The sequence below is a fragment of the Zootermopsis nevadensis genome, unplaced genomic scaffold (genome assembly GCF_977971745.1).
Source record: "Zootermopsis nevadensis isolate Lab colony 2312 unplaced genomic scaffold, Znev_1.0 Znev_ptg000021l, whole genome shotgun sequence".
Taxonomy (NCBI): Eukaryota; Metazoa; Arthropoda; class Insecta; order Blattodea; family Termopsidae; genus Zootermopsis; species Zootermopsis nevadensis.
The window spans coordinates 4,231,513-4,375,691 of NW_028259153.1; the positions used below are offsets into that span (position 1 = coordinate 4,231,513).

The 144,179-nt window shown below is 39.0% G+C and overlaps 5 protein-coding genes, 4 long non-coding RNA genes, 1 other non-coding gene and 1 pseudogene across 27 annotated transcripts; 5 read left to right on the top strand and 6 right to left on the bottom strand.

Moving 5' to 3' along the window:
* Positions 1 to 6,999: 6,999 nt before the first annotated feature.
* Positions 7,000 to 7,072, bottom strand: TRNAR-UCG (transfer RNA arginine (anticodon UCG)). The gene has a single exon. It is a non-coding gene; the product is annotated as a tRNA-Arg (tRNA).
* An 11,887-nt stretch (positions 7,073 to 18,959) lies between these two features.
* On the top strand, positions 18,960 to 42,037 carry LOC110827190 (juvenile hormone esterase-like). Its single transcript, XM_087352812.1, has 11 exons — positions 18,960 to 19,252; positions 22,780 to 22,947; positions 23,177 to 23,324; positions 23,720 to 23,908; positions 26,418 to 26,608; positions 28,545 to 28,722; positions 31,264 to 31,356; positions 35,136 to 35,239; positions 39,103 to 39,253; positions 40,489 to 40,609; positions 41,805 to 42,037. Exons 1-11 carry the CDS (start codon positions 19,022 to 19,024, stop codon positions 42,022 to 42,024), a joined length of 1,794 nt encoding a protein of 597 aa, XP_087208938.1. The 5' UTR covers positions 18,960 to 19,021; the 3' UTR covers positions 42,025 to 42,037.
* Positions 20,123 to 45,627, bottom strand: LOC110827196 (uncharacterized). Its single transcript, XR_015536174.1, has 4 exons — positions 45,360 to 45,627; positions 41,771 to 42,843; positions 22,458 to 26,633; positions 20,123 to 21,154 (listed from the first exon to the last, which is right to left on the bottom strand). It is a non-coding gene; the product is annotated as an uncharacterized LOC110827196 (long non-coding RNA).
* Positions 45,628 to 48,731: 3,104 nt separating this feature from the next.
* On the bottom strand, positions 48,732 to 72,128 carry LOC110836861 (kelch-like protein 10; annotated as a pseudogene). The gene is made up of 11 exons (XR_015536260.1): positions 71,988 to 72,128; positions 71,768 to 71,891; positions 63,124 to 63,314; positions 61,011 to 61,262; positions 58,543 to 58,822; positions 54,472 to 54,741; positions 53,480 to 53,650; positions 52,978 to 53,147; positions 51,951 to 52,109; positions 50,990 to 51,176; positions 48,732 to 49,417 (listed from the first exon to the last, which is right to left on the bottom strand). The product of XR_015536260.1 is annotated as a kelch-like protein 10 (transcript).
* LOC110827202 (uncharacterized) lies at positions 68,191 to 71,089 on the top strand. 4 transcript variants are annotated; one of them, XM_087353174.1, is made up of 3 exons: positions 68,345 to 68,576; positions 68,944 to 69,118; positions 69,497 to 71,089. In XM_087353174.1, the coding sequence occupies exon 3, from the start codon at positions 69,558 to 69,560 to the stop codon at positions 69,960 to 69,962; it is 405 nt and encodes a 134-aa protein (XP_087209300.1). In that variant the 5' UTR covers positions 68,345 to 68,576; positions 68,944 to 69,118; positions 69,497 to 69,557; the 3' UTR covers positions 69,963 to 71,089. The 4 variants fall into 4 exon arrangements, with proteins under 4 accessions (XP_087209298.1, XP_087209300.1, XP_087209299.1 ...); XM_087353172.1 differs by lacking the exons at positions 68,345 to 68,576; positions 68,944 to 69,118 and adding an exon at positions 68,191 to 68,332; XM_087353173.1 differs by lacking the exon at positions 68,944 to 69,118.
* A 1,300-nt stretch (positions 72,129 to 73,428) lies between the features above and the next one.
* Positions 73,429 to 75,389, bottom strand: LOC110827268 (uncharacterized). The gene is made up of 3 exons (XR_015536268.1): positions 75,321 to 75,389; positions 74,170 to 75,155; positions 73,429 to 73,568 (listed from the first exon to the last, which is right to left on the bottom strand). It is a non-coding gene; the product is annotated as an uncharacterized LOC110827268 (long non-coding RNA).
* Positions 75,390 to 75,500: 111 nt separating this feature from the next.
* On the top strand, positions 75,501 to 83,022 carry LOC147873094 (uncharacterized). 6 transcript variants are annotated; one of them, XR_015536262.1, is made up of 3 exons: positions 75,501 to 75,706; positions 79,987 to 80,038; positions 80,692 to 83,022. It is a non-coding gene; the product is annotated as an uncharacterized LOC147873094 (long non-coding RNA). The 6 variants fall into 6 exon arrangements; XR_015536267.1 differs by having other exon boundaries at positions 75,699 to 75,838; XR_015536263.1 differs by lacking the exon at positions 75,501 to 75,706 and adding an exon at positions 75,713 to 75,850.
* LOC147873095 (uncharacterized) lies at positions 75,890 to 78,501 on the top strand. Its single transcript, XR_015536261.1, has 2 exons — positions 75,890 to 75,983; positions 77,599 to 78,501. It is a non-coding gene; the product is annotated as an uncharacterized LOC147873095 (long non-coding RNA).
* A 258-nt stretch (positions 83,023 to 83,280) lies between the features above and the next one.
* Positions 83,281 to 95,357, bottom strand: LOC110827257 (uncharacterized). Of its 4 annotated transcripts, none has more exons than XM_087353171.1 (7): positions 94,989 to 95,357; positions 92,503 to 92,748; positions 90,285 to 90,403; positions 89,118 to 89,237; positions 88,004 to 88,126; positions 87,355 to 87,507; positions 83,281 to 86,263 (listed from the first exon to the last, which is right to left on the bottom strand). In XM_087353171.1, the coding sequence occupies exons 2-7, from the start codon at positions 92,516 to 92,518 to the stop codon at positions 85,463 to 85,465; spliced, it is 1,332 nt and encodes a 443-aa protein (XP_087209297.1). In that variant the 5' UTR covers positions 92,519 to 92,748; positions 94,989 to 95,357; the 3' UTR covers positions 83,281 to 85,462. The 4 variants fall into 4 exon arrangements, with proteins under 4 accessions (XP_087209297.1, XP_087209295.1, XP_087209296.1 ...); XM_087353169.1 differs by lacking the exon at positions 94,989 to 95,357 and adding an exon at positions 92,978 to 94,952 and having other exon boundaries at positions 92,503 to 92,726; XM_087353170.1 differs by lacking the exon at positions 94,989 to 95,357 and adding an exon at positions 92,978 to 94,952.
* A 4,143-nt stretch (positions 95,358 to 99,500) lies between these two features.
* Positions 99,501 to 133,170, bottom strand: LOC110841028 (chromosome-associated kinesin KIF4A). Of its 4 annotated transcripts, XM_087352816.1 has the most exons (11): positions 110,520 to 111,050; positions 109,493 to 109,521; positions 108,924 to 109,085; positions 108,446 to 108,624; positions 108,014 to 108,157; positions 106,821 to 106,915; positions 105,836 to 106,047; positions 104,761 to 105,152; positions 104,536 to 104,674; positions 101,623 to 102,433; positions 99,501 to 100,255 (listed from the first exon to the last, which is right to left on the bottom strand). In XM_087352816.1, the coding sequence occupies exons 3-9, from the start codon at positions 109,072 to 109,074 to the stop codon at positions 104,603 to 104,605; spliced, it is 1,245 nt and encodes a 414-aa protein (XP_087208942.1). In that variant the 5' UTR covers positions 109,075 to 109,085; positions 109,493 to 109,521; positions 110,520 to 111,050; the 3' UTR covers positions 99,501 to 100,255; positions 101,623 to 102,433; positions 104,536 to 104,602. The 4 variants fall into 4 exon arrangements, with proteins under 4 accessions (XP_087208942.1, XP_087208939.1, XP_087208940.1 ...); XM_087352813.1 differs by lacking the exons at positions 108,924 to 109,085; positions 109,493 to 109,521; positions 110,520 to 111,050 and adding an exon at positions 132,026 to 133,170; XM_087352814.1 differs by lacking the exons at positions 108,924 to 109,085; positions 109,493 to 109,521; positions 110,520 to 111,050 and adding an exon at positions 132,026 to 133,170 and having other exon boundaries at positions 100,061 to 100,164; positions 102,401 to 102,433.
* LOC110840045 (uncharacterized) lies at positions 115,767 to 142,145 on the top strand. 3 transcript variants are annotated; one of them, XR_015536173.1, is made up of 6 exons: positions 115,776 to 115,899; positions 117,562 to 117,712; positions 120,243 to 120,462; positions 121,141 to 121,263; positions 123,994 to 124,207; positions 142,131 to 142,145. XR_015536173.1 is itself a non-coding variant. In XM_087352817.1 (5 exons), exons 2-3 carry the CDS (start codon positions 117,611 to 117,613, stop codon positions 120,444 to 120,446), a joined length of 306 nt encoding a protein of 101 aa, XP_087208943.1. In that variant the 5' UTR covers positions 115,767 to 115,899; positions 117,562 to 117,610; the 3' UTR covers positions 120,447 to 120,462; positions 121,141 to 121,263; positions 123,994 to 142,089. The 3 variants fall into 3 exon arrangements, 2 of the variants coding, with proteins under 2 accessions (XP_087208943.1, XP_087208944.1); XM_087352817.1 differs by lacking the exon at positions 142,131 to 142,145 and having other exon boundaries at positions 115,767 to 115,899; positions 123,994 to 142,089; XM_087352818.1 differs by lacking the exons at positions 123,994 to 124,207; positions 142,131 to 142,145 and adding an exon at positions 121,360 to 122,015 and having other exon boundaries at positions 115,767 to 115,899.
* The last annotated feature ends 2,034 nt before the right edge of the window (positions 142,146 to 144,179 follow it).

Consider the following 144,179-nt stretch of genomic DNA (forward strand, 5'->3'; position numbering starts at 1 on the left):
TAATTATCCCACAGTTTCTCAATCGAAAAAATGCAGCTCACAAAGCGTCCTTAAATAACACTTATTTATATGTAGTGAAGCTTCAAAATCGATAAGTATCTTCACACATTCAATTAACGTATCAAAAGCAATATCTTCCAAGTGAATTATTTTTTTCTCTTAACGTAATGTCAGATTCTGTGTGGAACACTAACGTTTGTTACATGAAAAATAACATCTTCCTTCACCAATCCGCGAACGACATCTATCAACGCACATCAGAAACACTGTTACAATCGATCATCAGCGACATTCTTCAAATTATAACCCACACAGAGAATCGTTTCTCTTTTTCGACATTTTTAAAAGCAATTCTTATATTTTAGTTACTTGTTCTCTTATACGAATTCATTTCAACCGTATCACAAACACATCTGTTACCATTTCCTTTCAATCTTTCTGTGTTCTTAAACAATGTTCAAGGAATAAGTGGCTTGTGCAAAATATAGCTGAAGTCAATTGAAACTTTTGGATATCTAAGACCTTATTATTATTTATTATTATTATTTTAGTGTTCTGTCTGACGACAGGTCCATATGAACAGGATCCTTCCATCCTTTTCTCGGACTGGGACCTGTTCATATACGTTCTTGGCAGATGATCCAGAAGTGGTTTGCCATTGCCTTCTTCTGTGTGTGAATGGAGTAATTGTTGGGATGCCACGGAGAAACCGGGGAAGCCCCGGAGGAAAACTCCGTGTTGCCTAGACCACGGCCTTGCCCAACACAAGTTATAAATTCGGGCACCGCCGGAAATCGAGCCCTACTCCAACTCAAAATGATCTGGGCCCAGTCACAACACAAGATCTTCTTATTGTATTACAACAACTTACAGTAAACGGGTTATCCTATCATTAAACTATAACTAAATGTAAAAATGAAAGGAGTAAAAGTTTAAACGGCTTCAAAGTTTAAAACACTGAGAAGTATAAAATTTTCGTGGCCTCATAAGCCACTCTTTCTTGTAACCGTAACTTACACATTTAAAATAAACTAACTCCAAGACTCTCACTCCACGTCACTTTCATGGTCACACAAATTTGTACGAAATGAGACCATAAAAGTCAAGACCTGACTTGTGCACGGGATCCCCAGTCAGACTTCGGAGTATGTCAGGAGACGTTCCACTAACCACATCGAACTGTAGAGAAGCAATATCCCGTGACGAATTGTCTCTCTTGTTAGTGCTAAGCTGCCAGCACCACTAAAACTTACTTTCCGAGTACCTTCATGAGGTTCAACAGCAGTGGAATAAATCGGCTCTGGTTCCCAGTCAACACGTCGTTCCACTCGCAGACTGCAGTTCCAGTGGCCATAGCATGAAGCTAACCTCTAACTGATGTCGAGATAAGAATGTGCTCGGCTTTGCTTTACTTCTAGTCTTCATGAAAGGAAGGATACTCACTCAGGAATGGGGAAAATTTTGCCGTCCTTAAAGTAATTCCCATCTTATGGGCCATACAGATCACAGTTTCAAATATTTTGTCTGGAGTGGACAGCCTAGCGTAGTTTCTTACACAGAACAGGAACGCGGGAGGTAAAAGAATTATCTGAATTATATTCAGACAGTGCATAAAAAACAAATCTCCCACCGATATCTAGCAGAGAATCTAAGTTCGTCTTTTAAAGTATTTCGTTATCTAACAGTGTGTATCTGTTAATCAAACAACTTGCGTACAGATGGATAATTAGCTGAAGATATATGTTACTACAATATTAATTAACTTTTAATTATGAATAATACTCGGAAATTATATAAAATTCCCTGATTGTGATTTTGTGTAATCGTCTAATTTTTAGCAATAACCAGATTATTCACTTATCTACTGTAACAGATATGTAATTTCACGGAAGGTTGGATACAGTACGCACTTTAAATAGACATATGGACGGACAGGTATTGCAAATAACGTACCAGTAACTAATAAATATGGAGTACTTTGTTTTCAACTATAATCGGCGCAGTAGTTTATGGCCGGTGGAATTTTCAAGGGGAAGGCTAGGAGCGAGTCTCTTGTGCGATGGTATAATGCTGACTGCACCGAGGAACTTATCGGACTGAACGCACGAACAAAAGAAATACGCTGACCGTGTACACAGACTAGGACAGTCCGCCAGCTCCGCTAGCTTGGAATTTTCAAGGGGAAGGCTAGGAGCGAGTCTCTTGTGCGATGGTATAATGCTGACTGCACCGAGGAACTTATCGGACTGAACGCACAAACAAAAGAAATGCGCTGACCGTGCCACCTCAGGTACACAGACTAGGACCGTCCGCCAGCTCCGCTAGCTTGGAATTTTCAAGGGGAAGGCTAGGAGCGAGTCTCTTGTGCGATGGTATAATGCTGACTGCACCGAGGAACTTATCGGACTGAACGCACAAACAAAAGAAATACGCTGACCGTGCCACCTCAGGTACACAGACTAGGACCGTCCGCCAGCTCCGCTAGCTTGGAATTTTCAAGGGGAAGGCTAGGAGCGAGTCACTGACTGCACCGAGGAGCTTATCGGACTGAACGCCCAAACAAAAGAAATGCACTGACCGTGCCACCTCAGGTACACAGACTAGGACCGTCCGCCAGCTTCTCCACTGGCCAAAAACTACTGCGCCGACTATACTTAACAGTTACTAAAGAATCTGAGTAGCCACCGAAGTCGGCTAGAATAGTATCTGCATCTGACTGAAGAGTGCAGGAATGTATGAGTGTTTACACTGGAGTCGGAGAGAGCAGAATACTGAGGCTGTCGTAAAGATTTGTTATTCTCTCAATATTTTACATAAAACTTCAACGATTAATAAAATAGAAATTTCAAGACGGACGCTCTGGTTTCAAATGCACTATAAACTAGAAGAATTTCAGTTTCCAGTTGCCTTGGTCCACACCGGCGTAAGTTAGTTTGTTAGTTGTGTTGATAGTCAGATGGAACCAACGAACAGAAACCGAATTATTCTCTCCGAAACCAACAGCTGCATATGTGGAATGCTCTACTGGGTCATCTGACTAAAACGAATTGAAACAGAATAACATAATCGTACATTTTTATCTTGCCCATAAAAAAAACAAAATAAATTACCAATGTTAAACTAAATTAAATATTTAATTTCAGTCTCATTTGCAGAGAGATTGCCTATAGCAGTGTCCTCTTGCAAATTATGAGCAATTGAGAACTAAAGTGGCATATACGTTATATTCCAATAATCTGCATAAAAACCGACAGACTTTGTTTTTTTTAATAATGCGTTTCGATCCTTTAGAGAACGAAAGTCACTTTCAAAACACTTAATCCCCTTTGTCTAAGAAAGCATATCACTTTTATTACACTAGTCAGTCGAATAATGAATGGTCTTAGATCGATCGTGCCAAATTCAGGCGCCTAAAACGCTGGTTTCTCAGTGCTGAGATTTAATTTCAGGTGCGAGTGGCTCAGGTGAGTTCCATTGTAAATAAAATGACACTGGGGAAAGTTCTTCTCTGATTTTTTCCGTTCCTCCCCACCGGTTAATCATCATTTCACCATTTCTCCACACATCTATCACCATCCAAATAGATGTGCAATGAACCTGACCAAGCAGGCACTTTATAATACACACGATCATAAGTTAGGGGCTTCATCTCTGATCCAGAATTTGACTGGTCTCGTAATGAACGCGGTTCAATTTTAGTAAAGCAACAGCTGTTTATGAGAATTAAATAAAAGCCATAAGTAAACATTTCACAGACAATAACCGTTAATTAAAATGCTTAAATGCAGTGAACAACCCACACATTTTTACCTCATTAGCAAGTGAAACTTTTATACATAAGTTTACAGTCAAACGCTTGCAATGAAGACGATTGGTTTGGAGGAATGCTGTATTTGAGGATGAAACACCAGATGGCATAATTTCCATCCAATATCTGAGATATATCGAGAGTTGCATAACAAACACAGAGACAGACAGATGTTTGTTCCTGAACAGTTCTGAAATATACACCTCCCGTCTATTGTAGCTAATACGAGCAAAGAACGAAGCAAACAATTGACTCGCGACCACAAATAATAGGTCCAGATGTTAACGAGAACATATTTGAGACTATGGTAGGTTATAACTTAGTCTGCATGTCCATTTCGCAATATATCCCCTTATAACTTCATGTTCATGTGATATTTACCGCTGTAACAAACGAGGCCGTTGTCACCAAGTCACGCCTTTATATAAAACACGTAGTTTCTCTATTATTTGTGTAAATAACGGAGGAACGTGAATGTATTCAAACCAATTATTTAAATTGTAAAATATTAACCCATTTAATAAAATAGAGTCCTTCTGAGGAAGATACTAGTGACTCAGCTTGTCAATAAATCTGCTGCCCTATAAAAACCGGAAGTTCATTATCATCTTCACAACATTCTGACACTTGTCACTTCCCTGACCCACAAGAATAATTAAAATTCACACCTCCATATCGTATTTGATAAAACCCATTTTAATATTATACTCCCATATTTTCACAGGCGACTCTGGTGGTCTGTTCCTTCAGGCTGTCATACTGTCGGACTGGGACCTGTTCATATACGTTCTTGGCAGATGATCCAGAAGTGGTTTGCCATTGCCTTCTTCTGTGTGTGAATGGAGTAATTGTTGGGATGCCACGGAGGAAAACTCCGTGTTGCCTAGACCACGGCCTTGCCCAACACAAGCTATAAATTCGGGCACCGCCGGGAATCGAACCCGAGACCCTCCAGGATTACAAGGCCAGCGTTATAACCGCTAGACCACCGTGGCTTTACGAATTTCTTATTTCTTAAACGCGTACCTCAAATAATATTTGGATGAAGAATTCAAGTTATAAAGCTCCTAGTCGAATTGTCTCCGTACCCTCGTTATAAAATGTTACTAAAGAATTATTTTCTAGTTTGTAATATGTTTAAACGCACGGAAAGTTGGCTCAACTGAAACAGTTGGAAAGGTACCTGCTGTAATGTACAGTGCGCCATTATGAAACACACCAGAATATACTTATGTCAGTCAGCCTCCGATGTGGATCAATTAATGAGTGCACAGGAAGATAAGGTGCTTTGATCACGCCTCTTGGTTGTCGTACTGATGAATAGCATCAGGTGCGCTGGGTCATCACCGTACCAATGCATCATTCTACTACTATGCAACGCTATGATTTATATAGTACTGATAACATCAGAATTGAATTTAAGTGCTACATGTTTCGCCCCTATGATGCCACAAAACTTCTATTCCCACTGCCCACACGATAAACCGTACGTCACGCAGAGTATTAAATTACAACCATGAAATATATTCAATTAAAATCATTCTCTTTTGTTTCTATGTACGTAATTGACGAAAAATATTATAAATAAAGAAGTGCTTTAAGCTTCTACCTCGACTAATGCAAAACAAAATGTACGAGGCTCGTCCACAAAGTAAGTTTCCCTGGGGCCGTTTACAGAAACAAAACACAATTTCATGGAAATATTTATTGCAACAGATACAGCAAGTGCCCAGCTATTTTTCAACATATTCGCCACCGGAATTGAGACATTTGTCATACCGTGGGACCAACTTTTGAATACCTGTGTCGTAGAAGTCTGCCGCCTGGGATTGGAACCACTGTGTGACAACCATCTCCGCCTCTCTGTCATTCTCAAAACGCTGACGCTGACCGGACAGGAATTTCTTGAGGTGTAGGAAAAGATGGAAATCACTGGGAGCGAGGTCCGGGCTGTAGGGTGAATGATTAAACACCTCCTAGCTGAACTCCTGCAGGAGACTTGCTGTCCGTCGAGCCGTGTGCGGCCTAGCGTTATCACTGACCGCACTTCACAGTCGGCGGGAGCTGGAATAAGAACCTCCATCTTCAACAGCAGCAACGATGCTACTGTGAGAACGCGGGAGGTGCCATTAGTGCATGCGCCATGCTACGTCATTGCTCTATCATGTACGCACAGTCGCTTCGCGCAATATAAGGTTTGCTAGCTGTGGGACGAGTGGGAAACTCACTTTGAGGACGCTCCTCGTACAAACAGCAACTAAACTCATGTATTTACGTAAGATAAAGCTTAAAACGTGTGACACACAATTTAGCTACCGGATGCCTTGACGGAGGACTCTTTGTGGTTTTACCGAGTCTCTCCATGTGAATTATACAGTGATGTAAAAGTCACGCGTTAAAATCCTGACACATATTCCATTCGTCTAAAAGAAGAGTACGATATCCAGTCGGTTTGACTACCACAGGAGAATTAATAAATATCAGAAAGTGGACATAACGTCAAATCGATTCTTCCGGGAAGTCTCTATAATTCTCAACATACATCGCAACTGAAAGATTATTGCGTTTTTAAAACAAAATAAGTCATGTAATTATGGTTTGCAGGCAAATATAGGCTTACGTTGCTCCACGAAAACACTTGTTTTAATCCACAGCCGAGGTCATCTCGTAACAATCATTTCAAGACCATCCAAAAGTGGATCCAACATGCTTATACTTCTCATATGGGATACCAGTCTGTCCTAGGATTTCTGATACCTGGGAAGTCCTGAGGATCATTAATGCAGTGGATTCCCGCATCATATGCCGTTGACCCATCCGGGTTCATCCGCCTTAAGGGGTGATTTCTCACCCCAAGGGCCTGATGGTGCCATGAATCTCTACCGGTTCATCCACCCTCCGAATAGGCTGTTGGCACGTGGTAGACGGCGACCACTCGGTCGGGGTTGTACTTGAAAATCTTACATTTCACTATGCGCGCGTCATCTTGTAGGGAATCAATGTACTACGCGTCAGAACCTCCGATAACAGCGCACAGCGGCAACTGGTGACGAAGTAACCAAGTTCGTATCACGTTTATTAAAGAACCATTTTCTACGCGGTGTCGTTTATCGGTGTCTTTTCAGCGTAAAATTGTTTAAAGTTCAAAAAAGATCAAAGATATAAAAATAGTTACAAAATAAAAAACTTAACGACCGTGACAGGACTCGAACCTGCAATCTTCGGATCCGAAGTCCGACGCCTTATCCATTAGGCCACACGGTCTATATACAAAACCTTGCCCTTTTCGAAACTTAACCACGTGTCACAATAGTTTCTTCGTCCGAGATTTGCTATCTTTTGATTATAAATTACTATAGTAAACTATCCTGCAAGTGAATATGTTTCGACTGCAGTTTTCATGATATGGAAGGTCGAAAATGAGTGGTAAGTAAGGATTCAGGTGACAACTTTCTTTGAAAATTCACAGAACACGGTGGAGAACTGGAAAAGTTGAACGCATGTCTCATCCTAGTGACGCTTCAGAAATATTTTTGGGTGTATCAGCTCGATTTACTGAGAGACTTTCCGATAGGCTTTATTCGTAACTTTCTGCTAATAAAATCTTTTACTTCTTCTCGGTCCGATGATCAGCTGCCGTGGATTTCAGATATTTCCTATCGCTTAGGACAATCTTAACCTCAAAATAGCCCAAGACTGATCCTTCCCAAATTATCGTTCATTTCTAACCGCATGTGTCATTGTCCAAGCGACTTAAAACATCTGTTAAGTGGCTCTAACTTATTCAGGAGGCATCTGGTTTAAATCATTGCAAGGGGGTCCGAAGCGGAGGGAGGGCAGGAGAACTGAAACTTCTAAGTGCGTACAGCGACATGATATTCAGCACGTGACTCACCCAACTACGTCGCCGAATAATTAGCTCTTTTGATTAGTAGGGGAGCCCAGGGCAGAACGGGGAACTTAATCTTTGGAGGCATGTGGAAGGGACCTTAACAAAGATAACACATGGAGGAACCTTGTGTAGATTTATTGTCAATTTGAAATTTATAACGAGTTATTAGTTTAGTTCTAAGAGTTACAGTTTTTTAAATATAATTTTTTTACAAAAATGTAACTTGCCCCATTTTGCACTGCAAGTTGTGAAAAATTTCGAAAATATAGTAGCAACATCCAACATGGTGATTATTTCAGAAACTGTAACCACAAAATGGCGCTGACTGACATAGGATAACCCTGTGCTGTATGCTAATGGTATTTCACCCGATCTCGATAGATCGCAACGCATTGCAGTCGAAATAAAGTCGATACCCCCTTCTACCCCGTGGTCCCCTACTCGGCAAATTTCGGGTTTAAGTTTAGACTCTGAGATTACCTATTCCAAGGCACTTCGTGGTTTTACTCAACACTTCCAGGCAAATACCAGGGTAGTACCAAGGCCACGAACGCTTTCCTTGACATCGTTTAAAATTAATCGTTCATTAATCATCCTATCACTAGACGCTGCGTAGTCTGAGCTACTGACAGCATCGTTAATGTAAACCAATAATATAGCGCCTCTGTCGACACGGCGTAGTTATATAACGTATAACCCGTCGCTAATAGATTCCATTAAAACAAACTAGAGCGTGATTTCTATCACTATTAACATAAAAATTGGAGACAGCGAATTCATGTGATGAAGATGCTAGAAAAATAAATAATAAAAACATTGTGAGAGGAATCAGCAAGAACATTTGGAAAGAATGCCTGAACACGGAATTTAGACCTGTTTTGTCAATTTTAACGCAAGTGAAATTCTACACCAGGGCTTAATAATTGTTATAATTCGAAATGAGCTTCACAGAAGTGATTTAGGCAGGGCACCGTTGAGAAAGAAATAAAACGTATTTTTGTTCAGCAAACTAGAAATCACAAAAAAAAGAATCCATAACAAAATTGCACGAATTAGAATAAATAATAAAGTTATTTTGCAGAAACCTACACCAAACTCATGAGAAATGTTTTTTCTAATTATTTATTTGATTCTGGTTGGTTTTCTCACGCATTTACATTATCATCAAACAAAATAAGAAACGAAACCCAGAATATCAAAAACGTGTTTAATTTTTGGTGTAATATACATTTTACTTATTTTCATTATTTATTACGTTTTTACCGTTTCAATTTATTTTCTACATGCCTACTTTGTATGAGAAATTGTCAATTGACAAAAGACTCTATTACTTATATCCTAGCCACGGTGGTCTAGCGGTTAGAACGCTGGCCTTGTAATCCTGGGGGTCTCGGGTTCGATTCCCGGCGGTGCCCGAATTTATAACTTGTGTTGGGCAAGGCCGTGGTCTAGGCTTCACGGAGTTTTCCTCCGGGGGCTTCCCCGGTTTCTCCGTGGCATCCCATTCACACACAGAAGAAGGCAATGGCAAACCACTTCTGGATCATCTGCCAAAAACGTATATGAATAGGTCCCAGTCCGAGAAAAGGATGGAAGGATCCTGTTCATACGGACCTGTCGTCAGACAGAACACTAAATAATAATAAGATGAGGTGGTCTACCGGTTAGAACGCTGGCCTTGTAATCCTTGGGGTCTCGGGTTCGATTCCCGGCGGTGCCCGAATTTATAACTTGTGTTGGGCAAGACCGTGGTCTAGGCAACACGGAGAGTTTTCCTCCGGGGGTTTCCCCGGTTTCTCCGTGGCATCCCAACAATTACTCCATTCACACACAGAAGAAGGCAATGGCAAACCACTTCTGGATCATCTGCCAAGATGACACTGACGTGGAGACCGTATTTTACACACCTCTAGTCTAAACGACCTTTGGGTTGGAAATTCCTTTCGCATGTTTCACTTTTCCTCTCACGCGAAAGAGGATCCACTATCACAAACGACGGTCTCAAAATGACAGCTCGTTCATCCTTCACATCACAACTGCAAAGTGTAACTGTCATTTGCTTCCTAAAACACAGCAGCGTCAAGATAGCATTCATAATGCTCCATTCTAGTTACATCCAGGAAATAGAAGAGTGCGTTCAATAGATTGGTTACAGTCCACAGTCCACTGTCATTTGAAACAGACATCATGGACATATATTTTTAGCAAATAGACCATTCTTTTAATACTACACCAGTTGATACTCTGAACTAAAATATTTGTCAAATAAAGCAGTATTTTTTTTATTTATTTAGTGTTCTGTCTGACGACAGGTCCATATGAACAAGATCCTTCCATCCTTTTCTCGGACTGGGACCTGTTCATATACGTTCTTGGCAGATGATCCAGAAGTGGTTTGCCATTGCCTTCTTCTGTGTGTGAATGGAGTAATTGTTGGGATGCCACGGAGAAACCGGGGAAGCCCCCGGAGGAAAACTCCGTGTTGCCTAGACCACGGCCTTGCCCAACACAAGTTATAAATCTGAGCACCACCGGGAATTGAACCCTGGACCCCAGGATTACAAGGCTAGTGTTCTGACAGCTCGAAGAATATAACAAGGATTAATACTTCCTACTGTTAATTTATTTTAAAAAGATGTCCTGAGATAAATATGTGATATACCCTCACAAGGAGGTCACTTTCTTTGCACGAAACAACAAACGATTATGTGCATTTGGATGTGCTAGAAAATAACGCTTTAAGCACCTTGAAGGGCGTGCTAACATTTCCTTGTAACATGGCGCATTATTCTATCTGATCCCATTAAATAAATATTTAAATTTTAAACACCGGTATTTGTCTGTAAAATGTATATTTTCACGATGGCATAAAACATCTTTCATATGGATCTGTAATGAATAGCAAGGAATTATTATACAGACGGCCATACACGCCAAACAGATGGAACAAGGTTTTGTTTAAACACGAACAAAAGTTTTATTACAAAAAAAACATAAAAAAATTAGCAAAAACTTTCGTCATTATCGCTGCCCACTGAATGTAAGACACGATTATGATAAAAAATTCTCTGAGTACAAAGATCAATCATTAAATAAATAAATGTCTACATTATGGCAGCCTTGTCTTCATCATCCTCTAACCTTCAGTTATTCGCTCTTATCTTTTATAATATTTTGATTCTAATGCAATTATTCTTGAAAATGTTGCAAGTTTCGACGTATTACAGCAAATGTGAATCCCAATTAAGACATCGGATGACAGCAATTCATCTAAATATTTTACAGTTCAGCTCCATTACAAAAATTAACTGGTTTATGCTGTTTAGGTACATAATCGATGTTCATTCCGAGATTCATACGATACCATACAATCTGTTCCTAAAATGAAGCGTCACTGAAAGTTTAAACAAGTGGTACATATACTTACCACCGTGCTTTAAAAGGGTTAAAATTATTTTGAAATTCATTCACATATGAAATAAGATTCAATCTTTACGGAACTCAAAATAATTTTATTACGAACTGAATTGTAGAAAATTTCAACTATAAGTAAGAATATAATCGATTAATCGATCCAATTAATAGTGGATGAGTGGATGGATAGGAAGATAAATGCGTGCGTAAAAGTCAAATGATTGTAGCCGATAACATGATGATATCGGAGAAACACTAGAGTTAACGGTAAAATTTTGAGATGAAACACAAGAACATTTCAGAGATAACTCGTCACAGCACTAGTTTGTGTACATGAATCTACAAATTTTCGAGTGTGTGGTCCGTGAACTGGATACTCTACATCAGTGTCAGCCCAACATGATCTGATGAGAGATAGATTGGAGAGGGTAATTAACCGTTCATAAAACTAACAGCCCAACATGCAGAGCACTGGACGGCCTCCTCAGAGACTCGGGCTCGTATTGATCTGTACCAGAACAACGCGACGCCACAAGCACGTACTAGGATTCGGACCGGGTCTCAACGCTCACCTGGTAGCCTACCGACAGGCGGCCAAATCACTTATTATTATTATTATTCAGTGTTCTGACTTACGACAGGTCCGTTGCTCTGCCCAAACAGAGCAGAACAAAGATTGCACATGGAACACAACCAATCCTGAGTAATTAATATTCACTGAATGTATTTTATGAAACCATAAGTTTTATTACTGTTTTCACAAGCTCTCGCCACAGGTCCCTAACCTACCTGAGGCACCTTAATCCAGTTCATACAATCAAACAATTAATATAAATTAATAATTATTTATTTTAATCCCTCTGATCACAATATTTAAAATTTCTTATAATTAAGATAATAAAATATCATTGACCCACACCTATTCGAAGACACTAGTACTTCTGGATATATCGGGACACTCACTCCTACACCTTCGCCCAAAAATGGAAAAACAAACGTAATGAAACATCACCAAAATACTACAGAAATCATAATTGAGTTTTAAGTTCTTAGATATATTTTACACCTGATGATGGTTTTATAAAAACCGAAACATGTTGTGTAAATGTTCCGAAATGTAAATCGATCAATCGATATGGAACATCAATGATATTTTATTATCTTAATTATAAGAAATTTTAAATATTGTGATCAGACGGATTAAAATAAATAATTGTTATAATATTCACAATATGACGCAATTACACTATCTTAATTAATATAAATATTATTCTCCCATCTCTGGTCGTTTTCGTGGTCTCTTACATTCAGATTTTCAGATCGAAATTTTGTACGAGTTTCTTGATTTCATTCCCCTAATAGCACGCGGTGAAGAGAACAATTTATGATGCTCGTTGTTATGCAGATTTCACCATCCTAGTTAGAAACATTGTTACGTCAGTCTGTGTTCTTCACATGCCGTCACAGATCCGTGCAAAGGAACATGTAATTTAGGTCTATAGTCTTGTAATCTTTGTGTTTCGCATACTAGGCGGGAGGGCAGAATATTCTAAACTGAACGTTGTGGTATTTATAGGATAAACACTGTTAACACAGTCCTTGGTTTAAATAGCTCTGAACTCAACCGAACAAGCTCTGGGCAGTGTTCACTTACTGGCTTGTGTTATGGCAATTATTCCAGTAAATTACAACAGGAAATTCCTTAAAAGATTCATTAGGTATAAAGTTTAAAGAAAAGATAAATAATATCAATTTCTGACCTGCAAAGACAGACTATGATTAGTAGGCTACTTCAAAGGTCGCAAATATTCTATGTACGAAATTCGGTTACCCTCACTGATACTTCATTAAATCTCTTCAGTCACACCAGACAAATATTTGTATCCTAAAATTGGCCACAACATGCATTTTTAATATCCTTCCGAAGTCGCAAGATACAGTCATCTTCCTTTAAAACTTTATGTAATATGAGTGAGACACGAGACCTGGTATATCCGAATCTTTCCACTTTTTATCTTGTCCGTCAATTCTTCTTCCACCTATTAAATATAAATCCGATTTCAGTTTTGGTATTTTTTTATCTAGCATTCGTTGTATCCGAAGTCTTCTTGCAAGCTGATGATTGGAAAATTGGGGTAGGGATAAATCTGTCGATATCTACAGTATCTGAACTTTAACTTTCCCGTTTACCTTGTAATTTCCAGAAGGCTCCTTCATCAGCGTGAATTATTCCCACATTTTTCTCAGTTAAACATGCTTGTTATTATAAAGTAGACTTATTACTTATTTCATTAATAGTTATTGGTCGAAATCTCTACACTTCACACATTATAAATGTGTTAAATTATCCAAAAATTCACAAATCCAAACACATGATTATTTTATATTGTAATGTAATCAGTGATTTCACATTGGGTTCTTTGTTTAAAGCACGAGACAGATTTATTTCACAACTGAATATTTCCTGTCTTTTCACGAATCGCAGTCCTGATTATCTGTTCTCTTCTACGTCTTAAAACTGTTCTTCCAGTCTCCAGATACCTGTCGGTTTACGCTCACTTCTGTGATTTGGCGATCACTTCGATGTCTTCTCAAGACAGTCACCTCCCAACTTCCACTGACTTCACAACTCCTTTGTCCTCGCTCGCTTGTTACTTCAGAATTGGGCTGGCTGGTTACGGCAATTCACGTTAAAAGTTCCAGAATTTGTTCAATAGAACGCTTCAAGAGTATCATTATCTGCCAGTAGATTCCTTAAGCACTCTTTGTGAATTAATTCAAAGGCCGGCTGTCGCTGTTACAAGAGATGAGGCTTTTGATAATGTGAATTACGAAGAATTTCCACCGCATTCTATTGATTCATACAAAATTTCATTTAGCATTCTTCAAGCATTTTCTGTCACAGTGGCCGCGCGGTCTGAGACGTGGGCCTTGTGCGCTTGGTCGATGGGACCGTGGGTTCGAATCCTACTCAAGCCATGGATGTTTGTCCGCGTTCTTCTGTGTTGTGCTGTCCTGTGTGCCTTGCGACTACTAAAAATCATTAATAAATCAGTAAAAAATCAGTAATTCAGTGAAAAGTTTTAATATATAACACCTGATGATGGCTATATATAGCCGAAACATGTAGTGTATGTTCCACATGTAAATCGAGTACTCGATAGGGAACGTAAAATGATAGTTTAATCTTTTAATAATATTATATTGTGATTGACGGCTAATTTTAATATATTTTAATACTAAAACCAAAAGTTAGCCTTCTCAAACCAGAAGCCACCAGAATAACTGGGCCCAACGAAACAGGTGTGATTTTTTTTTTTTTTTTATATATTCTGGAAGATTTCATGGATAACACAAGTTTCTAAATTCAGGAATGTACTTCATGGACGAAACTGGATTATCTGTTATCCAGACTTAAGTAACATTCTTGGACCGAAATGATACAAACGAGTAAGAACTTTGCCATTTTCATGGCCATGAGAACTGCTAAAAGTTTCGAGCCTCTATTTTCTACTTTTCCAAGACAAAGAATAAGTTCCATTTTGGAGAGAGAAGGTCCCAAAGGATCAATTTACCGGTGTCCCATAAATGGTTGTATAAACCAAGAAATATTAGTTGAAACATTTTTTAAAATTCTTAACATTACTCGAGAATAGCCGATTATTGTCAGTCACGGTTTCATAAAACTTTGAATACATTTTTTTCGGAACGAATTAATTATTTGTGTTGACGATCTCCCTCATATATCACATTGGCATAACTAACGCAAGGGTCCATCATCATAATGTGGTCACTGCAGTTCATTCTGAACCACAGAATGAAGATTATGATGCATGCTCTGAAACAGTGGAACACCAATGAAGAGTGTGATTGAAGAAACAGAACTGAAAATACGGGTAAGAAGGAACGAAGTAAATATGGCGGAATAATTACGTCCTAACCGAACATAGAGAACAGAACAATACAAGAAATAGTGGGTACACGAGGTAAGAAATATGTTTATGGTTCAGTTTCGTTATTAATTCATGTATCTTGGTTATTTTAAATTTAATTATTGGTGAATAAAATAGTTTTATAAGGTATTGTAGATGCGTCATATTGTGAATAGTATTAAAATATATAAATATTTAAAATAACCGTCAATCACAATAAAATTTAAATATTAAAAGATTAAAATATCATATTATGTTCCCTATCGAGTATTATTTTGTTTTCTATATTCATTTTCATTAATATTAAAACATTTACTTCACAGTCCATATACGAACTTCGACATCAATACGTAAATTAACATATTTGCGACCTGGGATACCACAACAAATGGTACTACAACGAATAGTGAATCAATATAAAGGACAAAACATCAGAAGAAAAATCATTAAAAGTCATTAAAATCGTAAAAAGTAATTCAGTAAAAAGTTTATATATAATACACCAGAAGATGGCTACTTTTAGCCGAAACATGTTGTGTAAGTTCCATATGTAAATCGAGTACTCGATAGGGAACATAATATGATATTTTAATCTTTTAATTTTATTGTGATTGACGGATATTTTAAATATTTATATATTTTAAAATAGTTTTATAAAGATTCTGACCGAAATTCATCATCCATCATTGTGTGCGGGATTACGCCATGAATGAGATGGAGAATACTACACAAAAACACTATTTCGAACTATAGTCCTCTGTCAAAAGTCTTAAATAGTAATGTGAAGTTATATTATACTGATTTTAAGAATATTGTCCAAAGTTTCTGGACGTAAACAGTTAGATTTCATTAGACACTGATCATTATTAGAATGGTTTACGATTATAGCAAGATGACCGAAGATAAACTATTTACGTCGGAAACATGTTGCCTACCAAAGTATAAATCAACATGACGTTTCAGAAAATCTTTAACTCATTTTCATTAGTACAGGAATACACTAAAACTGTGTCTTTCTCTTAACATAACCGCGAGCACAGGACTATTTAGCGGCAATCACAGACAGTAAGCTGATCGTGGCTTAGCTTTTCACTTGCTACATGTTGGTTCCACATGTTCTATCTACTGTAACCGTCCCTTTCCTTCCACCACACGTCACACTGCTTGTTTAGTATACTCGTAGTCGTAGCCTGGTTTGCTCATATGGTTACAGCTTCTTGACGTGGGATGTGTAAAGATACAGAAAGGGATTGTTGATCATGGTGTGAGGTTGTCGGTGAGCACGAGTTTCCGACTCCCTGGGAATATACGGGAATTAGAAGGTGGAGCAGGTTTCTGCACAAATGGATAACAAAGTCTTTCTGTGTTGCACTGATCGACGACACTTTATTTTTCCTTAATACGCGCAGGAACATATATATATTTTAAGCACTATTCACGGAGGCAGCTGGATGGCTCGGCTGTTCCTTTGTTCTTTCGTACGTTTGTTAAGAAAAACACCCCCGCTCGACCGAAGGACCAAAACTTTTTGAGAGCGCCCCGACCAACCAACCAACCAACCAAAAAGCTAACCGAGGGCGGAGGCCTGCGCAAGCGCAAGCATCGTCCCTACCTAGGTGACACCATTCCTGCACTCAAGGCGCATTGCTGGAAATGGTAAACGGTCTTAATATAAAAAAAAAAACGAAAATTTTTCTGACGCTAACAGGGTTACGCCGTGGCTGGAGCCTCGACCATTCAAACTGGGATCTGTTGCTGCTGATGGGAGGTTATCCCGTCAGGCAAGTTGTCCAAAGGAATTTGGTTGGTTGGATCTCTGGGGTTTGAACCCAGAGAGGGGGGGGCCGTTTCGGCTGAAGGCCTCTGCGGCGTGGGGGGAAGATCATTTCAGCTGATGGCCTCCACGATCGGGGGGGGAGGGTGGCGGGCCGTGCCCCTATTAAGTTATACCCTGGCATTCGCCTTACAACTGAGGAAAAGCACGGAAAACCTCAGTCAGGGTAGCCGAGTAGTCTAACCACTAGTTGTGCCGACTTGGCCGTCGTTTGGGGACGGCCTCGGCTGGCCTGCTGGACATCGGTCGCCCTCGGTTGCCCTTGGGCGACCTCTGGCAGCCCTCGTTCGGCACGAGTGCCTCCCGAGTTGCCGAACTAAGGGGTTCCCCACACCAGCTAACCTCGAGTCAAATCTCTCAGTCAGTGCTCTGGTGTGGTCGGCAAAGAGAGAGCGCCCCGCAACCACGATCGCGCTTAAATACCCCTGCATTACGTAATTTGTCATTGAATTTGGCTTAAAAGCTGCGACCTGATTCGTTCCTCCACAACGGCGGGAACGCGCCTTAAGCTGAGCTCAAAGTCAATTGGTCCATCGCAATGATGCGATGGTCGTAATGCAGTCATCACCCCGCATCTGGAAGGGATGCACACCATGTCTGGGGTGGCTTAAGTATTTTCTTTGTTTCTACTTCAGGCTCCCTTGGGACAGAAGGAAGGCCGAGGAGGGTGACCCGCAAATGGCCATCTGGGCCACATTCCTTCAACTCAATGTGTTCCACAAAGCCAAAATTAAGCATTCAGTCTAATTTAGGTGAAGTAAGGCGTTCCAGAAATCATGTAATTACACCTTCTTCGTTTTTCTTATAAGCCAGATCAACATGCCGAAGCCTGGTTTACCTTTCATCTCAAGGCTCAGTCAGTTCGGGAATTGAACCACAGACCTGGACTGGCACACTACTCAGCACTTTGCTCTCAAACAACCACGACTATGTTCTTATATCAGAATGAGATACGAAGTTGATAACCGGTATTAAGCGAAAATTATGTAAACATTTTTACTTGTTTAGATAGGAGACCGACAGATAAAGTATTATAACCCAAAAAGTAAATAAGTAAAGTTTTTCCCGCTATCCGCCATTTAGGCGCTTGGGGGGAGAGGTGGCATAGCTCCTACTCATTCTTGACCTCGGCACTAGATGGGGTGAGTGGTCAGCTTCACGCCCCGGCCGGAAAGGACCCCGGTACCCATTGGACAGGAGGCTGGGTGGGCCCCAGAATCGGTCTTGACGCAGAGACTAGACGAAAAAACCTCTGCCCCTGTCAGGGATCGAACATGGTAACAAACATTAAATAAATGTGACCCTTTTCTAACGTCTTTCCTATTATAATTTTGATTTATTACCAAGTACTAAACTTTGTCACACGAATATTGCATTAAACGTAGGAGTAATATAAGTCCATGACTGCTTATCAAATACATTTTTGTTTTTAACAAAAGATAGCAAACTGTACTGGGGTCTCGGGTTCGATTCCCGGCGGTGCCCGAATTTATAACTTGTGTTGGGCAAGGCCGTGGTCTAGGCAACACGGAGTTTTCCTCCGTGGCATCCCAACAATTACTCCATTCACACACACAGAAGAAGGCAATGGCAAACCACTTCTGGATCATCTGCCAAGAACGTATATGAACAGGTCCCAGTCCGAGAAAAGGATGGAAGGATCCTGTTCATATGGACCTGTCGTCAGACAGAACACTAAATAAATAAAATAATATAAACATAGACAAAAAATTGTGTGCCTTATTTTCAGCGGTGAAAATAATGTTTTTGTACTTCCTGTCGGAACGGTTCCGGGTCTGCCACTTTCACTCGTAAGTTTGTCAAACTAAAACTTTGCAACAGTAACCTTGGGTTACTCTGTTATAATTCTCTCATGCATCTTCGCGTGACCTTTGTAGGTATTACAATTCAGACGGAACAACTTAAAAAAGATAAAATGTGTGGATTTTGTCTATTTTTAAACTGAGTAAATAACACCAAGCGAAGGTAGGGGGCTGTTTTAACTGTTACATACGAAATCTCCCCTCCACCACTACCATCCTACCCTCCGCTCTATTTCCCCTCCACGGCGATGTGAGTTAGATCTGCAGAAGTGAGCGAGTAGCGAAGTCGACAAGAGGGCGGCGATTGCCCGGTGTTCGATGCGGTGCTTCGTACTGTGCCCCGCGCTGTCGGGACTGCTAACATCATGGCTGGTTTTTCTCTCAACACATACAGTTTATGGAGACGAACTGAACGGTGTTACGTTGCAGCTGACGGGCCTAGGGGAAATACGCGGAACCCTAAATATTTCAGCCTGGACAAACAGAACCATTTATCAGTTCCAAGGAATTCCATTCGCCAAACCGCCGGTCGGAAATCTCAGATTCAAGGTAAGGTCCAGTCATCTTCCTCAGGCCGCTGATAGTTGCTCAGATTGTTATGAAATTCTCTTTAAATTTTAATAAAACTTAAAGTTATTTAACGGCCGGTTTTTGAACTACAAACGTCATGGGATGAAACCGAATACACTTTGTACTTTACATAAAATATTATTGAGCTAATGAGATCACATCGGGTTCGATTCCCGGCGGTGCCCGAATTTATAACTTGTGTTGGGCAAGGCCGTGGTCTAGGCAACAACACGGAGTATTAGGAACTAAACACTTCGACTGACAAAGGAATGCACCCTGTGCTACAAAAATCTGCGTACGAAGTTCACACACTAACCTGTAATTTGATCAATGTTGGCTGCACTTGTTTTCCAAACAGTCATCTAAAAAACACAAGGAATACTGATGGAAGTAATTAGTATCAATTATGACTTACCGACATTTTCTTCACTGGATATCTGTTTGACTAAACTGATCACAAGTCTTCGTCTACCAATGTTGATACACTGTGACTGTAAAATCGTAAGAGAAACACCGCAAAACCTAATTACGCACACGAAGCCAGAAGCTCTATCAACACGCCATCTTTCACTGCAGTTGATTACCAACATGACCAATCTAAAGGATATAAATTTAAAATCACCCCAGGAATATATTTTTTAATAGCACAGGTACAACATTTTACTCAATTACATAATATTAGCCTTCCCTATTCCACACAGTTTTATATTCAAATTTATTTCCTACTTTTATATCTTATAATTATGCGGAGATATTCTTAACAATAAAAGGGACTATTACATTTTCAAGAAGGACTATTTTATCCCGTAAAGTTGGTTGTTGTAAAAGTACGGTTGTTTATTTAATTCATTTGCCTGTCAGCTGCGCGCGGTCTGAGGAGTGGGCCTTGTTCGCTTGTACAGTGGGACCATGGTTTCGAATCCAACTCAAGGCGTGGTTGTTTGTCCGCGTTGTGCTGTGTTGTGCTGTGTTGTGCTGTCCTGTGTAAAGATAGTGGCCTTGCAGTGGGCTTATAACTCGTCCAAGGAGTCCTACCAAATGTCTAAACAGATAAAGTAACATTGGCCACAGACATCCTGAGTCTGCATTACGAACACAAGCGCAAATTCAAATAGTCCAGAGGCACCAACAACCTCAGGAAAATCGTTTGACTCGCTACGAACAAAGTATGCATTTTCTCCACCTGGGATGAGCAAATCACAATGAACCCAATATAGAGTACCTGCCCACGACATCCAGAACAGAAAATAGATCGTTCAGCTGATTTTACGACTACACGGACACAAAAGCCAGAATCAAGATTTAAACGCCAGAGACACGTTTGGCTTTCAAGGAGCCCACAGTTGGGCTCATGCCAGCTCTTTCAATAGCCTGCTCTGGAATCTAGCTCATTGACAACAGTCACTTAAGTACATAAACGTATTCGTTATGAAGATTCACTGTTCCTTATCTATATAGCAAATACTACAGATACCAAACTTCCTAGCAGAGGTAAAATTTGTACGAAGGCTAACACTCATAATAATAATAATGAATAATTTAATTATAACCAATTCTTTCCTTGTAGTGTTTCTAATACAGCGATGATATCTAAATAAATTAGTACTACTGACATTCTAGCTGGAATTAAATTGATGATTAAATGCGTAATGCATATTCTCCCATCTACTTCCCAGTCTAAAAAGTGTAAGTAGTAATTTTCAGTCGACAAAGAACCTCAAGACATGTTCCAAGAAATACCTGTTGTAGCCACGATGTTATTATTAATTTTATGGAATATGGTCAAAGGTGGATTTCATATAAGCCGGAACAGGCCATCGGCTTTCTGCAAACCCGACTGTTGCTGTATTGTAGATGGATTCGTACCCCAGCTTCAGTTAACTGCGATCTCTTAAGGTAGAGATGAGAACTTTCTCACAATGAGTCTTAACAACACAGAGCAGTTGTATTTGTGCGATTACCAGAGAAGCGTTAAAAACGGAATTGCATATAATTTCTTGTTCCTTTAAGAAAGTATAAAATATTACTGTCAATTATTATAACCGAAACGTCCTTATTAAAATAAAACGTTTTCTGGATGTTTTTCATCGTCTAATAAAATCATAAAATTTACAAGACGTCTTCAGATTGACCTACTCAGTTGGGCCCAATCGATAGAGTTAATCACTAACTCCGAAACGTCGTGTAATTTTTTGATTTTATTTAAAGATAGAAAACATCAAGAAAACGTTTTATTTTAAAAAGGCATCATCGTCACAAAATTTTAGATCTAAAATCTCGTTACGTTAAAAATTCCTAGATGCTACAGAGTGCTGGTCTACGCGATGCATCCAGGACTATTTTCTGAGTTGGATCTAGCAGGTTGGACAAGGCAACACGTCCTCTAAACCAGTGGTATTCAACCTTTTTTGTTCGAGTACCCCCAGATATAATGTCTCTTCAACTTTGTACCCCAAAAGTTGTTGGTGTATAATTCAAGTTATACATAGTATATAATCTACATCTAAAATAAATTAAATAAATTACATTACTGATTATTCAGTGTTTATCATAAAATAATTTTTGTTTAAATTTCACGTACCCCTAAGATGTCTTCGCGTACCCCCAGATATAATTTCTCTTCTACTTTGTACCCCAAACGTTATTGGTGTATAATTCAAGTTATACGTAGTATATAATCTACATCTAAAATGAATTAAATAAATTACATTACTGATTATTCAGTGTTTATCATAAAAAAAAATTTAAATTTCACGTACCCCTAAGATGTCTTCGCGTACCCCCAGATATAATTTCTCTTCTACTTTGTACCCCAAACGTTATTGGTGTATAATTCAAGTTATACGTAGTATATAATCTACATCTAAAATGAATTAAATAAATTACATTACTGATTATTCAGTGTTTATCATAAAAAAAAATTTAAATTTCACGTACCCCTAAGATGTCTTCGCGTACTCCAGGTTGAATACCACTGGTCTAGAGCAGTGTTATTCAACCTTTTTTGTTCGCGTACCCCCAGATATAATTTCTCTTCAACTTTGTACCCCCAAATATGTTGGTATATAATTCAAGTTATTCATAGTATATAATCTACATTCAGAATAAATTAAATAAATTACATTACTGATTATTCAGTGTTTATCATAAAATAATATATATATAATTTTTAAATTTCACGTACCCCCTAAGATGTCTTCGCGTACCCCCGGGGGTACGCGTACCCCAGGTTGGTTACCACTGCTCTAAACCGTCACCTTCATATCTGAGTACAGATGTGCGGCCTTGTGGTTGACCTGTTCTTATTCTCGGCACTAGGCGGAGTTGAGTGTTTATCTTCACATCACAGTCGCTTTAACCCGACGTAAATCCCCCAGCCGGTGTCCACAGGACAGTAGGCGAAGACCTGTCAGGAACAAACTCCGGTCTTTTAGCCCACACTTTCGTCGTTAAACTGAGACGTTCTGACTTGAGTTGAAGAAAACTTATTTGATTCATTTTTACAGCCACCAGAACCAGCGGAACCCTGGAACGGAACCCTGGACGCCACTAAATTTGGAAGGAAATGTCCCGTAATCCGCAGGTCACAGCATGAATTTATGAAAGAATGGGATTCACACGCAAAGACTGAAAACATAGAGGACTGTCTCAATCTGAATGTGTACACTCCGCACGTAAGTTACTTTCCTCTGTCCATGCCAAAATAAACAATCTTCTTTTCCTTTGAATTAGTCAGCTTCCGTCAAGGTCATCAAATCGTGGGAAAAGTTAGGTTATCTGTTCTTTCATGTTCCTTCCTACATAATCCATGGCAGTCACTTGTTAATAAATAACCACTTTTAAAATGTTTCATATCTAATGCTGTTCTGTAACTGTCTTTGTTCTTTCTGTCTGATCCTGCAGCTTCAGAATGAAAGTTTAGGACTTCCGGTCATGGTATATATCCATGGAGGTTCATTCAGAGTGGGTTCTGCTCAAGAGTTTTGGCCTAACTACCTGTTAGAGAGAGATGTTGTGCTGGTCGTTCCACAGTATCGACTGGGACCTTTGGGTGAGTTGGTGCTTTTATCTGCATTTGGGTATTTGACCTTGAAAGTCGTCGATTTGAACCAACACTCACGATGAAAATAATTAAACTCTAATTTCCTATCCATGATCTCTGTTAACACATTCCTTCAAAAGTACTACGAGTAGCACAGATTGAAATTTTACATCCTCGACTGTTACAAAAATTCACACTGCTGAACTCCTAGAACCTTCCACATCCCTGGAAAAGAATGTGTAAACAGGGATGAAGGACCCAGATTCAAATATGTGATGAGACTGAATTTTTTGCTTATCTAATGAGTTTCAAGGAATAAGGGATTAGCGTGTACCAGAACTTTTGGGATCTGGTCCACGGACCAACAGAATATAACAAATTCGTGAGTCGGGCGTTGTGAACAGGTTTCCTGTCACTGCAGACGGAGGATGTGCCCGGCAATGTGGGTTTGCTGGACCAGGTCTTGGCTCTGCGCTGGATACAGAAGTACATCACACAATTCGGAGGAGATCCCGGCCAGGTCACCGTTTTCGGACAAAGTGCCGGAGGGGCTGCTGTGACCCTCATGCAAATCAGTCCTCTTGTTGACAAGAGTAAGTGAGATATTTTGAAATGCTGGAAAGTTTGTGTAAATTGAAGTTCGTGTTGGAAAGATTACAATTTACTTAGAGGGAAGTATTATTTTGCACCTTATTGTGCCACAAAAATTACTGAAAATTATTGACAATTTTAGAACAAAATTTAAATACACAACTCTAATTCAATATTTTCTATATTATTTCTTAAAGTGTTAAAATGATCTCCTTTCCTTCAGTTTTAAATCTAAGATGCACCCAAGTCACCGTTGTTTTGTCAAATGACAATCTACGTTAACTAATTTAGCTACTTGCCTAACGACATTCTACCACCAGATTTTCACAGGGAGAGTATAATTATTTCAGAAAGTATTTCCCTCATTGGTTCTTGGGTGCTTTACAGTATTACATACGAAAAAAAAATTTACCCTTCCAGACATTTTAAAAAGTATTCAAACTATTTTTATAGTAATTTTTTCTTTTGTTATAACCCAGTGAAAACTACTATTAAGTCTGTCAGACTTTAATGGTTGAAGTCTACTGATGACAATTTAAAGTCATAACCCAAGAAATTTTTGAAATACACTGGATATTATAGAAAATGTCATGGTATTCATTTGGCAGAACCTTGTAAAGTGCTAATGCTTTACTCCACAGTACCTTTGTCAGGGATATTCCCCATCCTCGAGCAATCCGCTGAATTTTAATAATTAATCCCTATTCCAGTTTGGCCCTTAGATGTCTAAGACCATCAGAAACAGTCAGACTTGATTACATTCTTAGCTTCTTTTATAAAGAGTTCTTTGTTTCTGCTATCAAACGTATCTTTAATCTAAACCTAACTCAGTTTTATTTTCCTACTCTATGGAAGCTGGCAGCAGTTTTTCCTATTTTAGAAAAAGTAATCCTGCCTCTATTAATAATTACTGGCCTATTAAATTAAAAAATTAAATCTGTGGCGTAACAGCTCCAGAGAGCCAAAGCCGACTAGCTGGCTGCTGGATTCACATTCACATGCCTAAGCAGATATGAACGATCATCCAACCAGATACAGGATGACGTGTGGTCAGCACGACGAACCCCCAGCCATTGCTAGTTTTCATGACCGGATTACGCTACTGATCGTAGCTCCCCAATTTCCTCACGATGCTGGCTCGGCACCGGCACCGAAATCTCATGAGGAAATTTCTTTCCCCGAGACTCGAACCAGCGCGCATTCCGTATCGCCGGTCCGAAGCATGATGCCTCAGACCGCGCGGCTACGGCGCGGGACCTATTTCAAATATAATCCTTTTTTACAATCAGTAAGCAAATTTTATTTTCCTTATTTTTAATTACTATGTCAGGCCTACTTGCCACAACCAACCTCTCTTATCTGTTTGTATTCATTGAGTCCATATACTGTTGTATCTTCATATTCTCATACTGGCTCAGGTGTGCATGAGTATGAGTTTTCTGTTGTTTAACTTCCTAATGTTTTGCATATTAAGTAATGTAGATGTGTGCAGTCTTTATCATGTCTTCGCCATAATCGGATATCCTGACGTAAGTCGGTCAATAGTTCCTTCGTAATCTTTACATAGTCGACATCTGCTTTCAATTTCATCTTTCGACATTCTTTTTCTTGAAGTAGTTTGTGCTGATTGCCTGATTCTGAGATGCCAAAATTGTAATTTCTGTTTCTCTCTTGTGTCTCTAACCTTAACCCAACAGTACAACTTTTCTCTCTGAACTGTTTAATTTTTTTTAAAGAAATTCTGGCACTAGCTTCAGCTTCACTTTCTTATTGTTATTATTATTATTTTAAGCTTCTGTCAAGTACGTAAATGGATTGGATTGAATTTTATAATGGAAATCTCATATTGTACATCCTGATTATGTTTTATTTGTTACTTAATGTTAATTCTTGATTTTAAAGTAATTTTTAAATTGTAGTATTTTTTTACATTACTGTTGTTTACTGCTAGATGTAATTGGCATTATCTGGCTGTTATTAAACATGTAAATAAATTAAATTAATTATTGTTCAGTTATTGCTGATTCCTCCAGATAAAAAGAGTAACTGCGAATATATTCAATAAACAGTCGCCACATCTGAAAAAGCATAATTCTCCAATTTGTGGTTAGACAAAGGGCTTAAAACACTACATTGTAATTGTTTTAAGTTCAAAAATTTGTACAGGCTTCTACTCGGGGTAACTTCTTGGAAAGATGATACTTAAAATACCAAAAAGTAGCTTGAAAGATAAAACTAAGTTTTAAAAAGAAATCAGGTATTACCTTTTACGTTCAAAATATCCAGTGGACAATCAGGCCATCTATCAGACCTAAAGAGCTTGTTTCTGAACAAACACATGTCAGCAAAATTTAGCAGAAGACATTTTACATTGTTATTTGTCAGCCATATTTGATTTTAGGCCACAACAAGAAATCAGTATTGTCTGTACCATTTCAGAATGTTACGTAGCCTATTGTACAAACTTGCATCTTTCTAAATTTTCATTTTCCTCGTAACTATTCCTCACAGGCTTGTTTGGGAAGATCATCATTCAGAGTGGTTCTGCGCTGGGTACGTGGGTCATGGACCGTAATCCAGCGAAGAGTGCAGTGGCCATTGCGCGGCTCGCTAACTGCAACCACACTGACCTCCAAGACCTGGCAGTCTGCCTCAGACAGATCTCAGCACAGGACCTGCTTATAGCACACTCCAAATTCCTGGTAACTTTGAAAGTACTATGGAACTCTGCAACAATAAGAAACAAAATTGCCTCAGCTATACTATAAAAAACCAAATTTAGCGAAGCACTATGACTCACTAGAAATTCTTATCATAGGAAGTAGCAGGCGACTGCAAATAACTGTTTAATTAAAGAGTCGCATAATTTGTACGCTTCACAAAATAGTATTATAAGGTGTTAAATATTACAGTTATAGATGATGCCTAAGTTCTTTCCATACAAATGACTTGGTGTGGGTGCATGAGTTAGCCTAAATAGGATTTGAGGTTTTCACAGCAGTGATTCCAAAGATAACCATCTTCTGCGTTGTTGCGCTGTGTAGTCTGGTCGATGTTAACCAACGTTTCGGAGGTCATACTGCCTACGTCATCAGAGTATGAAGGTTTCTGTCTTCTGGGTTGTTGCACTGTGTAGTCTGGTCGATATTAACCAACGTTTCAGAGGTCATACTGCCTCCGTCATCAGAGTATGAAGATTTCTGTCTTCTGGGTTATTGCGCTGTGTAGTCAGGTCGATGTTAACCAACGTTTCAGAGGTCATACTGCCTCCGTCATCAGAGTATGAAGATTTCTGTCTTCTGGGTTATTGCGCTGTGTAGTCAGGTCGATGTTAACCAACGTTTCAGAGGTCATACTGCCTCCGTCATCAGGGCGATGAGTATGAAGATTTCTGTCTTCTGGGTTGTTGCGCTGTGTAGTCTGGTAGATGTTTACCAACGTTTCAGAGGTCATACTGCCTCCGTCATCAGGGCGATGAGTATGAAGATTTCTGTCTTCTGGGTTGTTGCGCTGTGTAGTCTGGTAGATGTTTACCAACGTTTCAGAGGTCATACTGCCTCCGTCATCAGAGTATGAAGATTTCTGTCTTCTGGGTTGTTGCGCTGTGTAGTCTGGTAGATGTTTACCAACGTTTCAGAGGTCATACTGCCTCCGTCATCAGGGCGATGAGTATGAAGATTTCTGTCTTCTGGGTTGTTGCGCTGTGTAGTCTGGTAGATGTTTACCAACGTTTCAGAGGTCATACTGCCTCCGTCATCAGGGCGATGAGTATGAAGATTTCTGTCTTCTGGGTTGTTGCGCTGTGTAGTCTGGTAGATGTTTACCAACGTTTCAGAGGTCATACTGCCTCCATCATCAGAGTATGAAGATTTCTGTCTTCTGGGTTGTTGAGCTGTGTAGTCTGGTCGATGTTTACCAACGTTTCGGAGGTCATATTGCCTCTGTCATCAGAGTATGAAGATTTCTGTCTTCTGGGTTGTTGCGCTGTGTAGACTGGTAGATGTTTACCAACGTTTCAGAGGTCATACTGCCTCCGTCATCAGAGTATGAAGATTTCTGTCTTCTGGGTTGTTGCGCTGTGTAGTCTGGTCGATGTTAACCAACGTTTCAGAGTTCATACTGCCTCCGTCATCAGAGTATGAAGATTTCTGTCTTCTGGGTTGTTGCGCTGTGTAGTCTGGTCGATGTTAACCAACGTTTCAGAGGTCATACTGCCTCCGTCATCAGAGTATGAAGATTTCTGTCTTCTGGGTTGTTGCGCTGTGTAGTCTGGTCGATGTTAACCAACGTTTCAGAGGTCATACTGCCTCCGTCATCAGGGCGATGAGTCACTCATCACCCTGATGATGGAGGCAGAAACCAAAGCATTATTACTACTTTACAGACTATATTGCGTAACTCTTGTAATTTAGCAAAACTGTAAGTTCACTCTCACATTCTTGTGTAAACTGGAAATCATATCACATTTCCTCATATTTTTAATCAACAAATATGATTTGTGATAGAACTCTCCAAATATTTTATTTTTCTGTAATTTGGGACTTATACATCTTTACCCTGGCACCAGTAAATCAGTCAGATATGTCTTCCAATGTTGCGGTGTGAAACGACACAGATTTTGTACTTTTCTCTGAACAGATTGATGATATTGCAGCAGGAGGAAGGGGTACGGGTGGCAACCATCCTGTGATACAAATAGCAGGGAGTCAAAAGTTTCTAGTGGAGCCTCCACTCAAGAGCATCCAGGAGGGCCGGTTCATGCATGTTCCTCTCCTCGGAGGAGTTACACGCCACGAGGGAAGTTTCATCTTGGGAAGTAAGTTAAGAGAGAAGTTTCATTAGAACTGACCTTTCTAGAAGATCTAGTGGTCAGTACCACATATACAAGAATGTGCAGAATGTGATAATTATAAATCGAAATTTGTTTCTATGCTTAATTAAGCGCTATGCCTTGAAGACTTATGGAGATTGGAAATATCTAACCATTCTTAACCTCACCACTCAATAGAGGTAAGTGGTCAGTTTCATACTCTGCGTATATGGCTATGTGGGACCCAGATGTGGAAGAATGGATGGTCTGGATGTAGTGGTGATAAATCATGAACAGAAACCTAGAAGTCCAGCTTGTTATCAGTTACAAGAGTGACTGAAATATCCCAGGTTTCAACAATTTAGGTATAAATATGTTTATATTATTACTAGAAATTATTATGCTATACTGTAAGTGAAGAACCCCTTGAAGGCCCATCCTTCCGACATCATTGCCTATGACGTGAAGTAAACAACATCTTTGAAAGTTAGTGTACTCCGAAGAGGTCTCCTCTGTTGAGGCAAGTTAATTACTGAGCACTCAAAATAATTCAATTATTGCATTTCTTTGGATAAGACTATCATTACTTTTATTATTATTATCCCATCTATTCACCACTTTATGGGGTTTGTACTTTCATGTACCCGAGACAGACCTTGTCCGTAAGGTACATAAGGCAGCAGCTATTTCCGGGATACATTGTTTTTAGCACGTGCTACATGTAGTATATAATTTTATTTTATGAAAGCGTCTTTCGGATGATGTATGAAGTTCTCATGGTGGCCTTCTGCAGTTCCCTGATGTCGAGTTTGCCCCTGTTTATATTAGCCTGTAATGGCATAACCACCATACAAAATGGATGAAATTACAATCAGCCATTATACGATACGACCTCCCAGGATCATTACAGTTATAAGATGGGGGAGAAAGACATGGATAAGCCCACTTATGCTAAAGAGTAAAGAATGAAGGACAATGCAAGACAAGAAGCACAAAGAGTAAATTAATAAAGTAGAAATAATTACGAAATACCACAACATCCCTAACTCAATTTTCTTTCATTTCACTAAATGTGTAGGAGAAAACTGGTTTTTTGGATGTGATGGTATTCAATGAACATCAAAGACTTGAAATCATCATAATCATCAACATCAGCTATATATAGTCTTGATTCATTTTGCTCCATTGTGGCTCATGAATATCATTTGAAGATTTCTGTCTTCGGGGTTGTTGCGATGTGTAGTCTGGTCGATGTTTACCAACGTTTCAGAGGTCATACTGCCTCCATCATCAGGGCGATGAGTATGAAGATTTCTGTCTTCTGGGTTGTTGTGCTGTGTAGTCTGGTCGATGTTAACCAACGTTTCAAGGTCATACTGCCTCCATCATCAGGGCGATGAGTATGAAGATTTCTGTCTTCTGGGTTGTTGTGCTGTGTAGTCTGGTCGATGTTTACCAACGTTTCAGAGGTCATACTGCCTCCATCATCAGGGCGATGAGTATGAATATTTCTGTCTTCGGGGTTGTTGCGCTGTGTAGACTGGTCGATGTTAACCAACGTTTCAGAGGTCATACTGCCTCCATCATCAGGGCGATGAGTATGAAGATTTCTGTCTTCGGGGTTGTTGCGCTGTGTAGACTGGTCGATGTTAACCAACGTTTCAGAGGTCATACTGCCTCCATCATCAGGGCGATGAAACGTTGGTTAACATCGACCAGTCTACACAGCGCAACAACCCAGAAGACAGAAATCTTCATACTCATCGCCCTGATGATGGAGGCAGTATGACCTCTGAAACGTTGGTAAACATCGACCAGACTACACAGCGCAACAACCCAGAAGACAGAAATCTTCATACTCATCGCCCTGATGACGGAGGCAGTATGACCTCTGAAACGTTGGTAAACATCTACCAGACTACACAGAGCAACAACCAAGAAGACAGAAATCTTCATACTCACCGCCCTGATGACGGAGGCAGTATGACCTCTGAAACATTGGTTAACATCGACCAGACTACACAGAGCAACAACCAAGAAGACAGAAATCTTCATACTCACCGCCCTGATGACGGAGGCAGTATGACCTCTGAAACGTTGATTAACATCGACCAGTCTACACAGCGCAACAACCCAGAAGACAGAAATCTTCATACTCACCGCTGTGAAAACCTCAAATCTTACATTTCTTTGTTTGTCTTCCAAGGCTTCTGTTTCCTCACAGATGTTATTGCCAAGCTTGTTTAGATACTCAACGGTCATCTTTGTATTCTTCACAGATGCTGCAACCAGTTATTTATGATTTTTTTTATTTAATATAAAACATTAAATATTTTCTTAATCTTTATGTTCTGTAGATGATCTGTATGTGCATATTCAGCTACTTCAAGAAGATATTCCATCCCTGCTGCCTGTATGTTTGTCTCATATTTTCTTCCATGTTTCACTTCCATACATGGATTTTGGTACTATCATTACATAACACTATAGGAGGAACTCGGGTAACTTGTAAAGTTTCATTAATCTAAAATACATGTTTCTTTACAGATATATATGACATGATTCTGCGACATTACAATCTCCTACACGACAAGGACTACTTGAAGCACAACCTGACTAGAGCAACTTTGAAATTCAGTGGTAAGTAAACAGAAGTGCAAAGTCTTATTTCAAACAAATCAGCAGGCTGCTTCCCCAGTTTGAACTTTGTTCATGGCATTCCCTCTCAGCAGTTCGTACAGGTGACCTGATATCATGGGTAGTTTTGCATAGCGTTTCTCAAATTTTGGGGCTTGCTCCACCAGTGGGGTATGAAGAAATTTTAAATGGGGGCGAAATATGGTAATAACTAACTAACTAGATGGCTTACCGAACTCGAAGGTTGATCACCGAATTAACCAAAGCCCTCCACTGGACCCTGTCCTGGGCCAACAAAATCCAGTTTCCTTCAACTCCTATCTCCCATAGATCCCGCCTGACATTATCCTCCCATCTACGTCTAGGTCTCCCCAGCGGTCTCTTCCCTTCAGGTTTCCCAACCAGTACCCGGTGCAAACCTCTTGTCCCATCCATGCGCGCTACATGTCCCGCCCATCTCACTTTCTCGACTTAATCACCCTCACAATACTGGGGGAGCAGTACAGATTTTAAGCTAGTCATTGTGCAGTTTTCTCCACGCCCCATCGTCTTCCCTCTTAGGCCCAAATATCCTCCTCAACACCCGATTCTCAAACACCTGCAAACCGTGTTCCTCCCTCTGAGTGAGAGACCATGTTTCGCACCCATACAAAACAACAGGCAAGATTATTGTTTTGTATACTTTAATTTTCAGGTTCTTAGAAATCAGACGGGAAGACAAAATATTTTGAACTGAGAAGTAGCAAGCATTTCCAGAATTTAATCTCCTCCAAACTTCCTCATGAGTGTCATTTTCATTTGTTATTGTTGTTCCCTGATATTTGAACTTTGTAACCCTTTCAAAGGACTTATTAGCCACCCTAAGATAATTTTGCCCGCCTGTCTGCTGATGACGAGATACTAACATGTACTTAGTTTTTTATGAATTTACTTCCAGCCCCACCTGTCTACTAGCCTCTAGTAAAACTTCTGTGTTCCTCTTTATTGTATTTATATCGTCCCGCAATAAATTAACATCATCAGCATATGCCAATAGCTGATGTGTCCCATTCAATTGCAAACCCTCCTGCCTACCTTGGTAATACATATTTTTATTCACAAGATAAGTTGAAATACAGTTTTCTCAATCCTAGTTCCTGCTTGAGAAAATAATTCATTACCTCCAATGGATTTCACCTCTCATTTGATTGTGTTTGTTAGCAGAGTTTAGGAAGAGTTTGTTCTGTCCTGTCCCGCCATTCCGGTTTTTAAGAAAAATATCAAATTACTTCTTTTTTTTTCAGAAGTAAGAGGGTTAATCTTCTATTCTGGTCACTGACACACCCATTTGTCCCCTTCCTTTGTAAACTTGGTCTGATTTCATGAGTTTCCAACCCAAAAGGTCGGTCATAGTAGTCCGTGAAATGTGACAACACTGCGGATTGTAGTAATTCTTACTGCTACTTTCTTAGTAAATTAAGTGTTGTTGAATCAAATTAGGAGTTACTGTGCTTCGTTATCGATTCAGTTGTTATATCCAAACATCATAATGGATGAATGAATGATTTGAAGCTGCTTTATGAAGAAAGGCAGGCACACCCTTCTCGTTAACAAGGTAATCACATTATTTTTGTTTTTAGTTATACCAAGATAGACTATTCCTCTCATCTTTTTAAGAGATACTTTTAAGTGTAGCAACTTGATGATTCTATATTATTAATTTTAAAACCTTTAATTTTGAATGTATGAAAGAAAGTACTGATAACTTGTGGTTATGTCCGAGTGGGACATGAGTTAGAAGTTTGAGAAACACTGGTCTAGCATTCTTAGCATCTTCAGTCCTGTAGGCCATCTCTTTAATTAGAACCCATAAAAAGAAATCAGGCAGAGTTAAGTACAGAGATCTTGGCAGCCCAGTTAATGGATTACAATGAATAATCCAATCATTTTTGTAATGCTTATTCAGGTAAGCAATTTCTTGATTAGTGCTGCTGTTAAAGTACATATTTGTAGCTCCACAATGGTTGGAAATAGGACCAATGTTGCATAAATATTTTTTTTTTACTCAAAATTACTTGGCAAACTGGTTTTGAAATAGTCTTTCGCCTGTATTAAGGAAACCATGAATACAGATAAGCCACTATTAAATAAGTGTGATATGATATCATTATTTAGGATTTGAGGTTCTCACAGCGGTGAGTATGAAGATTTCCGTCTTCTGGGTTGTTGCGCTGTGTAGTCTGGTCGATGTTAACCAACGTTTCAGAGGTCATACTGCCTCCATCATCAGGGCAATGAGTATGAAGATTTCTGTCTTCTGGGTTGTTGCACTGTGTAGTCTGGAAGATGTAAACCAACGTTTCAAAGGTCATACTGCCTCCGTCTTCAGAAAATGAAGATTTCTGTCTTCTGGGTTGTTGCGCTGTGTAGTCTGGTCGATGTTTACCAACGTTTCAGAGGTCATACTGCCTCCGTCATCAGAGTATGAAGATTTCTGTCTTCTGGGTTGTTGCGCTGTGTAGTCTGGTCGATGTTAACCAACGTTTCAGAGGTCATACTGCCTCCGTCATCAGGGCGATGAGTATGAAGATTTCCGTGTTCTGGGTTGTTGCGCTGTGTAGTCTGGTCGATGTTAACCAACGTTTCAGAGGTCATACTGCCTCCGTCATCAGAGTATGAAGATTTCTGTCTTCTGGGTTGTTGCGCTGTGTAGTCTGGTCGATGTTAACCAACGTTTCAGAGGTCATACTGCCTCCGTCATCAGAGTATGAAGATTTCCGTCTTCTGGGTTGTTGCGCTGTGTAGTCTGGTCGATGTTAACCAACGAGGTCATACTGCCTCCGTCATCAGAGTATGAAGATTTCTGTCTTCTGGGTTGTTGCGCTGTGTAGTCTGGTCGATGTTAACCAACGTTTCAGAGGTCATACTGCCTCCGTCATCAGAGTATGAAGATTTCCGTCTTCTGGGTTGTTGCACTGTGTAGTCTGGAAGATGTCCACCAACGTTTCAGAGGTCATACTGCCTCCGTCATCAGAGTATGAAGATTTCCGTCTTCTGGGTTGTTGCGCTGTGTAATCTGGTCGATGTTAACCAACGTTTCAGAGGTCATACTGCCTCCGTCATCAGGGCGATGAATATTCGATATCATTATTGTTTGTAAATACGTCCTTTAAGCAATAAAATATTCTTCACCAACAAGCCACATCAAAATGGAATCAGGTCACCCGAGAAGATTTTATTGCATTTAGTCGCCACAAAAGCCTCAAGTCTTATATACTTCCTTTCTTGTTTTGTTCATTGTTTGGATAGAAAGAATAATGTTTTGGGGGCTGGCTGCCTTCAATATCAGAGCAGTTACCTTCCTTTTCTTATATGAATTTGAAAACATACTCAGCCTCTGAAAAATCATGTTTTCTTTTACCTGGACACACCTAAATAAAATTCTCCTGCAATGATAGATTGCATTTTCTTAAAATTATGATATTATTCATATTTAATGATGTTATTTTATGTTGTTATATCATATATTATACTAAATTATATTATATAATGTTATATCATTGTCTTATGTTATGCCATATTACATATCAGATCATGGCATTGCATTTGAGCTTGAGAAATAAATGTTTAAAAATGTAAATTTGGAAAGTATAAATGGATTAACAGTATGTTATGCAAGATTATAAGTTTTGCACCACATCCTGCTCTGTAACAGGTCTCAATAAAAGTTTGAAGAACAGAATGCCTGAAATCTTAACTTCTGGCATTCCGTCCTTCATTAGCATTTACATTTACTCTTGTAGGAATTGAAGACCCAACTGGCATGGTGTCAGACCTTCTAAATGAGAAATACTTCCACCCTGATAAAATAGGCGACTTCAAAGCCATGACACCTGGACTCATTGACGTAAGTATGATGTCACACTCGACAGGGAACAGTGACAAAGTTTACAAAAGGATTGTGGTTAGTCTGTTATTTCTATTCCTGCATATGTTGGCAGCAGAAGCAGATCTCTCCAAAACTGGATCACTATGTTTTTATAGAGTATCACAGTAGGGGTTCTCAACTGCAGGTCCACACTTCATGGCACTTGGATGTATGTCAGTGAGCCCATTTCCAGAATGCAACATGTCAATATTTGTACACCCTTGATGCAGGCAAAATCATGTTTCTAGTAATTATATTAGGATACAATCTTAATATACAAAATAGATTTGAACAGTCCTATGAAGCTATAAAATTCACATTACATAAGAAGATAAACCCCTTATCAAACTTGCATAACATTTTAAGTGATTTTAAATGAATTTAAATGTTGGAAGTTAATTGAAGGACAAAGGTAAGACTAGATATGGGAGAAATGTGTTTCTTCAGAGCAGTCATTAGATTCAGGATTAGGATATAATGAAGAACTGGAAATAACATATATCATTTTCTATCAATATAAAGCAACGTGGAGAAGATACTTGGGCATCCAACAAGAAGATGCTATTGTTTGCCCTTATAACCAGAAAAGGTCAGAATGATTTTAATATTCAGTTAACATCACTGATATTCAGTTCTATAATTCCGCACAGTTATTTGTCCTGTTAGTACATTACACAATATTTTAACATTGTTACTACTATGATTATTACTATTCTTCATGCTCTAGCATGAATGAAGAACACCATAGTGTCCAGTCTATCACATTTTTTCTTAAGACACAGGCAACCCATATTACCAGGGGTCATTGTGCAACAGTGGGAAGTAAAGTAAAGTAAAGTTTGTCCCACTATACGCCATGTAGGCGTTTGGGGTGAGTGGAGGTATAGCTCCTCTCTTCCTTGACCTCGGCACTAGATGGGGGTGAGTGGTCAGCATCACGCCCCGGCCGGCTTTACCCCCGGGAAAGGACCCCGGTACCCATTGTAGAGGAGGCTGGGTGGGCCCCAGAGCCGGTCTGGACGCAGAGGCTAGAGGAAAAATCCTCTGCCCCCGTCGGGGATCGAACCCCGGCCATCCAGCCCGTAGCTAGTCACTATACTGACTGAGCTATCCCGGCTAGTGTTCAAACATATTCAACAGTGACATCAGATCACAGCGCAACGATGATGTTGTGATGTGGCATGAAGAATACCTTTGGCATGTCAGTGTACTCCAAAGAGTACTGATTTCCAATCTTATTCTACTTTGATGTTCTTTATGCTTTAGCTCAAGCCAAGAATGTCTTATGCATGTCCATGTCTGTCTGTCTGTCACATCTTTCAGATGTCCCCACTGAGTATGCCCCCTTCGAACTATGCAACCCCAAAGGGCTTCCTGAACGTGTGAAGCAATACTAGGGGCTTTCACTCCCATAATTCTTACCCTGATGGGGCATCTGACCCAGGGTTTGTCCTGATAAGGATCTTTCTCGCCACGCCTTTGCTTAATTAGTCAATGCATGCCTTCAGCACTTTGCCCACAAGGGCCTTGCCCTTCCCCTTGGCTTTACCCCAGTTTATCCACTTCCAAAGTTTGTTACAAGTTGGCCTTCTATAAGGTCAATTCACCTATGGGCTTGTAACCTGCCACCAAGGCGTTGTCAAGCCAAGTATTCTGTCGTATGCCTTTCCCTCTCACTGGGCTCGGAGATCAACACTTCGCCAGATTAAACAGTCCAGGTATTTTCATACCCTGCCTGCCACACAGAGTCTTGGTCAGCCAAGGAGCTAGACCACCTCAGGGGCTTGCACCTACTGAGGATGCTCCAAACTTGCTTCTAACAAGGCAAAACCCATGGTCTTTAGCTCACAGATCTTACGTCACCACGCTTGCTTCCCACAACTTGACTTTCTACATTTGATATTCTCAGAGCTTATCCCCCTTAACCTACCAAACCACGGCTTTGCCACCACTTAGCTTGGACACCTCTGTACTGCCCCATTTCAGACCAACCTGGGGTTGCAACCCCTGGGATTTTAACCCAAGGGAATTGGGCAACCATGGTGCTAAACCACATCCAGACTTGCATTTTCTAGGAACATTTCCAGGCTTTTCAACCAAATTACCCCCCTACCAGGCTTGCCACCCCTAATTCTTACCAACCAAGCCTTTAGTCAAAATGCTTACTTCAGGGCATTATCCATCAGACTTCATCCCATAGTCTTGGCCTATCTCAGGCTTTCCCCTTATATTTTATTTTCTGTCATTTCAATGTCTCTGTCATGCCTTTCAGTGGTTATTACACACTGCCACCTACAGAATGTCCCAAAAACATATATATACGCATTATAGTTCAAAATATTATCCTTTTTATCGATCTTCATGTGTGTTTACAAGGGGAACCTAATGTGGTCTGCGCTTAAGAAATGGCACCACAAATCTTTTAACATGATTCACATTTTCAAAATGACAGAGGAATGACTGAATTTCGGACAACACAAATTAATTTTGAATCAGTACCAAAAATTTGAGAATGTACTTGAAGTGAAAGATGGTGAACATGTGAACTTGAAACTATGCCTCCAACATGATTTAAAGTTACAAGAATTCAAGACAAATTATAAATGTAGAGCACTGTGAATGACACGTGTAAGCAACAATATGGAGGAGGATCATGCATGACAACCGAAGACACTTCTGCTATGGTGCTACAGCAGTTCATATGTTCACCTAAATAATCTCTATTGAGATTGGGATTTCTGAGTCAAGCATACACCGGATTCTCAAAATAGTGAAGTGGAAATGCTACGTGCCAAGGTTACTGCATGCAGTGATTGAAGACAATCTTCACTGCAGTCTTGACTTTTATGAATGGTTTCAGAGGAACGTGGGTGAGAATGTAAAGTTTCTGGGGGAAGACTGTTTGGACTGATGAGGTGACATAATTGTGTATACTGGTCTTGTAAAAATCTGAACGTTCAAGTCAACCAGGACTTCCATTCTGGTGTGATGTCACAGAGAGGTATTGTGGGACCATTCCTCTTTGTAGGGACAGTGACTGGTGCTGCATACCCCATCATCTTTCAAGAATCCAAGAATTAGCCAGCAACATCAAGCCTCAGAAATTTCACTAGGCAGATTTTAAAAACCACAGTATAAAATTTTAAGTGTCTTTTACTTTAAAAAAAGGTAATTGGACTTTTAATGTTTCTTTCAGTTTTTATCTCTTAAAAATATTATGGTTATAAACAGTTTGTGCCAAAATAAAATGTTTAAACTGTAATGATTTCAAATAAATATAATTATGTACATATAATAAATATACCCATGCACCTTTTATCTCATTTTCTTATCTCCTAGTAATGTGGCGTACATTAGGAGGTCAGATGTTGAATACATCCTCCCAGTGCAGAAGAGGTCGCTGATCACCTGCTCTAAAGTACTGGTAGATTGTAACCACATTCTCCTCTGTCCAGGGCACCATAAATAATTATTTCTAATCACATTCAGAACTACAGAACTTATATCAATTAATAAATTAATAAACTAACTCCGCAGTACATACTTCTCCTCAGATGACTAGTATCTGATGAAGAAATTCCATGCTTTATGAAACCCAAAATTTTATTATAGATTTTGTAAAGATCCACTATTTTACCCTACACTGGAGCACTATGATTAAGAAAACACTTTGTATACAGTAGTACGTCTGTAAGAGCCATTTTAATATGTCACTCAGATTGCGCTAATTCAGCCTAAATGATCTGTGGACTTATATCTCCCATACATACACATCATGCCTCTAAAAATAATAAGTTATAACAGTCAGTAACCAAAAGTTGTGTTATTCATATATTCCGCAGATCTGTGGTGTTGCATTGCTGAAGGCTGCAACATTTCGGTCAGTGCTGGAGAACTCGCGGCAACAGCCCAGTTATCTTTACTCTTTCAACTACTATGGGGAACATACCAAGTTTGGCTATGGAGAAGACACTGATTATCCTTTTCCTGGAGGTGCGTTTAGTGGAAACTGATATTAGATTAATTCTGCGCCAATTGGCAGAAATTCTCTCCAAAACATGGAAATTAACTACAAAATAAGAGTCATGGTGAACAGTGGTTAAGTTGTGGTATTCCATAACGGAAAATGGGTGCCAGGTTAAATGTCCATCATAAGGAAAATTTCTTCAAAACATGCACAAGGATGTCAGATTCAGAAGAATTCTTCAGAAGACTTTGACATGAGCATGACATTGAAGATGTTATTGAGATATTTTTATAAAATATTTATTTATTTTTACAGTGAAAGTGTAGTAATAGAAATGTAAACGGATTTTAACCGCTACAGTTATAAGTTATTGTGGTAATGAAATCTCATGGGAGGGCAATGACAGGAAAAACATTTTAAACTTAAACATAGGTAAACTGGAATATAAAATTGTGCATACAAACAAAACTGTTTACACATTAAATAACACTTTGTGCCAAACGCGTTTCGACTTCAAGAGGTCATCATCAGTTTTGTTTGTAAGCATGATTTTACATATCAATACACTGTATGGTATGCAAGGTTCTAAGATAGGTAAATAGTGTTTGGTAACGTTGAATGGAATTACTTGGCCTGGAATAGTGCTCAGTGACGGGATAATGTTGCCAGCAGCGTTGAACATTTATCAGTAGGATTAGTTTCATATTTAGTTTTCCAGTAACAGTGGATGCATGGTACAGAGTTTGGCCACTCAAAAACTGGGTTCACGGATTGGAATCTCACTCTGCCAATGTTTTCTGTGTTTAAAAATGTCTTGTGATTGGCTGGCTTTCCTTCTATCCGAAGAGACTCTTCAGATCTCTAAATTAGGCTTTGAAACCTAAAAATTTTCTAGAAAGCCAATGCTTGACACCTTGAAGAAGAATTCAGTTGCTAACCCTCTTAATCAATTATTCATTGGATTTAGTAATCAAAATACATGCTGGAATATTAACATTAGTAAAAAGTGCTAAGTAAATAATTAGGTAACCTACGTTATCTGTGCAATAACATCATATCAGATATATGATCAGATTGTGACGAAAACTAACATTCAAATCAAGATTTGAGAAAATATTCAGCCGCAACTTCACGTTTCCATGACACACTGCTAACTCAGGGTTAGCTTAACTTAGTAATGCTTGCCTTCGTTACATATTTATTTTAAAGTCAGCTACCATTAAATAAATATACTTTTAATCCCATGTTTATTTGTCAGCAGGCGTGGCTCACTCTGATGACCTAATCTACCTGTTTCCACAGCCTGACGCTGTACTCAACAAAGAAGATAGAGTCATCTCACGTACAATGGTAGATCTGTGGACTAATTTTGCCACATACACGTATGTACATTTTTTAGTGCCTTCCTTTATTTCAGAATGTATGAGGTTCAAGGATTATGAAGTTAATTAGCAGCTTTTTAATACAGCAGAAAGTAAATAATTAAAAGTAATTTTAGTTTAACCCAAAATTGATGTAGACAACACTGAATAAGATGGAGAATATAAACAGCACAAGTACGAACTTTCCTTCTTTGAATCCGGTTGTCTTTTATCTCTACTGATTAGTGATAATACTGTGATGGGCGCTCGACTGTGACGAGATTTTGGAATAAAAATTAGTGCGGCATTTCTGACAGGTTTAAAAGTTTACTATCACTCTAATTTCATATTAATTTTTTATTTTATTCACATTCTCAATCAGATTGTAAACCTGCTACGAAACTATTTCCTTAGATGCAATGGAATTCTTTTATTGACCCAATTATAAGTTTATAATTTAGAGATGAAGATATCAGTCTTCTGGGTTGTTGCACTGTATAGTCTGGTCGATGTTAACCAACATTTCAGAGGTCATACTGCCTCCGTCATCAGGGCGATGAGTATGAAGATTTCTGTCTTCTGGGTTGTTGCGCTGTGTAGTCTGGTCGATGTTTACCAAACGTTTCAGAGGTCATACTGCCTCCGTCATCAGGGCGATGAACCTCAAGTCTTACATTTATAATTTAGAGTTTATTTATAAGGGCCACTGTCCAACTGATTGGCATATAACAAAAATGAATCTCTTGAAAGGTAAATTTATAAGTGCGTAAGATAGATGGTGTAATTTCATAATTATAATTTCAAAGAGATACATAATTCATCAATGTTGTCTTGATATAAATTTAAAATTTTAAAATGAAGTATAAAATATGCAGACAGACAAAACTGTTTACACTTTGAAGGACGCTAATGTCAAACATGTTTCGACTTCAAGAGGTCATCATCAGTGGCAAAGAAAACATACTTATGTAACACCTCACTGGACGTTGATTGCACCAGGAGTTGGTGTATTAAATTGGGCACTCTCCGAGCCACACATTCAACACCCTTGAAAATGAGGACAGGGATGGCCCTCGAAACGTCGGCGACCGATCACCAACTAACACGGCTGATAACCCGAGAAGACCTTATTAATGAAAGCCGCCGTGAAAGCTTAACATTATATATCAGTAGATAACTTACTGATAAATTATAATGACTTCTTTTCTGTTTCCAGTGATCCTGCACCAGCTGATTATGTACCATCTTGGCCTCCAGTGCGTACAGAGACAGGGCCATATCTTAGGATTGACAGGATATCAGAAGTTCGAAAGAATTTCCTTGAGGAGTACACAATAGCGATGACAGAAGGTCTAGGTCCTTCCAAGGCAGCACTGAAAAGAACATCAATTCTGACATTATTTTTGTGGTTTGTCATAACACTACAGGTCCAATAAACTCTGTAATTTATATCCTCAACTTGTAATTGACCCTAAAGCATTTCTAATATGTAAAATTGCAAGTGATCACTCAGGCATTCTAACACACAAATTATGGAAACGTAACCAGAGTTCTTTACTTTTGCAAAAGAAACAAAAATCATAACACTTTGAATTATCGTGTAGGGTAAAGTCAGGTGTGACGCCCCATCGGTAGAGATGCCCCGGTTTCGATATATCAAAGTCTATGCGCGGGAGAAGCCATTGTAGCTCATTATGGCATTCAGTGTGTTGCTGTTGCCTGGAGGAAGTAGTTATGCAATTGTTCTTTTGCATATTTCAAGCAGAATACAAACTTATATCTGTTACCTGTCATTGCCGAGGGTGAACATTTTCCCGTTCGTGAAGTCAGTTAGTGAAAGCGAAGGCAAGTGAATAAGTTACATGTTCCTTTCTCACAGTTTACCATTTTCTTGGCGATATCAACTGGGGCCTCCCACCTGACACTTTGGGTGAGATGCCCCACATTATTGCGGATGAGTTGCCCTGCACCTCTCTGTGTTAACTGTGTAGGAACTGCGAAAAGGAATTAACGCCTTACCTGGAGGTCACGTCCGTCTGTCTACTTCGTTACCATGTAGTTGTCTTACATTCAGAGCTGCTTGGAATTGGATGACGTCCAACGGACAGCGAAAAATAACCAGACTGCAATTCGGACAACTTCTTGCTAAAACTTGGGGAAGATCAGAACCACTGGTGACGGCGTAACAGGGTTTAAAGCCACAGGAATACATCCATTTGACCCGTCAGCTATCCCGGAACATGCATTTTTCATGTCTGAAAGACATGTTAATAATGAAGCCGGGCAACTTCAGTCCGAAACAGACTTCCCCCATACACCTTCGACTTCAGACGAGCGTGCAGAACTAGAAAGCCACGAATCATGCGCATGCGAAGTGAATGAAATTGTAAACACATCACGTATAATCCTTCTGAAGATATTTCCAATACCTGAAAGTCCTCAGAGGAAGAATTCGAAGTGGAAGCAGTCAGCTATAGTATTTATAGTAGTTATATTTTTTTTCCAAAATGTGGGTCATCTCATCCGAGTTTAACCTATAAGTTACATATAAGAAACATGGTTACAGCCCAGTTTTAGTACCGTGAAACATCTTGTACGTCATGTTCATTCTTAAATGACTATGTCATTGTCAAACCCATTTGTTATTAACATTTAGCCCCCCTGAACACGAATCAAACCTCTGGGGAATGTTACGCATAGACATAAGTCGAGCTTTAAGAGGTTATGTCTGCTGCTACATTACCGACCGACATGAATTTGTTCCAATTGTTACAAACTGCAATCCTTATAAATAAACTGGTGTGTTTCTGCACATCACTGAAACGATATTTAGAGTCGGATATTGGATAGTTTCAATACTCACTCTGATAAGGTTATGTTCGACAAAGTTCTGCGTTCATAATTACAAATCTCATTTTTGGCATTTTCAGAGCGTGAAAAAGACTAATCTGGATTTTCTTTTATAAGCATCCTCCGACTTTGTAGTTCGTCGGAGACAGCAAAGACATTTGAAACGTTCGTAATCGCTTACCAGACTACAAGGCGGCCATATTCGTACTCACTACCGTGAGAATCACAAATTCTACTTATACGACTATAAATGTCCAACAGAACGTATCACAGTGGTTGGGAGATCCATGGACGGACTTTGTGTTGTCACAGAGCATTCACATGCAGGACTACAGAAAACCAAGAAATGTCCCTAGTTACTCGTAAGTTCTTAATGACATTTCATGACGAAAGGGAAGGATAAATGTTTTTCTTCCTGGGAGGAGACAGAGGGACTTCCTCACTCTACAGCATACTTCCAGAATGCAGGTCTAATCGTCTCTCTTTGGCTCCTTTGTGCGTGACGTCAGGAAATCACCGCACAGCGGACTTATGTAAATGACGTCAGATTTGAACACGCTGAAACCTAAAACGCAGTTCCAGACTACAGTCAGTTTGAAATGAAAGAGCACTGATTTAACCTAACAATAGATGGATCGCAGAATAAAGTACCAAGCTGCCCTACACGTGAAGGAAACCTTCAGGGAGACCATCGGCCATTGGGCTCCACAGGCCCTGCCTCGTTTGCATCGGCACGGGGTGTACAAACATGTCATGCATGAAGCAGACGATGTTAGACGGCACTGCACATTTGTGCGTCGCGATGAATGGAGACTGCGTATTCTAACCATACGTTACACTGCAAACGGGCACCAAGACAGCTCTCCTGCTCAAAGTAACAGCTGACACACGGAGGCACTGTCAACAAATACGTACATTTGTACGGCGTTTCGGTGATCCCGATGATGAAGGCAGCATGAACCTCGAAAACGTTGGTAAACTAATACCAGACTACACAGCGCTACAACGCGGAAAATTCCTATCCTTGCCTGGAATCGAAACCCTGCTGTCTAGCCATAAGTCAGCTATATTATATACTTTATTAGACAAAATACATCTGATTTATCGCATTTCTACTCGTGACATATTTCTGTTTCTTGTTTGCAAAGCGCTTCAGTCTGTCATGCAGGCCCGCAGTACGTGCCTTGGGCATGCGCCATGAATCACAAATCGGTTGGTATAACTAACGTTCTGCGAACAAAACTGCTTTTATTTGCGAATTACATTTTAAAGAACACCGAAAACCAGCAGCGTCTTTAAATTGACCACCAAAGAAAAAGGAATGTGTTTGTCTATACTCGTGTAATGGTTTATATGTTGTTTTTCTTGAAAACCATTACGGTGGGTCCTACCAGTGTTGGTAGCGCGGCTTAGATCGGGGAAAGCAAGTTAACATCATAATAGGATGCGGTCGTCAGCTTAAACATATGTCACAGTTGTTAGAGAATTCCTTCCTGGACGCTACAGATTGTTTCCTGAAGCTACACCATTTATTTTCTAGTATTAGCTACTACACTCATGATTTACATTTTTGTTGTAAACCTTGATTCCTAATCTAGGCTACTTCACTTTCAACCAATCAATAACTGGGTTACACAAACTTAGTTCCTTCCAGAACTAAAGCTAAATATATCGATCATTAACTGAGTTCTCTGTACATAATACTGTGTCCTCCTAACACCGGTTACTCTCGGACCACAACTCTAATGTAGCTTAGTGTTAAAGGCGCTATTCTCTTACCATACACAGTCATTCTTATCACTCTGGCCTCCCCAATTCAAATTATGAGGTTAAAACACTTTGTTTGTATTTTCTGCCATCGATCTCATAACCCTACTTTTTATCATTATGTACTGTTATACGCAATATCAGCCTTGATTACCTGTTCATTTCTCCTATCGGTGCAGCTGGTGTCTCCATCTTTGTTTCCAGTGTTGTCCTCAACATTTAATGCACATTACAAGGTCCTCAAATACGACTTTGCCCAATGTGCGTCGTCCAGACAATCACGAAAAATTTCAAATTGCATGTGTGCCTACGTGCAGCCCTGTAGATTACTTCCACTCTAACTCCGTAATGTTTCACAGCAATCTAAGTTACACAGAGTCACACACTCCATCGCCGGCAAACGAAGCCACATAATAACCTAGTTCTACGTTTAAACTCAGCAAGTGGCGACACCTTTCGCATACCGCTCTTACTAAAATATAAACCAAGTACCTTCGTATTTTCTCGTCCGATTGCTCTCGAAAACGTGGACTTCTAAATCTTAAACCTTTTAAACACGTTACATGCACGTAAGGTGATCTTAGCCCGATCGATCGGTCAATTGTACCCCAAGTACTCAAAAAAGGAACGGAGTGTACGAACCTCGCCTAGACGTAGATGGGAGGATAATCTCAGGCGGGATCTATGGGAGATAGGAGTTGATGAAAACTGGATTTTGTTGGCCCAGGACAGGGTCAGGTGGAGGGCTTTAGTTAATTCGTTGATGAACCTTCGGGTTCCGTAAGCCATCTAGTTAGTTATATATTTGGATTCACACGTGGGATATTATTCAGTAGTGGAAAACAGACATAAGGAGCGAACTGGGTAATGACTAAGGCGTTACTTTAAGAAAACTACGTAGGAGAGAATAATTTGGAAAAGGGGATTCATTCATTACAGGCCAGTGACCCCGGACGCCATCAGGATCATGTCTATCAACTAAGTAACTACAGATTTTCTAAAATGTCTGATAAACTCGCTATTATGCACAACCTCGTACGCTGGGCGAAGGTCTCTTCCGCTCCGGCCCCTAACAGACTAATTAAGGCTGTATGAGTGGGTATAAGCAGAAATGCAATGCTGACGTATGTACAGGGTTTGTTTATTAAAATGTCTTCACTGAAGGGCTGTATAAATTGGGACGGTCTGTATATATCAGACTGTATAAAAAAACTCTTATTAAATTACATTTCAGTCACTTTGCTTAAAATTAATGTGTTCGTCGTGGCTGTAACCAAATGTAAACCACGAATTTTCCAAATCCAAAATTTTTTTACGTTTTTCTTCCAACAATTTGTTTCTGTGTTTGTAGGAGTAATCTCTTGCATTCGATAGGTTCTTGATAACACAAGTCGACATCTCGTATCTAGAAAAATTCATATCTGCCGCCTGGTACCTGCAATTTGAAATATTAAAAGTGAAAACAAACCCTCTTTCATCATCCATCAGAATTATTTACACTCTAGACAATTTTTATCACATTTCATGGACCTTGGTTTCAGTGCATTTTCCCTCCGTTCCTGATGGTCCTTAGCCCCTTTTTTACCAATTTCTTATTCCCATGATTTTCAAATCCTCTTCAGCCTCATCTCTACGTCTCTTCATTCTTCATTTATGTCCACCCCATCTGTCAGAGGCTTTATAAATTTTACAATATAATACATCCTCTATCTCCTTATTAGTTTTTTCCAGCCTTCTCCTTCATTTATGGGACCACGGATTTTTGTATTCATCCTTCTTTCAAATATTCTAAGGACCTTTATTTCTTCTGAAGTCATTGCCCAAGAACACTGATATTCCGATTGTCTAAAATCGATATTAAGTCATTTTAAGTATATGTTACGCCACTTCGCATTGTTTTTTTCTTTTTCAAGTAATATGAATTCTGTGTATAATTTTACATTCAGCAAAAGTGAAGCGGTGAAACAAATGCTTAAAATTGCTTCTAATATCCGTTGCAAACGATCAGAATCTCAGTGTCTAACAACAAGGGAAATAAGAAGGGGGGATCACGGCACCCAAATTATCTATCAAACGATTTGAAATGAGCGCGCTGTGCTCGCACTGACATCTCTGGTGATATCGTAGAAACAGTCTCGAGCTGTTATGGCGGTTGGGTTGTCGTCGTTTCTTTGAGGTACAAAGAAAAATCTCATCTCTCTCTTCCATGTTTTAAAGTTAATAGATTGCACCGAAAGTGTAGCTTTGTGTTCTTATTCCTTAATTTCAAAGTCTGTTCTTCTGAATCTGCAGTCTTGTAACACAATGGTCTCGGGCGGGAATAAATAATGTGTTATGTTAACAACATCTTGGATAGTGGCGCATTCTGGTGAGGTATTGTCCAGGTACCAGGCAGATAGACGGCGTAAAATCTTCTTTCAGGCCCGGCTTATGATCTGTTAAGCTGATTCTGTATTTGATTTTATCTAAGGAATATGCTCTGAGTTACCCATTTGAATAGAGCTGTCACATTTTCCTATTACTCTATATCATAACTAAGTTTAAGTTCCTAGTTTTGTGTATTTTGTGGTAACATTTTGTACATATTCATTAAAACACCTACGAGGTGCGATCGGAAAGTTTCAAGACTGCGCCTATAAAAACCCGTACACTTATCTCAGGTATTAAATTCATCCATCACCCTCGAAGTAGTTCCCCTGGGAGTGAACACAACGATCCCAGCGCCGCTGCCAAGCCTGGAAGCATCCCTGGAAATCTTTCTTTGTCAGCCTGTCAAGCACCATCTGCGATTCTGCCTGAATCTCTTCTATCGTCTCAAATCTCCTTCCCTTTAGCTGAATTTTCATCTTTGGGAAGAGGAAGAAGTCACACGGAGCTTAGAAAGGAAGTTGGGGTCGGTTCTTGCAAGATCTTTGAGCTCCTGACAAACGAGAAGTCGATTCTGCTTCTGGTCCTCAGACAGGATGCGTCGCATGTGGAGTTCTTCCTTTAGAATCAGCTGACAGGTCCCATAGCCTATCCCAACAATGTCGCACAAGTCGTTGATGGTACGACGTCGATCTTCGTGAATGGCCTGCCGAATCTTCGTAACATTTTCGGGCATTGTGCTCGAAGATGGTCGTCCAGAACGCTCGTCATCATCGACAGAGGTTCGGCCATTTTTAAAACGTGAATGCTACACAAAAGTTTGTGCACGACCCATTGCGGACTCCCCAAATGCTTGCTTTAGCATTTCATAGGTTTCCGTAGCCGTTTTGGCGAGTCTTTGGCAAAATTTTATGCACACGCCATTCCGAATTCGCAGGAGGGTCGGTGTAATGCACTACCAAAACGCCCGTAACTAAGAATCAAATGCTAATTCGATGATGCCGGCTGGCACATTGATTCACTATGAATGTAGGCCGCACCCCCTAAAAGCAAAGGCTCGTACTACATCCGGTTCGCCGGCTATTGACACAGTCTTGAAACTTTCCGATCGCACCTCGTAAAAGTACCGTACAAAATACCGTGAATAAATAAACAAATTCATCTGTTAACTGAAAGCATGGCATTTGGAAAGGTTGGTACTTCCCTAGAGACAGGGGAAAATTACCTTTTATATTGGGGCAACTAGCCAAAAGTAATTTTTTTTTAAAATATCGCACGTAGATCAGAAATCAATAGAAAATTCTCGGTGTATTGCCTTCATAATGACGTTCTTGTAAATGACGTTCATGAAGCCAAACATTTAATCTTCCCCAAACACCATGAAGACGGATTCGTAACTCGAAACATGTCGTCGCAAGTGAAATTATTTAAAACAATACGCAAAGAGAATCTGCTACGTGTTGCTGAATTGTAATATTTTAGATAAAATTAACGTCTGTAAAATAATTAATTTTTAATAGGACTTCTTGTGCAGAAAATAACGAGGAGAAATAATTTTTCCTTCTTTGCTGCAAACAATATTCTATTTTTATTTTTATTTGTAGCTCCTACATCAAGTCCCAGGTTTCTATGTTATTTTCGTAAACTAATTCATTAAAATTAATGTGTTCGTTCTGGTTGTAATCAAATGCACGCTGCAGAATTTTCCACTTCAATATTTCTTTACGTGCCTCCTCCATTAATTTGTCTCTGTGTTTGTAGGCGTAATCTCTTGCATTCGGTAGGTTCTTGATGACACAAGTCGACATCCCGACTCTACAAACATTCATGTTTGTCGTTTGGCAACTGCAATTTGAAATATTAAAAGTGTAAACAAACCCTCTTTCATCATCCATCAGAATTATCTACACTCAAGACAATTTTTATCACATTTCATGGACACAGTTACAGGAAATATGTAGTTCTACATGAGATGATGTAACTCATGATGGAATGCGTCTTCTACCGTAAATAATTTATTTAATATAAATTTAATAAAAATGTAATTTGAACGCCAGTGCATTTATGTAAAGAAATTATCAATTTTCTTAAAAATATAATTTTCCTTTTTGGTTCTAAAATATCAGAGATTTCGGTGTAGAATAAGTATAAGAGAGTAATCTTTGTGAGTCGGAAAATGTGTTGACCTAAAAATGTCCATGGCTGGTTGGTTGGCTCTGTCTTTGGGTAGAATGGAAAACTGCTTGAAGCTAAAGGCAAACGCTTCCACCAAAATGACTTTGCTTGTATTTTGTTTTCAGACAAACTTAACAAAAATTCCCCCAATGGGACTTCAGTGCACGTTTCCCACACAATATTTCAGATAAGCTCCCACGTGATCTTTCTTTCACTCATGCGCATAGAACCCCGGCCAAATTGCTATTATAACGTAATACGTTTTATTACATCAAAGTGGAGGGAGAGGTTATGACTATTTTAAAACGCTGTCAAATGACATGTGTTCTGCGCTAACTACGTTTCGTACACTTCATTAAGCCATTACCTTCGGTCAGAATAATATTTTAATCACACACTTGCTTTGGAGAGATAAGCATGGCTTGTTTGAAACATGTGCTCATGATAATATCTCCCTCTTTTAGCAATATATTTTCAAAAAAATTGTTCCACCAAAAATAGTTCTGGAGAGGTTGTATCAAAAATGGGAACATGAGACGGATAGGCGTCGTTAAATCTGAAACTGGCCTAACACTTTGATGAAAGCCGATGATTATGGCGATGCTGATGTGCTGAACGCCAGAAACTTCCTGCCCAAGAGAGTGCCTCTGATCAAAGAAACTTAGTCAAAGAGCTTCTTATTAATGCAGTTACAGCTCATGTCTGATTTATTATTATTATTAGTGTTCTGTCTGACGACAGGTCCATATGAACAGGATCCTTCCATCCTTTTCTCGGACTGGGACCTGTTCATATACGTTCTTGGCAGATGATCCAGAAGTGGTTTGCCATTGCCTTCTTCTGTGTGTGAATGGAGTAATTGTTGGGATGCCACGGAGAAACCAGAGGAAAACTCCGTGTTGCCTAGACCACGGCCTTGCCCAACACAAGTTATAAATTCGGGCACCGCCGGGAATCGAACCCGAGACCCCAGGATTACAAGGCCAGCGTTCTGATTTAACGATTCAACTTGACAGCAACATCGCCCTACCTGCTTTCATTCTATCCCCTTCCTCACACCCATTCTTTTTTCATGTTGTATTCAAGGACCTGAGTAAGCAGTAAGAACCTCTGAAACGTCGGCCAGTTTCTACGACACTACACGGCGCAGCGGTTATTTTGAACGGAAATGATTCACTTCCTAGTCCATTTCGAAAGAAACAGTTTGTGATTATACAGAACAGAACAATCAAAGAAACAAACCATCGACATCCGACATCGAAAATGATATCCTTTCCTACGTATCCTTCGGCGAAAAAGATCGTGTCGTCGATCGCTTCTGCGTTGGGTTTATATGAATCGAAGTTCATGGCAGGGATCTCGGTCCATGTGTCGTTTGCAGGGTCATACTTTTCGGCTATGGGCAGGTTTCCTTCTCCGTTGTATCCTCCTGCACACACACACACACTCATTCCGTAATAAGTCACAGCATCTTCTACTATAAAATCTATCTTATCTATTATAAAAATTTGTGATTCCTCGTTGTCTTCAAGAAATGACGTCATCAACAATGTCAACTTATGTTTGTTCATACTCCGACCGTCAACGGACTTTACGCTCTTAAAATTCTACGTAAATGAAAGAAGAAAGGTCATTGCCTTTTGCAGTATTAATATTTTTACCAGGAACGAAATTAAGGATCAAATAGCTACAATATTGTTTCCGTACATGCAGCTTCAGGAAATTGCGCCTGACATCTGTTTTCTGCTTCATGAAACTGAAAATACCGTCCATGAATAAACACAAACTGCACTTTTGTAAACGGCGTTACACAAACAATTGAAGAAAAGCAAAGAATGCGAAGGGACTGCTTTAAACCATCAGCTTTTTGGGGGATAACAGGGCGGCAAACTGAAATTTCCTTGCTACAAGAACAAAATATTTACCTTTAAAACGGGGACGTTGTGACAAATGGGGCTTACGTTAGTTGAGATACCACAAGAGATTATCTTTTGTTTGTTAGTTAGTTAGATTTCATTGTAGAGAATGTAATGGAAACCACGAATCTGTGTTAAAGTTAATGATAAACTAACTCTGTAATGACAGGAGAAAAATTCTGTTCATAAAATCTCAAGCACTCAAAGCAAACCTGAAAAGCATTTCATAAAAGGAAGTTCTGTAGGAAGGATAGAGGAGCATCACTCAGAATGTCCAGAGTTCTCACCTATGGAGTACAGACAGCCGTGGAACGCGATACAAGACAGACCGGTACGTCCAGAAATCATTGATGCAACGAACGTCCACTGGTTCTTATCCGGCACATAAACTTCCACCGAGTTGAAAAATTTAAACCTATAATTTCCACCAGCGACGTATATTTTGTCTGTAAAAACAAATTAGCTATATGACACAAAATGTACACATATTTTTAGTGTAGGCAAAGACATTAAACTGGTCCATTCAGAGCACAAACATAAGGTAATCCGTAAATTTGCAAATTTACTAATGATATTGTATTTAATGTCCTACTTCGTGTCACAGAAACAGCACAGATACGGCCGTCTCTGTTCATATGTTTCTTTGTTTCGAATGCAGACAATCAGCGTGCCAAAGGGAACGAGTATAATTGATAAAATTTAATATAAACAGCATCAAATGCTTAAATAAATGCATAATGGAAATTATGGTACGTCACAACTTCTGTGAAAAGAATCTGATTAAATCTGTTACGAGATATATATGGTACAAGCTGCCAAGCGGTGCTCTACATTTTTAATATTATGTGCTATTTATATGAGATTATTAACTGTCTAAAAAACATATTACGTCTGTATTATTTGAGAGCCAGTTTGATGTTTGTTTGCATTCACTCCTAGTGTACACTAAAAAGGCAGAAGACGACGCACAGGGACAGCTTACGAGAGCAGAAGAAACCATCACTCACTCAGAACTTCAAGCTGTTGCAGTCCGTGAAAAAACGTAGTATGTAGCACGGATAAAAGAATATGGGACGATGGAGTGAGGGAAATTAAGTTCAAAAGCGAAGAGGAAAGCCTTGATGATGAAGACATAAAGTTCCTCTGAAACGTCGGCAGAATCGAAACGACAGCCATCTTCGTACTCCCCGCCGTGAGAACCTCAAATCCTGCGATTCCTTCAACCCTTCTTGCGTTCTTACACGCGGACAGACAGACAGACGCCTCGCCTTCTGCACTAATTCAAAAATTTTTGGTTTCACAGGAATTACGTACCATTCAGCACAGCCGAACTTGGATCGTATCTTTTCCTGTTCATAGGAGCGATGAAAGACCACTGGTTCGTCTTGGGGTCATATCTTTCCGCCGTTTTGGTATCCTCACAGTGAGAGCTACCGCCTATGGCGTACACTGCATTTCGCAGAACTGCCACCATTAAAACGCTTCTGAAACGAAAAGAAGTACGCGCTCTGCTATGCTCGTTTATTGCTGATGCAAATGTATTTCCTCTCGTTCATCATGTTAAATCATAATTCAAAAGAATTAACAAGCAAATCATATTCATCATCAAACCTGGAAAATCTACGAACGAAGTTTGTGATTGGCTTTTATTCGTGTTTGACTTACGACCAGCATTGTCGCAAATGTCCTCCTGTGTGTGAGTGGTACAATTTTACAGTCCCTGCCCATATTTATATCTAGACTAACAGGGCGACTATCAGCTTTTAAAGAAGGAAACCGCTCCAAGGAGTTCCTTAGTTACCGATCTGCATCTTACCTTCGGGTATTCATAGGCGCCACCTCGCGGCATGTCTTCATAACAGCGTTGAAGCAGTTACATGAGCTTTAAGACTTCCTCGCCGTCGTAACCACCGATGACGTAAATGTCGAAACCGATTACTGCCGTGCCATGGTAGACTCGCGGTCCGATCGAGTCGACCCCCTCCACCTGCAGGAACGATAGGTTATGGTTATATGTTTCTTTGGGTCATTACGTCTACTAATGCGAATCCCAAGCGAAATACCACCGGAGCAGAGGTGCAACCCCCAACAGTGAACCGAAGTTTCTACACTCGACAAATACCACGAGAAATTAACTTGGATCAAAGGTGGAATTATGAGAGACGGAGGAAACAGGAAGACCCGGATAGTAATCTTCAACATCGCCAATGCTCTCGCCTAGTACGACAGACAAATGCAGAATTTATGATCAATAACTGACATTTCATTTTAGTATGATGGTACAGACAGATGTTGGTGTTTTGGGTTTTATCGACGCAGAGATGGAGGCAGTACGTCCCCCACTCCAACACCAAACAGTCTGTCAGCCTTCTAATTCACGAGGCGTTACCACGCAGATAACCAACATCGACATTGATCGGTGCTTCATTTATTACGTTGAAATCCACTGACGATCAACGAAGACTTCGTTTCATGTCTAAAATCAATTGATGTTGGACGCTTATCGTAAATGGTATTTAAGGCAAACTTCGTATCATTCGTCGAGTCCTATTAGGACTTATATTTTACATGAGACTCAGCACATGTGTAAATTATGTATTTATTATTTTTAATTCATGTATTTGGAGCTTCTCTTAAAAAAGGGTTCACTGCAATGAAAATAAACGAACACGAAATAAAGACGCAAAAAGGTGCCTGTGAGTAAGCTTAAATAAACAATTACTTGGCATAAATAAGCAACAAACAAGTTAGTTTTTCGGTGGCGTCATTTAACAAGGGACGGTAAAATTATAGATGCGTGCAACTCACCACACTCCACCGGTCTGCTCGTGTGTCGTAAGCTTCGATCACATCTGACAGGGACCTTTCAATCTCATATTCCGGGCTTCCGTAACGATATCCGCCAATAGCAAAAAGAATGTCCTGTGGGATCCGCGGGTAGGCAATCCTTGGTGTCACGAATTCCTTGTCTTCAGTTCCTTCCTTCGTCATCATCTGCACGTCGCGTAGGAACGAGAGCGTTTCCGAGATCACGGGACTGCACGCCTCGTTCTCCGTCACGTACGGATGATTTGATATCTGTTGAGCAGTTCAATGTGGAACTTATCTACTTTATGGAAAGGATGACAAGTTCCATTGCAGAGGAGACAAGAATTTCACACATAATTTGGTTGCGAACTCACCGAAATAGACTGTGGTATATACAGGAAAACATGTGTTTTCGTTTATGTAACGACGCTCTTTACAAATGCACAGGTTGTGGAGAGAAGTGAAATCAAATTTAAATACTTCAGTATTTTTTGATTTTGAGTTACATTCAAAAATGTAACTTATTTCTCGTCTCTCCCGTGCGAGATGCACGCCGCGATCACCACATTCTTTTGTTTCGATAACTTTAATTAATCGTCAAAATTACGTAACAACGAAAGATAATTAAGACAATTAGTTGCTACGAGTGTCAAGAGAGACACCTGCTGCATGTCGAAAGTTGGGTTGAAGGCCCGTCAACACAACAGCGTGTGATTATGGGCTCGATGTCTACTAAGATCCATTGCATGTTTCGACATTAATAGGCCATCATCAGGTGGTTCTCTTTAAGTGTTCGAACGCTAGCTAAGTTATTTATATTATTTTATTTAGTGTTCTGTCTGACGACAGGTCCGTATGAACAGGATCCTTCCATCCTTTTCTCTTCTCGGACTGGGACCTGTTCATATACGTTCTTGGCAGATGATCCAGAAGTGGTTTGCCATTGCCTTCTTCTGTGTGTGAATGGAGTAATTGTTGGGATGCCACGGAGGAAAACTCCGTGTTGCGTAGACCACGGTCTTGCCCAACACAAGTTATAAATTCGGGCACCGCCGGGAATCGAACCCGAGACCCCAGGATTACAAGGCCAGCGTTCTAACCGCTAGACCACCTCATCTTATTATTATTTAGTGTTCTGTCTGACGACAGGTCCATATGAACAGGATCCTTCCATCCTTTTCTCGGACTGGGACCTGTTCATATACGTTCTTGGCAGATGATCCAGAAGTGGTTTGCCATTGCCTTCTTCTGTGTGTGAATGGAGTAATTGTTGGGATGCCACGGAGGAAAACTCCGTGTTGCCTAGACCACGGCCTTGCCCAACACAAGTTATAAATTCGGGCACCGCCGGGAATCGAACCCGAGACCCCAGGATTACAAGGCCAGCGTTTTAACCGCTAGACCACCTCATCTTATTATTATTTAGTGTTCTGTCTGACGACAGGTCCATATGAACAGGATCCTTCCATCCTTTTCTCGGACTGGGACCTGTTCATATACGTTCTTGGCAGATGATCCAGAAGTGGTTTGCCATTGCCTTCTTCTGTGTGTGAATGGAGTAATTGTTGGGATGCCACGGAGGAAAACTCCGTGTTGCGTAGACCACGGCCTTGCCCAACACAAGTTATAAATTCGGGCACCGCCGGGAATCGAACCCGAGACCCCCAGGATTACAAGGCCAGCGTTCTAACCGCTAGACCACCTCATCTTATTATTATTTAGTGTTCTGTCTGACGACAGGTCCATATGAACAGGATCCTTCCATCCTTTTCTCGGACTGGGACCTGTTCATATACGTTCTTGGCAGATGATCCAGAAGTGGTTTGCCATTGCCTTCTTCTGTGTGTGAATGGAGTAATTGTTGGGATGCCACGGAGGAAAACTCCGTGTTGCCTAGACCACGGCCTTGCCCAACACAACTTATAAATTCGGGCACCGCCGGGAATCGAACCCGAGACCCCAGGATTACAAGGCCAGCGTTCTAACCGCTAGACCACCTCATCTTATTATTATTTAGTGTTCTGTCTGACGACAGGTCCATATGAACAGGATCCTTCCATCCTTTTCTCGGACTGGGACCTGTTCATATACGTTCTTGGCAGATGATCCAGAAGTGGTTTGCCATTGCCTTCTTCTGTGTGTGAATGGAGTAATTGTTGGGATGCCACGGAGGAAAACTCCGTGTTGCGTAGACCACGGTCTTGCCCAACACAAGTTATAAATTCGGGCACCGCCGGGAATCGAACCCGAGACCCCAGGATTACAAGGCCAGCGTTCTAACCGCTAGACCACCTCATCTTATTATTATTTAGTGTTCTGTCTGACGACAGGTCCATATGAACAGGATCCTTCCATCCTTTTCTCGGACTGGGACCTGTTCATATACGTTCTTGGCAGATGATCCAGAAGTGGTTTGCCATTGCCTTCTTCTGTGTGTGAATGGAGTAATTGTTGGGATGCCACGGAGGAAAACTCCGTGTTGCCTAGACCACGGCCTTGCCCAACACAAGTTATAAATTCGGGCACCGCCGGGAATCGAACCCGAGACCCCAGGATTACAAGGCCAGCGTTCTAACCGCTAGACCACCTCATCTTATTATTATTTAGTGTTCTGTCTGACGACAGGTCCATATGAACAGGATCCTTCCATCCTTTTCTCGGACTGGGACCTGTTCATATACGTTCTTGGCAGATGATCCAGAAGTGGTTTGCCATTGCCTTCTTCTGTGTGTGAATGGAGTAATTGTTGGGATGCCACGGAGGAAAACTCCGTGTTGCGTAGACCACGGCCTTGCCCAACACAAGTTATAAATTCGGGCACCGCCGGGAATCGAACCCGAGACCCCCAGGATTACAAGGCCAGCGTTCTAACCGCTAGACCACCGCGGCACGAACGCTAAATTGTAAAGACATTTGAAGCAGATAACATTTACATGGATCCGTGCGATTGTTTCACACGTATTCGTAAGAGGTGAGTGGCTGAATTCACAGAGCATTTGAACTAGAGTAGAAACATTTTTCTCTCCGGTTAAAACGCATTCTGAAATGGAACAAGGAATATCGTGAGATTACGTTTAAAATATTAGAATGTTCAAGCTGTCTATGATTTAGAAGCCCCTTGGGTAACTTACTCTTGGTTGTAGAACGAAGCTATCGTACTGCACTTTTCCGATATCTGTTGTCCCTATGTGGTCAATCAGCTGAGAATTATCATGCTGAAGTGATCTCGGGTTGACTATACAGAGTGTCCCCGGAAGAAATGTCAATATTCTTTGAGATAAACTATTTTGCTTAGAATGACTGATGCTACGACCTCAAAGAATATTGACGTTTCTTCCGGGGACACTCTGTATATATCGTCGGAGATGCGTGAAATTATTATAGCAGCTAAGATACACTTATTTTGACAGGAGGATCTTTGGTTAAGTAGAACACTGCATCAGAAAACGTGATTTATCTGTTTAAGGATGTTCCTATTCAATCAGAATGGATGTTTGAATGTAGTTGAGAGTGGAATGCTGTAGTTGAACTGAAATACGTAATGGATCTTAATAAACGCTGAGACTGTAATCAAAGATTGTAGCGCAGACGGACTCTCAAACTAATGGACACTTACAGACGTTCAATAAATGACGATTATTAACTCCTAACACATATCTGCATAAAAGGACGAATCAAATATTTATTTTGCACAAACACACACATGCGAGCGTGTTACCAGCGGCATTCCACAGGTAGTTATTGCAACCATGGTAACTAAGGTAATCTGGAGATTTCTCACGCAGCAAATTTTGCACAAAATAAGATATCCAAATCATTGTGTGATTTTCACGTTGTTAGTGTAAGATTTAAAATATGTCAACAGATTCTCTTAAAGCTCATCAGTATTAAATTTAATGAAAATCCGTGAAGACGTTCTCCAGCTTCAACTGCGGACAGACGGACGGGCTTACACGTGACGAAGCAAAAGGCTCACGATTTGCATTAATTAGTTGCGAACACGTGTGAAAATGGAACTAAAAATGCTGGCTTCATTTAAATAAACATCCACGTCTTCAGGGGCATACTGACCTTCTCAACGAAATACTTTTTATCAACTAGTCCCAGTCTGACGCCCTTCAAAAGGCCCGCGATGTGACCTTTCCTGTTGTCCGGGTCGTGGTTAATCCACCGGAGAATGCACTCCCACACAACGTTTTCGTACTTCACGTTCAGTTCTTCGGTCTCGATTATCGCTTGCAGCTCCTCTACAGGAAGTTCCAGCAGTTCTTCGCTCTTCTGAGACACTTCCACGAAGTGGCGTAGAACTAAGCGGAGAGCGTGAGTCTCAAGGTCGGCGCAGAAGTGTAACCTGCGACAGCGAGGGTAAGAGCCGACTCAGAATCGATCTCCTTCGAACTCTGACACAATTAAACACTGCAGCAAGAACTGGATTCTCAAGCATTTACACACCACCGTATTTCGCCTTCACTTTTTACCTTGGCATTTTGAAGCACGAATGAGTGAGACTGAGAAGAGACAAGTGGAGAGGCAACAGCGAGAGACGCTCCGTTTAACCTGGGCAAAATAGTAAGTTTTCGGCTATGAAGTTTCCCAGGCAATGCCCGCTCGTTCTCGTGATAAGATTATACGAAGTGCGATCAGAAAGTTTCCAGACTGTGTCAATAGAGGGCGAACCGGATGTAGTACGAGCTTCTGCCGCTAGGGGGTGCGGCCTACATTCATAGTGAATCAGTGTGCCAGCCGGCATCATCGAATTAGCATTTGTTTCTTAGTTACGGGCGTTTTGGTAGTGCATTACACCGACCCTCCTGCGATTTCGGAATGGCGTGTGCATCAAATTTTGCCAAAGACTCGCCAAAACGGCTACGGAAACCTATGAAATGCTAAAGCAAGCATTTGGGGAGTCCGCAATGGGTCGTGCACAAACTTTTGTGTGGCATTCACGTTTTAAAAATGGCCGAACCTCTGTCGATGATGACGAGCGTTCTGGACGACCATCTTCGAGCACAACGCCCGAAAATGTTACGAAGATTCGGCAGGCCATTCACGAAGATCGACGTCGTACCATCAACGACTTGTGCGACATTGTTGGGATAGGCTATGGGACCTGTCAGCTGATTCTAAAGGAAGAACTCCACATGTGACGCATCCTGTCTGAGGACCAGAAGCAGAATCGACTTCTCGTTTGTCAGGAGCTCAAAGATCTTGCAAGAACCGACCCCAACTTCCTTTCTAAGCTCCGTGTGACTTCTTCCTCTTCCCAAAGATGAAAATTCAGCTAAAGGGAAGGAGATTTGAGACGATAGAAGAGATTCAGGCAGAATCGCAGATGGTGCTTGACAGGCTGACAAAGAAAGATTTCCAGGGATGCTTCCAGGCTTGGCAGCGGCGCTGGGATCGTTGTGTTCACTCCCAGGGGAACTACTACGAGGGTGATGGATGAATTTAATACCTGAGATAAGTGTACGGGTTTTTATACGCGCAGTCTAGAAACTTTCCGATCGCACCTCGTATAGGTTGAAACAAGGGCACTGTGTACGCAAGTGAAGAAGGGAGTGAGATTAGAAGTGTAGAATTTTGAATTCTAGCGTTAACCTTGGCGAAACGACATTGTATTAACTGTGTGTGTTAATCCAGTGAAAAAACGTGTAATGGATAAGCCGATGAGTCGGATGAGCGAGGGAAGGGGGAACTTGGTCCTGGATATGTTTAAGTAAGTAAAGATTCAGTACAGATATTCCTCGGCGGCGGATGATGCGGGCGTTTCACACGCACAAGTCGACGGCAAAAGAGTCGCCCGTGAGCGCTGTTCGAGGGAGTCCCTGTTCTAAAAGAGTGAATTTATCAGTCATTCTGTCCATCGCATGAAGTGGAGGTTCTGATGTGATTCCGCTGATTTGCTTACTATTTTGTCCTGAACAAGAAGGAGTAAGGGTTCACCTTCTACGGGAACCAGCCCGATAATAACCAATTCTCTAAATATCCTGAAGTGTTCAAAATAATCACCAATATCTTGGTGTGGGGTTAGATCAATGAACTGTAACGCGTGAACATCGCTTTACAAAACTCTCGCCGGCAGAAATCGATCGCAACTCATCTGGTTTAAATTCGATCGGTTAATGCGGGAATCGGATAATCGAGGGACGGTTAGCAGAGGTTTTGCCATATGCAGAAAGATGTGAGGCTGAATGAAGATTTTTATATTGGGAGGATTATTTAAGAAACAAATAATGTCACAGAGTAAGAAAGAAGGAAGGAAAGGAATTCGAGAGGAAGACCGAGATTATTGTGACCCTGAAATAAGTTGATTCACGTTCTACATGGTGAAATTAGTCATCTGCTGGTCATAATGACGATCAAAACGTATGCAGTTAATTGAGAACATTTAAATTACAGGCACATTAATAACAAACTGCCAGCAGCTCTGACCTACAACGCATTATTATTCGCCCAGTCCTAAGTCTGAGGCCTTAACCTCCGACCCGGCACTCGGCTCCTCTCTTGAGTAAAGCCAATGACAAATGAACATCAATTACCTTGCGAACTGCATGATTCCGATACAGTCGTCGGCGTCCATCGCCACCTTGAGGAAGTCGCAGCAGAGCTTAGCAACGCCTGGTATACACAAGTATTCCGCCGTCACGAGCAGCTGACGCGCGTTGTCGGAGTGGATGTCCACCTCCCGCAAGTAAACATAATCCAATATCTTGGTCATCATGTCAGAACTGACTCCGTGGAGGAGAATGTCAGTCTCCTCACTGGTGTGTAGTTTTGTCGTGAAGAGGGTCCTGAAACGTCACGAAGAAGTTGTCGATTTGGAGAAACGGCGAGCAGAAAATTACAAGCCATGCGCATAAAGTTTAAGTTTTTATTTGTTTATTTGTTTAAATCTTGTCAGTCTAATCACAATAAAATTCCTATTAAGTATTAAAATATTACTATAATTAACATTTAAATATTTAAAATATATTAAATGATATTCTCTATCGAAATGTTCGATTTTACATTAGATCATCACTTTTTACACGACATGTTTCAGTTCTAAAAGAACCATCTTCAGGTGTATAAAATTATATAGACTTAAATATAATTTCTTAAATGCAACTTTTAGTCAGATGTTTATCAGATTTCAAATGATGTTTTCTTCCAGATTTTATTGTTTTTTTTTTGTTTTTGTTTTTTTGTTTTGTTTTTGTCATTTTTTTTTTAAAATATCGTAATCGAAGTTGTTCTGTATATGTACGTCGTGCTTAACATGATTTGTGTGGGTGAACGTTTTGTTGTTGTTTTTGTATCAGCCTGTAAAGTAAATAATATAAAGAATAAATTAATATTAATGAATTAGAAATAGAAAATAAAATAATAATATATTTGATAAATTTAATTTTAAAACATGCCAGAAATGAAGTAGTGGAGAAGTTATGTTAAGTTTTTATAAATTAGGTAAAAATAGTGCTCTGAATACTTCAAAAACTCCCAAAATGTGGTCTAATGGGACCAGATTACCTGCGAGGGGGTGCAGATCGTGCGTAGGCTTAACAGAATTTTACTTACAAATCGGATGCTCAGAGAAAACCGTTTATGTCAGTACCAGAAATTAACCCGTCAAGAATGCAGGTTGAAATTGCAAGCAGTGAACATTTGTACTATAGTAGGGGTACGTCGTTTCTTACATATCTTTGACTCCTTCAGGAGATATCTGAGGTTATAACAACTATTACAAAAATTTTGAAGCCAAACAATATTTCAACATACATCGCAGGCTGTACATTGTACTGATTGATCAGTTCGTAATATGAAATCTATTTGTTCTTTAAAAAAATTCCCGACAATACACAACTTAAAAGAAAAGCCGATGTTTCTACGTGGCCTTTAAAAAGTGATCACCAACCAACAAACAATTTCCTATTACAAATTAAGGGCTTTGTAGTGCAAGACAAACAAAAAGATCTAATTGTCGAAACGTCTGTTGGAAAAGAGAAACAATGGTTCACGGTTATAATTCATTTCTCATTTCAAGAACCCAGGGCATCTTTATTTAAAACACAAGCAAATTAAAATATGCACAAAATCTCGAAAGATTCTCTCCTACCAATGAAACATTTCTCGCGAAGTACCTTCTCACAGTTTATTATATTTCAGTCAGAGCAACTCACAGCAGCTTTCAATGTTACGGACAATTGCGTGACGAAGGTGAATTACCAACTACCTTCTGGCCTTTGTCGGTCGTCTTTATGTGTTAAAACCAAGACGTTTCGGAAATGGATTCTAATTCTCCTTCCAGATCGATTGAATGTCACTTTGGTACAACCACACTTAAAAATTAGTACAAAAAACCACGTACGTCTTCTGGGATGTTGGGTCGTGTTGTCTCGAAGAAATTAATCGACGTTTCAGAGGTGCTTACTGCCTCCATCATCAAGGAAAGAAGGCAGTAACTACGTCTGAATTGCCGCTCAGTTTCTAAGGCGCAACGTCCAGAAGACATTATTCTTCTTATTCTTCCTCACCTCCGTGAGATTTCATGACAATGAACAAATAACAATGCAGGTGTCTTAAACTTAGGGGAAATAACATTTCACATACTAATTGACGTCTATTATGTCCTTATTTCACGTGTCAATCAACCACTTCAGCAAATAAACAAACCTGAAATAATCGCTGAACATCGACAGAATCACTCTGTGGACTCGAAAGACGCCGCCATCCTCTAACCTCAACACCGCGTCACATAACAAGTTATTCGCTCTCAGCTCGTTCAGACGGACTAATCCTTTGGTGCACGTGCACCTGACGCCATCTTGCTCAGGACAGCCGCTTTCTCGCCTAACCTCCATCTCCTGAAAAGACAGTCCATTGCTGTTACAGGACTTTCTTCATACTCACGCGTGTGCACATCAACTGAGAGTGACTGAGAGGGAACACGGTACTGAGAAGAATACGTGGTCCTGCGAGAGAGTTACTGACAAGGGAATGGCGAAAACTGCATAATATAGAGTTATGTGTTGCTGGGATAATATTAAAATGGATCTTAGAGAGTGGGGAATGAAGGTTTGGACTGACTTCATCTGCCTGAGGATATGGTGTAGAGGCGGGGTCTTGTAAACACGGACATGAAACTTCATGGTTCATACAAGGCGAGACATTTGATTACCTTGGGCTACTGTTATATTCTTGGCTCCATGGAGTCAGTTTGTTTCTTTGTTACAGAAATGCCTGTGGAGATTCAATACAAAATGACAAAGCTCTAAATGTGACTGATATAACTACCTAGACGGCTTGCGGAACCCAAAGTTTCATCAACGAATCAATAAAATCCCTCCACCGAACCCTGTCCTGGGCCAACAAAATTCAATCTCCTTCAACTCCTATCTCCAATTGATCCCGCCTGAGATTATCCTTCCATCTACGTCTAGGTCTCCCCAGAGATCTCTTCCCCTCAGGCTTTCCAAATAGTGGACCCAACCAACCAGATGGCTTAAGAAACCCGAAGGTTCATCACCGAACTAACCAAAGCCCTCCACCGGACCCTGCCCTGGGCCAACAAAATCCAATCTCCTTCAACTCCTATCTCCAATTGATCCCGCCTCAGATTATCCTCCCATCTATGTCTAGGTCTCCCCAGCGGTCTCTTTTCCTCAGGGATTCAAAAAAAACTCGGTGCACACCTCTCGCCCCATCCATGCGCTCCGCATGCCCAGCCCATCTCACTCTTCTTGGCTTAATCACCCTGAAGATGTGACTGAATTAGGCAATATTAAGTCATGCCGCGTGTTTGTCATTACTCGCATAAAGTTAAATCTTCTAAGTATAAAATATCAATGCAATCTATAAAGTCTTTGAAGCTTCTGCTCTGGTGAACCGATTTTAAAAAAATTACGACAAAACTTACAAAAGTCGATGTAATAATATTTGAAATTGTGTTAAAAATAAAACAAGCCTAATTCTCTTACACGAGTTCACAAATGCAGATGAAAACCTGTAACTACGATGAGCTATAATAATTAATAAGAATGCCTTACCTCAAAATTTGTTCATTTGTAAGAGACCTTGATTCAGATATAAAATAGAGAAAGTGGAGGGCAGTATCACAGATTTATTAATGATTTCGTTATTGTGAAAGACTTTTAACAGCACAAAAGTTTCTCTTCTACGACACAATTCTACAAGCTCAGTTCTCTCCAAGTCAATTGTTGACGGCAATATAAACTAACACAACAATGCCAACGAAAACTGTGACGTAATAATCAGTAAAGAACTGGAGTGCAATAAGGTTTATTCAAGCAAATATACTGCATGTATAAGAAATTAAAAATTAACCTTATGGCATGCTCAGCCAAGATTGTTGCAGGTGTTCACATAAAAGCTGGCCATTGTCGTTCCATATTTACGAGGTGCGATCGGAAAGTTTCCAGACTGTGTCAATAGAGGGCGAACCGGATGTAGTACGAGCTTCTGCCGCTAGGGGGTGCGGCCTACATTCATAGTGAATCAGTGTGCCAGCCGGCATCATCGAATTAGCATTTGTTTCTTAGTTACGGGCGTTTTGGTAGTGCATTACACCGACCCTCCTGCGATTTCGGAATGGCGTGTGCATCAAATTTTGCCAAAGACTCGCCAAAACGGCTACGGAAACCTATGAAATGCTAAAGCAAGCATTTGGGGAGTCCGCAATGGGTCGTGCACAAACTTTTGTGTGGCATTCACGTTTTAAAAATGGCCGAACCTCTGTCGATGATGACGAGCGTTCTGGACGAACATCTTCGAGCACAACGCCCGAAAATGTTACGAAGATTCGGCAGGCCATTCACGAAGATCGACGTCGTACCATCAACGACTTGTGCGACATTGTTGGGATAGGCTATGGGACCTGTCAGCTGATTCTAAAGGAAGAACTCCACATGCGACGAATCCTGTCTGAGGACCAGAAGCAGAATCGACTTCTCGTTTGTCAGGAGCTCAAAGATCTTGCAAGAACTGACCCCAACTTCCTTTCTAAGCTCCGTCTGACTTGTTCCTCTTCCCAAAGATGAAAATTCAGCTAAAGGGAAGGAGATTTGAGACGATAGAAGATATTCAGGCAGAATCGCAGATGGTGCTTGACAGGCTGACAAAGAAAGATTTCCAGGGATGCTTCCAGGCTTGGCAGCGGCGCTGGGATCGTTGTGTTCACTCCCAGGGGAACTACTTCGAGGGTGATGGATGAATTTAATACCTGAGATAAGTGTACGGGTTTTTATACGCGCAGTCTAGAAACTTTCCGATCGCACCTCGTACACATTGAAAAAAATACAAAGAGAATTATTCTAACTTATAATTTGGTTACATTCAATCATAAATGTAAGAAGTTAATAATTGATACTAATTACCTCAATTCCAATTGCATTTATTTTAAAAAAACCGCCCGGTTTCAGTATAATTGATTAATTTTAAAGATGGTTTAGGGCGCTGATGAGCCCATCGCCCCTGGGCCAGAGAAAAATGTTTCCTTCCTTCGAATCCCGACAAAGGTATTTTCTGTTGTTCGGACAGCAAGCATTAGGGAAGGATGGAGCTAAGGTAAATTCTGTTTGTTCCTGGGAAAGGATCTGATTGACCAAGGTCACAAATCCGAAAATTGTCCTGAGGCTCAGAAGATGAATTTGTAAGAAACTGTCGTATTTCCCCCTTAATAAATACTACGGAAGTTGAAAATGCGGGTTGGCTTTGCTTTGCTCGTTTGCTTGTGGCTCGTGAAGAAGAAACATGGCGGAATTATTCCTTAAGACAAATGAGAGAACGCTGGAAGGTCAGGACTCCGGGAAAAGTATCCTGAGTTCGATTTCCTTCAAGGGCGGTTCCTTTAACTCCGAAACTAAGCGACAGAGAACAAAGGAGCTAGGATCAGAGTTTTTCTGCTTCGATGAGGAAATTACCGAAACAAAAGGCCTCTACACAGGGTTCGAATCCTGTGGCGGGCTGTCCTACTTTTGAATTATAGCCTTATATTAGCCTTACAACTGAGGAAAACTTCACTCATCCCCAACTTTCTACCAGCTTCTAGTAAAACCTGTGTTCTCTTCAGCAAAATAGTTGTTACCAAATTAAATTTGAAATGTGTCTAGTCTAAATATATAATGTCTCGGATATATTAAAAAGATTTTTCGGCGCTTTTGATCAAAGGAGGATCACGTACATTGACTTTCTATGATTTTAATTCCCAGAAACTGAATTTACGTTCCTTTACTACGATGCCAGCAGTTAATAAGACGATTGCATACTTCTCAGTTGGTTCATCATAGTTTAAAACTGAAAAGCTACAAGCTACTGTGGCTACTGTTACGCACTGAACTTCACGGAAAACTTAGTTTTCACGTCACTTCGAAGAGAGTGCTAGTCTGTACATCCACGATTAGTTTTATCAACTATACAGGGTGTCCATAAAAAACCTTTACACTTCAAGACTTGATAAAAAATTAAAGAGTCAAGATACCTGAATGGGGTTTGTTGCTTATTAAACAGCGTCTCTCAAAGTTGTATGCACATAAGTCAGTACACCTCTACATGTGCACCCTTAGATGCACGTAGCACATCAAGCCGATACTCGATTTCCCTCCATGTTCGATGAAGAATCTCTGCATTAATGGTTGCAATGACTTCCACAATCTTTCGCTTCATTTCGTCGATGTTGGGAACCTGTGTTCGGTACACAAGATCCATAACATAACCCCAAAGAAAAAATCCAGCAGGGTTATGTCGGGCGAACGAGGTGGTCACGGTATTGGACCATCTCTCCCAATCCACCTATCAGGAAACTGTTCGTTAAGGTAGCCAAGAACCGTTAACCCCCAGTGGGGTGGTGCTCCATCCTGCTGGAAGATGACATGTTGAATGCCCTCCAATTGTGGGACAGCAGATTCCGTCAGCATGTCCAGATACACATTGGCTGTGATTGTTTTTTTCGACGAAGAAGAATGGTCCAATCATTCGGTCACACATGAGTCCGCACCACACGTTAACTTTCGGGCTATCGCGCACAAGTTCTCCGGCCACATGGGGGTTTTCGGATACCCATATCCTTACGTTTTGCCTGTTCAGTAACCCCTACACATGGAACGTTGCCTCGTCACTGAAGAGAATACGCTCAAGGAAGCCTTCCTCGACGTCAATTCGAGCCAGCATGTCGACAGCAAATGCTGTAAGGCGTGGCCCATCATCTGGTTCAAGAGCTTGCACCACCTGAACTGTCTGATCTTGCCTCGATAAACGAGGATACACATTGTGCCTTCTCCTATGGAGTAGCCATTTCCTGCAATGTTAAATGTCAGTCGACGTGCACACCTTCAATTAACCAAAGTTATGTTATTAACATTAAACAAAATTCCCTTAAAAACTTTGAGAGATGTTGTTTAACATGCAAAAAATATCATTTAGTTATCTTGTCTATTTTTTTATTTAGTGTTGAAGTTATAAAGGTTTTTTATGGACATCCTGTACTGCCTTCCAGGTAAGACGAGTGGCGATGTAGATAACGCGTAAGGGGAAGGTCTCTTACAGCTTCCTTACCTTGTCCCTCATCCAGTGTCATTTCATATTACTCTTATTTTTCTTTTAAAGAATGCAATAGCAATTATATCATTCTTTGCAGCGATAACAGTTTGGGACGTTATTTTGGAAAGAATTTATTACATAAATAGTGTTAAATGTTACAGTTATCCACGATGCTTCGGTTCTTTCTGTACATACGATTTGGGGTGGGTGCATATCAATTGGATCAGCGCGTTGGTCAGCCAGTTGACGGACCAACCACGAGGAAAACGTTTTTTCATGAGTTCTGTGATTTGTAGCAGTGTAATTTTTTTGAAGTCACAGTTATCAAGTAAGAGTTAATTTGTTCGCGAGGCCTGGTGGCTGATGCATACAATATAAAGTCACATTATATTTTAATATAGTAGACTTACAGAATTACAGTAATAGAGATAGTACCAGAATGATGCAGCATACGTTTGCAGGACAGACAGTAACATTGTTATCACGTATTTCAAAAGGAGATGGGGAATTTGTTTTGACCGCCTCTCAGTAGACCTTAGTTAACGTCGCATTCTGTATTTAAGATTTACATTGTAAGCAGTGATTATTTGGAGTTCTTAAACATTGTTTAGACCGTCTTTGGATTAAAAGAGTTACGAAATTAATTCACGAGATTTTTTTGTACTGGTGTCAAAGTTGAAATATTTACCATAAATGCAGACAGCATTTGGAGCACAGTAAACTCTTGGTGCAATAAACGCATGTATATAGTAATATATTTTATTTCTTTGTGTGAGTAGTTTTTAACATGGTTACCATACATCAGTATTTGATTCTTTTTAAATATGATCTTCAGGTAGTATGTCATCCCTCTTTTTAAATTTTATTTTCTGTTCTTTCATGTTCTTTAATGTCTAGCTTATCATAGTATAAAATTATATTTTGTCCTAATTGTTTCAGAAAGATAATTTAAGGGGGGTGTGTGTGAATACCAAAATATTTAAACTTAATTCAGTGTGGCTTATCCCCAGAGCTGAACTTAAGCATTTAAACTCCAGCCATGAAAACAAAAGGATAAGAATTTTCATGTCAGTCACTGCAATAAAACTGTGGAAAACATTTGTATTAAAATCAGGTATACTTTCTCTGCCATCTACATCAAGTTTGTGTTCCTTAGTTGTGTATCCTGCATATAGTTGTTCATAAAACAGAATGACCTTTGTGGGTTATAGAGTCACCTAGTATTATCATCAGCATAGTGAATGGCGGGAGGAATAGGAATTCACAGAATTTATTTAAAGTATTTTTCAGGAGAGGCACATGTAATGTAAATGTCACGTTTCCTTAAACGTAAGGAAATGGTCGGAAAAAATAGTGACTGTGTTGAAGTTAATTTTGACTTTATGTACATTTTACCCCTGCACATCAGGCCTCCCTCCCCCCATGAAATGATATAGATCATGCCATCCATTTTTAAGTGATACAGTTGATCATGTTAAATTTTATTTTATAGGAATAATGGACTCCAATTCAATGCACCTCAGAATGAAGTTGGTGAATCTAGTCTACCAAATATGGATCAGCTTCAACCAAAGATGGCTTATGTTCGAATAGATATTGGTGGTGAGGACTCAGATTCAAGCTCAGTCTCAAAGGAAACTGTCTCTTTTTCGAAGAAGCCACAAACATTACCAGGGCAGGCAGGCCACAGCTCCAAACAGGAAGATTCACAGGATGAAGATGACAGTGATGTGGATTATAAGGACTCAGTTTCAATCTTGGTCCCAGAAGAAACTGCTTCTTATTTGCAGAGGCCACAAGCATTACGAGAGCGGGCAGGCCACAGCTCCAAACAGGAAGATTCAGAGGTTAAAGATGACAGTGATGTGAATGATGAGATAGATATCTCGTGGGTAGATGTGATCATAGTTTCCACAACTATAATTGCCATAATCCTGTTTCTAATATTGTGTGATTAATTTTTATTTTCCTCCTCCCAGTTTTGAAGTTTTGTTGCATACCCACTATAAAATAAACAATATAGAAAGTGAATATGACTTCTGGGATGTTGTAATGTAATCTGGTAGTTTACTGGCATTTCAGAGGCGCAGGTAAACTTCTACCTGACCATGCAGCGTAGCATCTTCATACTCTGCCACGAACTCAAAATCTCAGCAATACAGAATGTGTTTGGCTCATGTTTTGGACTTTGTCCATTGTACCAGTTTTTTGAAATTGTTGAAAATAGTTAATTTCCAAAAGGTATTGTAGATGCGTCATATTGTGATTTATAAAGTATTAAAAATATATTAAAATTAGCCGTCAATCACAAATATAATATTATTAAAAGATTAAAATAAATTATATTTTAATCTTTTAATAATAATAGTGTAAGTTCCACATGTAAATCGAGTACTCGATAGGGAACATTAAATGATATTTTAATCTTTTAATAATATTATATTTGTGATTGACGGCTAATTTTAATAAATTTTTAATACTTAATTTCCAAAATCAGTGCATTTTAAAACTATTGCAATGGGCACAAACATTGTCTTACACCATTATTGGAATTCTTTTGATATAGCTTGATATAAACTGTCAGGAAAGTGAAAGAAAGGTATTTTCAACAGATCTAAAACAATTTTAATTTGTTTATATTTGCTGCTTAACAAAATCAGTTTGCTTTAGTTGCATTTTTTTAACCCTGCATGTAGGCAAACAAGTCTTTCTGCAGAATAATAATAAATTGCGAATGGAACATTTTACATGTACAGGAAGCAAGACCATGGCTGGTCAGAGGTGCTAACTTCTTTCATTATCAGGGTGATGAAGGAGGCATCGGCAAACTTCTACCAAACTATACATTGCAGCATCCCAGAAGACATCCATCTTCATACTGACTACCATGAGAACCTAATATCTCACGCATTTATCCTTCTCTTTTTTCCTGTCTTGATGTCTTAATCATAACTCAGATGCACAAACAGATTAATAAAGAACAGGCAGGTCTACACACTGTTTAATATAAAATTCTCGACTAGTAATAAAGTTTCTAGTGTAAGAGTAATGTGAGAATCTTAGATAAAATAAACATTAATAGAAATTTGCTGACATTCTTTACCCCCCATTCCTTAAATTTATTTTCACATTTCCTTCATAAGTGATGTAGGAGATACTTAAAATCTGATAAATACGAAGTTCAGGTTTCCCCGACAGTGAACAAAAATTTCCACGTTTGTTTTCCTGTAACAAGTGAGTGGAAAACCTCTTTGATGTTCTCTCACTTCTTCCCCCATGTCTTCCATTTTGAGTTACGCTTCTAACAGGAGTTGTGGTGCGACTTGCACTCGGGGGAAAAAAATAATTTAAGACCTTTGATGCTACTTATAAATGAGACATTAATTCTATTTACTTCTTAAAGTCAAGTCAAGCTTATATACACATGTGACTTGTATTCATTTGTGAAAATCAAGATGTGACTAGATAAACATTAATGATCAGGTTTCATTTTGGAAGGTTTCTCAAACAGTTCTTCGTCAGTTGGCCGCTTCTCACCACTGAAAACTCAAAACCGTAATTTTCTTACAATGTAAGTATTGCATGTTACTTCATGAACATATGTTGTTTATGTAACTAAAAACCATAAAAGGTAAAGTGAAACACCTACTTATATTTCAAGGGAACTACGTAAAAATAATAATCGACAAATCTTGCATACGAGAACGCAGGAGGTAAATCGATAATGTAGATTATTTTTTAAATTGACTTACTGATACGTCACCTTTTGACAGAAATAATATATTTCTGTTTCTTTCCTGATGAGCCCAGTGCTTGTAACCATTCTTCTTCTGAACCTTTAATTGCGTCAGTTTTTTCAGTTCCTGTTGTTGTTTGAGCTTCAGTTCCTGCAATACAGAAGTCCGGCACATATTACTCCCCACCCACGTAGAACATAATATTACCCAAAGTACATATCGAGGGGCTGATTTGCTACCAATTACCTTTGCTGCCTCCTCTAACTCATCATGCATGCTCTCGGCAACGGGGTTCAATGTGACATCAGTTCTTGATCGGACTAGACCCAGTTCTATGGAGTGTTCCAGAATGCCTGTTAGATACTGAACACGTCGACGAATTGTTCAGTTGAAGAGGCCCAAGAGTTGTGATGTTGGTAGCTCCAACTCTGATGCGGAATTATCCACAGTTTTGTATTGCAGGCGTAGGCCAAGAACAATTGCCTAAAATGTTGAAATTAGATTATGTATGAATTTGCTTTGTGTGATGCATTTGGTATCAGGAATTTTTAAACAGAGTAAATTGTGCAGACATTCAGATAAATATCACTGTAAAATTCATTCAGAGATTTCAATGTGTTCAATAATCCTCATGCTTTAAATTTTTACCGAAAAACCTAATGATGTTTATTTTGTATTTTACATGTACACAAAACTAAACTGATATAAACATTTTCACTTTAGGACGATCCATTAAAGTAAAGCTCTTCACTGAAGTGAAAAGATACGTTTAGTGAACTTTTTCCTTATAACAGGCTCTGAACCATACGATTGAGGAAGTACAAACGAGCCAAGGTAGGAATCTACTAGATTGTTACTGTACGTCTCCAGCCTCTTCACATCATACTTGGTCGAGTATACATCAAGCTCCATCTTGCTTAGCACTGCACAATTAGATCTATATAATACAGACTACGTGATTCACAGAAATGATGTTACCATATATTAGGGAGACATTTCATCAAATCTTTTACTGTGAAGGTTTTAATACAAAATAATCTTTTCAGCAATTATCACACGCAGGAAAATACCAACATGAACTTCACCTGTGTAGTACATGGGGAAGATAATATTTGATATAGAAAAAGTTCCGTGAAAGTGAGAATTGGAGTTAATGGCTCGGGATAAGACCCAGTTACATATTTCTGTGACTGCAATGATGAAACATTGGGTTCCATTACAACTGGGAAATTTCTGAACACATGAACAAGTAACAAATATTCAAAGAAGTTTGCGCAAACTTGCCTGCTCTTGTTTGCAGGCCCTGTTTTGAAGCACACTAAGTGCGAGGACTGGTGTAAAGCTGCGGAACTGAAAACCTAAGTCAGCCCAATATTCTGCAAGCCATGATCCTTTTTTGGCTTGGCCTGTTTCACTATATCCATCGCTATACGAGTTGTCCAAAGGGTGCAGCATGATACATGAATGTTTACCTCTCAAGTCATTTGTTGTCTGCTCGTCACATATAAAGAACACGTCATTGATTATACTACGCTCGGAAGTATGGCAATACAGGCGAAGATCACAGAGGATGGACCAGATATAATGTACTCATTGAAATTTCATGGTGAAAAATTAGTATAGTTGTTACCTATTTTAAATGTCAAGACTGAAATAACCTCACCTTAGCCACAGATTATTACCTCAAATAAACTGGTACAAACTCTACTCTTTTCCAGAATTTAAGGAGAGTTGCTGTGAGCCCAAATGACACTTCAAGGTACTGCAGATGCTCTGGTGGTCTCTCACTCAATTTTAAGAGCAGTGGAGGGAGCGATTTTCTTGGTTCTGCTGAAAACAATGTACAATTATAGTACAACTAAACAAACATTTGTACGAAATTTCAGAATTCCTTTAGGTTTCAGAATATCTGCAAATATAGCAGATGTTGGAAGTTATAAATAACAGCAATAACATGAACTTGGTCATAAAGACAAATTCTGGGACTATATATGATATATATAGCACAAGTCAGGATGTATGTTACCTATCCTTTCCTCCAAAAGGCCCACATTCTGATCTGTAACACTCTCAATGTGTTCTTGAGGCATCTGATCCTCCTCAACACTTGGAATCTTTAATTCATAATTCTGCTTCAGCAAGGAGAGAGCTCTGCTACCATATCCCATCTGTAAATTGTAAAGCACTACAAGCAAAGATGGCATAATTATGAATATAATTCAAGCTTCTAGCTATGGATAAACCTGATGTCTACAAAAATGATATCTGACATGAAAAGGTGTAATTATTTGTAAATAGACTGGTATCACACACATATATGTTGACTCTACATTAAAACAGCCTTTATAATCATCTCTTGAGCTTGCATATTGACAACATATTATGTACAAGGCCAATTGTGTCAATAAATTATTGTGTAACTTCATACCCCCTGATAGTCTGGATGTGTCGCTATCCTTACTACCCTTGCACCAGACAGCATGGGGAAGTCATGATCTTGAAACCGCTGAGCCACAGTCCAGGAAATAAGATCACCTGATGCTCTTCTTTACCTCTTGACAAGCCATCCGCTACAGAGTTCTTAGACACCTAACCTAACCTAACCTAATTAACGGTAAAATATATGTCACATCACAAAGACCTGTAATGTAATAACAGTAAAAGGAGCACCACGGTTTTATACAAGTACCGTCAATAAAAATAAATGCGGGCACTGTTCAAGAAAACATCCAAATTCTTTCATTACATTCAATACACCAAGATCAAGAAATCTACTCTAGTAACAGACTATCTCGTGTGTCTTACCATGTCCTAGTAGTATTTATTCTCCTAATCAGAGACTCAGAGTGACATAACTGTTTCAGATAATTAACAATAACATTTAATATGGTGTTCAATTGACCAAATCATGTTTTAATAAAAAACAGAAACAGAAACCTTTACGTAACATGCTCTATTATAGTTTCTTTACATTATCCTGCATTCTTTCCCCTGATATTAAATTCTTCAGTAATACATTTTCCTCTACATAGTGATCAGATTGTAATGTCCATTAGTACTTGTTTTCCTCAATACTGTTTTTTACATAGCAAGGTGAAGAAAATCGCCTCGTAAAAAGTGATGGTTTTATCCAAATGAAGTTTAAATATTTAGTTCTAGGAAAATATTGTATAATTGTATTTTACTTGAAAAGCATTCTTAACTAGTTATTACTTTGTATAATGGTCCTTATTACAACAGAATATTGTGCATTCCATTTAATATTTGTTTTCTGTATTTAATAATTCAGTATCTTACATGAATAACTATAAGAACTTCTGGTAAAGATTTCTGATTTGGATCAACTGGCCAAAGCAAACAAAATAAATGATATACTGGGGCATCCGACATCATTTGAAGGTCATTTGGACTGTTCTGTAAACAAAAATGAACATTAATCAAGAGATATAAAGACCATATGAAAGGAATATCAGACTCAGTAGAAAAGTCTAAATTTACAATCCGTGATTCGTGTGGCGTCAGAACAGGTGTTACGAATGAATAAAATACGTGAAACTGGATGCGGTTAGGCCCTTTTACCATTTCAAATCCAGGTTTAAAGGCTTGAATCAAAAAGTGTTACAAATAATTTACGATAATTATCATTCGTGGAAAACTGATACGGTATATGAAGTACAGATGGCGAGAGTGGTAAGACACTTCTATTAACAATCCACAGATGTCGCGCAGCTACATCCACATGTATTTATAATTTTTATTCAAAATGAGCGCTGTAAGAATTACGATTTAGTATAAGAATCAGTACGAGATTCATTGTAAAACGTTATAAACAATAGTAAAAAAATTCACTTTTGACTTCTTGTTTTCAAAATCGGCTTATTCTGAATCGGCGCAAATTGAGGGTTATCTGTGCTAAAGAGATAGCTAAAGAACTCATTCACGAGGTGGATCAGAAACTTAGCGAGGTAACTTGTAACATAATGACTACCAAGGAAAGGACTGATGAGAGATTCGCTACGCTAGAAGCTAATATTAAGGCATTACAATCGAGTGTAATGGGTGATGTCACCAAATGGCAGAGCGAAACAAGGGAGCAGGTCAATAAAGAGGTGAAACAATTCGAATCATGTAAAGCTAGACTGGACAAAATGAATGTAGAGTTAGACAATATGAAAGAGAAAATTTCAGAGAGATCAGCAGTGGTTGGCAATACTGGTTCACTGGCGCTTGATGTGACCTGCGGTATACAACTCATTAATAAGTATCAGGGGCAACTTTACTTTACTACATGTGATCTACTGATACTGCAGTAATACAGAATAGCATTGTGGGAATTCACAGGTGGAAGATAAAGACACACACTTGCACATGTACATTCTAAATTAATGTATTTCGCTGATAGTTAAAAGATGTTTGGAAGTTTTGATTGATACTACTTTGTAGTGCTTGTGACTAGTTAACTATAGGACCACGTAAATTTGCTATTGAATATATAAGCAAATATTGCCATACTCATTGGTATCATTCTGTAATTTAACAGTTAACAAATTCCCTGTACCTTATAATGATATTCATGGACAACAAATTTTAACATCTGAAGAGGTTTAATACATTGGGAAATATACACATAGCAAAACAAATCTTATACATACAAGACAAAGGTTTCACAGAAACTGAACTCAATAAAATCTTCTTGGGAAACAAGCTGTTGTCAGTTGTAGATGAAAGCCCAATATTTTGGAGACCATCTCTGCTTCCATCATCAGGAGAATGATGTTGAAGGCAAAGATGGTCTCTGTTGTGTTTTGGCTTCTGTTTACAACTGACATGGCTTGTTGATTGAGAAGGTTTATATAGAATTCTTATTCATTTGTCAGAATTTGACCCTTGACTAACGTAACCATAATAACCATTGTAGTCACTGTAGCCTAGAGTTTCCCACCCAGTCACTTCAGTGGGCAGAAATGCATTTAGGTCTTCATGTAAAGTGTCCTTTATTGTTGACAGATTTTATTAACTCTTCAAAATATATTTCATGACAATCCATTCAGCCACTGTCAAGTTGTTATAATAGGTACTCAGCAGGGATACAAAAGAACCTAAAAATAGTTGCTTTTCCCATAGTCCTTTTACTAAGCAGACTACATCAGCATTCATATGTATACCTCGAATTTAATCCTTTGAAGCCAAATGGTACCTATATGTCCCACCTTCTTCAACAGTTAGTAATTCTTCATATTGTATTTTATGAGTTTCATATGATTCTCACTTAAACAGGCAGTAGTATTATATTTTGTTTGTAGTACAGACTAAATCCAAGCTTTAGTTTCAAAGGAATGGGAGGTGCCTGATTTGAATTTTGGCTGCTGAAACCAAGATTACTCATGACTTTTCGTGTTTCCTCCAGAAGAGTTCTAGAATATAACCTAAAAAAGATATCAGATTCCTCCCATGTCATTCGTATTTTGTCATCATTCTTTTAATTTTACATTGCATAATAGCTGCAATCAGTGCCATACTACACAGTAACCAAATAAAGAAATAGCCTGTAAAGAAAAATAACATTTTCCCCAGTGCCTAATTAAGCATGTCATGCAGACATATGGGGAAGTGGTTGTATAGTTCCACACACGTTCTTAACCTGTGCACTAGATGGGGCTGAGTGGTTACCTTCACATCCTAGTCGCCCCCCCCACCCTTCCAGAAGGAACCCCCATGACCCATTGGATGGGAGACTGAGTAACTGAAATGGCAAAGGTTCTGTAAGGGTAACAGTTTTCTTCCAGCTGATGATTCATTCTTTTATATCATCTTGGAATAATGTAATTTAAGTAAAGCAGTCTCCACATTTCACTAGGCAAAGCTGGACCAGATGCAGGTTATGTGTACAACTTGTACTACACCAGTACAGTGAGAAGTGATGCACTGATTAATATAGAGACCCTGAGTGTGCACCCACTCGCTCAGTCAGACTGGAAGTATCACAATCCAGAAGATTCAAGTGATATGTCAGCAGAAGAAGAATAAGCCGAAGATGATTCCAACGATGAGAACTAACTAACTAACTAGATGGCTTACCGAACCCGAAGGTTCATCACCGAATTAACCAAAGCCCTCCACCGGACCCTGTCCTGGGCCAACAACATCCAGTTTCCTTCAACTCCTATCTCCCATAGATCCCGCCTGAGATTATCCTCCCATCTACGTCTAGGTCTCCCCAGCGGTCTCTTCCCTTCAGGTTTCCCAACCAGTACCCGGTGCACACCTCTTGTCCCATCCATGCGCGCTACATGTCCCGCCCATCTCACTCTTCTCGACTTAATCACCCTCACAATACTGGGGGAGCAGTACAGATTTTAAGCTAGTCATTGTGCAGTTTTCTCCACGCCCCATCGTCTTCCCTCTTAGGCCCAAATATCCTCCTCAACACCCGATTCTCAAACACCTGCAATCTGTGTTCCTCCCTCTGAGTGAGAGACCATGTTTCGCACCCATACAAAACAACAGGCAAGATTATTGTTTTGTATACTTTAATTTTCAGGTTCTTAGAAATCAGACGGGAAGACAAAATATTTTGGACTGAGAAGTAGCAAGCATTTCCGGAATTTAGTCTCCTCCTAACTTCCTCACAAGTATCATTTTGATTTGTTATTGTTGTTCCCAAATATTTGAACTTTGTAACCCTTTCAAAGGATTTATTAGCTACCCTAAGATAATTTTGCCCGCCTGTCTTCTGATGACGAGATACTAACGAGAACAATTGGCGCAATGATTATCCTGATTCAGATCATAGGTTTGGACAGTTAATTTCTATTATGTTAACAGAGTATGCAGTATGACTCGCTATTAAAAGCAGAGGTTGGAAATTGTCCACTAGTGTTACTTAAAATTAAATACAGAACAATGTTGATTTTATTATATATTTCTTTTTGTAGATGATTGTAATTCTTCTTTCTACCATTAGATTACAGAATATACATTACTAGGTTTTTTCTGAACATTTATTGCTGTTAAAACTGCTGTAGGGAAGCTTAACTTGAAAATGTCAATACAAAAGCATCAAAACATGTGCAGCTAAGACCAACAGTGTATTCAGAATGTGGGGGGTGGTAATATTTTCTCAATTACAAGACCAACAAGCACCTTAATTTTGCTGATAACAAACTTCATGGGCAACGTTTCTCTTGAGACACTGATAGTATACGGAGCTTGTGAACAAATTCCATGTTTACAAGACCCCACCACTGAACCTTATCCTGATTGGTGGAGCTCTTCCACTATAACAGTCAGCACTATCACACTCAATGTGCCACCTACATACTGCCTGCCCTGTTTAAGACTTTCAAAAAATTCTCAACCATTATACCCTGAAGATAGCAACTACTGCAATGTTTGCAGAAACATTAGATAATTCTCAACATTCAATATGGCTCTCCCCCAAAAGTCAAAGTTGCACATTAATATAAAAATGCTTCTCTAGACTTAAATTGCTTTCATCCTAATTTGACACTATGTTTATATTCAAATATGTTTGTGTATAATTCTATTGCCTGAATGTTAGAAAACTTAAGTACTGGTGAGAGGAAGAGAGAGTATAGATTTTCTCTGCTTAGAACTTTGTCTTCTGAGGATTACTCACATTGATTGTCGATGGTGTACCAGTGTTTCAGCTAACAAAAGTCAAGGTCATACAGACTATTGTGACAAAATCTAAGGACAAGTACTAGCTTTGTTATTTATCATTCCTTTTCTAGCACCCTCTGTCACCAGTACCCTGCAACAGGAGTTGGCAGTTGAACTAAAGATGAAAACATAATAAAACAAAACATAACATCTTCCGCAGTCCACCTGTTTATATTGGCCTGTATCCATTTTATGCAAAGTCACCCTAGTAATATCTCTGTGAATAAAATACGTTGTGTATCACTTCCTGATTCATCCTCATTTTATGCTACATAACCTGGTCTAGGCAACACGGAGTTTTCCTCCGGGGACTTCCCCGGTTTCTCCGTGGCATCCCAACAATTACTCCATTCACACACAGAAGAAGGTAATGGCAAACCACTTCTGGATCATCTGCCAAGAACGTATATGAACAGGTCCCAGTCCGAGAAAAGGATGGAAGGATCCTGTTCATATGGACCTGTCGTCAGATAGAACACTAAATAAATAATAACCTTAGAAGTTAATGCAGCATCATGAGATAAGTGACTGAATAACCAACCAAGTTAATTTTTGTTTTCAGTTTTAATGCAGATGCATAATGACGGCTCTGCGAGTTGGAGACTTGAATCTCAGTAAGTACAGCATTGATACACACATGTAAAGAGTGTGATGTAAAGCTTTCATGGTGACTAAGTATTATGAATTCTTCTTGGGCTATTAGCCATGTCAGGTGGTTGAATGGAGAAAACATCGTTTCCATTCATCCAGTTGACACGGCTAGTAGCCCAAGAAGAAATCATTATACATGTAAGGAGATTTCCAGTAGAGAACTTGTTAAACTGGAGGATGCAGAAGGTTCTGTTTAGGAGAAAACTGTACTATAATTGAAAACTTTAGATATTTTAGAAAACTTGTGTGTACATGTGTTGGTTTATATAAAGCCTATATTAAATTTATTATAAAATGTTGGTCTAGTTGTAAAATAAAATTAAACTAAATTTAATGTACCCTTAAAATGACCCACTGGAATCTGTGTATGATGCACATGATCCCATAGATTGAGGTATCTCATACTACCCCCAACTGTAACAACGTTACCTTGCCTGAGACCCCCAAAATTGCGCCTGGATTCGTAGTTGGAAAATAAATAAATACAAATAATTTCTGCTACAAGGTATATGTCATCACCACCGGTTGATGACTTTGAGTTTCAAGAATGTAACAAATTTGTAATTGGTCAGGCAGTTTTTTGCATTTACTTGATAGAATCTATACTTTGTTGCAGGTGGAGAAGACGACCTGTCAAGTGATGATGTAGATGAAGACTTTGTATATGGGATGAGTGTGAATCCTCAGGATGTGGCGTTGTATGGGGAGGGATATGCTAATTATAAGGCGCGTATGCTGAATGAATTGTATGGCAAAGAGGAGTCTGAACATGATGAGGAGTACAGTCAGGATTATAGCAGCGATGAACAGGAAGATCCTGCCAGCAGATTTGTGTAGTCATTTCCCATCTTGTTTTTAATTGAAATTATTAATCTTTTGTATAAATATCACTGTTTGGTTTTAGAAAATAGTATCTGCTGTCTCTGTAATGGTAAATGTAAAAGGAACACCAATATTGAGTGTGGAGTGCATACTGTTATCGAATATTCATATTTTTTATGGTGCAATTATTCCTAGACATGTAAAGTTCTCAGGTGAATAGAAGTAACAATTACATAAGTACCTGTTAACAGAAACAGAGTTTATTTATTATTCATGAGCTGTTTCATATAAAATCATCTTGTATTGTGATCTTTAAATTTATATCATGATGTGTGACATTTTTTAAACTTTAGTATTTCCTGTTATATTTCCATAACTTCATTGGCTCTATAAAATGTTTGACAATGCTTGATTTGTCGCATCACTAGTTAACACTGGGAATTATTTATTGTTTAAAGTAAATGTTCATAGTACAATGAATTTGGTTTACACTCATTAGATGATTAGTTTTTATTCTGACAGTTTTTTCTGTGGAATTTTCCAAGTATGGAGAATAGAATTAAAAGTTGCTGAATTTGATCTCAGCTGATTCCAAAAATAATTAAAATATGCAAATTAATGTCAGAAGTAAACTGTTTGTTTAATGACAACAAATTATTTAAAGACAGGAGGAAATCTAATTCCTGATATGCCATGAACAGTAAACAATTTCCAACATATTTATATCAGAATTACAGTATTTTCATAGTCCAGCCTTGTATGTTCAAAGAGAATATAAATGAAAACATTTTCTTTTTAATGATCTGGAAATACATGATATTTCCTATCATATCTTTATGAGCAATTCTGCACCATGGGCATTTATTTAAATGTCACTGTCAGCATCAGTGATATTTGGATTGGTATACTAAAGGTTTTGGAAAGTAGGATAGAAGTGGATACCCACGAAAATTCTGAAAAAAAATATTCTCAGCAACAGCCAGAAACAGAAAGGTATTGTGGTAGTATCATGCATGCAAAAGTATCAGAAAAAGCTCGCCAGATTGCGAGAAAATTCAGAGTACATACAGCTTTCATATTATAAATATTGCAAAGTAGCATACTTTTTTTATCCGTGGCCCTCTGAGAGCCAAAGCCGACTAGCTGGCCTCATGTTCACATGCCTAAGCAGAGATGAACGATCATCCAACCAGATATAGGATGATGTGTGGTCAGCACGATGAACCCCCAGCCATTGCTAGTTTTCATGACCGGATTACGCTACTCATTGTAGCTCCCCAATTTCCTCACGATGCTGGGTTGGCACCGGTCCCATACACTGGTCGAAAGCTCATGAGAAAATTTCTTCTCCCCCGAGACTCGAATCAGCGCGTATTCCGTATCACCGGTCTGAAACATGATGCCTCATACCGCGCGGCTACGGTGTGGGACAAGTAGCATACTTAAAGAGACTAAATAAGAAATGTACAGGAATCAAACAATCGAATATGCAGCGTCCCACGTGAATGCAAAGGAGTAACAGAAAAACCAAACCCAAACCACCAAACATGCAACTCAGAAATGGGAGAAATATTCTGTGTACAAATTAGCAGAATACTCTTGGACCATGGGTTTTCAAATACAATGGGATAAAGCAGGATTCATCCACAAAGGGTAGAACAGGTTCATTAGAAAACTGAAATAATCAATATTCATCAAAATAGCAGGACTCCCTCTGCTTTGGTACAGAACATAACCTAACATGTAACATAAATAGAGTTTCATGTAACAGCCACTTCTAGACCAGTCCATTGATCTATTTTTCATTGCACTAGCTTTAATATTCAAATGGTCCCAGGTTTGATCCCACCTGTCACCAGAAAATGAATCTGTCAGTATAATGATCATGAATCACCTGAAGATGGGAACAGAACCAGAACACTGTCTCCATCAGACGTACCGCAGACAATGGACAGTGTGCAACGTGTCTATAGAATTTTCATTACAAGCCAACTGAAAATACAAAGTCTACACCTTACAGACTGGCTGAGTGCGTCTGACATTTGGTTGGTCACATGGGAGTAAGTGAAATATGTATGTAAATGTATTATTAATAAATAAATGTATTTGTACTTGTGTTCCGTAAGCGTGTTGATGACAAGTAAACAAATACCCTAACACCACAAATAAAAAGCAATCACAGACTCACCTTGGCTGCTAGATGATGAAGATGTGAGAGAGATTATTTGGTCTCTACATGTTACCAGGTCTTTTCAATAATGTGTGAATCTCATTGTTTATCTGCATAGTTTCTTTTAAGGTTTGGATGGGTATGTTGGATATCTTATATCCGACAAGATTAGGGATGCTCTCCACTGTCTCCAATGATCTCTCTCTAGAAAAATCTCACAAAGGACAGATATATTACATACATCACAGGAATATGGACACTGTAATATATATTACATGATCAGTGATGATGAGATCACTCTACTTAGTGAATCCACACATCACAAATGTGGATCCTCTCCATGAAATATGCTTTGATGTGTCTTCAGATGACTCCTGACTGAATAATTTATTGCACACATCACAGAAATATTGGTGCTCACCAGTATGTATACGAGGTGCGATCAGAAAGTTTCAAGACTGTGTCAATAGAGGGCGAACCGGAAGTAGAACGAGCTTCTGCCGCTAGGGGGTGCGGCCTACATTCATAATGAATCAGTTTGCCAGCCGGCATCATCGAATTAGCATTTGTTTCTTAGTTACGGGCGTTTTGGTAGTGCATTACACCGACCCTCCTGCGATTTCGGAATGGCGGATTTTCATGAACAAATCAAATTTTGCCAAAGACTCGCCAAAACGGCTACGGAAACCTATGAAATGCTAAAGCAAGCATTTGGGGAGTCCGCAATGGGTCGTGCACAAACTTTTGTGTGGCATTAACGTTTTAAAAATGGCCGAACCTCTGTCGATGATGACGAGCGTTCTGGACGACCATCTTCGAGCACAACGCCCGAAAATGTTACGAAGATTCGGCAGGCCATTCACAAAGATCGACGTCGTACCATCAATGACTTGTGCGACATTGTTGGGATAGGCTATGGGACCTGTCAGCTGATTCTAAAGGAAGAACTCCACATGCGACGCATCATGACAACACGCCAGCGCACACCGCCCTCAAAGTTTGGCAGTTTTTGGCCTCAAACACCATGGCCGTCATCCCGCACCCTCCTTATTTGCCGGATTTAGCTCCGTGTGACTTCTTCCTCTTCCCAAAGATGAAAATTCAGCTAAAGGGAAGGAGATTTGAGACGATAGAAGAGATTCAGGCAGAATCGCAGATGGTGCTTGACGGGCTGACAAAGAAAGATTTCCAGGGATGCTTCAAGGCTTGGCAGCGGCGCTGGGATCGTTGTGTTCACTCCCAGGGGAACTACTTCGAGGGTGATGGATGAATTTAATACCTGAGATAAGTGTACGGGTTTTTATAGGCGCAGTCTGGAAACTTTCTGATCGCACCTCGTAAGTTGCTGTCTCTTGAGTTTGTCCTTTCTACTGTATCATTTATCACACACAGTGCAGTCATATCGGCACCCATCACTGTGAATGCCTTGATGTATCTTCAGATTACCCTTCAGACTGAATGATTTACAGTGAAACCTCTATCCATCCTTCCCCAAAGTATCGTTTTCCGGGATACATCCCATATAAAATAATGTTACATTTTACCGCTTCTATCGTTCCTCAAACTATCATTTTATCGCATTGATCGTTCAAAAATCCTAGTCCCGGCCCACAATTTTCCCACAATGATCGTTTCTGAGAAATTAAAATGCTGGGTTTTGAGATAAATTAATACCGAAAGACGCACAATGTTTTTGGAATACGCAGTAGCGGTAACCTGTTATGTCGCCCAACCAGCACAGATTCTTTTGGAATGAGGGGTCAGCGGTGCAGAGGTGATGGTTGGAGTGAATGGCGGTGCTCATTGTCAGAAATTTTATGAGTTTAAATAGGGTGCACTCATATTTCGTTCCAGCGATGCCAGATGGCATGTGCAGTGTGAATTTCTTCACAAATGCTTTTATTATAAGTACAAAGGAAAGGCGGGCGACACTTTTCATTCTTCTGGTTCATCTCATTTCCAGTGGTTCAGTGGTACTGCTACGTTTCGTTGAGTTCGGCAGTAATGCCATTCTTCCTGTTATTGTCCGCGAAGGGGGTGGGAGTGGTGAGGAAGAGGAAGACGACGAACGCGAGCCCGAAGCTGTGCGGAGGTTTGCTGAAGCATTGGCAAAAGTGAAGTCCTACTTTTATGCGCATAATATTAGTGAACGTGACGAGGAAAACATTTTGAACGTGGAAAGAGCTCTGTTTGGCCCAAAACGTAAAGTTTCGACAAACCAGTTGTACATTAAAGACATTTTTGGTAAAAAGAAGTAACTTTGAAAGAGAAACATTTTTTTAAAAATTTTTAATGCTTTCCCGCAACTGTCGTTTTCCCGTATTCATCGCTTTTATTTTCCACCCCTGCCAAAAACGATGCATCGAGGTTTCACTTTATTACATACATCGCAGGCCTATAGACTCTTGTCATTATGTATGCCTAGATGTCTCTTCAGATTACCCCTCTGTCTGAATGATTTATTGCACACATCACAGCAATATTGGTGCTCACCAGTATGTATAAGTTGGTGTGTCTTCAGATTACCCCTCTGTCTGAATGATTTATTGCACACATCACAACAATATTGGCGCTCAGCACTGTGAATGAGTTGGTGTCTCTTCAGATTATCCTTCAGACTGAATGATTTATTGCACACATCACAGCAATATTGGTGCTCACCAGTATGTATAAGTTGGTGTCTCTTCAGAGTACCCCTCTGTCTGAATGATTTATTGCACACATCACAACGATATTGGTGCTCACCAGTATGTATAAGTTGATGTCTCTTCAGAGTACTCATCAGACTGAATGATTTATTGCACACATCACAGCAATATTGGTGCTCACCAGTATGTATAAGTTGGTGTGTCTTCAGAGTACCCCTCTGTCTGAATGATTTATTGCACACATCACAGCAATATTGGTGCTCACCAGTATGTATAAGTTGGTGTGTCTTCAGAGTACCCCTCTGTCTGAATGATTTATTGCACACATCACAGCAATATTGGTGCTCACCAGTATGTATAAGTTGATGTCTCTTCAGAGTACAGCTCTGACTGAATGATTTATCACACATATCACAGGCATGTCGACATCCTCCTGTGTGTATGCTTTGATAGTTCTTGACAGTATTCTGACCGGGTGCATTATTGCACATATCAAAGTTATATGGATGATCCTCTCCATGAATTAGTTGATGTTCATTCAATGGACTCTGTTAAAAAAAAGAAAAAAAAGTTACTTGTGGGTTACCGGGACACATCACTTTAAAAATAGGTTAGGTTAGGTTAATGTGTGTGGATAAATGACATATACTTGAAAGTTATTATATTTTATTTCAATAAATGACAAATTATTATATTCTATTAGGATATGCACGAGATGCTAATTGTTGTTACAACCTGTCGCCAGAGGCCAAAATTCGCTTATCGATTTTAGAATCATTTTAAAAATATCGCCATTATCATTTGTACGCCGCCACATGAACTCAGCTAAATATGAATCCAGATGATGTCGGGCCATGCCTGTCTTATTTTTATTCCGCCATTTAGCTGATCCCCATAGCCTCTCTATCGTTTGGGTGTGTGCACCGGATTCCGGATCAACAAAGTTGTATCAATGGTTAAACTTCAAGTGGTTGAAACCTAAGTCCAGATATTCGACTCTCCCGTTTTGTGTCCCGATAACCAACAAGTACCAGAAGAAATATTACGATAAACAAAATGGAAGGAAAGAAATAAGTTGAAAGTAAGGGGTAAAATGTCAATCAGTATTACATAATACCAGTCTCATTGCACGACCATAATTTATTTCAAGGTCTGCTATATATAATCCAAAAAGCATCTGCCCTCCTCAAAAACAGGTTTAAAACAGCTCATTCAGTATGCGATGTGACGACAGCCTGCAGCATTTGAACCCAAACCCGAGTCTCAAAATTCAGATTATACTGAAGCCTTGAATGTTAGTCACTCAGGTCATTTAGTTCTTACCCAGTAGTAGGTCTGCATCTGAACTTGTTGGTGAACATATTTTTTTACTCATTGTGATAGCAAGTTGTTATAAATGTGCTACTTCATTTAGATTCTGGCTAGTTGTACAAAGCTAATTTTCTAGTCTGGCCTGGAGTTTGACACACATCAACTGGACCGTTTAATAATATGTGGATATTTATTAGGTTCAAGGGTGTTATGTCTTGGAAGCAAAGAATAGCATAAAATCTCTCAATCTCATTCCATAACTTCCAAACTCGACCAAGACATGCACGTTCTTAGAAAAACTCCTGAAAATTCATTACACTATACTCACCTCGCATTCAGCCTTTACTGTTGGAAACGTTATTTGCACAGGATCCTCTTCCACTTTTATATCTGTCTCAACTTCATCTTTTACTTTGATGAGCCGACTTCCATCATGAGGAGAAATTAGACATGTTTTGCTATATGAATCTGGTATTACTTCCTGTAAAACCGCCATCACGCATATTAAGTATCTAAATTTTATCACAAGGAAATGTTTGGGTACTTGGAAAAACCATTAAAGAATGAAAGTTCATAATGTAATGATAACCAGAATATACACATTAGATACACGCAAAATACGGGAATTTGTTATTCACCGCTTTGTAAAATGAGAAGCTAATAGTTGCTTAGTTGACCAAGAAATCACCTTGATGATGGAGCAAGTAAGCAGCTGTGAAACATCAGTCACTTTTTCTAGTTTATATGGCACAGCAGCCCAGAGAAAGGTCATATTGGTTTCAGAAACTGAGTGGGAAGAATAAATGTTTCCGAACTGAATGGCAGCAAGTATTCCTCAAATTGAATCTTCTCGTCATTCCTCAGAAAAGAAACACGTGCCAACCTGAGCCCCTGCCCATCACAGCCCATGCGTCTATGTATGCACACACACATGAATAACATTCACAAAAAATTGCCTGGGGGGAAAAAAAGCTTACCCTGGGTTCAGCCTTTGTTATGGAAAATGCTGATGGTACGTGAACCTTATCAGTTTGCAGGCCAGTGGAATGCTCTTCACTCAAAACATCCACTCTATTTTCTACTGAGATTCCATTGACATTCTGCAATAAAAATGTAAATTACACATAATTCATTCAGATGATACAGTTCTTATAAATTAAATTCATGTGCAGAAAGGGGACAGTATGCAGAATAGCAGATTCCACATTCGAACTGATATCATAAATGCAGGGATTCAGAAAAGGAATAGGGGTTGTCCTCAAACTGACACAATATTTTCAGGATAAAATGCTATCTCACAAGTCTTTTTCACAACAAAGCTACTGAGACATGAGAATCTGTGGCTATATTGTATGCTGCAAGAAAATAAATTAACCTTGTTTGCTGAAGCAGGGACTTTACAAGTAACCTACAGCTATAATGCCAAGATCTTTTGTTAAATCTTATGTGGTACCGCCTGATTCGACTTCTAATGGTTAAGTCAAGTGTTTTCTTCGCGGTACGGTCTGGATTCGTAAATATTATGAAGACGAGCTTCGACTTCAAAGGGTTAACCAGCTGATTTTCGTAATGGTGAGGTGTAGTGTTTTCTTCACGGTACGGACTGAATTCATAAATAATATTCAGATGATCTTCGGCTTCAAAGGGTTAAGCAAGTACCCCACATTAAGTCCAGATGTATACAGCGGTTTTATTCTGTAGTTACATTTTTAAAGTTTTTTGGTTGGTTGGTGAAGCACATCCATTTATTCAATGGCTCATTCAAAATATCTACTCTAATCGGACTCATATTACTGTCTTCCTCTATCACCTAGCAAGGGCAAGATAATGGATATATACACACTATTCAATCTAGGCTATGCATATGATCCCGTACTGACGATTTGGTGACTGCAGGAGCATAAGATCAAAATTACTAAGCTGAAAAAAAAGGGTGTTTCTTTATACCTGCTGCATGCAAATGAAAGCTTTGCACACACTCAACACTGGATGTCATATGAAGACAGACTTATACTGTAAGAATGCAAGCACATACATGCATGTAAGCATATATCCAAATGAGAAACATACAAATTGGCTGAAAACGTTTACCTTGGATTCAGTCTTCAGTGTGGGAGGTGATGATGGTACGTAATACTCATCAGGTATCATGACAGTGGAATCATCTTCATCAAGAACATCATCGTCTTCTGTCTTAATTATATCAACATTCTGCAGTAAAATTATCAATTAAACGTAATTATTTCAGATAATACAATTCACATGCTCTAAAGACATGCAGCAAAGAGACTGTCTGTACAACAGCTGATTCCTCGCTGCAATTTTTAAGATCATGTTATATGCAAGGCTTCACAAATATAATAGGGAATGCCCTCAAACTAACATCAAGTCTTTTCAGGTTAAATTCTATCTCGGTATTATTTCTCATATTAAAAATTCCGGAACATGAGAAATTTTGGCATTATTGTGCGCTGCAAGAAACCTCTCTAACCGTGTTGCTGGAGCAAGAAATTAAAAAGATCTTACTGCAGTAAAGGCAAAGTACATAGTCGGTTATAAAAGTAACCCACATATACAGCTCTTTAAGAGTTACATTTCTTAAGTAAGCTTTATGGTTGGCCAACTAAACATTTTATATAAGATACTAATTCGTTTCAACTGGACACAGTTAAAAGTAGTTTTGTCCTGTTCTGAATAATTGAGAAATGTGACAAATTCTACTTAATAATTACAATATGGAATTTCTTAATGTTCCTATGAGTTAGTTACGCCTATTGTAATGGAAGAACTTATTAAGCTATGATTATGTAAACATAATCAGAGTGACACATGCATGAGGTGAAAGTTATAAGGGCTTACTCAATCTCACTGTAATATATTACTTGAGAATCACAATATGAATACACTAAACCCTTCTAATGTATAAATATTCCTGTAGACTGAAAGAGACAGAAATTAAAAATTAACACATTCTTCTCACAAAATAATTAGCTTTCTTCTCATGTAAATTCAGTGAGTGAGTGAGTGAGTTCTCACAGCAACGAGTATTTACTCGGCTGTAGTGCCATCCAGTCCGGAAGAAGTTTACTAATGTTTCAGAGATACCTGCTGCCTCTATCATCATTGTCCTGTTAATGGATGCAGCAAGTCCTCTGAAATGTCAGTACACTTCTACCAGACTGCATGGCACTACAGCGCAGAAGACAGTTCAGTGAATAAGTTGATCGATTACATTAATTTTCATAAATACACACTTACCAAGAATTTCTTCAGAGATGGAATTGTTTCACATCTCTGCAGTATAATTTTCGGTACTCTTGTTTTGTGGAAGTCTGAAACTGGTTCATCACACATCATGGTTGTGGGTTGCAAGTAACCTACAGATAAATTCATAGTTACGTTAATTGTATCCAACCTGAAATATCTCTCCAGGTTCTGAAAGGAAACATACTGATTACAGGAGGTGTTTAATGACACAAATTTTAATGGTAAAATGGATTTATTTCTAATAGGCATTCACCCTTCATTCAGACATACTGCAACTTCAATAACTTGACCCTACACCATCACTTATCAGACTTCTTTAATAATACAACTGACTGACATGTCTAATTGACGGGGGAAAAAAGACAATTTATTAAAATATGTGACATCAGAAAGATCATGCCTGAAAAGGAATGCTGAAAAGTTTACAAAATCACACTGAGAAGTGACAGAAAATATGATCTACAGCGACCAAACTGCAGAATAAAAAGACTAGTAACATCACACACTCCAAAGGCACTTGCTCCTGACATTTTCGTGTCAAAACGTGGAAACAGCAAAAGAGACATTTCAGTTATTTGAAGGCTGTGCTAATGCACGTGCAGAAGTGGAGAAGTACGAAAGAACAATATGACTTCTTATCTTCTGAAAATTTGTAAATCTAGAGAGAACAGGAAAAACTAAAGAAACAATACACTTCATTATAAAGCAGTAACATAATTATAAGTATTAAAAGCTATTAACATTTTCCACCTTCTAGAATAATGTCCATGATATTAAAACTGACATACCTTCATCACAAACATTCATAAATAAAGTAATGTCTTAATTTTCTGGATGTTGCTGATCAAAAATACCCCTCTAATAACACTTTTCACAGTTATATTATTACCCTGATGCATGCCAATTATCTCTTCCTTTCAAATTTTATAACTACAATATTCTGTACATATCTGTTCTCCCCTATCTGTGATACATGACCCTGAAATGATTAACACAGTAACATTTGATGAGCTGAATAAAAGAACGTAACAGACAATGAATAATATCCAAATAAAATATAATAATAATATAAAGTTCTACATTATGCAATTTGCTCCACCCTCATGTTACCATCTGACGCGTGCCAATTTTTTCCTCAGGAGTTTGTTCTCAAACACTCTGAAACTATATATATATATATAACATTTGAGGTTTTCACAGTAGTGAAAATGTCATCAAGAACGTTTTTGATCATCTGTACCACTACACAGCATCCTAACCTAAAAAACCAAGTCAACACTATGATTCCAATTTTTTCCCTTAGGGTGAGAGTCAAAGACACATTCATATAAAACAAGACAAATAACAGTATTTATACTTTAACCCTTATGATTTTACACACACACAACAGAAAGATTAAACATTCTTAACTACGTTGTAGAAAGCTAAAACTTAACACAAGAGTTTACATGTTACAATACACCAGCTCAATCAGATGACAAATTACAAATGATGCAAACAAAACACATATTTGCAAATATATATAAAAACTCCATCACAAATGGCAACATACAAACAGTAAAGTTACACCAAATCATAGTCGTAACACAAGACAAACAGAATTTATTTATATTCCATAGATCCTTCATAGGCCTAAGCTGGGGATGGAGAACATGTTATAGCACAAATACAATACTTTTTTCTAATACATATATAAATCACATAGTGATGACAGTGATATCACTTAAATGTCAGTTGTGACACCTGTAGTTTTGTAAGTGGTTGCCAAGGTTAAGGTTGATCGCATCGCCTTCGTGTCCACGACAACGTAAATTTTAATCTCTTGCTATCCCTCAAAAACGTCTAAATTGTAAAAAGTATGCCTTCAAAACCTAACAATCGCTTGGCTAGCCAAAAAAGAAACTCTTTTACAGAACCCAAATGTCCATCACAGAGTTAACAACAGCCCACCTATCATCAACCACACGATTCAGGTCCATACCATCACACCTTATTTCCAAAAGTTCCATTTTAATATTATCCATCCACCTACTCCTACATCATGTAAATTTTATTTTCCCTTCAGGATTTCCGACTATATTTCTGCATGCGATCTACATGTGCCGTCCATCACCTCCTCCTTCATCCTCCTGTAAGTAAATATTTTAAAAATATTTTGTCTGACACGCCACTAAAATAAATACATCAATTTTGCAGGGTATTAACTAACGTTTAAGGCCGGCCATTCACGATCGCTCCATTCGTCCAAATGGCTCGGTGTCGCTCCAAAATTGTACCGTGAATGCGGAAACTGAAGTCCATTGGCGTGGCGCGGTGGGCTCGTTTGGATATTCTGTCGAGCCATAATCCATCCGATCGCTCCATCACTCCATCGCGCCATCGTATCGTGAGTGGCGGAAACGTGGTCCATTCTCATGCCAGTCTGCCACGAGCCTTCGTCCAGTCAAGTCGAAAGCTGCATAATGTCGGGGCGTGATTTCGTTATTGATGTTATTGATAAATATAGAGAGTTGCCATGTATTTTACAAATAAGTTAAAATATATTATGAGACATGTTTCGCCTCTTAAGTGGCATCATCAGTCATGTGATTCACGAACTAATTGAAACTAATTAAATGTAAAAAAATAATTACATTTAGAAACTAATTAAATTTTAACAAATATAGTAATAATCCTGACCTTACCTTAAGGTATCCTTTCAAACACTGCAGTATTGCCCTGCAAGTCTCGGGGATAATTACTCCTAAACGTTGTGGAGAAGTAGCTGTCACATACTTCAGTTCTTCATAGTTCATGCCTGAAGCCAAAAATCTCAAAGTCGCTGACAATCTTTCATGAGGACTGATGCATTGTCTCATATTCGTGTCCTGTTTTTGTATCACAGGCGTGACTAGCCCCAATAAGCGGAAATAAGCACACTCATCCATTCGTAAATAGTTTCTCCAGTCTGACGGCTCCAAACTCAGTTCACTAATTAAATTGACGTGACTTAAATTGCTTCTGTTTAAGAGCCATTGCTTTGACCACTTTCGTTTTGGTTTCCTCCTTTTAATATACAGGCATACTGCCGTAGCTAGTAACAATTCTTCGTCCATCGCAAACACCACGCACTTCACAGAGTGACAACAAACCGCGACTGGCGTGACGCGACCGTGAATGTAGTACCTCTTTGGACGACATCCGTTTGGACGTCATCCATTCGGATGTCATCCATCTGGAGCGATCGTGAATGGCGGCCTTAACACTTACGCCTCCTCTACGAGTATCAAATGGCGCGCGACTCCATACGCTTCAATAATACTTCAGGTCCTAACAAAACTGGTTTACTATGGACGCATTTATTGCGTAATGTCATTGAATTAAAGTATTTCCCGTTCTTAAAATATCCTTTAAAGACTATAAGAATGAGCGTCTTGCATTTGATTCATTAAAACGATAACAGTGTACACGATCCATATTTGTTACGGGCCTACACGACGTTTCGGACAGAATTAGACGCCTTTCCAAAACACATTTAGTTGTACAATCTAGAAAACATTCGTAAAAAATTATCGATTTCTCAGTCTGTATGTACATTTTTTAACTCGAGTTCCGAGATCAGTTACCACATAATGCAGTACTATTTTTGTGACAAATTTTAAAAGCGTTGCTAATACTTTAAATAGGCGGAAGGCTAATAACTGCCCACCATGCTACGAAACGTTACGGGCAGCCGTGTTTGAGAAATGATTCATCTACAGCTAATTCCAACACGTAGATTTATGGACCTCTTTTACACATTTAACCAAGAAGTACGAACTATGAAAATAATCGTAACCAGAACGAAATGAATGCTGTACAGTCAAGACAGTAAAGGCGCGTTCTCACGAATCAAGTTAAATTGACCGATTATACTTGATCAACAAAAGTTGAATATGACTTGAATCAGTTTTTGTTCACACATTTCAATAGAAACTGATCAACAGTTTCAGTTAAAAATGGCGTCGAAAGCAGTTGTGCGTGAAGTTGTACGGATAATAACTGTTTTGTTAAAAGAAGAACTAAAAACAATTTTATTTAACATGAGCAAAAATCGTAAGAAACATCGTTTTTGGGTGAGGCAATGGATATTAAGAAGAAATCGATTCCTCTGTTCCCATTCCACTTTTTTTTGATTTGCAAACCAATTAATGTTCTTTCGTTCTAATCCTCTTAATTTTGTTCTTCAGATCAGCAATTTCCATTTCTTTGACAATAGAACCCAAAGCATTTTCACTTGCATCTTTATTTTTATGTTTATCCAGTCGGTGGTTCCAAAGACAATCATGCTTATGATAAAGTTCTAAGAATTTTAGCATCACACTTTCAGACCACTTGGGGCTCATTTTTCTAACTAAAAAAACAACACAAAAAACTAAAAACAAAACACATGCACGAGTGGCGTGACCAGTTGAAAGCGAACTTGACAATCAACTGAAGTTCACACGTTTCAAGACAGGATTCAACTTGAAAGCAAATGGCGGATGACTCATCACTTGAACGATAAAGTTTGACTGGGTCAAACTTTTCTTGATCCACTAAAAAGTTGAACAACTCTATTGAAACAAAGGTTCTCACTACAGATTTCATTCAACTTTTGTTGATCAACTATAATCGGTCCATTAAACTTGATTCGTGAGAACGGGCCTTAAGAAACACTTGTATGTAATAACCTACCTTATTAGCTGATACAGCTGCAGGTCTTCTACCAAGCGCGCTGAGTGATCTTTAAAAATTAAAAAAAACTAAAACATACGAGTCTCGATATATGTATTCTGTTATGAGTAACCTGTTGAGTGTCACTGCATAATTATACACACTTCTTGATAATACAAACACACAGGCACCACCACACAATCCCCGCAATCAGACAGACTAGATCCTCTCAAGCATAAAGATCGAACTGTTATGGCGGTTAGCAATTACAAACGCAAGCAGGCAGGAGAACCTGACCCCTGTCACGTAGTCTTGTCCCTGCACAGCACAAATGTTTGTTCCCCGTGCCGGGGACAAGCATTGCCTGCGTTGCCAACACTACGACTGCACATACAGCGAATTCCAGCCCAAACAAAATTATTTCTTCGAAGAACGCAAATAATGCCGTCGACAGAGAGACTTTGAAAGAGTCCCAGAATCTCACATGATTTTATTCCGCCCAGCTTCATACTATAATATCTAAATCGATATGTTCAACCAACTAAAAATTCGAATTATAATTTGTATTTCCATATGCGACAACTTCACATTTTAAACATATATGTCTGATGTTCAAGTTTGAAAAATGGAAATATATCCTGAACTTCACTGGAAAAAATCTGTACCATAGAGGATAGCCATTCCATTGTTACTCCAAAGATATTTGAGACAACTTTATTGGATTATAAAGTGGTGATTTCAGTGAATGTAGAGTAGAGTAGAGTTTATTTACATTCCATAGATCCTTCTTAGGACTCAACCAAAGGATGCAGAACATGTCATTTCATACAATATACATACACTTCAGAACTTTCAACACAAGTACAAGAACGTATTTCACATATCAATGTACATAAATTTCAGATTCTGCAATACAAGTATGAAAAGTAATTTTACAAATTAATATACATAAACCTCAGAATTTTAAATATAAATACAAAACTTGCTTTACACATACGTAGATTATGGATATAAAGCTTAAACATTTTCAGCAGAGATGAAATCATCTACAGAATAGAAGGAGTGAGTAAAGAGGTAATCTTTCAATGCAGGCTTGAATACCTTTATATCATAATTTAGACTTTTAATTGTTGGTGGAAGATTATTAAATAACTTGATACCTGTACAGTACACTCCTTTATGATATTTAGTAAAGTTAGCATTTGTAGTTAATGATAAGACAGATAACAAAAGAGCATTGGTGAGTTCGGTTATGAACGTTGTTAGTTACTTAGTTATCATATAATTTTCCTGAAGGGACATAAGAAAACCACGAAAACCTTAGACATTCTAGGACTGTGGACCAAGATTTGAACCCGGGAGATCCCATACAATATGCAGGACATTTCTTTTATATATATTTTAGAAAATTTACTAATTTGCCCTTAATTAAACGTGATCAGAAATTCAGTAAGGCAAAGGGTTCATATGAAGCCCACACACGGCATACAGCATGGTATTAAGAATAAGAACACACACATTTTCATATCGCATTTTCGTTGTTTGAATTTCTCATACAGCTGTGAAGCGGATGCAGTATGACGTGATACTTTGCTTCCGGCTGTGAAAGTGAATCACGTTATTCTTTAACCCTTTGTTGACTGACGGTACTTTAAAGTTCCATGTTGTATTTTGTGGCTTTGAAACTATATAGTACATCCTATCCTTGCAATTTCCTAATGGTACTCTCAAGTACGACATACTTGGAGAAAAGATATTTCATATTTGCAGTTGGTAATGTTCCACAGCCTGTTGTATCCTATTCCATGGAGTGTTTTCATACAATTGTCTAGGAAGATATACTGCATTTACAAAACCTATTTCTTCGTTCCTGGTAAACTGTTTGATATGCAAGCTATCTGAATAGACGTAAGTATGTTTATATAAATATATAAAATATACATAATTATAACATTTATGATTGATTTGAAGCAACTGACCGTGAAAAGTATGTACTTAGAAGTACCAGCAGGCGGGATGGAGGGTCACATGTTAATAATACACATAACCTCAAATAATGTGCTACTGATCCATAATTCTCTCATATTATGAAATAATGTTCAATAATGCATGAAGATTTATCAAAATATTAAGATATATTGTAACCAAAACTGAAATTTCTGTTTCTTTACAGGTTTTCATTATGTCTGACCAAAACAAAGAACAATTGCCTCCCATATTTAGGTCTACAAACATGTTGACTGATGATGATATTTTTAGATATTATTAGAAGACTTACCAGAAGATGACAAGGAAAATACTGATATAGAAGAGGAAGAAGAAGATGCAGCTAATAGTTCAGCATTTGACAGAATTTTTGATCAAATAGATGCAGCAGCGTGTGAAGCAGCAGAGGAAGATGCTGAAAATTCCACTGAAAATGTTGATGTAGAACCATTACCAACCACCTCAGCAGCCTCCCCTATTCTTGATATTGATAGGAAAAGAAATTTGGAGACAAAAATTCCACATTACAGCGTGAATGAAGGTTTTGTACATTATTGATAATCTGTATGGGACACAGAAGGGTCAAACTCTGAATCTTAAAAAACATGAGCTGTTAGCATGTCTGGTCATAAACTTCCTTCTTGGAGGCACTATTGGTCAACAAGTGAAGATTTGGGAATCCCATTGATAAGAAAACCAATGAGCCGTGATAGATTTGACAGCATACTAATGCATTTACATGTCAATGATAATTCACAAATGACTGGAAAAAAACAGACAAGCTTTACAAAATTAGGCCATTGGTAACTGCATTGAATGACAATTTTCCAAACATTTACAAAGGGACAAGGGAACTTGGCATTGATGAATCAATGATTTTATTCAAGGGGAGGAGTAGCATCAAACAATATAACCCCATGAAATCTATAAAGAGGGGTTATAAACTGTGGTGCATTGCAGACCAAAGGGGGTACATTCTAAAATTTGATATATATCAGGGGAAAAATGAGGCTCTGGAACAAGAATTCAGGCTACGAAACCGTGGCAATCATTTTGTGATTTTTGTAAAAAAACGTGGTCGATGTGAAGTGTGCTCCAAGAAGAAGATACAATCAAGACCACATTCAAAGTGCACTACATGCAGTGTATTTCTTTGCTGCCATGAGAAGAAAAACTGTTTTGAAGAGTATCATGCTGTATCTGTTGAGTAATATGTGACAGGCAATGTGTTTGTAAAAATTGGCAAAATGTGATTTTTATATTTGTGTATATTGTATGTCTAACATGGGTACTTGATTTAATTCTGTTGTTATATGTAGTACTGTTTTTATAAAAGATTTTCTGTATTATAATTTTGTAGTGTTGTTAACACGGCAAAAAATGTGTTAGAATGATCAAATATGTACTTTTGCATGTGATTGAATTAGGACCCTACAACTTCCCTGATGGTACTTGTAAGTACCAGGCATTAAAACTACACAAAAAATTGAAATAAAAATCTGAAAAAATTGACATGTTCTCGGAGGACATATTTATTAAGATGAAAAAATGACTTTGGTTCATATATTTTCAATAGTCAGGCAACAAAGGGTTAAGTTAATAAGACGCCAGCTCTTCATACCAATTAATAGGTAAATAATCATTAGTTTTTGTGTTTTTGTTATTTTTATGTAAATGTTTAATGCGTAGAAGTTGTCGGGTTGTGAAGAATACGAATGATTTTGTTTGAAGCATAAGAAAGCGTTGACTGTTTCAAGCAGATTTTTGATTAAAGTTCAGGTTAAATGAAGTAAACAGAATAATCTTTATCATAAACAAATCGTATTAAAGGCGTAAGTTACGTTAATTTCCTTCATTATGTAATGATGTAGTCCTTTTAAGTTAAAGGCATCCAGTCTCCTTTTAAACGTGGTAGTTATATTGTGCGACCGAAGTGTATTACAAAAACGCGTCTGTTTACATTCATTCTAGCACATTCTGCAATATTCCATTACTGTAAAGTGTCTGATTGGGTGTTATGTTTTAAAGATTGACAATTTCTTGTTAAATTTGTCATATTGTGTTATCCCATGAAGGAAATATCAGGAAGGTCAGATCCAAATTAACATGAAGACAAGGATTTTCTGAAGCTTATTTCCATCATACCTCTAATGGTTCGTGTGTGATTTGAGATTCTCACAATGGTTAAAATGTGGATTTTGGTCATCTTGACTGTGATGCCATGTAGTCTTGTAAGTGGTTACAGATGTTTCAGCATTGCTTGCTGAAGATTAGATGATACATTTCTTTGGTGTGGTGGTTTTATTTACATTGCAGGGCAGTTTGTAGAGTATAGCCTAAAATGTTCTTATGCTGAGAGTAACCAGAAAAATTCTAAATTGTCACAACCATGTAGAGGTTATATAGTTGATATTTATAAAATGTAAATCCTTATTTTATGACATGTCTGATGAATCAATGTCAAGGATACACATTTGGCTTGAAATGTTAATTATTTAATATCACATTGCGACCCATCAAAGTTGACAGGGATGAACATCTACTATGTTGAACAGTAATATTTATTGCAGCATTATAATTACAGATTTCATTGAAAGTGCAAAATTTATAAAATTGAATGTGAAAACATCTTCTCAGCCAGATTCCTGCGCCAACACAAAAATTAGTGCCTTTTTCTGGATTCTGCCATAACCCACCATACCTTCCTTCGCACTTTGGCTAAGGGGGCACTCCTGGACACACAACAGCACCTCTTGTAGCTCATTTATCTGACTGCACATGGCTTGGCGTTAAGTGGCGATGAGACAGACTGCCCTGCCAGCTTGGATATGGCTAGTGTCCAGATGGTTCCCAGTGTTTGTTAAGCTGCTGTTTGAGCACACTGTATTCAGGTTCAAGATCCACCTGGCAGTATGACTACAATACATTTCTAGAAACAGACCCAGGACTTCATTTTTCAAAAAATTGTTTATAACAATGTTCCCCATGTGTGACTTATAATGATTTTATTGGTGTTGATAATACCAAGTTGAATTTCATTTTCTTATAATGCAGAACTTTCGTTATGTGCACAGTTTGGCTCTTTGCAGACCGGAAATCAAGTAGTAGCAGCTTTGATCAGTTCACAAAAAAGGCGAGTGATATGGGCTCTTTGACGCGGCGTGGTTCATTGGAGCATCCCAGCAACTCGGAGAAGAGACGAGCTGGTCTCCTGAAAATTTTGGATTAAGTTTGAATACATTCTGCCCAGTCACTCTGACAGTTTCCAGCTTCTTCAAGCAGGTTGTTTGTTGAAATAAGGACTGCAAAAAAATGTTAATTTAAGAATTGAAAGTGAAACAGGTGAAGATAACTGAAAATGTTGAATAAATAATTAAATTCCAGCATAAACAATGCTCTGTGGCTTATCCTTCTAGTTCTTGTCCTTTGGTTTTCACCACTTTTTATGAATGAGCCACATTGATTGTTGAAGTTTCCCCAGCATTTTGGCAAAAACTGCAGTTGCCACCTTCAGGGTGGTACTATCAAGTGGGAAGCAACCAATGGTTCAGGAAGAGAGGTGGTAAAAAGGTTTTGGTGACCACGTGGTCAGAATAATAGTGCTAAAATGTGGCAAGTGACTGTGTGATAGTCAAAACTTTTTCACCATTTCATTTCCTAACCAGCCTCCCTTATGTTTTTCTTTCATTATGTATAAAATTTATGAATTATATCTTACTTACAGGAAAGTGATCGCTTACGAGACGAAGACCTCTTTAAATCCTTAACAAGAGCTGAAATGTCTGTGTTCTGTTATGAAACTTATAACTTTATGTAAAGTAATGTGATAGTTTTTTTATGATCTGTTTTGGACAAATAGTTTCCATATATGTGCTCAATTTGTTCTTTTTCTATGCAGAAGACATGTAGTAATTAGTCTTTGCAAAAGCCAGGAGAGTACTTTCTCACTAACTATTTTTGTATAGTCATCCTCATATATCATTTTATTCAGTAGAGACAATTTTATTAAATAACTAAGAAGAGAAAAAAGCACAATAATTATAAAACAATCTTTGTGTTATGTGAATGAAGTGAATTAAATGCTAGCATGGGGAAGACATGTCCTTGTGTATACATGTTTCATTACTTGACAAATTTAATTTAAACTTCATAATGGACATCTAAACTATAGGTTGATATACAGATATAACTTTGGTTCATATGAGCCTGGTATAAAGTAAAGTAAAGTAAAGCAAAGCTGTCCCACTCTTTGCCATGTAGGCACTTGGGAGGGGAGCACTAGGGGGGGGGGGGGGAGAGTGGACAGCATCACACCCTGGCCAAGCTTTTCCTCTGGGAAAGAACCCCAGAGCCCATTGGATGGGAGGCTGGGTGGGCCCCAGAGCCGGTCTGGATGCAGAGGCTAAAGGACAAATCCTCTGTCCCCATTGGGGATCGAACCCAGGCCGTCTGTAGCCAGTCACTACACTGACTGAGCTACCCTGGCTCATATTAGTCTGGTATAACCCTTAATTTATGAAGCTGAATTGACTTTTAATGGTAATCAACATTGGTCCATATCATAAAATATAGATTTATTTACAATCGTCATCTTTCTTAAGCTAGATTTTGATATAGTTAAAAAAACATAATTAAACATAAGATTTTAATCTTAATGAAAGTGTTTTACCTATGTAGTAATACACTTGATATCAGTAGACTTTTATCTGCATTAAATAAACATAAAGGCCAGCCACAACAAGGTGCAGGTACCACGAAAAATACACAAGTTCTTGTAAGATAGTTTTCCCAAGGCAAGAAATTTTCACAGCAGACATTGATTAGCCTCTCCACTGGGCAGTGGAAGAAGACAGCAGGCACATGTCACATCTTCATAGCTGATAACCTACAACGCTTTGCACGCATGGATCCGGTGAGAACACATCCAATTACACAGATCACTCATGGTCAATGTAACTTCATCCACAGATAATTGCAGCTTGTTTACAATAAATTCTAGTGCACCAAGATGCCTTGCTTCCTGTACGTGTAAAATGTAACTCCAGGCTGGGTTCCTTCGCAATTTATTATTATCCTGCAGAAAGACTTGTGTGCCTACATGCAGGGTTAAAAAAATGCAACTAAAGCAAACGGATTTTGTTAAGCAGCAAATATAAAGTAATTAAAATTGTTTTAGATCTGTTGAAACTACCTTTCTTTCACTTTCCTGACATTTTTTATCAAGCTATATCAAAAGAATTCCAATAATGGTGTAAGACAATGTTTGTGCCCATTGCAATAGTTTTAAAATGCACTGATTTTGGAAATTGACTATTTTCAACAATTTCAAAAAACTGGTACAATGGACAAAGTCCAAAACATGAGCCAAACACATTCTGTATTGGTGAGATTTTGGGTTCGTGGCAGAGTATGAAGATGGTATGCTACATGGTCAGGTAGAAGTTTACCTGCGCCTCTGGGGACCAGGCTGAGATGGTTTTCTGCAAACAAAAATAAGTATTATATTACTGTCAGTGCCAAATAAATAATCTTCGGATCAAACCGAGATATCATGTGGCATAAATTAGACACAACAACCAAGTCTAAATGTAAAGCAAACCAAAACAAGGGACTGGCGGATAACGAAGTGAAAAAGTTTGGCTATGAAGTATCCTCATATAATCAGAAGCCAACGACCTACAAACTTTCTCTGCCAAAACTTCCCTTTCAATAACATTTCATATTTCTGAACAATAAATAAACACTATGATAAGACGCTATTGCCATACGCGTTTCGACCTCAAGAGGTCATCATCTGTGGCATCAGGGAAATTAATACATTTAGTCAAATGGTTCAAACTGGATTTAGAATTAAAATGAAAAGGGTATTTGACAAAATATTCGAAGTGACACTGCACGAGATGCTGTTATTCACAGGAGTAGAAATTGCACTTAGCTACAGATCCCGTGTTCGGTGACCGTAGATGGTCTCGGCGAGTTATAGTTGCGTCGTCTGTACCTGTGAACTCCAGAACCATGGGTCAGTTGGAAATACATGGGTATATATAAGCTCGAAGTCAGGGTGGCCAACTATTGAAAATTTACTTCTTCCTGTTTAATGCTAGGTCAAATAATACGTTAGAATCATGGGTGTTTTGTTCGTTAATGATGGCTTTGTTTTTACTACTTTTGTATACATGGAATTTTTCTAAAATATCTAGCATTTTACCCTTTGAAGCTATTCTAAATATGTGCATATCATCATCTATGGGACTGTATTCGTGTCCGTGTTCGAGGATGTGTTGGGCATATTTAGATTTTATTAAATTGAACCTGATGTCGTGGACGTGGTCTTGAAATCTAGTTTTAAAATCCCTACCGGTTTGGCCAATGTAGACCTGCTCGCAGCTTCCGCATTTAAACTATTATTGTATTTGTTACCTAGTTTTCTTGAACTGTATTTGAATTTTATGGTGTTGTTAACTTTGTATGCTACTTTTACATCTGTTTTTGAATATCTTAGTGAGTGTTCTAATGCTAATATTAAAAAATGTAAAGCTCGGCCATAATTTTTTAGTGGGTTGGGGTACATTGACATTGGGATTAGGTGCATTTATCTTGTGATATTATTAAAGTTGTAAAGTTGAACCATTTGACTAAATGTATTAACTTCCCTGATGCCACTGATGATCATCTCTTGAGGTCGAAACGCGTATGGCAATAGCGTCTTATTACAGTGTTAATAGTTGTTGGTTTACTTACTCTATGCACACAGTAATGTATAAATTTATAATAAAGAGTAGCATGTTTTGGCCATCTTCTTGCTCTTCTCAAATGCATTATTCTGAAACACATGACTGTCATCAACTGAGAGTTAGGTTAATATACAGTGATGAACAACTCAGTGATGCAGTTAAGGTTAACTGTACAGTTAAAACTGTAAGTAAGATTAGCCTGTGGGTTTGATCTGACCTACAGTTCTTAATTTGTGATGTGTTTAATTTGCTACTAAAGTGCCAATGAGGAGGCTACAAACTGAACGTAAGACATAAGAAGCATGTCATATATTTTACTAACAAGGGAATGGTCAGGTTGGTCATGCCGAAACCACACCTGAAATTTTGCTCATCTACGGAGCCCATCTTGTAATGATTGTACACAAAATTTCAGTTGCTCATGCGCTGTGCTCAAAGTTGATATGTTTATTTAAAATCCGCGCCACCGCGCATGCGCGTGACAGCAGCGTGGCATTCACCAGTACATTGCAGCGGAGGGCGTAGGCCAGGTGCTGGTGGGATGGCAGAGAAAGATTTGAGAAATGTCTCTCTCTCTCTCTCTCTCTCTCCAAGTTCTTGTTATTATTAGTTAGAAATGTGTCAGTAGCTCATGAATTGGCCAATAATCACTATTTATGCTTAAAATTTGTCTTCTCAATCTACTACTTTACAAAAATGGAAAGAGAGGAGCTATCCTAGCATTGCATAAGTACAATGTATGAGAAAGAAATGAAATCAGGATGAAAAGCCATGAACTCACATCAAGAAATACATAAATGTTACCATACTTTCTAAGTTCCACATTTGTTTCAAAACACTGAAAATACCTGCAGTTCCTTGTTACGTTCCTCTTTCTAGAGGCGATCTTCATCAGGACGTTCCGGAGGAATATCTTCACTCTGCTGTGACTCTGCTAGTATGTGAGGCAGCACTGATCGCCTGATCCGTCCTTTCAATCCGCTCAGCCTGAGGATTTAAAACACTTGTTATCTATGCTGGCTGAAATTCAGGTTATCTGCAGTACAAGCAAATGAAAACTGAACATTACATACGTGTGATTCCTGTGCTTGTAATCGCAAAGTATTTAAGCTTTCCGCCAGCTCCATATATTTCTTTGACATCTCTAGAGTTTCCGTAAGATGACTGCTCATGGCTTCACGATTCTTTTCTTTTAATTTGATGTTTTCTATTTCTGCCGTCTTAAGACGGCGAGTGAGATTAGTGATTTTAGCTTCTGCAGCAGTCAACTTTTTACGAAGATCCTGGATTTCTCGTTTCAAATCATCAGTTTCCTCGTCTTGAGGATCTTCATATGGAACTGGTTTCATTTCAATTCTTTTTGTTGATTTAGCCCATACTAATGTCCGTACACTCTCCTTCATATACCTGTGTAATGGGCTCACACAAGCAATCATGAAGGTTACTGAATTCCCACTTAGAGAATCTGAAAAAGTTCAACATACGAGTGGTGTTTCTTGTGCAATACACAAATAAAATTTCTTACTGCACTAGACAGGGCACATTTACTGTTCGCCTCATCATATGGAAACTGGTTATAAATGAAACTAATTTCCTTGCTATACCCGCTCTTGCCCCCAAGTGGCCTAGATGGTATGTTGGCGGACTGCTTTATTTGTATTGCAAATAAAACGTGTCTACACCACAGCAAATATCAGCTGGTTGATGCTGTTTGAGGAAATGATCACTGTTCATACTGAGAACCATACGAAACCCATGAATGCAAAATGTGGTGTTACTGACTGTAAAAACCGACGGTACATATAGTTACCATTCAGCTTTAAGGGGTTAAAGCTCATGTGGAAGACATCAGTAAGTGTTACATCATTCAGTGATGAAATCGTACATTCTAAAATTACCCATCGTTTGATGTCTTCATTACCAGAATTCAAAGTGCATTAGCGCAAAATGCAAGATTTTCCCAAACTTCAAGACAGGCCATCAGAATTTGTTGAAACTTTAAGCAAAAACAACTGTGCTGTCTCAAATAAGATGTTGCCATGACATTTAATACTGGAATAACAGTTAGCATACAAAGTGGTATTCAGAATCCTGGATTTTAATTCTTTATAGAAAACATACTTCCATTTAGGTTCATAAGCTGCTTACTTTGTAGCAATCTTGTAAGTTGGCTGTCACGGTAACTGGCGACCCCTTTGCTGTCCGGTTTAGCCAAATCAGAAATTACTTTTTGTAGATGAAGAAGATCAATGTTTATTTGTATACCTTCTTCTCTTATTTGATCAGATACTTCAGTATGTGCAAAAGCTTCAGACCCTGCTAGATCCACTAGATGGAACTTTGCAGGCTGAGATGGTTTTCTGCAAACAGAATAAATATTATATTGCTGTCAGTACCAAATAAATAATCTTGGGATCAGACAGAGATATCATGTGGCATGAATTGGACACACAACAACCAAGTCTAAATGTAAAGCAAACCAAAACAAGGGACTGGCGGATAACGAAGTGAAAAAGTTTGGCTATGAAGTATCCTCATATAATCAGAAGCCAACGACCTACAAACTTTCTCTGCCAAAATTTCCCTTTCAATAACATTTCATATTTCTGAACAATAAATCCACTATCCAGCGCAAGGCTTCTAATCAGATGCTATGACATCACAAACAGAAACACTCGGAGAGAAAATGTAGTTTTGTGTAGAAAATTAAAATCAATAATTAGACTGCCTCTTGTTCCCTATATCCTGAGTAAATGCAATTTTCATAGTTCTCTGCTTCCACATACAAAATGCACTTCCTACTTTGTGTTACTCCTCTCCTGTGACAGACACTGGGTTTGCTTTTAAAAGAATACACATATTTTATACATGCGCGCACACAGCTAAAATGAAAGAGTGGGGGGTGAAAGCTCTGCAAGTACAAGCAAAAGAAAAATGACCTGAAGAATAACTCTCACTGACATACGTTATCCAAGACAGTGAACGTGTGAACAAAATGGGGACCATCGGTAGGTAACGGTCCAAAGTGGGATGAAAGGACTATTTAGAGGCATTTCATTCACAAGAAAACAATTTAGTAGAAATTAAAGCAGATGAAGAAATATGTCTCACACATTTCATACATACTACTCACTCATTTCCTCGTGGCAGCTTTTGAACAGTAACTGTGAAAATAGCATGACTGCGACTAGACTGTGCATTCATGGCAGTTGCTCTGCGGGAAAAACCCTGTGAAAGTAATACAAGGCTCTGTACGATTTTGAGTTTTTCATGGCGGTGAAGAGGATGATCTTAATCTTCTAGGGTTTTGGCACCATGTAGTCTTGTTGATCGATGGTAACGTCTCGAAGAAACACAGTCACCACATTCAGCCCTTAAGATGGAGATGGCATCTTACTTTGAAATGGTGTCATCTACCAACAAACCTACATGATACCAAAATCCCCGAAGATGTCATAATAAATGGCTTTGTTTACTTGTTATGGACTTATAATTTCTAAGTATGTATTTATTTCAGGTATTCAATCAAAATAATTATTCCAACATCAGTCTATTCCATTCCTAGAGCCCAGTGGCAGGCCCTTGTAAACATAATAATGAACCATTGGATTCCACAAAAGATGAGAAATCTCCGAATACCTGAGTCACTATTAGTTTCCATTAAGAGTCAATTACATTAAATTTTTATTTAAAATTCTATCCCAATAGACTAAACCACCCATTTATGACTCCTGGGCACTGTTTCCTGTATTTTTTACTCAGTTTATTTACATTTCCTGTTCACGCAGAAATCTGTCTTGAGTTATGACTGATTATTATATTACATGTAGTGTCTAATTCTGTTCTATATCAGCAAAGCAAAAGATATCATGGATGAATACGCAGAATCTTCTGGCTATGTGACAATGTTTCAGAGAAACATACTGCCCTCATCATCAGGAATTACAAAACAAGTTAATACTTAAATATGTGCCTACAACCCTCACAGCCATCAGCTGCATAGAGGCCACAGAAAGAAATGCCGTGAGTTGTAAGGATAACAACACCTGATAATTCCTTCTGTATTTACCTCAGGCCACCTCCAGCACATCACCTGATGCTAGCAAACATTAACACTAAAAAGGAATAAGTCCAACAGTTTGAGAAAAAAATGTGGAATGGCAGTTGATATTTCTTTCCATGCCTTCGGTGCAGTCAGCTTCGTTACAAGGAATAAGGAATTTTAAAACATTAATTTATTTAGCATAGGAACTGAAGTATGAAGAGAGAAATACCTTGAAGACAAGAGCAGATTCAACCAGCAATATGTAATTTAATATATCGTACCTTTCGTAGCCATTCGGTGGCGTCAGCTGCAGAAGTTACACGTTTTTCCATCAGTTTACGGATATGTATTCTTGTGCCATCATCCATCATGCGAACACTAGATACGTTTTTAGACAAAAGGTCGTGTATTTTCTTCATGTAAAGCTGTAAAGTAAATGTATTTTCTGTATGGATGCTTTTTAATTTAATTTAGCACTGATGTTATGACACTGGATGGCAATTCAAAGTCATACTTTTTTTAACTTCCAATGATCCAGAATAAGCTATAACTTCCATCTTCAGGGTAGAAGTGAATCCTGAAGATGGAGACGATAGCTTCCTCTGAAATGTTAATTTCTTTATGGAACACCCTTTCTTATTCTTCTCCCTGAAACATTTCCCTTTTAATAATGCAAATTAAATATCAAATATGAATTCACTTAGCATACATACCTCCATAAAAGATACCGTAATTCTGAAGTGACGATCCTTGACTTCATTCATATCACCTAATATACCATTAAGAACCAGTGGTATAATGCCCACATTACCGCCTGAAGTTTCTGTTGAACCCAATGTATAGGTTTTTCCAGATCCAGTTTGCCCATAGGCAAAAATTGTTACATTGTAACCTGAAATTGAGAACATTTTACAAACCAAACTTCGAAATGGTAGTTACCAAAACTGACAAACAACTGATATGGCAGTAACCTCAATATTGTTTCATTCATGACAGATTAAAGATAAAAATAGCATTTATCTCTGTAATAATTGAGCCATCTTGGCTCCTTGTCTGCATCTCTTCAGATTAAAAAAAATGTTAATTACATCGGGTACATATTCAACAAATAATATACACTAAAAAAAGGTTACAATGCAGAACAATAAACGATCATAACAAACTTATGGATATTTTTGGTTTCACTCTTACCCTGAATTAAATCGGTTACTAAATCTTTCACAGAAGACTCAATGTGTGCGTCGCTCTGTTCTGGTCCGAAAACATGGTCGTATCTAAAAGCACGCTTTGTCTGTTCGACCATGATCTGTGGTTCACCAGATACAGAGCAACCTCCACTCATTTGTCTGCCTTCTGAAACAATACATGAACACTTAAGAATCAAAATCAGATTCAAAAACAAAAGATTTGGTAGCAAAACCAAGATACTGTACCCATTTTTGGAATACAAGAACAAAACATAAAATTCTTTTCAAGCCTGTAAAGGAAGTATATGTGAACATGCCAGAAAATCAAAGTCCACATCATTCATAATATAAAGACAACTAATTAATTTTAATTTGATATAAGGTCAGGAAGGCCTAGCGTTGATTAGGATGGTGATAACAAAGAGCAAAAGATCCCTGTCGCGGATGAAGCCCTGACTACTCAGTACCTATTGCCTCAGCTACGGATGTTTATGATTTGGAAAGTAAAAATAAAATTTTAGTTTCAACACACACATCAAACAAATTTTTAAAGTGAAAAAGAAATCTACTTACCTTAATGGTGCTCAACGTCTACACCCTTACTGAAAGAAAAGAAAAAATTCAAATGATAATTAAAACTATGTGTTACAATACAATTTATAGTTCAGTTACTAAGTATACTCACAAGCTACCTGACTTAATGCAATCACATAAACTTCCAGTTTAAAAGAATTAGATTTATATAAAACTGCTTTATTCATAAGGTGCTGAATCCACAGCCTATCTATCTTATATCATGCCTTTAGAAAGTTGCTACTTCATAAGCTTTCCTAAATTGGACATAAAGAATACGGACAGATCATACTCTGTTAATCATATTCAGGGAATAAGTCAATGCACAATGTAACATACTTGGAATACCTAAAATGTGATATATGTAATATTAAAAAAACACTTTCAACTGGAGAAAAACCGCTCATCAGAAAGTCCTTTTTATCCAATGTAGGTAAAACACTAATTGCACAGAAAACATATATGACAAGTGAAGAGAGATCGGTAAAAAATAGGAAGCAAACAATATGTTTGATGCAATGTCTTTATTTTAAACATCTCTGAACATTTTAGCAGCCACAAAAAAATTGGTAATTGGGACTGACAAAAGATGCAATCTCAATTAGAACCGCAAATCCTCAGGTTGGTAATTGAAGCTGACACCTCCCAAAGTCAAAGCAGCATTACTATGACAATGGGCAAACTACTTGGTGCATAAGTGACTGTTATGGGTCGCTTGTTAACAGTTGCAATGGATGTCTTGGCCACACTTGCTTAAAACATTTACCAGAGCTTTCAATTCTGGATAGCAGTTCAAGTCCATCGTCAAATGCATTTTCAATAACCAGTAGAATTGCTACAAATTTCCTGACTGAATCTGGAAGACAACCGATTCCAATCTCCATATATTTTGTTAGTATTTCTGATTTGAAATATCTTGAGAAAAATAATGAAAATTTATGCAGATGTACTATTTTTGCCCTTCATATATAAATACCACACAAACAAGGTACTCAATTTAACCAGTCATATGTATGAAATAACTTACGTTCCGTCAGAAGCATCCGAATCCATGGCGGAAATTACTGTTAAAATTATGTCACAAATCCACTCTCACGACAATCAAATCAAAACAATCGCCTCAGGATCATGCGTAATTAAAATTCAAACGAGTTCCAAGAGTTGATACTAGATGCCACAATATGGACATTGCTTTCTGCGACATTTCTTACATAAATCGCGTACTATATTAATTAAATAGCAAGCCCAATTCATAACGACAAATATTCATAACAATAATCTTAAAAGCCTACTGTACATTACGACATCCATTAATACTGATTTATTACTCAATTTTGTACATTATATGCACGCCATAACCTAACAAATGAATTTGACATCGGCCACTATTACTTATGGTTTAACTAATAACTGAACTGCCGCGCCATATATTAGCGAGTTCATGCACTAATGTAAAGATAAGTGAATTGCCGCGCCATCTGTTGGGGAAGGTATAAACTAATGTGCCCGCGAATATTTTCTGACCCATTTACCTCCTTGGGGATCCTATAACCCGGCTAGAAACACTAAAAATCTGTTAGGTGACCTATCTGCCCTCTATTGGCAAAATCATTAACTAATAAGTGAACTGCCGCGCCATATATTAGCGTGTTCATGTACTAATGTAAAGATAAGTGAATTGCCGCGCCATCTGTTGGGGAAGGTATAAACTAATGTGCCCGCGAATATTTTCTGACGCGTTTACCTCCTTGGATATCTTATAACCCGGCTAGAAACACTAAAATCTCAGTTAGGTGACCTATCTGCCCTCTATTGGCAAAGTCATTAACTAATAATTGAACTGCTGCGCCATATATTAGCGAGTTCATGTACTAATGTAAAGATAAGTGAATTGCCGCGCTATCTGTTGGGGAAGGTATAAACTAATGTACCCGCGAATATTTTCTGAACCGTTTACCTCCTTGGGTATCCTATAACCCGGATAGAAACATCAAGAACTCAGAGCTAGGTGAACTGCTCTGCCCTCTATTGGCAAAATCATTAACTAATAATTGAACTGCCGCGCCATATATTAGCGAGTTCATGTACTAATGTAAAGATAAGTGAATTGCCGCGCCATCTGTTGGGGAAGGTATGAACTAATGTGTCCGCGAATATTTTCTGACCCGTTTACCTCCTTGGGTATCCTATAACGGCTAGACACACTAAAATCTCAGTTAGGTGACCTATCTGCCCTCTATTGGCAAAATCATTAACTAATAATTGAACTGCTGCGCCATATGTTAGCGAGTTCATGTACTAATGTAAAGATAAGTGAATTGCCGCGCCATCTGTTGGGGAAGGTATAAACTAATGTGCCCGCGAATATTTTCTGACCCGTTTACTTCCTTGGGTATCCTATAACCCGGCTAGAAACACTAAAATCTCAGGGTTAGGTGACCTGCTTCGCCCTCTATTGTTAAAAACGTGTTCTAATGTAATTGTAAGTGAACTGCCTCTCCATATACTAGCGAGTTCATGAACTAATGTAATGATGAGTGAATTAATACCATGCTGCATGCCGTGTGTGGGCTTCATATGAACCCTTTGCCTTACTGAATTTCTGATCACGTTTAATGAAGGGCAAATTAGTAAATTTTATATTATATATATATAAAATAAAAGTCCTGCATACTGTATGGGATCTCCCGGGTTCAAATCTTGTTCCGGAGTTCTAGAATGTCTTGACTTTTCTTTACCCTTTGCAAGAATATAAAGTACATATGAATCAGACTATGTTGCAGGATTATCTGGTTAGGAAAAATGATTAATTTACAGAGTTATAATCTAGAATTTTTTTAAAAAGTATAAAATGCCCTTTGTTAATTATTATGTGCAATTTAATTACAGTGAAGCAAACACAACACACCAGTGATAAAAAGGAACAATTAGGTTTTGGACTACCTGGAAGTTAGCAAGTTCTTCTTCGTAGTGTCAAAGCCGTGTAATCTCAAATTTAAAATTCTCTATTTTGCTAGAGGCCTCTTTCAGGGCGGCAGCTTTCTCTGCTAGTTTCTGCTGCTTCACAAGTAACTGTGTAATAAAATAAAGAGGGTTGAGAAGAAAATGAAGAACTTGGATGGGCACCAGATATTTGAAATATGTTCTCCATATTCCTGAAAATGTACACAATTTAGCAAGTATTAAAACGCATTAATTTAAAAATATGGTGAGGTGGCGATTATGATAAGTAAATTATTACAAGAAGACGACATGCATGGATATGAGCGACTTATCTTGTACTTACACCTTCAGTCGAACACTATATCAAGAAATATAACCTCATTAGGTTCGACCAATTAAACGAAACAGGAGTGACATATTGTATTGCGTATGAGACACTGTGTAAACGATGCATTAGAACTGTGACACGATTTCACTTCCACAAGACAGCTGCCATGCTACTTGACGTCGTTGAAAATCGCATTAATGATTTTGCCAATAGAGGGCAGAGCAGGTCACCTAACTCTGAGATTTTACTGTTTCCAGCCGGGTTATAGGATACCCAAGGAGGTAAACGGGTCAGAAAATATTCGCGGGGACATTAGTTTATACCTTCCCCAACAGATGGCGCGGCAATTCACTTATCTTTACATTAGTACATGAACTCGCTAATATATGGCACTGCAGTTCACTTATTAGTTAATGATTTTGCCAATAGAGGGCAGAGCAGGTCACCTAACTCTGAGAGTTTACTGTTTCTAGCCGGGTTTGAGGATACCGAAGGAGGTAAAGGGGTCAGAAAATATTCGCGGGCACATTAGTTTATACCTTCCCCAACAGATAGCGCGGCAATTCACTTATCTTTACATTAGTACATGAACTCGCTAATATATGGCACTGCAGTTCACTTATTAGTTAATGATTTTGCCAATAGAGGGCAGAGCAGGTCACCTAACTCTGAGATTTTACTGTTTCTAACCGGGTTATAGGATACCCAAGGAGGTAAAGGGGTCAGAAAATATTCGCGGGCACATTAGTTTATACCTTCCCCAACAGATGGCGCGGCAATTCACTTATCTTTACATTAGTGCATGAACTCGCTAATATATGGCGCGGCAGTTCACTTATTAGTTAACGATTTTGCCAATAGAGGGCAGAGCAGTTCACCTAACTCTGAGATTTTACTGTTTCCAGCCGGGTTATAGGATACCCAAGGAGGTAAACGGGTCAGAAAATATTCGCGGGGACATTAGTTTATACCTTCCCCAACAGATGGCGCGGCAATTCACTTATCTTTACATTAGTACATGAACTCGCTAATATATGGCACTGCAGTTCACTTATTAGTTAATGATTTTGCCAATAGAGGGCAGAGCAGGTCACCTAACTCTGAGATTTTACTGTTTCTAGCCGGGTTATAGGATACCCAAGGAGGTAAAGGGGTCAGAAAATATTCGCGGGCACATTAGTTTATACCTTCCCCAACAGATGGCGCGGCAATTCACTTATCTTTACATTAGTGCATGAACTCGCTAATATATGGCGCGGCAGTTCACTTATTAGTTAACGATTTTGCCAATAGAGGGCAGAGCAGTTCACCTAGCTCTGAGTTTTTTATGTTTCTATCCGGGTTATAGGATACCGAAGGAGGTAAACGGGTCAGAAAATATTCGCGGGTACATCCGTTTATCGCTTCCCCAAAAGATGGCGCGGCAATTCACTTATCTTTACATTAGTACATGAACTCGCTAATATATGGCGCGGCAGTTCACTTATTAGTTAATGATTTTGCCAATAGAGGGCAGAGCAGTTCACCTAGCTCTGAGTTTTTTATGTTTCTATCCGGGTTATAGGATACCGAAGGAGGTAAACGGGTCAGAAAATATTCGCGGGTACATTAGTTTATACCTTCCCCAACAGATGGTGCGGCAATTCACTTATCTTTACATTAGTACATGAACTCGCTAATATATGGCGCAGCAGTTCAATTATTAGTTAATGACTTTGCCAATAGAGGGCAGATAGTTCACCTACCTGAGATTTTAGTGTTTCTATCCGGGTTATAGGATACCCAAGGAGGTAAACGGGTCAGAAAATATTCGCGGGCACATTAGTTTATACCTTCCCCAACAGATGGTGCGGCAATTCACTTATCTTTACATTAGTACATGAACTCGCTAATATATGGCGCGGCAGTTCACTTATTAGTTAATGATTTTGCCAATAGAGGGCAGAGCAGTTCACCTAGCTCTGAGTTTTTTATGTTTCTATCCGGGTTATAGGATACCGAAGGAGGTAAACGGGTCAGAAAATATTCGCGGGTACATTAGTTTATACCTTCCCCAACAGATGGTGCGGCAATTCACTTATCTTTACATTAGTACATGAACTCGCTAATATATGGCGCAGCAGTTCAATTATTAGTTAATGACTTTGCCAATAGAGGGCAGATAGTTCACCTACCTGAGATTTTAGTGTTTCTATCCGGGTTATAGGATACCCAAGGAGGTAAACGGGTCAGAAAATATTCGCGGGCACATTAGTTTATACCTTCCCCAACAGATGGTGCGGCAATTCACTTATCTTTACATTAGTACATGAACTCGCTAATATATGGCGCGGCAGTTCACTTATTAGTTAATGATTTTGCCAATAGAGGGCACAGCAGTTCACCTAGCTCTGAGTTTTTGATGTTTCTATCCGGGTTATAGGATACCCAAGGAGGTAAACGGGTCAGAAAAATATTCGCGGGCACATTAGTTTATACCTTCCCCGACAGATGGCGCGGCAATTCACTTATCTTTACATTAGTACATGAACTCGCTAATATATGGCGCAGCAGTTCAATTATTAGTTAATGATTTTGCCAATAGAGGGCAGATAGGTCATCTAACTGAGATTTTAGTGTTTCTATCCGGGTTATAGGATACCCAAGGAGGTAAACGGGTCAGAAAATATTCGCGGGCACATTAGTTTATACCTTCCCCAACAGATGGTGCGGCAATTCACTTATCTTTACATTAGTACATAAACTCGCTAATATATGGCGCGGCAGTTCACTTATTAGTTAATGATTTTGCCAATAGAAGGCAGAGCAGGTCACCTAACTCTGAGTTTTGATGTTTCTATCCGGGTTATAGGATACCCAAGGAGGTAAACGGGTCAGAAAATATTCGCGGGCACATTAGTTTATACCTTCCCCAACAGATGGCGCGTCAATTCACTTATCTTTACATTAGTTTTTGATGTATCTATCCGTGTTGAATAAGAACACGAAAATTTTCATATCGCATTTTCGTCGTTTGAATTTCTCATACAGCTGTGAAGCGGATGCAGTATAACGTGATACTTTTCTTCCGGCTGTGTAAGTGAGACACGTTATTCTGTAAGTTAAGAAGACACCGGCTCTGCATATCAATTAGTAGGTATGTAATCATTAGTTTGTATTGTGTTTTTGTTATTTCTATGTATATGTTTTATGTGTAGAAGTTGTCGGGTTGTGAAGAATACGAATGATTTTGTGTCTGAAGCGACCATTTGGGTAAAATGATTGTGATGTGAATTCTCCTGGTGACAGTGATTGTGGCCTGTCTTACAAGAAACATTTTGTAACAAGTAGTAAAATATTTTAGGTGTTTTGCATACTTTCAGCACCTATGAACTGTACATACAGTGTAGTCTCCACACAAAATTCTTTTCGTGCAAACACAAGAAGTCTGCTGGGAAATACGAGTGGGAGAAGGTGTGCTGATTGTGCATGTACGCTGTGTCTATTCATATTCTAAACACATTCTGCTCCAGCAGTGAAGTATATTATATTCAAATAGAGTAAGCAGTGGTGGATGTTTTATTTTGTGAAAGAATATAGTGTGGTTGTTTATGCCCACTTGAACTCACAGCAGACTTCTCATGGTGCACTGTCAGTATTTCTGGGGACCTTGACTTTTCCCAATTCATACTGAAATGTCAACATAAAATCAAATGAAAGGATAGTTTTTATTTAAAGAAAACAGTGTTTTACAAGTAAATAAATGATCACTTTGGTCTTCTGGGTTGTAATGATGTGTGGGCTTGTAGGGATACAAACATTTTAAATGAACATACCGTCTTCATCTTCTGCCGTGGATGAAGCGGGGTCCAGCATCTCTTCGAAATTTTCACAAATTATCAACATCCATACCCTGTTTGCTACAGTAGTGTAAACATGTGGTGACTTTTCACTTAACTGTCATGTACTCCCACACCAGCATTGTACCATAGCAACTGGCAATCCAGTTTAAAGTGTACCGAATTTTAAGTCTCAGTAATGTTACTGACTAGGATTTTTATGTTTTTCGCCTGAACCTTTATGTAAATATTGAGATTATACCTTGAAATGAGCCTAAGCTGACAATTCACTCATCCTTTCCAGTTAGTTTTAAATTATTCTGTATTTTTTTATACCATTTAACCTATGCATTTGTCATTAAATGAATGTATAAAAGATGGGAACATCTCCAGTTATTCAGGTGTAAAGTAAGTAAAGCTGTCACGCTACACGCCATGTAGGTCGTTTGGGGGGAGCGGAGGAATAGCTCCTACTGTTTCTTGACCTTGGCACTAGATCTGGGCGAGTAGTCAGCATCACGCCCCGGAAAAGGACCCTGGTACCCACTGGATAGAAGGCTGGTTGGGCCCCAGAGCCGATCTGGATGCAGAGGAAAAATCCTCTGCGCCTGTCGGGGATGGAACCTCAGTTGTCCCGATCGTAGCTAGTCACTGTACTGACTGAGCTACGCCGGCTCCGTTATTCAGGTGTATTTATCCAAATTCTTGTCAGATTTATGTCTACTATGAGCACTGTGCTGTTTGTGGTCGGCACTAATGAATTGGAAATGAGATGAATGAAGCAGTCATCACCTTGTAAGGTATGATCGCAGGATTTGTCTGGAAGCCTTCAGGCCAAGGACTGGACCCCTCCATAATGTGAATCTACTTGACCTCGGTGTTTAGTATCATTAAACCTGTTGGGTGGTTGGAAAAATAATTGTTTCTGTTACTGTTGATTTGTGATACTAAGGAACATACAAGATAAAATCAATTTGCAGGAGTGAATCAGCAGTGGGGAAGAAGAAGGAAGGTCCTGAGGTGATATTCATGTTCCAATTTGGGCTGGTACGGGACTCAGTAACAGCTTCATCCAGCACCCTGGGGTTCAAGACTCTAAAGGATCTTGCATGTGACTTCATAAATAGGAAGGTGGGTACAGCCTTAAATTTTAGTTTATTGTAGAGCAGGGGTGGCCAACCCAAATGATCTTTCGGGCCACTTTGGAAATGCATCATAACTCCGCGGGCCACATATAAAATTATATATCCCCATATTAGATTTAGATACACTATAGACATTTTTTTGGAGTGAAAAATTGAAACATAATGAGTTATTATTATTGTGTTTACTATTATTCTTACATGTAAACATAGATAATATAATAATAATGATACTAAGCGTACATTGTAAAGAAATATATAGCACTAAAAATTAAATATAAAAAATATATAAATATGAATGAAATAAAAATAATGAAATCATTAAAAAATATTTATTTTACTAGTGCGATATTTGTTTCTCCACTCTTTCACTTAGCTTTTGCAAATCGATCTCAATTTGGGTATTTGCACATCGTAATTGGCGAACTCATAACTGTAAACTCATGAATAAAACAGGCAATATCTGTCATATATTCGCAAGAATATTATTTTAAAATCAAAGTTAATTTTTTCTCATAATTTCGACAGATAATTTTTGAATATATGGATGCACAAATAATGTATTTTTTTAATACATTGGTTTTCACTACTTTGGCCATTATAAAATAAATATATTTTGTAAAAGTGTGATGAATCTCGCGGGCCGGAAAAATGTTCAAGGCGGGCCGCGGGTTGGCCACCCCTGTTGTAGAGAAATGTTGGTTCTCTACTACTTGAGGGGAAGTTCTGTCATCTGTAAACTACGATACTGTGAAATGTTAATACAGTGAATTAACATTTGTTTCTTTATTTTTTGTAACTATTGAATTTAAAGCAGATGGTGCTAATCCAAGGCGTTTAGCAATGTCGATTCTTTTTTCAAATGGATTCTTCTCCACTTCTTCTATGATTTTTAATATTTCTTGAAGAGTTCTGACTTGCTTTACTGGGCGAGACATGGTACAGGAATAATAACAAAATAATTAACAGGAGTAACAGGAATAACAAATTATTTACGGGAACAACAACAAAAATATAGACTGGAACAATAACAGGAAGAATGGAAATACTATTACTGCCGAACTCGACGAAACGTAGCTGTAGAAGACCCTTAACCGCTGGAAACGAGATGAACCAGAAGAATGAAAAGTGCCGCCCGCCTTTCCTTTGTACTTATAATAAAAGCATTTGTGAAGAAATTCACACTGCACATGCCATCTGGCATCGCTGGAACGAAATATGAGTGCACCCAAATTAAACTCATAAAATTTCTGACAATGAGCACCGCCATTCACTCCAACTATCACCCCTCATTCCAAAAGAATCTGTGCTGGTTGGGCGACATAACAGGTTACCGCTACTGTGTATAATGATCGCATCATTTCCGAAAGCAGCTGTTCAGGTAACAACACTATGAAGGCATAAAAGGGGCACTAGATGGAGGTTGGTATTAAAGTTGCCATCACTGTGGGGTGCATGATCACATTCACACACTTTGGTAGATTCAGCAAACAAGACCAACAGTGATGCAGAACAATCTGGTATTGCTTTGATGTGTGCAGAGCCACAAATGGAGCACATATCAAACTCCACTAATGTACGAGAACACTTTCTTAAGTATCTTTCTAGTAAGATAGTGTAATTGCGTCATATTGTGAATATTCTAACAATTATTTATTTTATTTTAATCCGTCTTATCACAATATTTAAAATTTCTTATAATTAAGATAATAAAATATCATTGATGTTCCATATCGATTGATCGATTTACATTTTGGAACATCTTTTACACAAGAGATGTTCCAAAATGTAAATCGATCAATCGATATGGAACATCAATGATATTTTATTATCTTAATTATAAGAAATTTTAAATATTGTGATAAGACGGATTAAAATAAATAATTATCTTTCTAGTGGTGTTTCACTTCCACATGCTGTTTAGTTTTTGTTAAATAAACATTTGAAACCACTCGGGCTGTTTACGTTCGCCCTGATTTTGCTGTAATATGAGTTATTCCTAAGAAGGAGGCCTGGCGCTCTGATACCTACTGTCCTAAAGGTCCGGATGCAACCAGTGAAGATATTTTTGAATTTGCTTTTTCTTACTCTAACCCCTGACAAGTGTGATACATTATGAGTGTGGGAAAGACCATGATCCAATTACAGTTTAGGTCCAGATTAATCTGCAGGATTCTTCAGGTTGCCATCATCTTATCATTGGGGGGGGGGGGGAGGTGTTGTTAGCAAAATCTGCCCCTACCTCAGAAATGGACTCCTTATTAATGCTAAGTCAGGGAGAGGCTAGAAAGGTTGAATTAGGACCCAAATTGAAATATTAGCTATTATAATGTTAAATGAATTAGTTTTTGTCCAGATAGTCACTTCTGTTGTTGCTCATACGAGTACTCTTGCAACAGGGATACGAATGATCTATTGTTGCCACAAAATTTCAATTTGTTGTTAAGTTAAAAATTGCTATAACTTCAGTCAGCCTATTATGTGAATTGTGCACCGTACGTTTTTCCTCATTTGCTCAGGCTGCCCTTGGTTGTGTGGTTGTGGATTTTGCACGCAAGGAGGATCCAGTGGACGTCGACAAATCAGAACTGGCATCACAAGTTCTGACAATAGCTGTGCTATACATCTTGTTAACTGGCACTTTCGGAGCAGTGGGGATATGTGTGGCTGGTCCTCGCCTCCTCCAGAGAACTGTGCCACAGCAGGGCCGTTGTTCACCATGAATATTTCATTACCCAGGTGATAATTTGAGTGGTAGATGTATATGATTGAATTGCTCCTCTCCAACCATGAGTTTCTGTGTTTAGTTTTACAGTTGGTATGTCGACAGTGGCCGTTATGCTGTGTAGTTTTCTGGCTTAGTGGTTTATACTTGCCGACCAGACTACACAGCGCAACAACCCAGAAGACGGAAGTCTTCATACTCACCGCTGTGAAAACCTCAAATCTTACAGCACAAAATGTTACTTGTACTGGTTATTTGAATGAAGTTCCGCCATCATATCTGCCATTTAGGCGAAGAAATGTACTTGTAATAAAATTATAACAATCCAGTTCTAATGAGTGGTAATTGAAAAATGAACTGTTTTCTTTTAAAAAATATATGTTTGCTTAAATATGCTCTGGAATACTGTTTTATCCCCGAAAGCTCGAATTAGATAAAAATTTTAAAGAGCTGGCATGGGCCTTTTTGCAGTATAATGTTTGAATTTGGCCCTGGTGAAAATGATGATAAATACATTTCAGGCCATTCTATAATCATACATATCTTTTGCTTATTGCAATATTCTTTGCTTAGGGAAATAGGCACCAAACTACCTACCTACATGATATTACTTACATATTTTCATCCAAGTACAATTGGAGGATTACTTGACAGCGAATATAATGGCTCTGTGTTCGTTATTGTTGCATCAGGCTGATGCTGGAGGCAGCAAGGACCTCTGAAATGCCTGTAAACATCTACAAGACTACACGGTTCAACATCTCAGAAGACGGCCATCTTCAGACTCACTACCGTGAAAACCTCAAATCCTGAAAGTGAGTAGGAAGTTACCACGGCGTTGTTTTATGATGTGGCATGCGCTTAAATGTAGGCTAATTTTTCTTACATATTTCATTATGAATATTTTACAGGGTCCAGCAGTAATACCTGATGGTTTTCAGAATGATAACTCTTCTGGTGTTAATTGAATTTTCAAGCACAGGAAGTTTCTTAAAAAACGTAACATAGAAATTGTTAATTTTTAAAATAACATTAGTCAGATGAGCTTTGTCAGGCCGGACACTGTCGTAAACGTGTGGTGAAGATCCTCTTTATGCACTGCAACATCTCAGGTAGAATCTTTTTAATTTACTCTTGGATTCATGTTTAGAGATCGTCAAGGGTTGCTGGCTGTTTGACGTACGCGTCTCTGAGTTTTTGATTTGGACTATGCGAATGGTGTTTTATTATCTACTGCAGGCAATGCACTGAACAGCACGGATAGGGAATTTAAACTTCTATGCTGACTTTTCCAATGACGTTAATATCTTGGGGACTATGTCACCAAATTCAACTGAATAGAGAGATCATTTACAATACAATGAAGTAAAACAGTTGTTCAGTGTTCATGTTGGTAGGACTGTAACCTTAGCTAATGTTTGATGTTTTAATGTTGGTAAGACTGTAACCTTATCTTCTGTTCGGTGTATAATGTTATAATGTATTGGGACATATGCCCACTCAAGGAACAACAGTGTTACATTTAGCTGATGTAAGGGACCTTTAAAATAATAAAAATTTGCGTACATTTGTTATTGTTAATTATTGATGAATAATGTATTGGGAATATGTAGAGAATGCTGAAAGTACTGAAAAAGCTGATGCGCCTGGGGTCTCGGGTTCGATTCCCGGCGGTCCCCGAATTTATAACTTGTGTTGGGCAAGGCCGTGGTCTAGGTAACACGGAGTTTTTCTCCGGGGGCTTTCCAGGTTTCTCCGTGGCATCCCAACAATTACTCCATTCACACACAGAAGAAGGCAATGGCAAACCACTTCTGGATCATCTGCCAAGAACGTATATGAACAGGTCCCAGTCCGAGAAAAGGATGGAAGGATCCTGTTCATATGGACCTGTCGTCAGACAGAACACTAAATAATAATAAGATGAGGTGGTCTAGCGGTTAGAATGCTGGCCTTGTAATCCTGGGGTCTCAGGTTCGATTCCCGGCGGTGCACGAATTTATAACTTGTGTTGGGCAAGGCCGTGGTCTAGGCAACACGGAGTTTTCCTCCGTGGCATCCCAACAATTACTCCATTCACACACAGAAGAAGGCAATGGCAAACCACTTCTGGATCATCTGCCAAGAACGTATATGAACAGGTCCCAGTCCGAGAAAAGGATGGAAGGATCCTGTTCATATGGACCTGTCGTCAGACAGAACACTAAATAAATAATAAATAACTGCTTACAGTTATGCCAACAATCATTTGCAATATTTATGGTTTCAGCAGTCAAATCACAGTTTTGTTCTCTTCTTAGTATCGATTGGTGAATATAGTAACTCAAATCTAAACGTTAGTGCCGTCATGCGCTGGAATTATAGAGAAGAGTGTGTTTTTTGAGTTTTTGGCCAGCAATGTTATTTTGTGTTATGTCGCTTAATCTGTTGGTTTGCCCCATTCAGTGTTATGGATTATTTTCAACAATATCAATAACTCGGATTGTACGGCATCTTGTGACGAGCTGATCTGTCAATGATGCACTGTAAATGGCATGCAAGGAAGACCATTTTTCATCACTTAAGATAATATCCAATATCCAACTGAGTAACGCCAGGAGCAATCTGAATGAGTATAGCTTTTGTCTGGACTGAGATTTCTTCAGTGTAGTATTCAGACACATTTAGTATGAATGGGATTTTGGTATCGAACTTCCATACAGTGTTAAGATGCAGATATAAGACGACGGGCTATGAACTGGTGTGGGGGGAGGAGATATCTGATGCTAGTACCTGCGCTCATAAATGCATTAACTGCACCATAAAGGTGCTCACTAAGCAGGTTTACGTTATCAGTTTGCCACTATATTTTGTCAGTATCTCTCAGCTTTTACTCTGGAAATTTTACTTACAGAATTGGTTTATCTGTTCACAGAGTTTCTTGTTTCAGGTTACATTAATTAAGTTCAAGTTTTGTGAAATAATGTACAATTTGAAATATATTTCGTTTATTTACTTATAAATAATGAGAACTTTTCACTGTCAAGACTTACATTCAAATATTTTGTCCACGCTGTGAATTTGTTGAAGCAAGTGTGAGTATTCTCATTTATAAAGCTCTGAATGTAGTATGTGGTGCTCTCTTCCATCTCTAGTGCCGTTAGTTGTCCAGGTATTTACGACCGTCTCACACACTCATATGAGCCGAGATAGCTCAGTCAGTATAGTGACTAGCTACGGGCTGGACGACCGGGGTTCGATCCCCGACGGGGGCAGAGGATTTTCGTCCAGACCGGCCCTGGGCCCACCCAGCCTCCTCTACAATGGGTACCGGGGTCAAAGCTGGCCGGGGCGTGACGCTGACCACTTGCCCAGATCTAGTTCTGAGGTCAAGAAAGAGTAGGAGCTATAACTCTACTCCCCCCAAGCGCCTAATTGGCGTATAGTGGGACAGGTCATACACTCTTAGCTTACTTTATACAAAATTCTTATGTGTTAAAATAATATAATTATAATTAGTGTGTATGTTGCCCTAACAATAAATGTGATTCTGAATTTGTCACTAGCGTCCTCTTCATGTGCTGACGGTGACCACTTCATGAAATCTCTGAAGATCATCTTGAGGATGCTGGTGACGCCAGCAGAATGGATGTTCAACACAGTGGCAGGAATGGTAAATGCAGTAGGAATGACAGCACCTCAAGTTGACTGGAATCATGAAGGAGGGAGGCATGTCATCAGTTCAGAAGACGGCAGAGGGCCAGGAAACTGACACCAAAGGTCAGTCTTTTGAATGGATGAAAATGTCAATGCCCCTCCTGAAATTGCTTGCAGGAAATCACTGCCAGACCATGGATTCTCCATCACAGTAAGGCATAAGTGGACTTTAGAATTTGTAACTTTGGCTTCAGGAATGAGCAGTGTAGAATGTTAAAGGTTTTCCAATGTTTTGGTAAATGGCTTTTGATCTGTGCTAATTCTTATGTGCATTTGTGTACCAAGTTGCGACTCTTTTCATGATTATAGTATTTCTGATCTCTAGGTTCAACTGTATTTCTCTGAACTCCTTCCAATGTTTCTGCATTACATACTGTGGGAATTATAGTCTGTGCTGTTCGAGTTGTAAAAATGGACATTCTTTTTTAATAGAAATGTGTGCACTTATTTTTCTAATCCTGTTCCAAGAATGAAATGGGAATTTATTCTGATACTGCTCAGGTTCATAAAAGAATTTATAGTGGTACTGGGCTGAGAACTTACAATACTTTTCAAACCAAAGCGCCCGATAATCGTGTGAAATATAACTCGTCTCAATTTAATTATTTCAAAAAATTACAAGCCATGACAATACAATTTGGCTTTCACAGTAATAACTCCATTCATATCTGTGCAGCACCTACGCTAACTTAGCTCGGCTTGACCTACATATCCGTGCACTGACTTTCCTTACACAGTGCCCTTTTATACCCATGTACCGGCTTCAGTGTCCTGTGCATAGATTTCCTAACCATTCTTCTGTGACCATCATATCTCAATATTTACAACTTATGTCACTAAATTTCATTCTAGTCGCAAGTCGTGGCATATTTTACTATTATCCTGCTACTGATGGTCACAGGTTTGAAGGGCTGAAAATACCATTGTTTTGCAGATTTGTTGTGAAGGGACTTGATAAAACTATTTTAGCAGCTGCTTATTAGGATAACAGGTACTTATTCAATGTTTACTGAAACCTTTAACTTTGTATACTGCTTATTCTCCAAAGAAGTTTTTTTTAAGCTCAGATATATTTTGAGCCTGGAGATCGATCACCACAAACTAAAACGTAGTAAACCATAGTTTGATGATGAGTGCTCAAAGTAGTAGACAAATGGAAGCCGGCTAAATTACGGTGGTTGCAAAACGCCAGGCAAATAACTGGATAATATCTGCAAAATGTAAGACGTGAAAACAGTGGAACATTTAGGAAGAAGAAAATCAGTTACCTAAAGACAAAACATGAACTTGAATCTAATTATAGAAACAGAAATATTCGAGTTTTATATAGATGCATAAAAGAATTTAGGTAAGGTTACCAACCTAACATTAATATTATTGTCAAGTTTCCTGCTGCCACCATCGGCAAGGTCTTTTTAGTCGCTCTGGTCCTAGGTCATGAGTCTAGAAGTGGGTAGGGTTGAGTCTGAAATGCAGGGGTCAGGGCTGTGATAGTGAGGAATCGGCCTTCCTCAGGGCGGAAGTGCAGCTCATTGGGTGCCGCTAGAATAACTTTCCATGGCCTCTGTCTTATGATCACTTAACTAGACATTGGTGTTCTATACCAGTGGTATTCAACCTGGGATGCGCATAACCCCGGGGGTACGTGAAGACATCTTATGTATATATATAATATTTTATGATTAACACTGAGTAATCAGTAATGTAATTTATTTAATCTAGATGTAGATTATATACTATGTATAACTTCAATTATACACCAACAACCTCGGGGGTACAAAGTTTAAGAGAAATTATATCTGGGGGCATGCGAACAAAAAAGGTTGAATACCACTGTTCTACACTAATTTATTCTTCTAAGTACACACTAAATTTTTGGAAGCTATCATTCATAAATTATATGTAACAAATGTCTCATCAGTGTTGCACCAGTTCTGTGTTATTTTATAAAAAATCAGCTATTCCAAATTTTTAAACAATTTTATTACCAAGACAACAAACAGTTCTAAGTTCTATCTTTATCCTCCTAGCAATTGCAATGAACAGAAGGTGAGCCAGTTCTTCATCGTGCTTTTCTCCTCAGAGCCTGTCTTAAAAGTGGTGATCGCTTGGGTATTAACAATCGGATTATCAGGTCGGCATCTGCACTTGCGAAGCAGTAGCAAAATTGTTTGCACTGCAGGTAACACAACGTGACATGCACAAATGACCAGCTCTTTCACTTTATCTGCATTATTATATTCCTGTTGTTTCAAAACAAAGTATCTTCGCTTTGTATCCCCTAGGTTCATTTAATCTGGGGGGTGGGGGAGGCAAGCAAGCAATCGGATAAATAAAGAAATAAGTACAAAAATTCATTTTCTGCTTCTATTACTTAGGAAGCTGAAAGAAAATTGTCTTACTTGTTGCTTTAACGTGTATATATATCTTGTTCAGAGCTCTCGGATGGTAGATGGAGGTTGCCTATGCCTCACTACAATGTCGCACTTTGTTAGGGACATCTCATTACTCTCACTGTCGAGCACTTTCAGCTTTAATTTACTTTGTCAGGTACCTGTACAGTATCTTTCTCAGAATCAGGTTTACACAGGAAGGAATCCATAGTGCATCCTCTGTTTACTTCAACGTATTTGGGTCTTCATACAACTGTCTAGCTCTACCTAGTCCTCCAGAGAGACCCCAACAATTACAAGTGTGACATTCACACGTCAAACATCCCGCGCTCTTACAATATAGAAATCCTAAATATCCCTATATCTACATTACCCACCTAGAATCGTACTAGAGGTTAATGCACGTTGCTGAGGAATGTCGATGCTTTGTTGTCTGTACAGGTGGACTTTGTGGCCGTAAGTGTAAATTCCGAATTTCTCTAGGGCATAAGGAATTGCCGACAGCTGCTGTTCTGCCATGATTAAACGTCGTTCAGTTTGGCTCAACACGAGCGACGCTGTCGATACTAGGTGCATCTCACCTTGCAGATCGGTCTGCATTAACAATATACCTATGGCTTCGTTGCTCGCGTCCATGTTTATTGCATATGGCAATGTTGCGTCCGGATATACTAAATGTACGCTCTCTGCGAATTTTCCTCAATATTGTTTCATTTACGACAGATTAAAGATAAAAATAGCATTTATCTATGTAATAAGTGAGCCATCTTGGCTGTGTTTACATTCATGTCGAGGCTGAGTGTTATCCCTCGTCTGTGAAGACTTTCTTTAGATGCATGCACATTATTTACAATTCTAGGTTTAAATATGATAGCTCCACAACTGTCAGCTTACGTAATCCATTTCATAAATCTAGGCCAACAGTTCCTGCAACATTTGCAGCAGCAGCAACAACAACATAATATACTGATTAGTAAGCCTAATACCACAGAACCAATAGTTGCTAATACCGACAACTGTGTTGTCCTTGCGGAATGTTTTATTTTCCATTCCTGATGCCTTATCAATTTTTCTATGTCCTTAATTTTATAACTAGCTATTTTCAACTCGTCGTAATGTGTAAGGATGTTCCTTATTGGTGACTCTTGTTGTAGTTCATTCAGTTGTAGGGGGGGAATAATATCTTTCCTCGTGCTGTTTACATAATGCGTCGTGATGGACCTAATCATGACCTTTTCACCATATCCAGTACAATCTGCTAGGAACATCAATATTCCGCCATCTTTTATTTCAATTTCTGATGGGTTCTGGTCATGGCAAATGGCGGTCAGGTGATCTGTTGTGGGTGCTACGTATATCCATGAATTGTCCTTTAGCGGTGTCCAAAGCGTTTCTTTTAATTCTAAAATTCTTTGTGTGCAACTTTTTGGTATGACTCTAATTGGTTCTAACATTTGGGCCTCACAATCATTTGCTGAGTGACTGATTTGCAAAGGAAAATTTTGCTTGCATACTAATCTGTCATCATTTACCTTTTTGCATACACTTAACTCATTCTGATGTAATCTTGCATAATATTGTTTAGTGGTGTCCAGCATGACATATTCTTTCTCAGGCTGGATAAATGTAAATTTGTTAGCTGTGTCCTTAACCTTCATGGGAAATGGTAAAACCTGATACACATCAAATACATAATGCGTTGCTAATGGCACCTTCACGTATATAAGATTATGTCCTACAATGTACACTTCTATGTTTATGATATTAACTAATTGATACAGGTAAGCTTCGCTCACTGTAACAGGCACTTGTAAGTCGCGGGGAAAGCTATCCTGACTGGTTTTCAAAATCTCAATCAAATGACTTGGTGATTATTATCTGTGGCTGCATGATCCCTTGTTTTGCGTTTAGGCACGACTGGATTAAGACATCGTATTCATCCTTTACTTCTTCCAAAGCTCGCTGTATTTGAAGAGCATGGTCGTTTAATTCTACCAACATGGAGGTGTACTTATACTTCTCTTTTATCTCACCATTTTCCTGATTGATAAATTCCTTTATTTCTGTTAATCCCTTTTTCAAAATCAATTCGTTACTGGAAACATCATTTAGGGTTTTATTAACCGATTTCAGGGTTGATCTAACAACTACTATTTGCTCTCCTGCTAGTTTTATTAAGTCAAGCTGCTCTCCTTCAAGCTGTCTGATTTTATTGTTGTTAAACTCTTCGTTGTCTGAATCTAATACTCCGAATAGGGAATGCGATACTTGCCCTATAAAATTAAAAAGTCCCCTTTTGTGTCTGCGAGTAACCTTCTCAGTCCTAGTGAGTTGTGACACAAGGCTCCTCATTTCCTGTAATTTTGCTAATTTCCTAGTAGCATCGTTAATGGTAGTTCTACATTCAGTTAAATTTAGCCATAAGGTACCACTATGTTTCTTGCAAAATCCTATTGTTTGTTCTATGTATTGACTTATAACATCAATATTATCGCTGGCTTGCTGCAAATTTAGATATGCCATAATTCTCCATTCGCTGTTATATAGCCTTGCCTCTGCTTCGTGCTGATAATAAAGACCTGGTGAATTTCGAATTGGCTTGACACGCACGTCGATAGTTACGCCCCTCGTCGCTCCGCTAGCGAGCAATCCCAGGATTAACATCCACATCTGTAATCACGTGAAAAACAGTTTAGCCCCGTTGGCTTGTATTTTTAATTCTTTAGACCGTTTTGTACGTAATATGAGGTTTGAGCCTTCTATTCTCAATATCTCATATGGTCCTACGTAAGCTGCTTCTAATTTTTTAGATCGGCCACGGCGGACACTTTCATCTCGCACTAGTACCATACCTCCTACCTCAAATTTCGGTACGTGCACCTCTCGGTCATAATTCTTTTTGTTATTTAATTTTGCTGTTTCCAAATTTCTCCTTACCATGGCATAACTACTTTGCAACCTACCTTCTAACTCTTTTACATAACTGTCGTAGGCATAGTATGTACTTCTGGGTTCTCTTTGCAGAATACCCGGTAAATTTGGCAACCTGCCATTCAGTAATTGGAATGGCATGTAATTTGTTGAACTTTGTGGAGTTGTGTTATGTGCGAAAGTGGCGTATCTCACCCAGTGGTCCCAATCTCCTAAATCCATGGCTACATAACTCCTAATATATTCCACCAAGCTTCGGTGAGTTCTTTCTAGTGATCCTTGCGTCTGTGGCCTAAAGGAAGTTGACTGGATCTTCTTTATGCCTAGTAATTTGCACATGTTTTAGAAAGTCTTACTTAAAAAGTTTGCTCCACAATCAGATAGAACCACCTGTGGCTGTCCGTATATCAAAACAACGTTTTCTACAAATGCCTTGGCTACTTCCTCTGCTGTCTGTTCTTTTACGGGTACAGCTATTAAAAATTTTGACAGGTCATCTTGCACGGTCAAGATGTATCTATTTCCTTCGTTGCTTGGATTAATAGGGCCTACTATATCTACTATGCATTTTTCAAAAACTACGGAAGGGGTATCTGTAATGGTCAATGGCATTCTGGTGTGACATTGTGTCAGTTTGTTGTTCTGGCACTTCTCGCATCTCATGATGAAGGCTTCTACATCCTCCTTCATCCCTTCCCAACTAATATACTGTTTTAGCCTCTTGTACGTTCGGTTCATCCCAACGTGTCCTCCTATTGGGGTTTCATGCAGTTCTTTTAGGATTTCTAACTTCTCCTTGTCACTAAGCTTACTACTCTTTGCTTTCATTTCATCAGGTTGTCCATTTGTTCCTCCATTTTCACTTCTCTCACTGAGTGTTTCTGACCTTTCTTTCTCCTTCCCCTTATTTCCTCAGGCGTTAACTCCGCACTTTCATTTTCAATGGCCATTGTATACATTCTACTCAACCCGTCACTATTTGAATTTTCCTTTCCTTTCTTGTAGATAATGACGTAATCGAATTCTTCCCTGGTCCTTCGTGATCAAACGTGCCACGACCCGGAAGATGTTGTAGCGATGCTTGTTTGGGTTGGCCTTCCCAAACAGGATCGTAGATGTGATTGTGGTTGATTTTTCCAGTTGTCTGTAGGTAGAGATTGACTGTGACGCTGGCTGGTATGTTTGTAATTCAGCGCTAAAACCCCACGCTTGACACCAGTTTTTATGTAGTATCCCAGGTCCCCCAGAGTCATCGGACTCTTGACTCTTGGACTAAGGATTAACTACTGCAGATGAGCTGAGCGGATGCTTCTGTGTTCAGGTGGCTGTGGAGCTGCTGGATAAGGCGTCACTTAAGAGTGATATAGCTCAAGTGCAATCTTTAGATGTGCTTTATTGAAGAAGCTGCAGATACAGTCTGTGAGGTTGCTGAGACTTTGGGGACCCAAGAGCAGAGATTCGAATTCAATGGCAGCGTGACTGCCTGAGCTGAATACTTGTAGTTACTCCCCCTTGTCTTAAATTTTTGAGAGGTATATATATGCTTCAATAAATGATTTCCCTTGACGTAGGGTACCAAAATACTCTCTATTTCTCTGCCTTAGGGAGTCTTGGTCTCAACATCACATGTTTTTCCATACAGTAGGGCACCGCTTATACGGCGGGTTAGGGACCAGACCCCCGCCATAAAGCGAAAATCGCCGTAAAGCGGATCTTTGCCTTTTTTCACTTGCAAATGCAAATCAAAGCCTAATAAGATGTTTACACTATCATATAGTAAGTGCACAATAGCGCTAGGCCTAAGAAAATGATATGAAAGTAAAATGACTATCAGTAGTACACACATTGTGGCTGGTTTGATCTTCAATCCACACAACTAAAAGTTTTTCCATGTCGGCAATAAGGCTATCTCTTTTTCTTATGACTTTAGAGTTCATTCGTGTGGCACTTTTAATTTCATTTAACACTTTCTCCTTAGCGTTCACGATGGCAATAACAGTTTGGCGAGCTAGGCCTAGCTTACGTCCTATCTCGGCCAGACATGCCTTGTTCACGAAGTTTAATCATCTCTAAGTTGGTATTTAAAGTAAGAGGCTTACAACTCCTCTTTTTATCGCTACTACCCTTTGACGCCATTGTAATTACACTAAAGTAACACAAAAATATTATATAAATATACAGTTTGTAATAACTTTGAAGAATTGCTAGAAATACAGATAGACACGGAGCACACAAAAGCTGTAAACAGATTGAATCAGCGACGAAAAAATGGCGCCGGACGCACTTCTCTGACTCAGCTGTTGAGCGCCGTATTAGCGAATCGCCGTAAAGCGGAGCGCCGAAAAGCGGGGCCCTACTGTACATGGTTCCGTGCCCTCTGGCCTTTTAAACCTGTGTACTTTAAATTTAGGGTGTTTACGTCCTTCGATCACAGTTTCTGTTTCTTTGGATTTCGTAACACAATTTCCTAACATTTCTCAATAACATGGTTATACTAGCTTAATAATTGACTGCATACCTCAATACGTGGCTCGTGACCCACAGATACGACACTTACCCTGAATTAAATTGGTTACTAAATCTTTCACAGAAGAATCATAAATTTGTGCGTCGCTCTGTTCATGTCCGAAAACATGGTCGAATCTAAAGGCACGCTTTCTCTCCTCCACCATGATCTGTGGTTCACCGGATACAATAGACAAACAACTTGTGTCGTTATTTATAATTTCATTTTTACTGAATGGACGTATGCGCACAGCAACCTGTACTCTTTTGCCTGCCATCTGAAACAATTCATGAACACATATAGGTCGCTCGCAGTTCTCACGGCTCCATAGAGAGAGATCTCTTCTTGGCCTAGTCAGAGCACTTGGCAACAAACTTATGGATATTTTTGGTTTCACTGTTACCCTGAATTAAATTGGTTACTAAATCTTTCACAGAAGACTCATAAATTTGTACGTCGCTCTTTTCTGGTCCGAAAACTTGGTCGAATCTAAAGGCACGGCCTGTCCCTTCTACCTTGATCTGTGGTTGATCACGTTCCTCACTCGTCCCTTGAACCTTGCGGTCATGAGCCTTGATGAAACGGGCTTCCAGTCGATGAGGCTGTTTCTTGCTCTCTTGCTAAGCAGGATTTCAACTGCTCCTTGATGTGGGTCCTCTTCGTTTAGCTGTCCAGAGAAGAGCAGGGATTGACCCGCTTGCATTCTTGCTTCCCCGAACTCATTCTAGCGGACCTCGCTTGATCCCAAGATGTCAAGCTTGTATGTTTGTGCCACTTGACTCTGGTGTAGTCCGACTTGAGTATTTCGAGCAGGTTTTGCTCGTTGGAAAGCTTGGCACTTCCTCACGTAATCGAGGACATCTGCCCTCATGCCTTGCCAATAGAAAACATTTGAAATACGATGATGTGTCTTCGTCATCCCTAAATGAGCACCCAAGGTAGAATCCTGGAAATACTTGAAGATCATAGGTTTCAAAGATTCAGGAACTACCAACCGCCTCCCCTTTGCTCTTGAAGGGAAATAGACCAAGGTATCATTATGTAACTTGAAATGTCGTATGCTTGTATCTGATGCAGCAATCTTTTAACGCATCTCTACACAAAAGGGATCTTTCAATTGATGCTTACGAATAGATTGGAAAGCTGCAGGAAGATGTTGCAGTATCAAACCAGAAAATTTAGCATCAGTAGGTACTTATTCATATTGCCTAGTCAGGCAATCAGCCACCACATTGGTTTTTACAGGGATATGACAAACCTTGAATTTAAAAGAAGTCAAACGCAATACCCATCGGCCAATTCGACCTAATTCTTTCACATGTCTCAGAAGCCAAGACAAAGCCTGATTATCGGTGTTTAGAGTGAATTCCCTGTGCTCTAAATAGGCACGATACTTCTCACACCCATACACAACAGCAAGACATTCCTTCTCATAGATGGAATACTTCCTTTCTGCAGGGGACAACAAACGACTAGCATACGCTATGGGAGCTAGATCACCATTACGTTTCTGATGTAAAACAGCCGAAATAGCGACATCACTTGAGTCGCTTACAAGAACGAACTCTTCAGAAAAATCAGGAACCTGCAACACAGGAGGTGTTGACAATGCTGCTTTCAGCTGGTCGAATGCAGTTTGCTGGCTCTCACCCCAGACAAATTTAGCGTTCTTACGCTTCAAAGTGAATAACGAGAAGTTTTTCACAAATCGTGCATAAAATCCTGCCATTCCTAGGAAACGGCGGACCGCCTTTAGATTTTTAGGCGTCGAAAATTTCAGAATTATTTCCACTCGTTCGGGCAAAACCTTCACCCCTTGAGCCGACAGAGTATGTCCCAAGAACTTAATCTCGGACTGGGCTAAGTGAACTTTGTTGCGATTCAAAGTAAAACCTGCTTTTTCCAAGCGTCGAAACACTTCCTTTAAGTGTTCAAGATGTTCGTCGAGATTTTGAGAATAAACTACAAGATCTTCCATGAAATTATACACAAATTTCAGTTTAATATCACCAAACAATGAATCTACCACGCGACATAAGGTTTGACAACCAACACTAATCCCCATGGGCAATTTAGTGAACTCAAATAAACCAAAAGGAGTACAAAAAGCAGTAGCCTTCCTGCTTTTAGAGGACAATGGAATTTGGTAGTATGCAGAATTTAAGTCTAAAACCGAGAAAACCTTAGCATTGGAAAAAGTATCAAAAGCATGCTCAACAGATGGCATAGGGAATGCATCAAAATGACTTTTTTGTTCAACAGTCGGTAATCAATCACCATACGGTGAGATCCACTTGGTTTTGGAACCAAGAAAGCAGGACTAGCATACTGAGACTGACTCTTCTTCACCACCCCTTTATCCAATAAATCCTGAACGGTTTCTCTTAAAATTTTTAATTTAGGCGGAGCACACTGATACGGCCTACTCCGGACAGGAACCTCATCCGTCAAATCAATATTACATACCATTCCTTTAACGGTACCTAATTTCTCAGAAAACAACTGGGGAAAATTTGACACAAGATTTTCTATCTTCTCAGCATCGAACGTAGGCAGACACTGACATACGAACTTGTCAAAGACATCCACAGAACATGGCAAAACATTAAACTGCTTCCTGCAAGATTCCAAAGGTAAAAACTTAAATTCCTTATCAGGAGCGAAACCAAAACTATAACTATGACTTGCAAAATCTAACCTTACTTTTGCATAAGACATAAAGTCTACTCCCAAAATGCAGGGCACGGGACACTGGTCAAAGACCAGGAACTTATATTTCCAAGAAAAGGACTGAATTTTGAATGAGCACACCACGGCCTGTGTCATCTTACAAGATTGACCATTTGCCATAACACAATTATCTTGAACAGATTCCAGGGTATGATGAAGACCAAGTTGTTTCATACGCTCAAAGACATCTCGCCTAATGAAAGATTGAGATGAGCCAGAATCAAAAACAGTGGGCAAGCGCCATTCCTTAATGACCACAATTACCCAAGGACTACTAACATTGCTTTTAGGAGACCTAATATTCACTGGCTGGGTTTTCTTTGGTGTCCGGTTTCCAACCTTCCTGCTTGTCTTGGCGGTTGCCTATGCCTCACTACAATGTCGCACTTTGTTAGGGACATCTCATTACTCTCACTGTCGAGCACTTTCAGCTTTAATTTACTTTGTCAGGTACCTGTACAGTATCTTTCTCAGAATCAGGTTTACACGGGAAGGAATCCATAGTGCATCCTCTGTTTACTTGAACGTATTTGGGTCTTCATACAACTGTCTAGCTCTACCTAGTCCTCCAGAGAGACCCCAACAATTACAAGTGTGACATTCACACGTCAAACATCCCGCGCTCTTACAATATAGAAATCCTAAATATCCCTATATCTGCATTACCCACCTAGAATCGTACTAGAGGTTAATGCACATTGCTGAGGAATGTCGATGCTTTGTTGTCTGTACAGGTGGACTTTGTGGCCGTAAGTGTAAATTCCGAATTTCTCTAGGGCATAAGGAATTGCCGACAGCTGCTGTTCTGCCATGATTAAACGTCGTTCAGTTTGGCTCAACACGAGCGACGCTGTCGATACTAGGTGCATCTCACCTTGCAGATTGTTGCTCGCGTTCGTGTTTATTGCATATGGCAATGTTGCGTCCGGATGTGCGAATTTTCCTCAGAGCACCTCAGACATCTTTGTCAGGTCATCAGTCTATTTTCATTTGTTTCCCTATTTAAACAAATAAAGTAAGGGTGCTACGTAACTGGCATGATTTACGAAGAATCTGTGATGGTAGTTGCACACACCTAGAAGCTGATGCAGTTGACAATGGAAGACTCATAAATTTGTGCGTCGCTCTTTTCTGGTCCGAAAACTTGGTCGAATCTAAACACACGGCCTGTCCCTTCTACCTTGATCTGTGGTTGATCAGGCAGAACAGACAAACAATTTCTGTCGTTATTTTCAGTTTCGCTTGCATTTAATGGATGCTTCCCCATGACCTGCTCCAGTCCCAGGTTCTCTGATCTGACCTTGGCGTTTAGATCCCCCATAACCATCAGGATGTCCTTGCTGTAGCTCTTTGTGGTATCTTGGAGCTGCGAGTAGAATCTTGTCTTCAGGTCTCCATTTGCCTCTTCGATGGGAGCGTAGCATTGCACGATGGTCACGTTCCTCACTCGTCCCTTGAAGCTTGCGGTCATGAGCCTTGATGAAACGGGCTTCCAGTCGATGAGGTTGTTCCTTGCTCTCTTGCTAAGCAAGATTCCAACTGCTCCTTGATGTGGGTCCTCTTCGTTTTGCTGTCCAGAGAAGAGCAGGGATTGACCCTCTGATTCCCTTGCTTGTAATCGCAAAGTATTGAAGCCTTCCGTCAGCTCCATACATTTCTTTGAGATCTCTAGATTTGCCTTAAGATGACTGCTCATGGCTTCACGATTCTCTTCTTTCAATCTCATGTTTTCTATTTCTGCCGTCTTAAGACGGCGAGTGAGACTAGTGATATTAGCTTCAGCAGCAGTCAACTTTTCACGAAGATCCTGGATTTCTTGTTTCAAATCATAAATTTCCTCGTCTTGAGGATATTCGTATGCAACTGGTTTAATTTCAATTCTTTTTGTTGATTTAGCCCATTCTAATGTTCTTACACTCTCCTTCTTAAACCTGTGTGATGGGCTTACACAAGCAATCGTTAAACATTTCCCTTTTAATAATGCAAATTAAATATCAAATATGAATTCACTTAACATACATACCTCCATAAAAGATAGCTTAATTGTGAAGTGACGATCCTCGACTTCATTTAATCTCACCAAAGATACCATTTATAGCCAGTGGTATAATGCCCACATTGCCACCTGAAGTGTCTGTTGTACCCAATGTATATGTTCTACCAGATCCAGTTTGTCCATATGTAAAAATTGTTACATTGTGACCTGAAATTGAGAACATTTTACAAACCAAACTTTGAAATGTTAGTTACCAAAACTGACAAACAACTGATGAGGCAGTAACTTCAATATGCCATTCTTCATTTGCTTTAGGGCTGCAATTATTTCCTCCTTGGTGGGGGGGGGGGGGAGGGAGGCTCCATATTAATGGGAAGCTCTTCTCCTAGGTCCTGCTGCTCAGTGTCTTCGGGCTGCTCATCCTCGTCTTCTCTTTTGAGAACTTCTTTCAAGTGCTGGTGCCATCTGTCCACTTGTGCCTGTTCGTTGGTTAGCAGTTCTCCCTCCTTACTAATAGTTCTGACTGGAGATTCTGGATCTGCTGTTTCAATTCAGCAATGTGTTCGAATTCCGTTGTGCTCTTTCCATCCTAGTTCTTTTGCCTTTGCATACATCGTATCGTATCTACAAATTCTCTGGAGTGTCATTATCTCATCACATACTCTGTTGATGTAATCTTCTCTCGCCTTGTCTGTTTCTCTTCTCAGTTCGTTGTTCAGTCTTTGATATTTCTGTCTTCCCTCTTCACTGTTGATATTCTTCCATCTCCTCCTCTCATCCATCTTATCGAGCATAGCCTGTGTAATCCATGCCTTCCTTGGTAGCCTTTCCATCCTACCAACCTTTTCTTCTAGTGCCACTGTTAGGCACTTCTTAACATTCGTCCATTCCTCTTCAACGCTTTCGCCTTCACTTTCACTTGATTTTCCTTCCAATTCTGCTCTTACTTTGTCTCGCGCGCTCTTCATGTCCCATCTCTTCATCCTCACCCCCCTACTCCTGATTTTCTTCATTCTGGTGCTGACATTTGCAACTAACATTTTGATCCGAGTCGATGTCCGCTGATGGCACTGTTGTCACATCCTTTACGCTATTCCTAAATCGTTGCTTCACTAAGATATAGTCTATCTGGTATCTGCTCCTGTCTCCTGGGCTTTTCCACGTATACAATCTCCTGTGATGCTTCTTGAACCAGGTGGTGGTGATTACCAGTCCGTTTCTTCGGCAGAAGTCAACCATCATGTCCCCTCTCCTATTCCTTATTCTCAGTCCATGAGGGCCAACAATGTTGTTTTCTGCTCCTTTCCCCACGACACTGTTCCAGTCTCCCATTATTATTGTTTGCACTTACCCTCTTCCATCTGTCCTGATGATTTCTTATATCTTCTGATATATTATTTCCACTTCTTCATCGATGTTGGCATGTACACCTGCATTATCAGAATATCCACTGGTTCTGCATTCAACTTGATATACATCAATCTGTCACTACACGCTTGCACTTTGATTACACTTTTCTTGATCCATTTCTGCATCACTATTGCAACACCTCTTTCAGCACTCTCACCTCCCGAGTAGTACATAAGATAGCTTCCAGACTCTAAATCACCTTGATCCCTCCATCAAACTTCACTGACACCCACAATGCACACATTATTTTTATCCATTTCGATCTTCAGATTTTCCAGTTTTCCTCCCTGTTGTAGTGTCCTGACGTTCCACGTTCTTATGGTGAATTTCCCAAAAGAATTCTCCTGCCTCATACCTTCTCCCGAGACAGTCCTCGCCCGGAGGTCCGAATGGAGGACTAGTTTACCTCCGGATTGTTTTGTCTCTGGTGAAAGCATCATGCACATTGTGACTGCTCCTGTTGGTCAGAATCTGTCCTGGAAAAAAGTAATGTGGAAGTTTTTCCATTTGCTTTCCACATCACAGTACCACAACCATTAAAGCTGCTCCAGCCATGCTTGTCGTAATCCAGCCTCGAACCGGTCCAGGATCATTTCCTTTACGTTTGAAGTTGGTAATAGTGGTCGCTGCTGCCCTCCACTATGCTAATTTTTGTCCGCCCCGGGTATTTGATTTCCCCAGTACCACCCATACCACAAAAGAGTTTGTACTCACCTATACACTTCCTAACGCACGCACACTATCACCAAACTGAACAGTCTATCCTGCTACTGCAAGTACTTGTCCGCATTCCCACTACGCGGCGCTAAGCAGTAAATCACGCATTCCAAAAATTGTAATAGTGTCTGTCTAACTGTTCATTGCCGGTACTTGGTTCTCTACTCGGCCAGTCCAGAACCTCACTTTCCCCTTCTGATTCGTCAGCTACTACTCTCTTACTGCGGAGGGTCCTCCCCGTCATTTTGCTCACTGACCTAGTATCGGCGTTCTTTGCCAACCTTGGAGTAGCGATGCAGTCGTTGCCTGGTGGTGTAGCGGCAGTGCCACCGCGTTACTTCCTCTCGCTCGCTCGGTAGCCAAAGCAGAAATTACTTTTTGTAGATGAAGAAGATCAATGTTAATTTGTATACCTTCTTCTCTTATTTGATCAGATACTTCAGTATGTGCAAAAGCTTCAGACCCTGCTAGATCCACTAGATGGAACTTTGCAGGCTGAGATGGTTTTCTGCACACAGAATAAATATTATATTGCTGTCAGTACCAAATAAATAATCTTGGGATCAGACAGAGATATCATGTGGCATGAATTGGACACACAACAACCAAGTCTAAATGTAAAGCAAACCAAAACATGGGACTGGCGGATAACGAAGTGAAAAAGTTTGGCTATGAAGTATCCTCATATAATCAGAAGCCAACGACCTACAAACTTTCTCTGCCAAAATTTCCCTTTCAATAACATTTCATATTTCTGAACAATAAATCCACTATCCAGCGCAAGGCTTCTAATCAGATGCTATGACATCACAAACAGAAACACTCGGAGAGAAAATGTAGTTTTGTGTAGAAAATTAAAATCAATAATTAGACTGCCTCTTGTTCCCTATATCCTGAGTAAATGCAATTTTCATAGTTCTCTGCTTCCACATACAAAATGCACTTCCTACTTTGTGTTACTCCTCTCCTGTGACAGACACTGGGTTTGCTTTTAAAAGAATACACATATTTTATACATGCGCGCACACAGGTAAAATGAAAGAGTGGGGGGTGAAAGCTCTGCAAGTACAAGCAAAAGAAAAATGACCCGAAGAATAACTCTCACTGAGATACGTTATCCAAGACAGTGAACGTGTGAACAAAATGGGGACCATCGGTAGATAACGATACAAAGTGGGATGAAAGGACTATTTAGAGGCATTTCATTCACAAGAAAACAATTTAGTAGAAATTAAAGCAGATGAAGAAATATGTCTCACACATTTCATACATACTACTCACTCATTTCCTCGTGGCAGCTTTTGAACAGTAACTGTGAAAATAGCATGACTGCGACTAGACTGTGCATTCATGGCAGTTGCTCTGCGGGAAAAACCCTGTGAAAGTAATACGAGGCTCTGTACGATTTTGTGTTTTTCATGGCGATGAAGAGGATAATCTTAATCTTCTAGGGTTTTGGCACCATGTAGTCTTGTTGATCGATGGTAACGTCTCGAAGAAACACAGTCACCACATTCAGCCCTTAAGATGGAGATGAGCTCTTTCTCCTATAACCGTCCACCTTCTTCGGTTCTTGCTCCAGCTAGCTAGGGACTGACTGACTGTGTAAAAGATCTTGGTGACTTGTTGGACACTAAGCTATACTTTCATTGCCATGTAAATTTTGTTCATACACAGACACTAAGGACCTTAGGGCTTATTCGTTTTATTACTTATAATTTTTCTTCTTTAAATAGTCTTGTTGTTTTATATAATGCTTTAATTAGGTCTAAGCTTGAGTATGCTTCGGTTGTATGGAACAATCTTACACAGACAGATTCTAATAAATTAGAAAATATCCTAAGGAAATTTGCCAGTTTTTGCAATTACCGGTTTTTTCAGTTTAATATTAAACGTAAATACGAATTGATTTTAACTACTTTAAATTTCAGAACACTTTATACTAGATGACACATCTTGATGCTTTATTTTTTATTAATGTATTTAAGGGCAAAATAAATTGCAATTCCATTATGGACACTGTTGGTATTTGTGTGCCATCAAGGCAAATAAGAGAATTTTATACGTTTAGTGTGTGCAGTGCACTTGGACATAGTCCTTCAGCCAGGTGTGTCATTGCTGGAAATGACGTATGAAAATTTTTGGACGTGTTTGGCATAAACATTGTTTCTTTTGAGGGCACATTCTCAGTAAGAGAAATGATCTAGAGCAGTGGTATTCAACGTTTTTTGTTGGCGTACCCCCATATATAATTTCTCTTCAACTTTGTACCCCCAAAGTTATTGGTGTATATTTCAAGTTATACATAGTTTATAATCTACATCTAAAATAAATTAAATAAATTACATTACTGATTATTCAGTGTTTATCATAAAATAATATTTTTTTTATTTCACATATCCCCTAAAATGTCTTCACGTACCCCCAGGGGTATGCGTACCGCAGGTTGAATACCACTGATCTAGAGAGTGGCCTAGATTGGATCTAGCTTGGTTATTAGTTTTAATTTGATTTTCCTTTTATTTTGTTCCTTGTATTTTATTAGTGTTCTTTTTATCAAATTTGTATCTTTGTATTAGTGTTTGCCTGTCATAGGCTCTTTGCTGTTGGCATTAATATTATTATTTAGACCTCATTTCTTATATTTACTTTCTGTGCTGACTGCATCTTATTTTGTGGTATTTAATTTTATATAAAAAAATTCTGTTTTTATTGTTTAATGTTTATATTTAGTATTATTGAATTGTATTAGGTATCGTATTTAGCCCATTTACGTGTGAAATATTATTCAATAAATCTATTGAATTATTATTCTGTTTTTTATTGTTTGATGTTTTTATTTAGAATTATTGAATTTAATTATATTACTTAGGTATCGTATTTAGCCCATTTACTTGTGAAATATCATTCAATAAGTGAATTGAATTATTGTTATTATTAATGTGGTACAATTATATATTTAGTTTTGTTTGTTTTTATATTTTTAATGTTTTACTTCATTATTATTGCAATGAATTTAATTATTCATCATATTTTATCCTGTACTCTGGTTTAGTGCTTGGCTGTTGTTGAGCACTTATATATAAATGAATTGATTTGAATTTGTGTCCTTTAATTTTTTATGAGAACCGAATGTTTAATTCAAAATAACGAATTGGGTTGTTGATCGTGGGAGACTTTCAGTGTATTAACTATCTACCATTAGGATTTGAGGGTTATTTCAGAATAAACTGTGATCCTATGGGTCATTCTGCTATAACTATATCACTTTAACAATTGTCCAGTTGTTTACTTTTGCAACAGGAACCAAGCCATCGTCCATTCAAGGGTCGACAAAGTAACACAGTGGTCTTATATACATGCAAAAGAGACATCATGATACATCCATGTTTCACCATTGCTGTAATATGCTGTTAAATATAATCAGAATATAAATAATTGTAATTGCATGACAATAAATATGATGCATAACTTCAATATAAATTATGAAAATCAACCTGCTAGATGAACACTTGCCTGCAAAATGGCTTGACAATCTCACTAGTTGCTAAGTAGAAGGTGAGCCCGAATGTGATAGAAATGCTTTCTTAAAAATGTCTATTAACAGCAATGTGAGGCACAGACCCTGCATGATTCAAGAAACTCCTAGATTTATTTCCTCTATTTGTTTAATGACACTTTATCATCTATGAGCTGGCAATGGGAAGGTAAACTGCCATCCCCAAACAAATGTCTAAGTGCATCATTGCTCCAAATTCATCTACCACTGCCCCAATACGCATACAGTAGCCCTGACTATTATCATACCCTCCAAACTAAGTTAGGGGCTTAACCAGCGCTTGGCTGGTCTTGGAGTTAAGATAGTTTACAGTTATAATGATCATTATTTCATCACAACTGATTGCCATCTGACCTCTTCTCTTATATCAGTAGCTATAATGGTACCAGCCTTTAACACTTTTAATAAGGATGGTAACAAAGCAGGAGAGAGTAGTATTCCAGTCACCATAGGATGATGCCTAGCCAACCAGAAAATGAAGTCTCCTAGACCAAGTTTCACGCCACCTGCAAAAATGCACAGTGTAACTAATTCCCTAATTTGTTTGAATATGACTATTTTACTAAAAATAATGTTTACTGCATTTCTGTGTTCGATCCCAGCTTCACAAGAATATCCATCTGACTACCGTACCTTTCAAAGAGCATTATGTGAATTTTTTTTTTTAAATATCCCAATGTTTTAAGGTAACTCAAATCTTTATATTCAGGAGTGACTATAATTATTATAATTCACAAATAATTATACTCATATTGACTAAATTCAAAACTGCAGGCTTTGAATTATATAATCTCAGGCCTTAGAACAACTTGCATGATTCATGTATGCTCAACAATCAACAAGGGTCTCTCAAACATGTCAAAATTAGCAGGCTCATGTCTCTGAAAATACCTAAATGACTAAACCTCCTATATTAAATATTTATATATAAATATATATTTGTATATTGAGGTTTTCATGGCAGTGAGTCTGAAGATTGCTGTCTTCTGGGTTGTTGCGCCATGTAGATGATCGCCCTAATGATGGAGGCAGCATGGACCTCTGAAACGGTGGACATCGACCAGACTACACAGCGCAACAACCCAGAAGACAGACATCTTCATACTCTGATGACGGAGGCAGTATGACCTCTGAAACGTTGGTTAACATCGACCAGACTACACAGCGCAACAACCCAGAAGACAGCAATCTTCAAATATATATTTAAAATAAAATGGACCATACTGCTACACAGTTGTATAAAATTTCACAACAATTTTCTGCATTCTACCACGAGTATAATTTGTTCCTTCCTTTGAAATTAAAAATATCAGCCATCTTATATACTACATTATTTCAATGTCTTTATCATTCATATTACAAAAACTTATCTAAAAGCTCCCTAATAGTAGCAACATTTGTTAAAATATTAAAGTCTTTTTATTTAACTTCAATGGAGTATGTTTATAGGGTTATGCCCCAATTTACACTACTTTGTTCAGTCAGTGGTACAAAAAATGACTTTACCACATTTAAATTTGATGACATGTTTATTTTTCATACAAGATACTTTAATTCTACAAGTTACACTGCAACATGATAGTGTCTAATGCTTGTTTAAGTTGTACGTCACACACATGAAAATTTGTAATTATACTCGCATGAATATATAAGTGCAGGAAATTTTTTTTCATTTTGTTCTTGTGCAGTTTCTACCAAGGTACGCAACGGACCTTTAGGTGTCAACGCTGCCACGAAATCTGTACAATAAAAAAGTGTTGAAATGATTCAGTTAGGAATCACAGAACAGTCTT

Bases quoted from the DNA above. Each gene is read 5' to 3' on its own strand.
- LOC110841028 (XM_087352813.1), bottom strand. From the start codon at position 132,251: ATGGCAGGCAAAAGAGTACAGGTTGCTGTGCGCATACGTCCATTCAGT. The intron at 108,158-108,445 runs GTATGTATGCTA...TTTACTTTACAG, and splicing joins TTACGGTATCTTTTATGGAG to CTTTACATGAAGAAAATACA. The intron at 105,153-105,835 runs GTAAGCAGCTTA...GAACTTTTTCAG, and splicing joins ACTTACAAGATTGCTACAAA to ATTCTCTAAGTGGGAATTCA.
- LOC110827257 (XM_087353171.1), bottom strand. The intron at 89,238-90,284 runs GTAAGTGTGTAT...ATTTTACTGCAG, and splicing joins CATCTCTGAAGAAATTCTTG to AATGTTGATATAATTAAGAC. The intron at 86,264-87,354 runs GTGAGTATAGTG...TTTTTTTAACAG, and splicing joins CAGTAAAGGCTGAATGCGAG to AGTCCATTGAATGAACATCA.
- LOC110827202 (XM_087353172.1), top strand. From the start codon at position 69,558: ATGGATCAGCTTCAACCAAAGATGGCTTATGTTCGAATAGATATTGGT.
- LOC110840045 (XM_087352817.1), top strand. From the start codon at position 117,611: ATGTTCCAATTTGGGCTGGTACGGGACTCAGTAACAGCTTCATCCAGC. The intron at 117,713-120,242 runs GTGGGTACAGCC...TCATTTGCTCAG, and splicing joins GTGACTTCATAAATAGGAAG to GCTGCCCTTGGTTGTGTGGT.
- LOC110827190 (XM_087352812.1), top strand. From the start codon at position 19,022: ATGCGGTGCTTCGTACTGTGCCCCGCGCTGTCGGGACTGCTAACATCA. The intron at 19,253-22,779 runs GTAAGGTCCAGT...TCATTTTTACAG, and splicing joins TCGGAAATCTCAGATTCAAG to CCACCAGAACCAGCGGAACC. The intron at 31,357-35,135 runs GTAAGTAAACAG...TTACTCTTGTAG, and splicing joins AGCAACTTTGAAATTCAGTG to GAATTGAAGACCCAACTGGC.